Raw genomic sequence first — 144,179 nt, 5'->3', positions numbered from 1 at the left:
TCGCTACCAGCAAAGAGGCAATGGCAGCGGGGGAAAGGGGGACAATAAGGGGACACGGGGCTCGTTTTTTTTTTTCGTGGGTGCCCTGTGCGGACACGAGGAAGAACATCAGGAGCAAATAGGGGGCCCACACACCTGAAAACACCAAAGGACCAGTCGGAAAGGCAATACCAGGGCAGGCAAGGGGACAGGGGGGGGGGGGAGAAAAACCGCACGAAACACAAACAAAGCGATAACAAGAAAAAGGGGATCTGCCGGAGGAAGGGGGGTAAAAACTGCCGTAACAGTCACACAAACAAACACAGCAGAGGGGCGGTCCGGCCACAAGCCCACTAACCAAGAGGGAAGATGCCAACGCTTCGACTCGGGTCGTGGTCCACTACCTAATCCGTGCGGGAGGTCACCCCCTTTCCCTTGCCTCACCACACACTTCCTCCTGAACACGGAACCGGCACATGCCGTTCAATCGGCAAGACACTGGCAGGAGTGTTTCAGGAGGCGCAAAAGACCAACAGACTAAAAAAAGATACTGTCAAAAAAAGCAAAAAGAGTGGGGACACGACACACCAGGGGGCAAAAAAAACACAAAAAATAATTGCCATAAATTAATTCAAGTTGGGACACATACAGTTTTTTTTTTTTTTGTGGTGTTTTTGTCGTTGTGTTTTTTTTTTGGGGGTGGGAGTTTAGAGGTCATGTAATTTGTTTGTTTGCATTGGGCTCCCTCTCAAAAACTGACGGTACGAGGTCCGACCTCCTTGGACACTGAATAAAATTAAACCTGGGTAAAATGACCAAACCTTTCCCTTTTAAATTGTGTGACAATTTAATATTATGGGTCGCATGGGATATGGAATAAAGTGCGATAACAAATTGCCAAGGTAAACGGAACGTAACAGTAAGTTTACTTTAAGGGACATGTGACAGTTTTCAACGGTAAACCCCCAAAGAAGTCAAAGGGGAAAACGGAAAGCACGGGGGGTGTGGTGTGCCCCAACCACCAAAACACAGGCAACAAACAAAACAACACACAAAAAAACAAAAACAACAAAAAAAAAAACAAAAAAAAAAAAAAAAAAAAAAAAAAAAATAAAAACCCAACAAAAAAAAAAAAACACAAAAACAAAAAAAAACAAAAAAACACAACACACAACCCAAAACAAAAAACAAAAAAAAAAACAAAAAAAAACCAAAAAAAAAAAAACAAAAAAAAAAAAAAAAAACAAAACACAAAACAAACAAACAAACAAAAAAAACAAACACAAACAAAAAAAAAACAAAAAAAAACACAAAAAAGAAAAAAAAAAAAACTAAACACCACACCACAATTTCCTCCCGCTTTCAACTACCCAACCCACAATCCTCCCCCTTCACTCGGCATCCAACACAGTCAAAAATACCACTAACTGTGACAGTCAATTCCTAGGGTAACTTGGTGCGAAGGTGGAAGCAAACGCACCTTACGACATAAATGTGTGATAATCAAGTTTAGTGTACTTTAGCAAGCTTGATGAAACAAAAGGGAAGGAAAAAACAGACCGACAGAAGTAAAAAAACACCACTAAAATGGACAATTAACAACTCCCAAGAAATAAAAGAGGGGGAAGGGGACTGGGGGGTGTTTGAGGGGGGACAAAGGTAAAACAGGACACCTGGGGTCAAGAGTGGCCTTTGTAGAAAGAAAAATGAATAGAAGAACAGAACGCGGAACAGAAAAAAGTACACGAAGTGAACACGCCAACTTAATCAAGGAAAAAATTAGGACAAGCCGAATTCGAATCATTCAAGAAAAACTTGCTGGACAGGAAAAGCATGACCAAAAGAACAGAACAAAGGAAGACAATAAAGGAGATAGACAAAAAAGGCCAAGAGAAAAGGGAAAAGAGAGAAAAAACAGTGACAAGTGAAAACACCGACGAAGGCGAAGAGAAAATATAGCAAGAAAAAGGGGTGAAGAATTAGAAAAAAAAAAGCGATACAATCGAACACAAAATGAACAACAGAGAGAAAAAAGACAGCGAAACCGTATGGAGCAAACCACGCGAAAGGAAGAAAACAACTATTGCGACAAGTCAGGACCGCGGTAAGTGTGCGACAAGCAACGGGGGACCGCAGGAGGAAGACAGAGACGGCGACTCGCCTCAGAAGAGTTTCGAAATCCGTACTCCACCGACCGCCAAAGCGCACCGTGCGCCAAAAAAACCGAGAGAAAAACAACAAAAGGAAACGCGCGAAAACCCAAAAGGGGTACCCGGAAAGGGACTGCGGACCAGGATTAAGGACACGCCACCCATAAAAAGTCACGGAGAGGGAGAGGAGTGAAGAAGCGAGTCAAGAGAGAGAAACAACAAGCTGTTGAGACAGGCAAAAAGCGATATGCGCAAATAGTAGAACGTATACAGAGGGAAGTATAAAATGACGGAAAAAGAACCGGGAAAAAACAATTGACGTAACACAGGACACCAACAACCAAGAAGAAAAAAAACACAAAAACAACCAAAGAACACAACCAAGGGGAAAATAGCAACCTACGCGACGGAGCGTAACATTTTTTGTTTTTTCTGGTACACCGCGTGCCCTCAGGCTCGGGAGTACGGCATGAGGCTCTTTTTTGGTTTTTTTTTTTTTTTTGTTGTGTTTGTGCGGGAGCAGAGTGGAGGAGAAACCAACACGATGATCTAAAAATGTGAACAAGTGGAGAACCTTAAAATCGGACAGAGGGGCAACAATAAAAAAAGGGAACAAAGAAAATCATAAAGAAAAACAAAACACAGAGAAGAGCTCAACAAAAGATAAAGGAAAAAGAAACGGGGGAGGGGGGGGGGCACTATACGAAAAAAACAAAAAAGAAGACCACCACACACAACGGGAAACCGACCAGGGAGTTTTTTTTTGGGGGGGGGGGGCGGTTCCGGTGGTGGCCCAGGGACCAAAAAAAACAAAACAGAAGAACCCCAACCAGCCAAAGAAAACCCCCACCCACCAAAGGTAACGGACAAGGAAGGAACGATAATTCCGAAAACACGAGAACCCCCCCCAAAAAAACACAGCAAAAAGACCCAGCGAAACAGCAAAAAACCCCCACCAACCCCAAAACCAAGCGGCAGACAGGGACACCGCCAAAAAAAAAGGGCACCAAGGAGACACATGTCAAAGAACCCGAAAATGCCCAGAGAGGCACCCCGTTTTTTTTTTTTGGGGTGCGGGGGGGTAAATTGGAAAATAATAACCTGTTTGTGTTGTGACACCCGAGAATACTCTCTTTTTTTTTTTTTGGTACCCTCTGTTTTATATGGGAAAGCCGGAGATGAGAACAGTAAACAAGCGGAGAATAAACCCCCCACCACACCACACAATCGGGCCAGACACAAACAGAAGAGGGTGAAAAAAACAGAAGAGAGGGGAGGGGACGAAGGAAAAAATGTTAAAAAAAAGCGAGGCGTCCAAGTCTGTGAGTGGTCATGGCGCTCTCAGAACAGGTAGTATGGAAGTAGAACAGAATAAGAACAAGGAAAAACGAACTAGGCCCGACAAGAGGTGGACAAAAGAAACCTCATGAACAGAGTGTGCAGACACTGAGGTAAAAAAAACAGGAAAAAAATCAAGAGGACTGCAAGAGGAAAAAAAAAAGGGAAAGAAGGATCGGCAAAGAGGAAGAAAGAAGGGAGGAAGAAAGGAAAAACCAAAATGCACAACAAAAAGAAAAAGAAACAAACCACACCAACACCAAAAACAAAAAAAGAAACCGAGTGACAAACCACAACCCCCAAGCCCGAAGCAAGTCGGATAACACCAGGGGCTTAGGTCAGCCAGGGTGTCCTCAGCTCACAGCGCACCAGTGACCCCTGTAGACTGGCCGGGTGCCTGCAGGACTGCCTGTAAGTTGCCCAGAGTGAATAGAAGTGGACAGCTGATGGTAAATAACATTTACATAATGATAAATACAATTTTAGGTAAGGACCTGAATCTGAAACCTGTTAAATTGGGTTTCTCAAAGTCTTTAAGTCTTTTACAGTAATGAATAAGAATACATATTCATTTAACCATTACATAAGATACAGATTGAATATATTATATCTGCTGATTATAGTAGTGTCACTGCTGCATATAATTAAATGTGCCTTTGACTCCTTCCAGTCACACCATCTATTACAGAGATCACTTAGTTCTGAAAATACACTCTCTGTAGTTTTTGTTTTGCAATGGGATTAAAAAGCAAGCAGATTTTATTGCAAATACAAACCAAATACTTAATTCAGATTTAATCTTTTTGGAAAAGGCAATATTCAAGTTAAACTACCAATCTGAATACAAATTTGAGCTCAGGTTGAGCCCTGTACTAATTAAATCAGCTGGAGTCAAAACATGGGTTTATGGTTCATTTTGCCCGTGGGAAAGTGCATTGAGAGGCAAGTCCCCCACTGAGCTGTTAAAGTGAGTGCACGCAGGACCCCACTGGAAACAAGATGGGGCGTCTTGGTTTGGCTACTCAGTGTAAATAACACAATGAAATAAACCAGGGCTCTCCCATCTGCAGCTGTTCCCGGGCAGGTTTTTTATTAGTTATGGTTTGACATTTTGCTCCAGTTGTGCAGTAATGAGCAGTCTATGGGTGAGTAATGGTCCAGGTAAGAGTGGGAATGGTCCCCCTTAATGGAGAGTAGTAAAATATTAAATTAGAGCCATTAAATTGATTGATAGCCAGTCAAATGCAAACTATGTGGCTACTGGTTTCACAAGAACTGCAATTGCGAAACTGAACAAAAATAAAAAGTGAGAAAAAAATTAGGAACTTTTAGAAACTAAATCCCTGAGAGCATGCTAATGGGTGTCCAACTAGCCTAAGTGCCTGTGTCCCAGACTGTTACTGCAAATGAAAAATCATACAAGTAGTGCAATCCAAGATGACTGGTAACTGATAGACGAAGATGACAGCTGCAGAGGATTTTGACAAGTCACACAATAATGGTTCAATTCATTTTTGATTGAACCACATCAGGAACCACATCTTGATACACATCCTTTCCACTATCTACCTTTAAGGTACTACCTTCCTCACCCCAGACTCAGTGAGCTGTGAGGTTCTCTCTCAGCAGATACACTGGCACATGAAGGCCCTAGGCAGGAAATGCTGTGACTGGAGAGCTCATTAGACAGGGTCCTGCATGAGGGAGGGCTGAGACATTGCCTGCAGGGACTCTGTAATGAGAATAGGCATGGGGGCTCATGGCTTCCATGGGCAAATCTCCTCTCCATAAAGTTTGCCTGTAAAGACCAGAAGGAAGCACATGTGCTTTTACAGCATCAATATCAACAAAATGCCCTCACCGATGTAGAATACAAATCTTCCAGTTGTCTTTAACTTGTCCCTGAAGACTAAAAACATTCTTTATTCTCTTGTCATCCATTGTGCATCTAAATGAACTTAATTAACTTGGAATACATGGCTGTTTAAATATTTTTTCTGCCTTTAGCAGGTCAATTTTTACTGTCTATATGCATTTGTGTGATGGATGCTACATAACTGTAGATAATGATCACACCAACAATGGGCCAGACATTCCTAAATATTTAGCAAACACCTAACAAGCAACACAGCCCACCTCTCCACATGTGCAAACCTTCGCCAACACTAAATCTGAAGCAGCTGGATCTTGAAAATGTGCATTACGCTTGTATTAGCACTAAGAATAATAAAATACAAAGAGATGGTGAATTTCTTATACATGTGTGATCAGATTGCAGCTAGCTATGAAACTCTTCAGGAAATTCCTCTATTTTAACAGTAAAATCTGGACACCTATGGAAAGCTTTACACATCATACAAGTAAACTGCATTTGAAGTTTTACTGGCAGTACCTAGTTCTCATTGTATACAATACAATAAGAAAAAAAAAACATGCATTGCAAAGAACAAAGTCAAGTAAGGGAGGTTTCCTGTAATCACACATAAACCCGTATCACGGGATGGAATCAGGACACAGTAAAAAATGAATGTGTACAAAATATGTGTTTTGTGTACAAATGGTGTCTACCACTTAAGGCAATGCCATCGACATTATGAAATGTAATATACAAGACTAATGATTCAGTAACATTGATAAAACGTGATGTACCTATACCAGTAATGCCTAACCTGGGGATATCACCCTAAAAATGTCAGCACCAAAGCACCAACATCTCTGTCCAAGGAGAAGGAGAAGGCTAGTAAAAACAAATGGGCCCTATTTTCCACTTATTTGTAATGATACGGCATTATGTATTTTTGTCATGTCAAAAATGATGCTATAATCACACTTCCTGTAATTACACCTATTTCATATTTTCATTTTTACTCTTCAATAGACATTATTTTCATATTATATGTCACTTAACTGAAGAGTCATTTTTAACACAATTGTGCAAAATGGAATTGGAAAATCCAGGCTCATGTTTCACCCAAGCATTTTAAAGGCAGTTTATCTTTTGTAGAGGAATATGCTGTGGTACCATGTGATTGGGATGACACAAATCATTTCTGATTCATGATTGACTCTAATAAGGTGATAACGTGTGCACATAACCCAGCAGCAGTGTCAACAAGCAGATATGCATAAAAACCTGACTCATTGTGACTACCTTTATTGCTCAGCATGACTGTGGCTACTTGGTTATACTTAGATTGTGATTAATTCATAAGATATTGTTTAGATCACGGCTGTACTATCCAATTGTTTGTTTTAGCAGTTGGAAATCTAGGAGATTCTTGTAAATATATATATTTTTGAAATGTGTTTTAAATTAGAGATCAAAATAACCTTTAAGTAATTTTACAGCTATATATATACATTATTAACATGCTGTTATTTAAAAAATATATTCCAGCCACACATCTCACCAGGTAGGCTGAAGTACCAGCTCCTTCATCCAGGCTAGTTGGGTGGTGTACTGGCGTGGTCAGTACAGTTCCATTACACAGTACTGATGTGATTCTAAACTCACATTTCATGGGGATTATTAAATCTAACCTCTGGTGGTGTATCTCACTCCCTGATATCCTACAGGACTCATTACAGTCTTCAGTACCCACTTCTCTCCCTGTTCCCCTCTTCTCAGAGCCTCTTATTTTTCATTTCCTGCACTCAAACCTCTTTCCTGTGTCCAGGCTCCTTCACGCCTCTTCCTTTCAGTCGGCAGGGTGGTTTGATGTGTCACAGATGTGCTCTATAAACTCTCAATGGCACAGATACTTGGAGAGGCTGCCATTGCTGTCTGCACTTCCCTTAGCTTCAAGAGACACTTTCTGCTTGAATAATGCAATTGCAGTGGTTCAAAACCACCCCTCAGCCCACTGTTAACCTTGTTTGAATTTGGTTGAATTATAATTCCTGTATTTTGGGAAGTACCATTTTTCTTCATGTGCGGGCATAAACATGAAAAGATGTTGTAAAAACAATAATATCAATATTTATTAGTTATTGTGCAATCATAACTAATAATGCTTACCACAAGTTTAATATGCTTAGACCATGCTTTACATAATTGACTTTGGTTAGCCATAGCAGTACTTAACCATGCTTTTACATTGCTACAGTACAGGTTGCTAATCTTACCAAGTTATTGCTACAGTCATGTTCTGCTGCAGGTACCTTTTTTAAGGATGCCCTTTGTGTTGAATGTAATCCAATAATCTAATCCACTCCAAGAACATGCTGAAGATTACTGCATTATTCTAAAGCAGCACAGGTCTCATGTAAATAATAAAGAAGTGCAGTGTATAAATCAATCCCTGAAAGGATCATTGGACAATGCGCTCTCCTGCACTCTGCCAGATACCCACGGCACAGCTTAAACGACTCCAAAAGCATGGCCTATATCACCTGAACCACATTCTCCACTTGGCATTGCTTGAAAGAACACTCTGGCGCTCAAAGTAACTTCACTATTCACTCGAGATAATAAGAAACAGACTGACTCAGCTGCAAAGGGAGCTGCTGAAATGTTTCTTTTTTCATCAGCTCAGGTCAAGCGGGCAGTAAAGTGGGCTAGTACATAGTCCTGTAATTGTTTACACTATGTAACACAATTTTTGTTCCTGGGTAGTAAGTGTTATTTCCTAATTGCTTATGCCTCAAAAGTATAGAAAATGGTTATTATTCCCCACAAACTTTGCTTTTGTGACCAGGATAGTGATATTTCAAAATATCACTATTTCCAATGGGTAAATGGGCAAATGTGTGTCTTTTCGTTCACATAAAATCAGAAAAAAACAACATATGAATCCAAATTAACATGTATTTATACTAAAGTAATACAAAGATGACTACAAAAGATTTAGAAGTGAGTAGTTTTTCAAGATTTACAATTATACTGTATTTACAGCAAAACCGGTACAGCACAGGGGAAAATATAGTGCTTGTGGATGGTTGGAGAATGAGGTCCGCTGTCGTTCTATCTGTGCTGTTCTTATACACGGCACATAAAGCACAGGAAGTTCCTTTAAAGGTGAAGGAATGAAAGCACTAGAGGCTGAAGCCCTCTGTCTGTCTGTATATCTGTCTATTGACAAGTCAGGTACAGCACATGGATTATGAGTCTTTGAAAATGAATTCTTGAAAGTCTAATTCTAACCTTCTATTCCAAAGTATTTAGGAGCCAGATTTAAACAAAATTTACATCCATCTCTTTTTCTCTAAATAGTGGTGTTGTAGGATTTCATTTGATTTCTATTTTTTCCTCTTTTTTCAATTGTTTCAGGTCATGACGTTGACATAAAGTGAACGGGATTGACATTTGAGAGCATATCATGAAGCATGAATCTTTATTTTTTTTTTATTTTGGTCTACATTTTAACCCATCGTCCGTGTGGTTGCAGGATGTCACATTCTCACAGTGCCCCAAAACAGACAGTATGATTTCTCAGCGAAACAAAAATGTGTTTTATTCCTACTTTTAAAAAGGTAAACAAAACAAACATCTAGAGAAAGCTGCAAGTAATTACCTTTGTGATCTGCTTAGAAGTTCAAACATTTAGAAAGTTGTTTAATTGAAACTAAAACAAACTGTTGGTATGCACATTCTATGTAAAGTTAGCTATAATACTATTCACATGCTATACAGTATATTCTCCAAAAGATAATTGTATAAACTGTGAAAGCAATAGTACAAGTATTTGGTTTACATTGTGGCGTTTTCATTTAGTTAGGGTCATGCAGAGTTTGATGGGAATATGTATACAGACATACAAATGTAGGAAGTAGAGTATGTCACTGTGATTTATATTTATTACTTTTAGATATGTATTATAGTAATTATGGATATACATATTATAATGTAATAAGAAGAGGATGTGGGAAGTGGTCCTAAAGGTCTGCAACTGTTAAAAAAAAAAATTAAAAAACCATGCAGTACATAAACATGTAAAACAATGTGCATTTACATTTGTATCTGGATACATGCATCGATACATTTATTGTGTGATGTCCAAACTTTTGTCAGTTCCATACTTGGTGTAGTTATGTAATTTATCCAAGCTTTTTTTTCTTTTCTTGCAGTGGATTAGATTGTCGGTTTTCAGGCTACCTTATATAACATACTTTACAAAACAAAAAAAAAAAAAAAAAAGGTAGAAAAACAACACATATATAAAAAAAAAAAACATGTACTTTTCATTTACTGTTTATAGATAGCACCCTGGAAAGCATTTAAATTGCAGATATTTTTAATTGTTACCAGTAGCAAAAGTTACACGTACCTCCACATTTTTAATCCAATGTTATAACTCAAAATAAAATAAGAACATCACACCCTATATATATATATATATATATATATATATATATATATATATATATTATTATAATTATATATATATATTATATATATATATAATATATATAATATATATATATATATATATATATATTATATATATATATTATATATATATTGCTAAATTAACATCTCGCGCTACAATGATCACTCATCAAAAGGTAGCATTTCAGACTGTATAATAAGCTCAGCATTCTTTGCAGAAATTAAACTTCAGTTATAAAACAGATAATGAATAGATGTATGATGAAATAACAAGTAGAAAATTAGATATTCCTTGCATTGCAAGCTGTACAAGACCCACCAGGTTTACCTCAGGCTTGCCACAGGAGCCCCACCTATGTTAAGGCTTTGTGAACAGGGCCTGCAGTTATACAAATTCAAGCCTCCATTGATGCCTGTTAAGTTTAGAACCTTTACAGTTTTAGTCCCATCGATGGGTTGTCATGACATTTATAAACTGCTCAAGCTCTTGTGTGTTTGTGAGTTACCTTGATGGAACCAGGGTCCCTTGACAGAAGTACATCCCTATGAAATTCTCCTCTCCTCTAAACCCCAAGGTGAATCTCTAAGCAGCAGGCCTGCCTTCAGAGCTCAGCTTCAACCCCAGACCACACTGCTTCTAAACCCTTAATTCCTGCCACTAGACCACAATCCCCTCCAAGCTATTACACTGTGAATTGTTTTTAATATTGCACAAGGCCAATAAGCTTTAGTTTCTGTTTTTTTTTTTCCTTTGACAACGGTTTTGCTGTAATCTTCTTGAGGTTTTGGCAAGCATGTCAGCCACAGTTTGGTGCTGGTCACAATGTTAGACATATCCATGGTTTTAAAATATTTATAAACATGTGAGTATGTTTATTGTAAAAATCTGTCCCCTCCACACACACTAACCAAAGCTGATGTCAGAACCAAAGTATATTCATCACATTGCCAGCCCTTCAATCTGGGCACTCTGTATCAGTCTGTTATATTCTGTATTAGGTTACTGGTAGGGATATGGTTTTATTATATGATAAGTGGAATCTGTTTTCATTAGGGTTCAAAATGTTTATATCCTTTGACATATAGGACTCTCGCCACCTTTGATATACAGGAACATAACATTTTTACACACCTCAAGTTGGCATTGCCCAAAATGTAGTCTAAATTGAGTGAATTCTTGTATTCCAGTTACTTGTGAAAAGGTAATTACAACACTCTTTACCCATAGTAACAACAGGCACTGATTTGGCATCTTTATTGAGTTGTTTCTGATGGAGAACAGCATTTGAACTGAATTACTTTACTGATCATTGCTGTTGAGAAGTGTGTGGAGGTTTGGCACATCTAAGATGTGTGTTGTCTTTTTTATGCTTGTGTTTCAGGGCTCAGATCCAGCACCTTTCAAAACAATACAGTAAACATGTAATTCAGGGGTTGCTGTGGATTGAAAATGTGATAGCGATTTTAGGCTATTTTAAAATGGATTAACATTTGTTATTATTATATTTACATTGTCAATATTCTGAATCATCAAAGCATAATTTTAGTAGCCTAGTGCTCCATTTTGGGGGAGACAAATTTAAATTCACAGGAATTCACCCTTCTTTAATGCATGTCTCCTAGATGTATAGGTATTCAAAATTATTTAACATAAATCACATGAGCAAATGTGAAATTTCCCAATTTAACATAACTAATGCATTTTTTTTTTTTTTTTTTTATAAAACATAAAGTGCAGGTATTGAATTTCGAGTTGGATAAACAGAAAACGAGAAAATTAGGCTTTGTAGAGGTACTGTAATAATAAACAATTCCTTCTGAGTGAGTGTTTTCACTCGCTAATTGTTTATTTATTTTCACGTTACCTACTTCAAACCACTTAGTGGTTCTTCCAATCCATTCCAGGCCAGGGTCTTGTTCTAAACATTTCCATAATGTAATCAGGTTATAATCTAGTAGGTTCAATTAAATAACCAAGAACCAGGTTCAGCAAAGGTTCTAGTGTGTAATCAACTGTTAACCCCTGCAGTCTCCTCATTTCTTTTGCTGGACCTGCATTTAAATGGAGGCCACCATGCACTGTAGGTCCTGTTACCAATAAAACTACTATTAGGAAAATCCCAGCATTCATTTGACTAGTAGTAAACTGCATTGTGCACCATGCTAGAGGAATTACAGCCAAGACATTTTTTCTACTGTCTAATTTCCCAATATCACAATCCTCCACCACACACACACACACACACACACACATATGGGGTCCACATGTACCTCACATACCACACACAACTGTTACACTGACACACTCTCATGGCGCAACACACTCTACAAAGCACTTTAATAAGAACCAGCCCACCCTAGGGAGGCAGTTTGGGGTAATTGCAGAGGTTGACTGACTGATTCACAGATGCGACAGATGCATACCTTTTTAGCTTTCTGAGTGTCGTTATTGTAATTATCCAGGAAGAGATCAACTTGTTGGACATTGTTTAAAGAAACAGGAGCAGAGTAATGTCTGTTGACTTGAGACGTTGCCTCACGCTAAGATAATGACCCTGGGAGGGGGCGAAGTTATATCTGAGTTACAGGTTTCTCTGTCACATCTGGGTAATATTATCTTGTTTTAAATAATTTGACAAATAGAAAAGAAAGAAAAACACAAATAATTCTGTTATATTATGTGTATTGATTACATGTTTTGTTTAATGTATTTGTGTTGTTTTGAAGAAATAAGTATCTCAAATTAAACACGATCTTGGGGCAAGATGCTAATTTTGTTTTTTATAATACATTTTTTTTGTCATGTAATGAATTCCTTTACAAAAAAAAATAATTAAATATTTTAAAAGTAGTGTAAATAAAGAAACCGCAATTAAAACATATGGCTACTGTGTGCTATGCTATGCAAAAACGCCAAATAAAAGATAATAAAAATAAATTTAAACAGGAGTAAAAGTGAACAAATGAGCAAAATGTGTTGAGTTCCTAGTGTAATTTAGTTTTTAGTTGCATTTTACAACCAGAATGCTAGACATTATATACAACTATCCTAGTTTTAAAGCCTTAGATTAAAATGACAAAAGTGTATCTGTTAATGTAAATAAACAAAAGGGGTCCAAGTCGCTGCCAAAAATATTTGTACATTTCTCTGTTCCCAAAAATCACTGGAGATTTTAACAACACTTGAAAACAAATTCCAAAATAAGCCTGTAAGAAAGTACAAAAAGTATACAAAGCTGACAAAGTTGTAATGCCCCCTGTACCTCCAAATCCATGTACACTTTTGGTTCCAGCCCCACCCTTTTAAATAGCTGTTTTTTGTAAAACTTTAACAGGTTATTTTTTGTTTTCACTCTAAAGAGAATTTGTAATAAAATATCCCTCGTAAAGTATGCTGCAAACTGGTCCATATGGAAAACAACAACATTATAACTGCGGTAAATTTGTCACCACAAAAGCGTTGTGGTTATACACCATTTTCTACTGCATAGTAACTTTTGTTTAGCTACACTTTCACAACATTGTAACTGTAATTTGAGAGCACTATACAATAATAGCACAACAATAATTGTAGGTTATAGTGCAGGAACAGCAGTTAAAATAATGTTTTTAGTATAAATAATTGAATGCACTTTCATATATCTGCAGCAGGTTTTTATTATTGGTAGTAAAATAAACTGGGGGTTTTAATTATTTATAATGTATTTGTAATTAAAATCATGCTATCAAATGCAAGCTATTATTATATCAAGCCCGCTCCTACACTGTGTATAACACAACTAAGTAACATATAGCTGAGTAACAGCATTTAATAAAAAATATTCAAATCTAATATATACAAAATATATTAAAATATTTTTAACTAACTGGGGTTTTAACTAAGCCTGATTAACACTAATAATGGACTACCTTAGTGCTAATTGGGGTCAGTGAAACCTTAAAAAAGTGACAACAAAAACAGTGTCCAAAAAATGCAAATATCAAATTGCTGTCCTGCTTGTCTCTGGCTGTTCAGTAGCCCTGTCCCACTAAACCTGTCTATAGTTCTGGAAATCCAAGGGGGTTATTGTCATTGCTTGCAAGGGGTACCCAAGGTGCAAAATCTCTTTTAACCCCTTTAGATAAAGTATGGCTAGGGTCCCACCCATTCTATCTCTGTTAGATGGTTACTGTATTTAAACAGGTCCTTCTTGTGATATATGATAAAGTCAGTAATGGCTTTCATAATCTTCTACATTTCTATCAACTTGCTGTTTCCTTTTTTTTTTTTAAACTACAGGAATGTAAAATATTTGACTTGTTTAGCAAGCTTCTAAACAATATTTCAGGCTGCTAACAAACAACTTTGTACTACTCGCAGCTGCTGGCTTTTATAATTATGGGACATGATTTCAATCTAGATGTCCATTAACACATACTTTTGTCAAAGTAATAACCACTTCAAAGTGGTTAAAATAAGTGAATTACTTAACTGGATCATATTGGTTCATCTAATCATGGTGTAGGTCCATCTCCATACATCCAGCAAGCAGCTCCCATAGTTTACACTTGCCACAAAAGCAGACATGTCCAGGGGCTACAAAAAACAGCAGATAAATAGCACACAGCTTTTTTTTCTGTAACAGTTAATTTTAAGCATATGTAACTGAATATGAGCCAACACATGATTTTCCATCAAATGTGACGAAGTAAACTGCAATAATACATTCAGTATGTTCCTTTTCTTGGTGATACTGCCATGGGTCATGATAGATGAATGTTAGGTTTAGGGTTTAATGCACTGCAAATGTGGAATGCATAATGAATTGAGGCTCGCTTCCCGTGAATTTAATGCGGAAACATGCGCTAGTGACCCTCTACAAACTTACACTGGAGCTCAGGAAGCAAAACATGAAGTGAAGAGGATGCTCCCATTTTATCTGCACAGTATGTAGAAGGTTTTATGGGAAGTAATCACAGATTCTATTTTTTTAAACATGGGTCATAAAGTAGCAACCTTAGAACATATTTAGAGGCCACAGCATGGCTTGGACCTATTACAGGTCTCCCTGAGCTAAAGATCTCTCAGCATGGGATAAACGAGTTGGATTTTTTACACCCTGTGCGAAGAACTAAGATACAAAACAGATTACTGGAGACTTAAAAGCATCCAACCCCTAACACTAGACCTGCCTACATCACATCATAAAAGGACATACTGTTTGGGAAAAGAACTACTTGCTAAGAAAGCCATAGTTTATCTTTTTAGTTATTTAATTTGTCACGGTACTGATTTAATTTTGTTATATGTTACTGAATTATGATACAGGTGCCTACCCCCACCCCCCACCCCCAAGACCCGTATGAAAAACAAGATTGTACACATTAAGAGGATTGTGAACATTTAATACATAGTTTTTTATGAAACATTTTTCTTTAATGTGATAAGGTTGTGTATTTTTCACATTTTAACAGCAAGTGGTATTGAAACGATGACACACTCATGTTTAAACCCATCAAAAGACTACAGCATTACAGAACACATTTTGCATAGATGTCCTGATATGCATTCAGGTAGCTTGACCTACCCCTTTCATTTATGTGACTACATCGACCATAGTTCACTGTAATGTGCGGTAAAAAAAAAAAAAAAAAACTAAATAAAAAAACAAACGGAACTGTCCAAATCTGTCCCAGTGAAGCCGGAGCCATATGGTCACCCTGTGTGTGGATGACAAGTTGCACAGGATGTGTGTGTGTTTCCAGACATCAACCAGGAGGAAATGATGCATTCAGTATTCAGGGGGCTAAAATGACCTCACTTCCTACAGCTCTAATTCTCTTCAATAAATTAGCTATGTTAAGTAGCTCAGTCACTTCTGGTGGATTGTGCGAGCAACACCAGCGTTAATGAGATCTTTCCTCACACCTGGTCAGACAGCATACCAGCAGGATTTACTGGCCTCTAATGGGGCTGTAAAAAAGACAATTAGGGCTGTTCTCACCTGCTAATGATGCCCTAATCACCTTTCTCTCTGAACTGGAAGTCACTCACCCAAGAGCTCACATGTCAGAACAAGCGGTTATTATAGATGGATTTGAATTGAAGTCTGCAGGGATTAGAGATAAAAAGTGTAGTGGAATTCACTAATCACATTTGAAGGTACACTTGTCTGCGGATACTAGACAGAAGGCTTCTGTCTCCATTGCTGTTGGTCCTTTTCCTAACACCACTTTTCAAAACACCACCACCAGCACAATTCATAGAGTACCGGTACATGCATGGAACCTGTACTCCACCTCTATATTCTTTCCATTTCTCTAAAAAAGGATGATTTTTTTGTCAACAAAAAGGGATGGTATTTGGCCACCTTGCTCCACTCCACGATGTAAAACAAAATAAAGAGAGAAAAAACCTTCATCTTCAGATCTGGTGCCAGTTAATATCGGATCAGCTGGCAGGAGGCCAGGTCGTCCTTTTGAACTGCTCATCTCCAAAAACATCAGAGAGAGATACAGCAAGAGAGAAAACATTTTAAACCCAAGATTTCCCTTCCTCTCAGTTAAACACAGAGACAGAGAGAAAGCGAGAGATTTACAGAAAGAGTTAATCCATCAGTGGAGCCGAAGGACCAGAGAGATATTGGCTTTGGAGATAGTGAACATCCCTCATTCCTGGGTGGCTGGATTGGCTGTTTGACGTGTTGGCTTCTTCCTAAAGGATAACACTAATACATTTCATTCCAGCTGCTTTTGGCCTCTTGGTGAAAAGTGTCAAAACACCAAACATCACAAAAATAAGAAATACAATCCACATGGCAAAGCATCAGTCTTCAGGGGGAGAGAGAGAGAGAGAGAGAGAGAGAGAGAGAGAGAGAGAGAGAGAGAGAGAGAGAGAGAGAGAGAGTATTATTTTACAATTACATCTTGATTCTGACAAGATAACCACACATCCTAATATGGGTAATAACCAAGTTTTTATCTCTCTTTTATCATCAAGACTTCTTTTTCACTGACTCAGTGGAGCCAGTATATCATTGATTGATGGTTCCTGAATGATGTTAGTAACACTAGCAATATAACAACTCCTTTACATCCAAACAATCATACATAAATATTAATAACACACTGTCAACTTCAAGTTCAATAACAGCCTCTCCTACAAAAACATGAAGAAGCTCAAAGAAATAAAACAAAAACAAAATTAACATTGAGAGAATTAGTTCAAGCATGTTCAAATATGACAGCTGAAGTATGCTCTGTCTTTAAAAAGGGGAGTGTTCGCTCATAGCACATTTATTGTCTTCTGTAAGCACTAATAAGTTCATTTTATGCCACTGATTGATGGCGATGAATTCCTGTTAAATGAGGTATTTTTTCAGCCCTAATAGAAAGCACCTTTCTTCTCAGGATAGATTAACTGAAATGATCATGTTTCCATGTATGTGTGTATTGGCAACTGCATTTGAAAGTGCACTAAATTGGTAGAAACAAACAAAAACCCTGTCAGTTAGAGTGCACAGGAAATTAAGTGCTGCTCCCCCTGGTGTGCCACAGCAGCAATTGCAACTATGAACCGTTTTATTATACGTTGTGTGTAATTGTTGTTATAAGAGATGTCATCCCTTGAAGTTTGGGGTAAAGGACCACAACACAAAGCTGAGCTGTTAAAAAAGCTGTTAAAATTTATATTATAATAAGAGACACCCTACACATGATGTATTAACTGCCTATAAATCACAAAAGCACAGGTTGTACTCATGAATTACTAATAAACTTTTTTTCTAAATACATACTATACTATATATATATATATATATATATATATATATATATATATATATATATATATATATATATATATATATATATATATATATCTCCAGGCACCCCTATATAGCCAGACACGCCCATCACCACAGTCAAAATTGTGGCAAGGTCAAATTAAAAAAAAACTGCCAACCTTGGTTAAGAGATATATATTATGGCATATTATCAAAGCATTTACTACAATACTAGAACAAAACAACCCAATAGTGTAATCCAGGGTCTCTTCAGCACCCTCACGGAGTTCAATAAAGAATGGAGTACATGCTTTGGAAATGACATCTTGGGTTTTCTTGAAATGGGATACTTTCCAGATACAACATTATTAGAATCTATTAACTAAATGAACATGTTTTCACTTTTGCATATTGGCTTTAAATTGTTCATAACCACATTTAACAGAAATGCTTATTTCCCAATGATTACATCTTTGTTCACAACCTATACACAATATTAGAATAGTTTGGTTACAGTTTGGATCAGTGGAAATTAATATGACAGTATCCCACCATGCACTGTACTTTATTTTAAAATAATGTGTTATGCCCGATATTAGTAGAGATGCATATTGCTAAACAGAAACAAAACAAGTATTTTGAAAAAAGTAAATGCAAACACACACACAAGTAGGGCCTTGTTTTGGGGTTTTATTTTTAATCAGGTGATGTCCCTTTAAACAAATTCAGCTGATTCTGTTTCATAATTAAACTCAGAAAAAGCTGTCAATTACAAAACAATTTTAGTTTTTACCTTTGTATCTTGCCTGAGCCTAATTCTTATTATTTCATACAGAGTACACTAGCAGCAAGTCCTTCAGACGACTGCTCAGAGTATTTCGCAAAAAATCTCACAAAGCGTTATGGGATATTGGAGAATACATGAAAAATGTAGTTCAGTATTAAAGCATCCACACTTCTGACCAACCTCACTAACTGATGCGATCTAGCTTAGAACCAGACTCGAGTTTACCCCGAGGTGGTCTCGAGTCTGGCTCTCGATTACGATATTAAATGCTGCTTAGTGCAGACGCTAACCATATTTAGCACTTTTAAGCCAGTTTAAAAGCAACTAATATGGTTTAAAGGCATAGTGTGGACAGGTCAATGATTATTTCTGTTTCTTTCTATACTGTTAACAATGTCTCCTTTTCAACAGTAAAAATGCCTTCCAAAAACTATATTTAGAAAGATTCTGAAAACTAGGAAAATGCTTCACCTGCTAATGCAAAGTCAAACTACATCATGTTATTACTTGGCATTTATCGAGTCTAATCTTTGTGTGTGTGTGTGTGTGTGTGTGTGTGTGTGTGTGTGTGTGTGTGTGTGTGTGTGTCAGTGGGGTATCTGGTAATGAGCCTCACTCACATATAATCTCTATGGCTGTTTAATACATGAAAATAGCTGTTTTCCTCAGGAATCATCCATCGGTATTTGGATAAGAGTCTGGTTCCTCGTACCACCTCCTTCGTTTCCTCTAATTGCCTCCAAAGTAAGGAGGGAGGTTCGTCTTTAAGATATATTTCATCCAAAACAGGACTACAGAGATTCTGCTGTATCTAGGATTGAGTGCTGGATGTCCCGGTGCAGTTTTCTATTTGGATGTAGAGAATCCCTTAACAATTCAACATATCTTTGAACTGTACAGAGTCTTTCTTTAACATCTTAAGCAAAAGTTATAAATGATCCACCTCACTTTGTAAAGTGGTTTATGAAACATCATACATCATTTAAACCAGCTCTGTCTATTATAACTCTCTGTACAAGAACATTCCTACTTGCACATTTTATTTTGCTGTAAGTGTTTCTAGATAACAGATCTTCACAGGTACTGTAACAGATGTGTGCAGTACCTGTTTGGTATGCCATGCTTTTCTACCAGGACTGTAAAATATATGAATTGCTGGTCCAGGACCTTTTTTTAAAGATCTAAGCAGTGGCAGATATATTTAGATGCCTTTTAGATGCTTCACGGTTCTCCATTCCCATGTTGGAATATTTTCGATTTTCGTCCTCTTCAAATGTTTTCCCCTGCACCTTATTCTATTTTCTTTAGTAATTCCACATCAATTTACAATTACAGTGTGCTCCAATTGGCTGCAAGAAAGCTTTGTGATTACTTTATTTACCATACAGTATTAAAAATCACTGAGGAAGCAGGACATCCACTGTAATTGGGGCTAAAGTTTCTTGGGTATAGTCTGGCATATGGAAGTGTAATACAATCTGGCACTACTGCTCTGTATTCATATAAGACCAGATGCTCTGGTATTTGGAGCCCTGTAAACTATAGAAAAGCAAAACAACAATTTAACACAGGACAATATTAAACAGTGCACACAACCCACGCTGTTGGCTTTTGAAGTCTATGGGTCTATTTAGAAGCATGGGTTAGATTGTCTAATTTCTGAAAGTAAAACAACTTAACCAGTTTACATTAGAAACAGAGTCTAAGCCCATTGAACAACATCAATGAAAACTATCAACAAACAAACTTTCTTCTTGCTTCAGTATTACCAGTTACTTACAATTAGGCCACCAACTGCAGTATATACTGTATGCCAGCGTCACATGCACACAGTCAGCACATGACAGCTCGGAATCTATCCATACTACCATAGCAGTCTTGTTTTGCAGTTGTTCATCACAGAAGACATGGTTCTTTGTTGGTTCAGTTTTAATCCTTAATGAGTAACACTTGCTAATTGCTTATATTTGTCATTTTGAAGACAAGGGTATGATTGTTGAGAAGCATCATGTCACCAGATATATTATGCATATTTAAATGTGCATTATTTATTTTTTAATTACAGAAAGCTTTACCAGGGTCCAAAAATTTTAATTATTTGTATAAACAGCACAGTAAAGAGAGCTGCATTGTAACTAAAGACAAATGTGTAATTACAGTATATTTTCCACATATTGCAACTTAAAATAAAGTATTATTTTTGATAGATAACAAAAAGGGTAAAAACTGAGAAAAAAAAGCTGAAATGCATTAAGTGAGGCGCATGAGATGAGTAATCGCCAGTGGGTCAAAACGGCTGTTTTCAATAGAAATCCTACAGCATTGCCAGGAATGAGCCAGAAAGAACTGTAGTTCTGGAAACCACATTACAGCCATGACCCCAATAAAAAGACAGATCCTTCAAATGGGAAGCATTCAGTACCTACAGTAGTGAAGGACCTGAGACAATTCATTCAATACCGGAAAACTACAACCAGGCAGCGTATAAACTCAATACACAAATAGACTATGCAAATTCAGAACATGCAGCAGAATGAAGATATGAGTAGGTTCAGTTGCATACGATATGTCTTTTTGTATTCTGAATAGTAAAAGCATATAAACATACTGCATAGCTAACAAAGGTTTCACTGTATGTAAACATGTTTAAACTTTATTAAAAATGATTATTAAAAAGTTGAATACTACCAAGTAAAAGCATGTTGTATTATTTGATTTGTTAAATCCCATATTTATCTCAATAAAAGGGGAAAGTGTGGCATACAGGTCTTGAAACCATCTCACTTTAGTAGGTTTAAAAATGTTAATTCTAAATTTAAGTCCTGTTCAGCTTCAAATTATGATTCCCCAAGCCACGTACTCATTTTCCCTTGGACAATTGTGGCTACTAGACCTGATGTTCAGTAGAAAAATAAATATTACATGATAACACACAGGCCTGCTTGTTACACATTGTGGGTCCCTGAAGAGTAACTGATCAGATTACTCCTCCTGATTTATAACTCAGCAGCTGTACTGGTGACATACAGGCCCCACAAGAACAAAACCAAAACAATAGGTGGGTCTTCATTTAGTAAAGTGATCCTCTTGTTACAAATGACTTCACAGGGTTTGAGTAGAGGGGCCAGTTATTATTGACAACCATCAAAAATGAATTACTCCAGGATATGGAATGGATGAGCTCTGCTTTAGGCAGAAGGAGGTGGAGCTTTGGAATTTAAGCACACATGTACTGGTTTACTGTGTCTCGGAGCCAATGGCACCATTTGTGATTACTTTTTCTAGAACTAGCTTTCAGTCTTTAATCATCATTATCAGCTAACAAAAAGTCCAACTTATATAAAATCAGTGTTGCCCTTTGCTATAATTTCAAGGTGAGGAACTAGAGCAAAAGTGTTGATGAAATAAGTAGGGTTCACAATACTATAATAATGAATGGGTCAGCTTGGTTTCATATGGAACATCTCAAGGTGTCCCGGCCTAGCGAAAAGTGACCCCTGACTTGTGAGCTGAACATACAGCTCTACTTTGAAACAATGACGCGATGGCTACTCTGGCAGCTCGCAGCACAGATGGCAGATTCCCATACTCTCTGGGCCAGGGTATGATAAATGAGAGGCAGGCTACTGTACCACTCAGTGTTATAAATATATCTGTTCCCCAGGGCCCACTTATTCTCACTGCTATTCCATAAAGCCCAGGTCTGGTTACACCTCTCCCACAGAATCCTGCTTGGAGAAGGGTTATAATTGTCTTTGTTACCGCTTGAAATCTCACAGACCTTGCTGGATCACCTTCTTTTTAAAAACCTGCTAAAAACCACACTGACAGCCTTAACTTATTTCCAAGGACAGAATGGCATTACTATCAGTCATGGTGGGAGTGGAGATGGATTCATTGTGATTTTGAAGTGCGACTGTATGCGTTTATTAATGTGTATGTGTGGACACGTGTATGTGTTTAGCACACATTCAGATAGCTTTAAAGATCTCACTCTGGGAAGAATGAAAACACCCACAGAGTGAAAGCATGTTTAAGGTTCTAACTTTTTCTTTATATTCTACAGTTAGGTATTTGTGGATTTTTTTTTTTTTTTTTTTTTTTTTTTTTTAATGTAGAGGCTTGTATGGCTTTGGGATTATAAAAAGATGCATTGGCTTATAGTACTGAAATACAGGGGATATAAAAATGGCCCAGATAATGAAAATTGTTGCTTATTTTTCTGATCGAAACACAATCAATCTGTATCAAATGGAATACCTTCCTCAGAGGAACGCAGGGGGTGGTGTTCATTCCACCTGTAGACCCGCACCTTGGTTCTGCCGACGTGTACAGACGTGCCAGTAATATTTTGATAACCCGCCAGTGCTGAGGTAGGTTGCTATAATTTATAGTCGCCATGGCACATACAACAGAAGAATCAAACCGAGCAGCTACCTTCAACATGAAATATTTTTCTGACAGAGCACTTGAAACACAGTACCAAAAACAAGCCGCTAAAACCGTCACTCTGTCCACCTATCTATTAAATCTCTTTATTAACCATACTTCAGCCAATACCATATCTATTTGGGGTGGAATACAAAAATGGAAACACTTGCAATGCTAAACATTTATTATTAGCAAACCTGTTTACTAAGGGTATGGGACAAAAAAATTACAAATCTCAGGTAAATATAAACATTAATTATACCTTAATTAAATATACTGCTGTTCACAAATATGCTGCAATATTCTCCTATTTGTAGGATTCTCAGGATTGCTCAAAATGCACTAGATTACACCTCTTATACAATTTGTGACAACCCACACATACACACACACACACACACACACACACACACACACACACACACACATTTATACTTACACAAGCAGTCAAGTGAAAATCAAATACATTTTCGCAGTTCATCTCTTTGGAGTTAATGCAGCAGTCTTGTTGTGTGGCTGGGGAGAGATGTCAATTATTGCACCACCAGGATGGCGATAAAATGAAGCTTTAATAGTTGTATTATTATGATTTGTCAATTGTATAATTGCATAACTGGTCTCAATGACTCTGCTTCTTCTGTTTGTGGTTTAAACTGAAGGGTAATTGTAAACAAATGTGTGTGGGGTTGGAGAGGTTCAAATCAAATGTACATTACACACACTGTTGAGAATTCAGCATCTGGTAAGCTGATCAAGATGGAAAATCCGTTTACTTCATTAGATACTGTATGTGTGTGTGTGCATGTGGATGTGAGTGTTTGGGTGTGTAAATGTATGTTCTTGTTCCAGCCAAAACTCTATTCAAGACTCTAATTGAGGTAAGAAAACAATTTAGGTTGAATAGTATTAACTTTTTTTATATATATCTTGGATATCCCCATTAAGTCACAGTATCGTTTAATTAATTGCAGTTACCCAGCTACACCTGCATTTGAGTACAGGATAAAAAGGGTTGCAAATGCTGAATGCTAAAATGAATACGCTGACCGGAACCATGTTGATTAGATCTGTAATCGTCCCACAATCTTCTGGAAATGAAACCGCTGTGACTAATGTCAAACGTGACTAAAACATTTGAAAATATATCACTTTACCGATTGTATAATGACATCACATATAAATTGTTCCCCCCATATATACCATATTCTACAAATTCATAATGGGTTCAAATTAAATACCATAGGAAAAAAAAATATCTGTTTCTATTGAATTCATATGGATTTAAGTAACACTTTTACTGGTATGTCATGTAAGAATATGTCAGTTTAATTTATATTATAATATATATCTTATGCTAGTTTTATGCTATATGTTTTCAAATGTCCTTTTATAGTTGACAACTTGTTACAATTAAGGCTGTTTTAGTTGAACTAAACACTTGAAATCAGAGAGGGCACTTCACTCAGCTTTAATTTTAATACAGAGGTGCTCTTTGTCAATGTAATATCCTCTTGTCAACATTGTTCAAATCACAGGGCTGCCTCAACTATAATGTTTACGTTATGTAGTCTGTAAGTTATAAATATTCCTCCAACCAATGGCTCTGAAAGCTTCGGGCCCAGAAAGACACCCTATTACTATCAACTGGTTCTCTAGAAATGCCAACTTAACAGCTGCCATACCATGCTCACTAATGGAAAATATATGTGTATGTAGGTATATATTCCATTAAAATCCTTTGCTTATATTTAAGAAGGGACAATTATCTGTTCAGTGATATCAACATATTCAATGAGTAAGGGATCTGAGGTCTAAGTTGGATACATGGGGCAATAAAAGTCCCACCCCCAGCTGTTATGTATTAAGGCAGGTGTCCAAGGCAGGTCAGTATTCATTATAAAGACTGTTATAGGCATCAGAGCCCAGAATCAACTGTTACCGCCTTCATTCAGGGATACACCAACCAGCAACAACAAACATTAAGAAAAGCAGAGGCATATAGAATATTAAAGGCATATAGAATATTAACTCATGTTTGTAACTCTTTTGCTAATGCATTGCTATGATTGAGGCTTGTCCTGTTGTGTCTCATAAGAGCCATAAAACACTTCAATAATATGGATCATATAGCAGCGCCATATTTTTTGCATGTATCTACCCCTGAGTCAGATTCAAACAGGGTCCTAAAGCCAATGAAATGCTTGCTGCACCAGACAGGTTCATTCAACCTTGTGTAGCTTGGGGGTGCTGAGCTTCGAATGATATTCATTCTTAGTCGTTAATATACAGACCCTGAAGCACTAGTAAAAGGTGACCGTACATTACCAGAACAGGTGGCATCTCAACCAATCATCCACTTTGTGCTATTAGCATATCCAGTGGGCATCTTGTTAACACATTTACAGCTCCCCAGTGCAATATAAAACCCTGAAATAGCCCTATAAATGATTGCGGTGACAGGGTGAATTGGCAGCAAAAGACATTGTTAACCATTGGGTGAGAGAGGAGCTGCCAAGTCACATGGACAGAGTTCCTTGGACAGATACATGGAAACATGCAAAATCCCAGATGTTGTTTTGACTCATGGCAACACATTTCCCGTGGTGCTGTCGCTAATTGGTTTCGATATCCAGCAGTGCCATGTTACTTTTCATTCTTTGTATTTCCAGAAAACATATTCCAAGATTATCCCTGTAGATGTGACAGCCTGTGTTGGTTAGTTTAATACACGCCATGTACTTCATAATGTGCTTCTATTAACTACAATCATTTCAATTGCATGTGAGTTACAATAAATAGGTGGTGATCTTCAGAAATAATATCTTTTAAATGACTTCTCTAAGAAATTCTTTAAAGAAACTGTTTTAGGAGTCAAGCGTTAAAATGCATTCAGTATGGAAAATATTCCAATCAGAGCTAAGCTTTCAGTACAAAAGAAAACGTGGGGAATGTTAAAGATATTTCCCAACCAAGTTATTTATTCAAATCCTTAGCAAACATTCCCATATACAAATAGACAGAAAACACCCTCAATTTGGGCAATTTTGGAAATAAACAATGAATACTTTCAGTTTCATTACATACAACACAACAGAACATGCAACAATGTTACTATTGTCCCATACTCTACCCCTACCTTGGACTTATATTAATCAGAAACAGTAGTGATTTACTTCAAGACATGACATATACAGCATCCTGAAACAAAAAATCACCAAGTAAGTGTGAAACAAGTGTGACAATAGGAGTTAATACATTTATTACTGGGGCAGTGCCTGTTAGTTCTTAAAATCTAATATATTTATATGAAGACCACTTTTCAAATCATAATTTTATTATGGTTCTAAAGTAAGAATTAAAATATATTTTAAAAATGTGTACTATCAAGTGATAACTAGGGTTGTTTGTTTTGATTTTCTTTGACCAAAATGAAGCACAACGACAAAATAAATTAGGAAAACTATTGAGAGGAAAGAGAGAGACAGGGAGAAAGAGAGGTGGGGAGATTTCAGAAAACTGCATTTTTTATCATTTTCCTATCGGTTGCCATAGAAACAGCTCCCCTCCAGCAAAAACATCCAGTGCAGTGAGTGTGACTCCAAGGTATGCAGTTCTTCAGAATGGGCAAGTCCATGCGTAAAGAGCCTCAAAAGAGATGCCAAGGATTGCTTTTAAACTGACAAATCAATACTCAGTTATTTTAACAATATTTCACTTTGTAATTCATGCTTGTTCCCTAATTCCTGCATACACATATTTTTGTTCTAACCTATCCACAGACCAAATGGAATTATTGCAAGCAAATAGTTTTTTTTCTTTTCTTTTTTTGTTTTTTTTTTTACTTTACTGTACTGCTGTCCTGTACTACTTCCATATTGTGAAGGCAGAAAGAAAGGATTGCTCATAAACTAGCTGAATATTGAAAAGGTGGTTCTTGGGTATTGAACATTGACCCCAATAATTCTTTAGGGCTTTCCCTAGAACCCTTGTTCGTATCAAGAAGCAACTTTTGTATTACATAATGGATTTAAAATGAAACTTTTGCAGCTCTCAGCAATCACATGTCAGTAGTTATTTTCAGTATTAACATATTGAAAAAAAATGATGCCACATTTGTATTAGTAGAGAAGAAACTACATTACTTCTAGTTTTCTTCTTTTACTTAGGGAAAGAAAACATTACACTATGTATCACAATTTTTGTTCCTGGGTAGTAAGTGTTATTTCCTAATTGCTTATGCCTCAAAAGTATAGAAAATGGCTATTATTCCCCACAAACTTTGCTTTTGTGACCAGGACAGGTACATTTCAAAATATCACTATTTCCAATGAGAAAACAGGCGCTTTTGTGTCTTTGTGTTCACATAAAGTCAGAAAAATACAACATATGAATCCAAATTAACATGTATTTATATTAAAGTAATACAAAAACGACTACAAAAGATTTAGAAGTGAGTCGTTTTTCGAGATTTATGAAAATTTTTATTTATCAAAATATCACTGTCCTGGTCACAAAAGCAAAGTTTGTGGGGAATAATAGCCATTTTCTATACTTTTGAGGCATAAGCAATTAGAAAATAACACTTACTACCCAGGAACCAAAAAAAATTGTTACACTGTGTTATCATATATACAGACACGCAGTCTCACAAATACAATCCTACATGTCTTCTTACAACTCTGTCACTCCATGAACTACACAGGCATGCTCCTATTACTACCAGCTCCAACAGAAGGAGGTTACAAATATCTTCTCCAGCCTCCACTGCTGCTCAGGGAAGAAAAAAAAAACTCATCAAAATTTGTGTCCCCTGAGTGAAGTTGAAAAAAGAAAACAATTGGATTCAGATTTTTTGAAAGGTTAATGCATGATTTCTGGGGCCTCTAAGTGCCTCATCTGGTCAAGGCATGGCAGTGTGGTGTACAGCGTGAGTCAGACAGTCAGAGGAGCACAAGTTAATTTCCTGGCTTTGTGAAGAATCCAGTCATCGCTGGGGATTCCACAAGAAGCTTGGCTCTGGCGCTACAGTGGCATCTACTGGTCTGGGCCTGGCAGGATGGTCATTGTCCTCAAAGGGCCATTAGCTTGCAAACATCCGCTGTCTGGGATCTGGGTGCAAAGAAATGATTGGCTTGGCAGTGGGGTCAAAGGCTGCCCAATGACCTCAAATTTTCTTGAGATGGTATGGGGAGATATTGCAGTGAGGGGAAATAATTGTACATTCTTAATTGATGAGAAAAACATTTTGACTAAAATTGGTTTATACAGTTATCATAAAACTAAAGAAAAACCAACACATATGTCCTTATAAAGCCACACTGTGTTTTTACCATAGTGTAGTGCAGTAAATCTTTTTAAAAGGTGTACTGTGTCTGTGTGTGCGTGTGCGTGTGTGTGCGTGTGGGTGTGTGCGTGCTTGTGAGTGTGTGCGTGAGCGTGTGTGCGGGCATGCGTGCATGTGCGTGTGTGTGTGCGTGCATGTGTGTGTGTGTGTGTGTGTGTGTTGGGGGGGGGGGGGTGGTTGGGGGGGCTGATGTCAATGGTTCTTTCCTATGCACAAACTGTAAAACTGATTCTGGATGATTCAGTTCCACATCACTTGTTAAAGAAGAACGGAACTATTAACCAAGTGCCCTGGAAAATGGTCCCATGGAAGCTTTACTTCCACTTGCTTCATGCTTCACTGGAAATCAGACCTTACATTCAAAAGGCCACCCTATCTAAACAAGTTCATTTCCACATCCCAGCATGGGCACAGAACATCCTGGCAAATGTGTTTGTCTCAACACAGAAAACAATCCTGTACTGACATCTTCAGTGAAAAGAGAACACAACAGAATGGGCAAACCACTTTACACACATATGGCCCCTGCATTTACTAGAACAAATTGGGGTAAGAGTTTATCAAAGAATGGTAATGCATAGTGAAAGGATGGTAAAGCACAGTAAAGCACTGAGAATTATGTTCACAAGCACACTGATTTGCTTTACATTAAATTCAATAGAATTTTCCTTTTTTGGTTATGATAGCCTATTCTCCCAAGCCTGGGTTAATGGTTTCTCAGAGAATAAGAGGCCCCAGAGGTATATCACAACAAGGCAAGTTGTCTATTTTGTGTAATTTTTTGGTTTGTTTCATATTGTGTAAATATACATTTATGAAATACAAGTATCATTGTTCAAATGTTTTAAATGCAAAGGTTAAACCTTTATAGGCATTGTAATGCTTTCCTATCAAAATGTGGGTGATTTATAAGCCTGCTCTTTCTATTAGTCACTCACAAAGACACAAGCACAAGCATGCAGTCATACACCCTTGCACAGATTTACTTTTACAGCCTTCATCTTTGTTAACATTAATATGAGATCAAATTTATGCAGATAACCAAAATATTGTAGGTGCTCCACTTATTAATCAGTTTCCTACAGGAAAGGCATGGTGGATTAAGCAAAATGTAAATACAACCAATACACAATAGAGGCATTGTGTGCTTAAAGGACAGTGCTGCTTTACATAATTATACATTTTCAGAGAGGAGTCTCCCTTTTGTTCGCTTCCAGATTGACGGCACTATGCTGGCCGATAAGGTCACACATAGCCATTTTGAATGGGTGCCAGCCACTCCATTACAGCCTCCATTCTAATCCCCCCCCCCAAACCAGTCTCAAAGTAGAAACTCATTTTTATAAGTCTGGAAAGGTCAGGACTAGTTAAAACCTTTTTTTTTTTCTTTATAATGTTAGTGTTTATGAACTGTGGTCTTCAAATTATAAGGGTCTACTGGGGAGAACCCTTGTGTGTCCAGCAACTCAGTAACAAACAGTCTATTTCCAAGGTGCAAATGTACAATACATCAGAACATGTGCATGGTCAGGGTTCATTTCCTGGCACATGCCCACGATCTGCCAAAAATATGGACCTCTCAAAAACCTTGGGGGTCAACGGTTACTTAAAGGGATAACAACAAGCATTTATTTAAGTAACTAATAAAAGGGGGGCTGTTATGTATATAGTATAATAGGGTTTGCTACAAAATGTGGTTGACTGTGATTACATTGGCAGGTGCTGGAAACCAGAAGGACAGTCTTTCTGAAGTGGCAGCTCTGGTGGATCTCAATACACAGGACTGCATATTTCCCATGGTACATTATCTGCGTATAAAAATATTATGGTCCCTTGTGAGGCTATTATAAGCAGGAAATTGGAAATAAATTTCCCTTTAAGATCCTTGCTGCAGTTTCAAGGTCCATGTTCTGGGTGGTGCTGAGTGCTCTGTAAAAGCATCATTCACATAACCAAACTGACAATATTGTGTTCTATTAAAAAAAAAAAAAAAAAAAGTGTACTGAAATAAAAGTATGTTCCAGATTTTCAATACCTAATACTACAATGTCACAGCCTGTAGTTTACAACCTGGGGGGAAAAAAAACAAACTTTTTCTATATAAAGTTTATAAAATTGCTTTTACAAGACAGAGCCTCCAGTTTGATTTATGGGTCCTCACTTTCATCAGCTAGGCTCGGCTCAAAGCAATAGGCTCAAAGCAATTGAGCAGAAAAATGTCATTTCAAAGAAATAAAGAGCTGATATAACAGAACGGGCTATTTCAAAGGAAAATAAAGCCTTGACAATGTTAGAGTTTTTATTGCACGCTAGTTGCTTTGTCAGAACGGTGGTACTTTCCCTGTGCTGTCAAGTTAAATTGCCGATAATAGCTTCCACTGCTTAATGGAATGAGTAATAAATGGAGAGTCAAACTAACTTTGACAAGTTATGACATTTAGTTTTTATTAAAATTTCCTAAGCAACCAGGTAAATTCAGATTGTGTTCCCACCACAAGTTAAATTTGATTATTATTATTATTATTATTATTATTATTATTATTATTATTATTGTATTTCGCAATGTTCTTCAATTAACAGTATGGGTTTCAGTTAGTGACACATCCCATAGTCCTTCCATGCAGAATAGGTCAAAGACTTTAATCTCATAATACAAAATACTATGTAATCCCATAAAAAGGTTAAAGCAGTTCTGCTCATTTCATTTCTCTTAAGACTTGGTTGTAATTGTTTCCGTCTGAAGGTGCTGCTACTACGACTACTTCATCAGGAAATCCTAACCTAATTAAACCAAGTCACTCCTCTGCTTCCTGTGTCAATCTCCAACTGTCATAAGATATAAAGCAGACATACTGGGACTGACTCTGTTAGCGAATGTCAATCACTGGTGACAGCACACAGTTTAGAGAAACAAATCACCAGCAGAAATGCCCATTTGCTAATCTGTTAAAGTGTTTCTGGAAATTGTAATTAGAATCCCATTACTGTGTTTCCCAGTAATAGGGTTGAGAAATTAATTGTTATTTGGAAGGGGGGGAAAAGTATGTATGCCCCTATTTATTAAAACTCTTTCTTTCAGGGTATGATTTTTTAAACACAGTAATGCTATTAAGAAATTACTTCAGCTGACTTGGACATTTTTAAATGAAAGCTGTAATGACCGACAATAATGTTATATTATAATGTACTCTTAAATTTATTGGTGTGTTTTCATCAGTTGATTCTATCGTTTAGTATTTTTTGCATTCTGCTTTATCTGTGTATTGAAACCAGCTTTGTACTACATCCCTCTGTAACCCAAATTGCGTATGTCTCTGCTATATGCAGCAAAAGAAACTGACACCTTTAATCTTGAAATGAAAACACAATGGGTTATATTCACAAAGCTTTCATTCAGTTATTTAAAAAACAAACTGGTTTCAAAGTCAGTTTTTATCAATAAAATAAAGTTTGATATTGTTGTAATATCCCATGTTCTTAAGGAATTCATTAACAACTAAATATCAAACTAAATATAACTATCAAACTTTTATTCATGAAAACAGGCTTTGAAAAAACATTCATTTAAACAACTCAAGCTTTGTGAATAGAGCCCAACTGAATGCTAACCTTTTACTAGATGCATCCATAGAACTTTCTTATATATGTTTTGATTCAAACACATGCTCCCTTGAGAAAGATATGTACAACATATCAAAACATTGGGCAGCTGGCTCTTTGAGCTAATATATATATATATATATATATATATATATATATATATATATATATATATATATATATATATATATATAGATTATATATTATGTATATATTAGACAAAAAACTGGCAATTGCACATTTAAATAAAAAAAGAAGAAGCCTTGTGCAGCTTATACAACCTGAAAAGGGTGCTTTATTTAGGTGGTTAATTTCTACTTTGGACACAAGGCTACACAAACAAGTGGTACTGATTTTTGTTTTGTTTTTCTAAAAATTGATTCATATGCAACAAGCAGCCATAATTTATACATCAAAGTAAAAAAATAATAATAATAACCTTTCCTAAGCATATTCTATTTCAGGGGATCTTCAGAAAGCTGTGAGGTTAGCAGAATAGCAACAGTGTGGAGTGTGGGTTTCAAATTGGTAAACTCAGTATGAAGCTGCAAAGGATTAACTAAAGGTTATGGTACTACCAAGCTATTGTCAAACCTCCAATCACCCACAACCTATATGACATTAATTTTGTCCTGTCATTTCAGTTTTATAGTTTTCCTCGTTTTCTGTTCCTCTGTCACTGTTTAGGATGTCTAACATTTACTCGACAGTGCCTCCAACTGAAAGAGATGATACTTGCTATAAAGGGTAAAAAATACTGTAGGAATGCTTTTAGGACTGCTCTGAGCTTTGCATTGGGTAATAAGAGTAATATTTAATTTAACAAATATATTTGTTTAATGTCAAGCAAATTACTTTGGCTCATTTGGGGATACAAATAACAGCTTGATTTCAGATCTGGTCTGGATCTTCAACCTCAGCTAAATTCCAGCCTGAATCTCTTGCTTAACAAAGCTGCTGTTTCAGTAGGTAATCTTTCAGCTATGGACAAGTGAGTTTGTGTAAATCCCAGTTTGGACCTCTTAGTCTTGTGCTAACTAAACGGAAGAAGCATACTTTTGAAAACAATCTGAAAACAAAATACAAAAGTGATATATTTGCGGACTGCGGGGGACCACTGCTGTTTCCTAATCCCATTGCTGACTCACTCTGTCCAAATAACAATCAACCAACAAACAACTTCAGTTCAATGAGCTGAAGATTTATGAGTTGCTATTGTTGGATCACCTTCAAGAAAAAACTGTTACAGTCATGCATATACGAAACAAAGAGAAGTGTGCATAAAGCAATAGGAAAATACATAGGATTGCCATGTCAGGTTAATGCATTATGATATATGACCTCTCTTACGTTATGAATTCCAGACACAAACAGCATATGTGAAGGGAGCAGAGCACCAGTTAAATACAAAGAAATACTATGTTTAGAATGACCACTGGGTTGTGATTTCAGTCATAGGTCTAGTATTGTATTGCTTTAAATAACACATTCTTAATTTTTTTTTTTTTAAACTTACCTGAATGCAATGCTACTCACTATTCTCATCTAAAATTCTTATTTATAAAACATGCCATGAACGTTTAAATAATGTGGTCATTCTCAATGTCTTGATGACAAGGTGTTTGACTCCTAAAAACATACTTTTGTTTTATTACTGACTGAAAGTTTAAAGCTATGACTAAGACTGAAATTGCAAATTTTGACCTGGCTTTTTTTTTTTTTTTTTTTTTTTTTTTTTTTTTTTTTTACTCGCTGCATGCAACAACATGTTAAGCTTTTTTTATAGTTGTAATAACAGGTATTGCATTGTGACTTTTTTCACAAAGAGCCCTGCACCCAACTACAGACCACAGAATCCCTCCCCACCACCAATACCTTTCTGACTATCCTCACACCTGCCAAAACCCTAACCCTTTAGCTACAATAACATTTCACCAAACCCTCTAATTGCTGAGAAAACATTTTCCTCGATGCACCGTCGACATTCCATAACTGCCAGGAATGGAAGGTGAAATGACTAATTATAGAGCCGTGTCTACCCAGCAAGCCTTTCTCTTTTTCCCCCACTGACACTAACAGATGTTCCAGTTTTGACACCTGGTAACAAATAGTTAATATTTTAAAACGTCCACCCTACAGTAATTATAGGTACCAGTATCATTCTTAGACTTAGTCTGCCCTGAAACAGTACTTAAGTGCCTCAAGGGTCAAGCCATCTAAGCTCCCACCTTAAGAGATTACAAACTATTAGGCATAATATATTGGTTAAACAAAGACCAGAGCCCATGGGGGAAATAGCCTGCAGTTATTGCTTCCCAACACAAACTGTGAATTCATATATAATCCGCCAATAATTTACCATTGTGTTTCTTGACATTAACTGGAATATCACACTGTTGTGAAAGTAAAGCTTTACCTGTGCTTCAATCACCTACCAAGGATAATACACACAAAAATAAGTGATCAAAGTCATATACTGTGCCAGAGTGAGCTGTACTGATGTATGGGTGAATCATAGTAACGTCATCAGGAACAATGGCACATACCATAGCAGGTGTATTATCTCTTCAGTACTATGTAAATGAGGCATAACCCACTGCCATTGCTTAGTCCACAACATTTTAAACTGATTGAAGATCAATTTGAAGGAAGCACGTACTGACTGAATTTACAATGTTATTGTGAATTAAAAACCTAATCCCTACTTGAGCTCAGAAACACAAACTAACAGAATAGGGGCAGTGCTCACATTTTAATTACTGTTCGTTCTGTGTTTTCCTATCTAGTAGTCCCGTGGGTCACATTTTAGTTGTCTGAATTAAGCAACAAGTTTGTTAAGCTTATTATGAAAACAGCAATACAGCTGTACAGCTTGAGGTGGTATTTAAGCTATCAGCGAAAGATAACATTGGTATCTGTTGGAATTCACCAGGGTTGTGTTCAGTGTAATGCCATGTCATGCACAGGAGTTTGGCTTGGGTGTAACTAACATATGATGTATGCCAGGTTTGGGGCTCCTGGGGAATAACCTTTACATCCTCGGCGGTGCATAATACAAGCAAAGATGATTAAAACATTTATTGCAGATGCTCATAAAGGATAAGGCTTCACTCAACTGTTTGGAATGAAGGTGCTGGAACAGATTGAGAGCCTTTAATTAGACTGCATTAAATAATATTTATTCTACAATGTGCTTCAAACAAATATCAAGAATATTTAAAAACAAAGAACAAAAGTCCACTTCATCTATCTATCTATCTATCTATCTATCTATCTATCTATCTATCTATCTATCTATCTAGCTAGCTAAATGTCTGTCTGTCTGTCTAGTGTTTTTGAAGTGTTTACTGTACGATATATTCTTTGGCATTTAACTTGCTGGGGAAATGCACAGTGAACTCAAAAAGCAGCCCATTGTCAGACAGGTATTGGTGAAAAGATTTATTTTGCTGACTAGAGGATTTAGCTCCAGTAGAACCAGATTACATTAAAAACACAATTTTATTGATTGAAGGATATTTTGTTCAATACCTTTGTCTCAACCATTAGATTGTTTTTCTAAATTTAGACTTCATACTATGATCTTGTCTCTCCCTCACTCCCTGCGTCTCTCTAACCTAAACCAGGTATGATATGTAGTACACCTTTCATTCCTTAGAAGCCTAGGTTTTCAGTTTGGCTTTAGTGTCCTCCACTCACCTAATGGGACATTCCAAGCAGGTGATTCCATTGAAATCCATGCCGTTACCACAGACTACAGAAATCGGAGGTCATAGTAAGACTTATTGTATATTAGCATAGTGCTATTTTCTTTGAAAACAATAACAGTTGGTCAAAGGCCATTATTCTTCCAGGTCCCTGCAGTCTGAAATGGTATGTGTAGAAGTTGTATTTTATATTCATGTATTGCCATGCTTGGTAACCTGAAACGTGTGCTGCTGTCATCTTTTTAAATGAGACGTGAGGGTCAAAGGTTTTATTACCCTGGTAAAATAAAAATTTGTCTACACACATTATATAATGAGGCCTCATCTGACTGTTCTTTCCTAGCAAGAAACCCAGGGGGCTGTTGGTCTGTGGATTATAAGAGCTTATCAAACCATTTATAATATTACTGTGAGCATAATATTGTTTTCATTAAAAATCTCAATGCTACTGATCTGTCACTACAGAGATTCAGGGGAAGTTTATGATCTTGCATGACTGACTACTATTGAAGTATCATTATTACCTATACGTGTGCTGTTCTTCTTCGAGGGTTACAGACAATGTGATTAAATGATCCTGCCTTGGCACAGGTTCTCACACTATTTTTGTAGATTATGCAGTGAAATATCACTGGGTCGCTGGGGGCTGCAGGGAACAACAATAACCCTAGGACTGTTACTGTGATGTGAGATTTTCCACAGTGTATTTTGCTAGGAGTCACACAGGTATTTCAGCAATTTACTGCAGTTTGCACAGAAAGACTGAATACAAATTTTGTCCTCAGCAAAACAAAGAAGTGCACATCTTTGAGTCAGTTCCAAACAGGTCTGAATCCTCCATTTTAATTGGAATGGTTATGGAGGGTAATGGAAAGACATCGCCTCTTTATTAATTCATGTGTATATGTACAAACCTGGAGCCCACATAGGGTGGATTGAAGTTGAACCTAATATATTGCAGACTTCTTTGATTTATTTGTTTAGGTTTCAAAATCCAGATTTGTCACGGGATACATATGATAATGGATTAGACAAGAAATATAACTTTCAACCTGAACCTGAATATTAGCACACCCAAACCGGACCTGAGATGAAAGAAGAACACCAATCAGATATTGGTGATAGATGTCCTTTCTTGAGTAATATGTATACCTTTGGAATTGCTCAAATGGTGACTGTCAAGTGGATTAAAAGCTAGCTTCTGTCTTTTCCATAATGTCATTCATAACACATTAAAATAAAGGGTTAAAGAGAGAAAGAAAACAGATAATAAAGTTATTACCTGGTGGTCTACCAACACGCTGATTCACTCACCAATTGGTTTTGCTCCCTGCAGTTACTATAGTGATGCACCACAGTAACTCAGATCAATAGAAAATATGCATATGAAGTACCTGTAATTAAGCAAAACATAAATACAAATAAGAAACAACCTCTTTGAGCCTTCGGAACCTATAATCAAGGGAACAGTAACACAATTTGGAATGTTGTGCTGCTGTGGAATTCAGAATTATTTTTCAGAATATTGCAAAGTCAAGGAGCCTTGTTATTTACCAACAGTTTTAAAGTCAAGTTAAGCATGATTGTGGAAAAATGCAGCTTTAAACTGCAAAAAGAAAAAAAAAAACTTTAGGATTTGCTAACTCTGAGGCCTAATTTCCATTGTGACAACAATAACATTATTTTGTAAAGCCCTTTATATCTGCTTTTTTTTTCTTCTCAATCTTCAAGGAAGTAGAAATTAACTGGCATGCATTTCAGCGAAGAAGCACAAATTTTAAAACTGTTGCACCTTAGCAGCTATTTAGATTTGTGATAAAATAAACATTGCAAATAAGCTCAAATGAATGGCACAAACATAAAATTAGTTTTACAGTAAACCCTTTCAAATATTATTTTCTTCTCAAAAAATGTCATTGTACTCAAATGTGCTTTGAAGAATCTGTTCCTGGCCTCTACTGATGCAGAGGTCAGCATATCAAAACACATAAGTTTTAAACCACCAGCCCTGTTTTAGTTCCCCCGTTTGAAACTGTAACTTACACCTAGGCTGGATTTCAAACAAATGCAACTTTGAAATGTCTTTTTTTTAGCTAAAATGACAAAGTAATCAAACTATTTTACCCCAGTCTGTAAAAGAATACCATATTACTCTGAAAATAAACAAGAGAAGTGGTTCTGCCTGGATTCAAAGAGTCCTTTTTTATACTTTTTGAAAGTATATGATAAATTTGGTTCTGGTGTGACCGCACAGGAGACTGAAAAAGAAACACTTTGACAAGATGATAAACCACATGAGTGAAGAAATCCTAACAATCACCTTATTTTAGAGGTCCAGGAAATTAGTGCACAATTATCCAACTTACTGGACTCATGGACAACTTCCATACGTCAAGTATTTTACCAGCCAACTAAAGGAATACTCCCTCAGCCATGTGGAGAAATATTTTATCATTAAGTACAGCTCACTTTTAAACCATGCTATAGTGAACACTTAATTAACTAGTCTCTCGGGTAAGTCTTAAAAACCGCAAACAATATAAAGGTTACCATTGCAATATAGCTTAAAATAGTAATGAAATGCACTATTATCCACTGGTAATATATTGCTGATATGCCCTCACTGCAACTGAGTCTTCTTTTAACTTTTTTAGATCATTATAAGCATCAGTCCAATGGCAAAAATTGACTTATTTAATTATCTTAACTGATTGGGTACTTCTTCCCTGTTGGGTATTGTGTAAGCAACAGGTGGCAGTACTGTGTGCAAATTATGAAGCTCATTATTTGCAGGGTAGGGGGGGGTTGTTATTTTCTTATTACAGTAGTTAATAACCGTTTAGTAGTTCATTGGCCTGCAGAGAGTGATATATTAACTCGGTTCTGGGTGGCACCTAAAACGGCAAAATTAATATTAATGGTATCCAAACTTATCTGTCTTGTGATCTCAATTGAATATAAAATAGGTGACACTGGTCTGACCCCAGCCTCCTCACATAAAAGTAGTGTTTCCCCATGTGCGTGCAACTCCCCTTAGTTAAGGAAATTAATCCAAACCGAAGAGTGTCAGTTGAATCACAGCCTTTATCAGTTTGCAGCATTCTTGGCACCTGCTGAGAATGAATGTACTAAACAGATAGTAATAATTAAGTGTCTAATTATATAAATAATCACAGTATATACCTTTCTACAGTCCTGTCCTGTCCTGTGCATTTTAATTAGAAAATATGCCATATTAAACAGTTATGTTATTACTTTGTGATCTGTGTTTATAGTAATCCCAGGCAGAGATTTGAGATTTGGAACAGGGGGGTGAGGGAAATTGTGTTTAAAAAATAAATAGTATTGCTATGCAATTCAAGTGTGCTATTAAGACAGGATGAAGTAAGAACATGATGAAAGAGAACCTAATTATAACAAATGGTTTTTAAAAAGAAAAACGATATCCTCATTAAGTGCTTGAAAACATATTACCTCGCTATTCAATAGGATCAATGAATGCATTATTTGTATTAACAGAATACCTGAAGAGAAGTTTTTAATCGTGTGGCCGCACCCACAGTACTTGGAGAAAATCTAAACTACTTAACTCCCACTGCTCTGGCTGACATAGCTTGATAAATGCCTACATTAAGAGTTTAGGTAATTCCATGTATTTACAGACAGCTTTTGCACATAACAATCATCTGTAGCTGTCAATTTATTACCCCCCCCCCATATTACCATTAATACAATAAAAATAGCTTGAAATTTAGGTTCACCAGATGGATACATTTTAGGGTTGCAGTATTAAAATCCGTCACTGTTTAAATCATTAAAATAGACTGCTGTGTCAGTCACCACTCCAATGCACGTAGACCAATTAGGATTCTTCTGGAATGTTTTCCATAAAGTAAGTAGCTTCGAATGTCATTTATATAGCTGTTTTTACATTTCCATGAATGTTTTATTACATTTGCAAAAGGTGTAGGTTGGGCTGGAAGAGTGGAAAGGTCACACTGTTGCCTGATTTCAGTGGAATGAGGAGATCTGTTCAGTCCTGGCTCTTAGGCGTTACCAGACAAGCGCAAAGCAGCTCAAAGTCAGGTAGAGGCAGATTGTGAGAACAATAACTCAGATTTGTAGTATCGGAACTCTGAATGATTGCAAACATGAGATTAGTAAGGGAAAGAGATATTTGAAGGTAGTTACTCATTAAGGACATCTGATTTAGTGGACCTTGATTTTGCTGGCTCCCTATCTTCTGACCAGGGTGTTTAGTGGAGGATGTCTTGGTTACATTTTCCTCTGCTCTCACTGCATTCTGACCGCAGTATTTTTCATTATTATTCAAGGAATGTTTGAAATTGCTACCACATCAATTAGTTCATTTGAAATGTCAGCTACAGCATCATTTAATTCATGGTACAAGCTCCTACACCTAGGGGCATACCCAGAAACCACAAAATCAACCCCGCAGGAGATGCAATTCACTGAGCTTTATCTCGACGTCTCTGTATAGAAACAATTGACTTGCTCGTTGAAATATAATTATGCCTTAACAACACGATTCCATACAGTCGATTGTTATTAATGTGTCAGCCTTAATAGACAGACACAGACAAACAGTACATACCTAAAAACACAGACAAATATACTTGTTGGAATGACTACGTCTACCTTCTATAGAAAGCCAGGTAACTTATACTCCAATAAATCTACTACATCCGACAAATAATCCTCACATATAGGTTACCTGCAACTCTAAAGCGGTGACACAATACATATGTCACATAATTCCTTGTGGAAATCTGATCTCAGCTTCTAAAAATTACTACCACCCATAGGTTTTATTTTACTGTCTGCAACAACACATATTGCTGTGAAGGTATTGTATATGACCTTATGGTATTTCAGATGGATAGAATAACCACAAATACACAAATACATAGTCAACTTATGAAGCCTTTCATTTAAACCACTCTCCAGTGAGAATTGGGACAGTACTGGGACACAGGGTCCATATTCATGCAGCATGGAAAATTGTATGAAAGGGGGTAATATCTGTATTAGAAAATTAACATGCAGTGGTTGTTTCTGCTATATCTCACTATATACATTGCAAACAAGAGAACGGTACCAAGGCTCTACTTCCACCGCGCCTATAACATATCCGTTTGCAATCGCAGATCAAATATCTGAAATACGTGCTTAGCTTTACTTGTTATAGCTATCTCAAGCTTTGATTTCTGTGCTGCAGGTCCCTGGCATATTGTACTATTCAGCTCTCACATTGCATGTAAAATAATGTTGCATTGTGACAGAACCACAGAAGATCCAAAGATTGCAGACTGCAAAATCTCATTGTAAAACAAGCTCTGGAACTGATTAACTCAGTACTGCAGGGCCTCTCAAAGTGTCACTTCGGCTTGAGAAAGAGAAGTCTGTTACTGTACATTTTCAGCTTTTGTCATTTCTTAATGTATCCTTCCTCTAGGCAATGACGTTAGTACTATAGTGGAGTGCTTTAGCTGACCTATTCCAGGGGCTGTGCCTTGTACCCCTTCTGCCCCAGAAAGGGCCCCTGAAAAGAGACATTCAGTGTTTATTTAAGGCTGTCACTCCTGTCATTTCTCACATGTCCGGTTGAGCCCAAAGGCATGATGTCATTTCCCCAGCTCCTGATCTCAAGCTTAATGAATGCTGGGGCTGGGGAGGGGGGAGGGGGGCACACCTTTGCTTGCCAAAAGAGAGGTTCCGCTATGCATCCATACACTTGCCAACTAATTAAATAAAGGCCATACCGCCAGATCAGGCTTATTAAATACCCTATTGGAGGTTTGGACGTGAGGAGATGGTGTACAAGGGTCTATAGCTCTTCTGTTTAACTTGCTTTTCGGAAAAGCAATTGTCTAGCACATAGTAGTTTCCACAGAAGTTCACGGGTCACAGTTATGACATATTTGGGCTACTTTTCATGGAAGGCCTCTGCTACATGTAATGTGTTCTGTCGTAGTTTTCTTTTTTTATTATTTTTATGAATCATCCCACATGGGAATTTTGTAGTCATGCATGTGCCAATAATAATGACAAAAAGCAATGGCAATAGATGGATTAGAATTAGAATGGACTATTATGTTGCAGTAATAAATAAAATAAAAAAAAACTTCTGTAAAACAGTATAAATGATATGAAAATATCAATTATGGGTCATATGGCTATAATTCCATCTCCAGGATTTTATGAAGCTCAAAGTTTAGTGGTTTATGTTTTTATTAGATCTCTGAGAATTATAGTCTATTATCAAATTCCTTACATTGTATTATTATCTATTGGTCGCCATATATACTAAAACTGCACAACTCTCAACCTAACATAACATCTATTCAGTCAAGTGCCATTTATCAGAATACAAATTGTTTCAATGTTGAAGGTCATCTGAAACTAAACCCCTACTACAAACGGACCTACACTCTGTATTTCAATAGGGCCAAAACTAGCTTTCGAAACCTTACACCTTTCCAGGAAGGTCTATGGCGTTCATCAGCTGTGATGCGATTTGGGAAAAATTTGAAACCTAAATATTTTTTTACTCATGTTACTATGGTTGCTAACCAAAGTTCTGCTCTCAGTGACATAATAACTTGGCCCTAGTTCTGAAAGAAAACAGAAAGTCAAAGCCGCTTCATTCAGATACAGTATTAAATTAACTATGAGAAGGGAATTTGTATTATGTAGTATAAAAAAACACGTTTAGATTAAAAAAGCAGTCGTTAAAGATTAGTTTCACATGTTTTGCTAAAATCTAGATTTGAAATGGATGCCAAAGTCATCTTTTACCATTTAATAGACATTCAACATGCATGCTGGGGAATGCCTGCATATTATCTTGAATGAATGTTAGATGAATGATTGCATAATATAATGATTAATCTACTTTGACTAAATAGAAACGAATGAAAGACGTGACAAATCAAAATATGTTTTCCTAAATGAAAGCAATGGTGTACAGATGTTTTGTAGTTTATATGAAATTGTATAGTTTGATATATTTATTAATATACTTTTTATAAGTTCTTACTTAAATGTGTAACTTTCTAATTTAAGATTATGTTAACATTTTGCATGTAGCATTCATAACACTGCATAATTGCTTGCATACCTTCATAATTTGAAAATGTTCAAGAATTTATAACACATTGTCATGACATTATTACAAACCAAATGTACTGTATTTCAGATACATGTTTCCAATTCACTATAATTTGTGATATCCAATAAATATAATTTTGTAGCTTTTATTGTAAAAAAAAAAAAAAAAAAAAAAAAAGAAAGAAAAGTTCATTCAAAACCATTCCAGGGAGATATGGTTTATTTTTTTTCACAACACATTTTTCAATTGGTGGTTGAAATCTGGATGGTGTCAGTTACCAGAGACACTATACAGACATCCCAAACTGTCAAAAACACAAATTCAGAGCAATTAGGAACAGAGAAAAGGCTGATTCAAATAGCCCCCCCTCCTTCCTCCCCTCCCCAAGGAAATATTGATATCTGAACGTTGGACTAACAATGCTTCTTTGAGTCCTTTGTTATTCCTGCTCCCAAGTCTGCCGTCAGACTTGCATCAACTTCAGCCTGGTATAATTGGGCCCCCAGTGCTCAAACTCCACTTTCCCCTTTGCCTCCCTGCCCCCTTGCTTCAAAGGATGCAAAAGTCAAAGGAAAGTGAATTTTAGAAGAAAAAAAAACAAAAAGAAAGGCTATTTAAAATTGTCTGTGGAGCTCTTGCTTTTTATCTTTTTTTGTTTCAGTCCAACCATGAAGAAAAGCTAAAAAAAACATCAAAATATTCAGTAGCTGTTCCCTCGGGAAGCATGTATGTATGCAGGGAGTGATGGGAGAGTGAAGGATGGAGGAATGATAATATCTATAGAAACTGTGAAGAAGAAAGACATGTGAAGAGGCAAAAATTGAAAGAGAGGAAATTTGATTCTTCCAGCAGGTGGACACGCTGAAGCTTGTTGCCTGGGATTGACACCTCTTGCAGGAATAAAGCCTTGGATATGAGTGATTAAAGACGAAATTACCTTACTATACCTGACCCAACTTATCAACACAATGTACCACTTTTACAGCCAGTTTTTTTTAGGTAGTAAAAACAAAGCTTAATATCTTGAACTGAGACTGATCAGTTTTCAGCATTTTTGCTTTACTTTAAATAGCAACCAAAGGGGCTATCCAAATTACATTTTCAATATATACATTTAAATCCTAAACTAGAGACTAAAAGAACTGATAACATGTTTAGCTCATTAAATGGTAATGTCAGAATATGCTCTTCTCACATTGGACCAGTTACACAAGGTTAAATACAATTTCCTTATCTTTTAAACTTTGACAGACTGGTATGTGAATCACACATGGAAATGGCCCATTAACCCTCTATTAATTAATTGTGAACATGCTCTTGATTTAAAGAGTGACTAACATCATTGTGGTTGTACACATTAACAACCCAGCCATAAAAGATTTACACCTGTTTGTCATGTGTAATTATTTGAAACCAAGCAGGTAGCAGCGATCTAAATTTAGCTGACAAATTATTTCATGATTTAGGAGCTGGATAAGAAAAGGCTTTTCCAAAATCCTTTCACTGCAAAGGACAGCTGATTAAATCTTTGCTCTGCTCTCATAAGGAGACTTCTTGTATAGTCTACAGCATCACTGCCTTAACTAATGTGGTTACATTGTTGAAGGATTCATCTGTGCTTATGGGGAAGTTCACAAATTGCATGCAAGAAGATGGATTTATAGCATAAGAGACAAGGTTAATTGTAGATATTAACTCATTACATGTTTTTTAAAACAGTTCCTGATTAGGATTAGCAACTTTTAAAAGTCTTATTTCTTATGTCATTATTATGTCAATTTCTTGTGTCATTCACAGAATGTTTGCCCTTTGGCAAAATAAGAATGCATATGCATATAGAGTTCTGATTGGCTGAGTGGAATTTAGAGTCACATGAGTCACACATCTACTAAAAAACATGAGGAGCAGAGCACCTGATTTTTCAGATTTCACATTTTAAAGGGTTTTTAAAGCAAATAACAGCAACGAATCACTCACAACCAACTACAGTTTCTTAACAGCAATGAAAGCCTCTATTGAATAGAACCAGACATCAATAAAAGTAGGGGAAAAATTATTTCAAAAAATCTATTTCAATCTTGATTTAGAATAGAATGTGCTCGATGACATTATCTTGTTGCATTTATTTAGTTTCTTTTAAGTAAAATAATTACCACATTTTTCACCATTTTGTGTTTTGTTTTTTAGTTATGGATGAATCATTTGAGGTCATCATTCCACACCTTTAAACATATACAAGAAGGGAAGATAGACATGTTAGTTAGAGAGGGAGAAAGAGAAGTATGATCATTTACAGAAAGTATTCTCAAAGCTGAGAATGTGGAGATGCCAGGGCCTCAATAGAAGACTAATAATGGCTGACCTGGAGGTGTCAGGGGATTATTTACTTATTCATGCCTCCTTGCCCAGCAAAGGCCCTCCTGGGTGTCGGGAATGGTAAGCAGCTGAAGTCATTACAGTCTTTATTTTTATTATTTTGAGAGCCGTTTTTTCTATCCTTTCTGTGCTCTTTTAAAATGGGGTGCGAGAATTATTAATAATTAAGAAAAAATAAGAGATTGCTTGCAGAGACAAGCAGCAGGCAAAGTTGAGTTCAATTCCTCCTGCCACGCTCTGATCTTGGTATACATTCCCAAACATTCGATTTAAAAAAATACCAACCAAGCCATTTCACTGAATGAGGATTTAAGCACTGAGATTGAGAGCATACATCTGGATTAAGTTTCAGGCAATGCATGTTAAATTAATACTGATGCTGAACTCGTTTTACCACTAAGAGATACAGTAAGTGAAGGATACTGGGGGCTAAGCAGGTATGGTAAATCCTTGTCTTAACTGCTTTACATGGCGCTGCACCTTTTTGACAATCAGTTTGCTATGGACAAGGCTAATATAAACATTGCAGTCTATACTGTTTTATTTTATATTTAAAATTGTTTGATTCTAAATTTAAAAATGTATCTACAAAAACAAATGTGCTATACATTTTCTAAAGTAACAGTTATACCCACATTTACTTTTTAAATATTTGTGGAACTGCACATTAATACTGGTGCTAAAACTAAATGCAAATGTCATTGGTACAGATGATAACTGTGTTTGTATATTGCAAAACGAGTAAGTCATAGTTGGTTATTCTCAAACTATACTGTTAGACCTTACAGTAGATGCTACTGAATGTTTTCTATTTACATTCTGTTCCAAATAGACACCAAGATACAACTGTAGTCTAAGAGTGAACTATCACTGGACATTGATCCAGCCCACAGCTACCTGCCAAGAGTGTGCACTCCCTTCACCATACGGAGGCCCCATTGCCGCCACCTGCTCATTGCCAGTATTGCACCAACACCACAACACAAGAAGAACCGGACACTTGAAACTTACAGTGCTGGGTTTCCAAAGAGAAGTGGATTCGATACAGACAGGAAGTAGAGGGGCGCATATATCTAAGAACCACATGGGTCTGGAGAAGCTTTCTTGGTCATTTTTGTGAATAAGAAAAAAAGCTGACAAAAAACAAAACCACATGGTATTTTATTACAAAATTACCCATCTGCTTTTGTTATTATTGAGAAGTAATCAATTTTTACCTCTGGAATCGTTTTGATACAGTGCCTCCAGTATCAGGGGCCATGTGTTTTCAATAATTGCACACCAGTCCTCTTTAACCACTATAACCAATGCAGACCATCATTAATCTGTAATTTGGTGCGGTGGGTGCCGGGGGCTTTGCAGATTTCAAACATTTTGGTTGATTGGTTCTGGACGGACAACTACGTCAAAAAGATGACGGTTAAGCACTTAAAAACAGTAATGCACTTAAACTAGAGTTCTGCACTGGCCTGTCAGTAAGTATATTGCTTTCCTATTCACTTACTTGTGGGCTGCTTTATGAATGAGTTCAACTGTTTCTGCTAATCTAATTAAACGCACAAGCTTTAACCTTTCAGGTGGAGAACCCTTTTTTTTCATGTGTAACAGGATGGAGGCTGGACGTGGACCATCAACCCAGCACACCGCAAGCGAGCATCTTAACCACTATGCAAAAGATCCAGGCTTGTCTGTATTTGTGGTTTTAGAGCTTTTAACCTCATCTCCTGTCAAAGACAGGGGATACAATCCATAACAGCAATGAATCACACAACACTGGCTGTCGCACTGGCACTGTTTTTTAAGCACCTGTGATTTGCTTACAGTCCACTGGTTGGGAACCTCTGGTCTTAAAGATTGTCAATGTTTCCTTTCTCAATGTCTCCATATTTTCTTTGTACCATGGAAAGTTGTTTAGAACTTTGTTTATTGAAGATAAAAAGCTTACATGGATAAACTCTCAACGTTTAACAATATATTTCCAATAGTGTCACAAAGATGGCCGGAGTGGGTGACGTCAGACCAGAGCCAAGAAATAAGCAACGAGAGATGGAGTTTGGTGGAACTGAGCGCTTGCTTGCGCTCAGCATTTAATAAATAAACAGAACAGAAAATAAAAAGGTTGTAACATACAAAAAACACAGGACACGGCACATTCGCCAAAACAAAAAGGACAAACAAAACAGACTATACAGACAAAACACGGTGAGCTTCTATTTTTCTTAATACGATTACAAATACCTCCATCTCCAATCCCGTTCGCCACTCACCGAACACACAACCCCGAGTATGTGAAAATATGCTGCTTTTATGCAGCTGTACCGAGATTTGATTGCTAATCAATCATTCAATTGGAGTCGCGGTACAACTGCATGTGAATTAATAAAGTGCAATTCCCCCTGCTCACATATTACATTTTACTTGCACATGCAGTGCTGTGCGATCCTCGTGCCTAAATCCAAATATAGATTTTACACACTCGTGTTACACAGACCCGTTTATATCCCGTGTACCAATGACTATACACCAACATTAACACACAACACACAACATATAACAGAAAATACACACAGGGGCGGGCACTTTGTCACATGTTCCAATACCAGGAACACTTGGTGACACCAATTCTCCTTGACACATAGCGAGGCTTGTTCAAGTGATCTTAAAAAAAAAAAAAAAATGCTTAAATCATATTCAGAACCTTGCATATGTAACATCACCACAAAACACATTCTATAAAATAAATGATCTATAAATTAAAGGGTACTTAAGGTGCTTTATAATGTCAGCTATCTGCATTATTACAGTTTACGACAGTAGTATCTTGATGGTTCCAGAAGTAAAAAAGGCAAGTGCAGCTGATTGTGCAGTCGTGTACGACAGAGTGCCTGTTGACCCTGGTTCACTTACGATATGCACTTTATTATTTTGTTTATTCAGCAGTATGTGTACCATGTCCTTATGGAAACCGTTTTCCATTACTTAAAAGGTTTTTACTTGCACTTACAAGTTAACTGTCTTTTATAGAGGGTTGGATACAAGCTGCATTAAGGAACAAGTTTTTCTTTTTTATAGGTCTTTAGACTTTTAGTGGTGATACAGATACAGGCATAAAAACATGCCTTAACAGTTAATGCTGGGCGTGTGACAACTGCAATAGAAGTGATGATGGTTCCTTTGAACGTATCTCACTACATTAAGTTCAAGTTTCCAGAACTGGGCAACCTGTGCAGATCCCAGTTTGAAAACCACTATTTTACAATTTGAATGCTGCAGTTTGAATGCTGATAGATTTTAAGGAACGCATTTTTGTGTATGTTGTAAGTTAATATGTTCAGATGGCCAAGTCTGTTATGGTATAGAGTGTAATATCTTGTGCACTTCAGTAAGTGTAATATCTGATGTAATAGATGAATAGGTTACAACAATGTTGTATGTTAACCCTATGTTAACTTAGGCTGGTCCTTCCAGAGCTGTCTTAGGTATGCTTCTGGGAATGTTTGGGTACGCTTGTATTGCCATGCAGAAAAGTAAAAATTGATCAATAACAACATAATACCAGTGTATTGCCCTGAAGAAACCTTAACACATTTATATAACAGATCATTACCACCAATGGTGACAGAACAGATATGAGTACCATGGTACTGCTGATAACTGCTGTTTACTGGTGCATATCACCGTGGTACCGTTCAGGGAGGAGGGACCATTTCCCCTTAGTTACAGAGCTATTTCTTTGCCATTGAAAAAAAATTGCTAAAAGTTGGCTTGACCAGTCTATAAAAGTGCTGCAACTCTTGGGGGAGAGAGAGAAAAAAAAAAAAAAAAACTTAAGTCACAGTTTGTTTTATATACTTACAGCAGCTGTATATAAACCCAATTATTGGCAGTGTCTTGAAAAGATTAGAGGATGTTTAATGTGTTAGGGAAACAGCAGTTTTTGGAAGGATCAGTTACTCAACTGCCGCAATGATTCTCTCATTTATTACCCACGTACAGCTTGTTTAATGCCTTCCAATTTTATTTCCTTGTCTCCCAGCCAAGCTGTAAAATGTATTCTTCAATGTGACCCTCGGGCCATCTCGGCATTGCCTGATGTTGGTTCACTATCTGTAGACTTAAAGACTCCACTTACTGTCATTGGCTTTTATACAATTGATTAACCTCCTTGTTTTAACTGTTTTGTTGGCAGGGGAATAGACGCAGGGAGGGATGGAAGAGGTAAGTAAATTTGCTCAGAATTTAATTGTGGAAACCTGGAGGACTCTTGCCTGAACACAACTCAAAAATGGTAGTAGGGAAAGCTTTTTGGCTGGAATAATTTATATCTGCAACCATGTTTTTTTTTTTCCCTAGTGTCTAATATAGGTAATGGGTCAACAGAGGTAGAACACTGCGGACAATGGCCTCAAGCAGTTTGGTCTGGTTGTATGCAGTCTTGCCGCAGTTCTGGGACCCAGCTGGTAGCCACGTTAAACAACTGAACAAAGATTTTCTCATAAAAACAAAAGGAAATTGGGAGAAATCTCTGTGTACTTATGCACCCTAAAGGCATAATTACGCAAAAATGTTGCCTTGCAATGATCCACAAGTTTTTTTATAGGAGTTCAGATTCAAGGAAGTCATTCAAAAGACACCTGCAGAACAGAAAAAGCCACTATATCCTGCTTCATTTTGGGTACCTTTCGAAGGCTAGCAGATATCCAGCTGTTTTTATCCCCATGTACAAATAAAATGTAATTGTTCAGCACAAAACTAAGCAACATTAGATGACTGCCAACATACCAGTCAATCCAGTCTCCACAGTAAGACTACATGTCCCATTTTGAATTAGATGAAGTAAAAAGGTTTCTTTATGTGTTTTAAAACAGCTGATACGTTTATGATTTTTATAGCCTGTCTCAATGGGTTTTGTTTTCTCGGTTTTACAGCAATTGTAATGGGATCTCATAAATCAGCTCATCACTTGCCCTGGAATCCATTCTTGATGAGCACACTGGTCAAAGGATTGTCCTCACCTTCCCATCGCAGGAATCAGGTTCATTCAGGTCTCTGTATGGAAACGGTTAGCAAAGCATCGAGAGCGGATTGAACGAGCAGGACTGAACAGTTGGGACTATAGGGACTATGGCTTGAAAACCTTAGCTATCTATCAATGTCACACGTAATTCCCTTTTGAGCATGGATTTCTATTTAAATCCAGGTCTGAGCCAGGTGAATCCAACATGATCAAACCTGACCTTGGGATTCATAGCGTTAGGTCATTCATCATCCGCAAGCCAAAAACTCACGCCACATAGGTCACAGGTAAAAGTAGTACAATTGTTTGAGATGAAACCTCAGAGATGCTTAATTTAGGTAGCCCCAACAGAATGATATGTGTGATATCAATATCCCTTTTAAAAAAAATAAAAATAAAACATACAAATAGGCATTTTCATTCTACTTACATCAGCTGTAGGAAGACAGGGGGGAGAGTGTCAAATTTTTTCATACAATTAAAGGAAACTGTTACAGCAAAAACTGTAAGGCATCATTATATTGTTCACAATTTTGGCGATAAGAATTCAAACTACACCAGTATGGCCTTGAGGTATCTAAAAAGGTCAATAGTTACAATGACTTGACAATTATTAAGTAGTTTGGAGTCACAAACTGCTTCCAGATTTTCACACACAAAGCCCTACTCACAAAGTAGCATTCTTCAGTTACTGCAAGTGTGTTTTGGTAAGCTAACCATGAAGTTTCTCAAATTTTGGCTTATTTAATACTAAGTATTAGATAAATAAATATGTATTCAAGTCGCCAAAAACAACTCACCTAAATAACTTTAAGTAAAATATTTGGGAAGAGGGCCCATAGTAACTTATTGTTTTGAGAGAAGGTCTTTACAAGGTGTGAAAATTACACAATTTTCTCCAGGGCATTTCCTTTAATACAGTGAAAGTGGAGCAATGTTGTGCTGCATCAATGGGTTCAATTAACATGAAGACCTGTTTTTTCACTCCCAGCTGATCAATGCGTTTTGTTGGTGCTGCTCAATTCTTGATAGTCACAGGCTGGTGGAGATGCAATTATTCCAGTCCAATCCACTCGATTCAGGAATCTATGGGTGTGCAGAATCCAACCCCCTTTAAAGACTTTCGGAAATTGATAAATGAAAGTGTGTTTGATGCAGCTGGTGGGTTACAGTATTGTCAGATGTCTTGCTTTTAAGGTTGAAAATGTATAATCTACCCCCACAGCATCCCTAAACCCCTGATTAGAGTTCAAACTAAATAAAACGCCGATTCCACCACATGCTTTTGTTCGACAGCTAAAATCCAGACTTTGTTAGAAGAAACTGTTTCAGGTGATTATAATATTTTACAGAAATGTATAATATACACTTTGAACCAGTAATCCTGATTACCAAACAGCTGGAAGAGAAAGCCCCCTGACTGTTTAGCACACCTGGGAAACTACTGGAGCAGGAAGGAAATGGAACTGGGACAGCAGACACCATAAACAAAACAATACCATAGTATTGAGTTTTCACAACAGGGCAGAAAACGCATTACATAACAACTAGACCATGAGATTATCATTTTTATAAATACAACACTAAGGCCTGATTTATTTTTATTTTTTTATTTTTTTTAAGGGGGGGTCAGGACAGCTGTCAAGCCCCAAGTTGTTGTAACATTAAAAGACTTTTTTTCTTCAAAAATGTATTTGAAATTGCAATTTACATTAAATAACCTTTTTTTTTTTCTTTTTAAATTGGCCCATTAATTTAAGCATTATTCTAAAGTGTTAGTTAAAAAAAAAAAAATTAAAAAAAGCTTTGCAGGAAAAAATAATGGCTGTCTAATATAAGTATCTGGAATGTAAAAAGTTAATGCTACCCTATTATCAACTATCAAAATGGAATAGCCTACTCTGGGCTTTCTATCATGAAGTTAAAATGAAGCAATACAGTTTACAATTTTACAAAACAATGCCTTACTGCCTCCTTGTGGCAGGAAATATTGCAGTTTTTAAAGCCTAGTAAAAGTAATTAAGCAGAAATTACCTGAAATAGATTCTGCACCCTCATTTTCATCTAGTTACTGATCAATAAAACTGTAATCAGTAGCATCACAGTACTGTAAAAAGGGTACCCTTCTTTTCATTGTGTTCCCTGATCTTCCTCATGCAAATGGTTAAAGAAAAGGACCCTGTTTCTGAGCGCTGTGCCACAGAATTGCTTAACCTTTATGTAAAATAAAGTCTAAAAGTACTCATGCATGAAACAATCGCTGAACTATTAAAATATGTTGGACAGAGTACTATTTCTACCATAATCTGAGATCATGCTGCCCCATGCTGTTTAGAACTGGCACTGTAGTTAAAATCAATGCCTTTTAGTTTTCCTATACTATTAATTATCTTAGAAGATAAACTCCTTCACAATTCAGAAAAAAATCCAAATTATTTCTATATCAGTTGTATTTAATAGGGAGAAAAAAAAAAATACTTAATACAGTTTACACAACACAACTGGACAAAATGTATAAAATGTACAAACCATTTATTAAAAAGACTGAGCTGCACAATTGGAAGTTGTAAATCTGGGTCCATATCTGATATTTGGTCTACCATGCAAAGCCCTCACCCTCCCTCCCCACCGGCTGGCAACCATGATATGCCACAAGTCTTGGGTGTCTTTTTTTCATACAAGCAGACACCTGCAAAAGACCTGTAAGTCTGAAACGGCAAACATACTTCATTGGCCTATTCAATTGCCACCCTACAATGTGTTTGAACAACTTGCTGATTAATAATGCTTTAAGGGAATGGTGCCCATGTTTCTAAAGAGGAGGCGGCTAAAAACACTGTAACCAAGAACACGTAAAGTCTGTGTCAGAAAACACAGCGAAGCAATCCAGTGTCCCCCTCTAGACGTGCTTAGAGTAGACTGTTCAATCTTGTTCCGTCCTAGCTGTGCTCAGCTAAATGAAGAAGACGTCATTCAGTTCAATCCGATGAGCGGAGGAGTCACAGGGTTTTGGCGGATCACTCCAGTTCCTTGTAGCGGGCGAACATGGCTTTCTTCACAGCTTCCCGGTATGATTTAGCTGTCATTTGCAGCTCGCCAGGAGTTCCCCGGCCTGACCCTTTCTTCTTTTTCTGGGGCCGAAATAAAATAATTTAGCATCAATTCATCTCACAATAAACTCCAGATGTTTAAGATTTAAGGTAAATTACACTTTCTTCTCATTTGAAATATTTAAGGTATTGTCATATTGGTCAAAAATGACCCTTATGAATTAATGGGTATGATAAACAGCTGTATATTAAGTTATGCTGATTCTACACACTCATGCGTGGATCCCTATTTCTATCACAGGTAATAATACATATGGCCATCATTAAAGTAAAACCAGGTAAGCACTATATAACCTCTACCTCAACAGGCTCCAACAGGTCCTGTTCCTCTTTAAAGCCCATGCGGCTTCTCTTTTCTACCGCCTCGGGATGCCTGAGGACCAGAGATGTGAATACATTAGCTTAATGATTTTAGTTCAAGTTGATAACACATCTGCACCACACTGTTCTTACTGCGCTCACAATAACCTGGATCACCTACTCTCCAGTTAATGTCACAGAAGAACATATTGTTCTTGTGAAGGTTCCCCCATTCATACAGTTACTTTGAATGTAATGCACATGTAAATAGGAAATGCAGATTTTACAGTCTGATAAATGGCAGATGCTTCTGTATCCACGACTTCACAAAATACTGATGTTTCAATTAATTTTTTTTTTTTTTTTTTTTTTTTTTTCTGGGGAACTGGCATATATTATTTTAGACCTCCAATTTCAATGAAATTCAACAGCAACCATGATGTTTACTTATCCCTCCTTACATCAAATAAGATCCTGATTGATCATGGTGGACCTACCCCGATTGACGGAGTTACCACAAGTGTTTGATTTGTAATGTTTTGTTGCTTAGGAGCTGGTAATGTAATGCAGTACACACACACAAAAAAAAAAAAAAAAAGTAAAATATTTTCTGCCTAGCAAATCTTGCAGAACAAAGGATAAATGCAAGCATACGTACAAGCCTGAATATGTCAGAGCAATTAGCTGCTTGGCGTACAGCACCTGCTGGGGAGAGGAGACTGGCGCCACCAGCAGAACTGCCCTGTTGAAATATTGAGTGCGAACGCGAGTAGCACTTACTTTGGCACAGAACTCTGGTACTTTCTCCGTTTGGACTCAGGGGAATTGGGCCCACCTTTGCTGCTCATCTGGAAGAAATCAAAACGAAGCCGTGAGTTAACGAATGAAAAGGTACATAATATTTCTGGCACTTCAGTCCAGCACAGAACACAAAAGCAATCTTTGTTAGAAGAGAAAAAAAACCTGCAAACAATAGTCAAATTGAACTCAAGGGACGGTTGCTATTGGGGTTGAAAAACATCTTCTCTAGGATTAGATGAATATTAGACACAGCACACACACGTTTCAAATTGGATGTGGTGGAAAATATCTTTGAGGTAGGCCAAAACCACCGCAGGTCGTTTCATGGGGGATGGGATAGATTGCCTTTCACCTGTGCTTGCCTGGTTCTGAATGTGTCTCAGGTCACAATAAGTTTGGGTGATCTCAACTTACCCCATGCAGCTGTGAGGGGGAATCTCCAGTGGTTCCTGCTAGGACCAGGCCTGGCTGTAGCTAGTGCTATTGTCGGCAACCTTTCATGAGCACTTAAACCGAACTGAACCCGGTTTCCAAAAAACACTACCGCATTCCCCCTTTACTCACACTCACATTCACCTCCCTCTCTTGCCGCTCGAGAGCCTCCAGTTCCCTCTCTGATCTTTTAATCTTCTGGTGGATCTCCATGTTTTGCTGAAAACAAATAAAAAAAAAAAAAAAAAAAAAATGGATGCAGTCAAAACATTGTTCATTAAACAACTGGAGAAAAGCAGGACCCCAAAACACACACAGATTGGACCATAACCAGATAGTGTTAAACCCATACCCACAAAAACCCATGCTCCACTGGTACCTTATGGAGCTCAGAGAGCTTCTGGTGCCTGATGAGAGCATCCTTGTTGGGGAACTGCCTCCGGCACAGTAGGCAGGCCATCTTCTTCCAGTCCGTCAGCTTGTCCACCCCCACCGGCCGGCTCCTCTCTTCTCTGGGCTCCTCTTGCTTGTCCTCTTCCTCATCGCTATCTCCTCCATACTCTGCAACTAGCACCCCCAGGGAGCCTACCTGCTGCTGCTAGAGAGTGGTTACAGTGGCAGAGCTTATTACTAGAAGCAGTCTGCAGGAGGGCATGTAATACAATGAAGGAATAAGCAGAGAGGGGGAAGAAGAGTACCACACCAGGAGGGTATAAAAACATGGGCCCAGTGCATAGGACTGTGCGAGGGATGGTATTGGGGCAGGTATTAACTTTAATCAAATTTAAATCACTATTAGGTTAAAGGGTAAGAGGACCTTTGCATGAAGAAAAAGAAAACTATTTCACACACCTTTGTGCCAGCTTCATCCTTATCCTTCTTTGTTGGGGCAAAGGGCTTCTTAAAAAGATCTTCCCCTGCTAAGCCCTAGGGTGCAAAGCAGCAGGTTTTTTTTAAAACTTAAAGTAGCGAGATAACTTCTGTAATTTAGTTCATGCCAACAAAAGCATAGGCGCTGCTATTTCTTTTCATTTTATGTATTCTCTTGGACCATTATATTTTTTACACAGGCTGAGTCTGCTCTTTTTGCGTTGAAACAGGCCAATGAATACACAACCAAGGTGAACAAATTCCACATATGGTTTATTAAATGTGCAAAACGTTCCCATATCTTTCAAAACAGCAGTACCAGCGTTTTCCTTGGAGGGAAACCGAAACCACACACTCCAACATTCCAGTAAACCCCTACACAGACTTTCCAATCTATCTTTGCACTGAGAGAGCACACACACACGGGTTTCTCTACAGCATGCAAATGCATTTCTGTTCCCAGGGATTTTATTTTCTCCTGGATTTCTCACCTTCTTCTCAAAGATGGCGAAGGCTGCGTCGGCTGCCTTGGAGGTTTTCTTTTCCTCGCTGCTCCCACGTAGCTGCAGGACCGGGGAGGCCACACGAATGCTCTCCTTCTGTCGGTTCTGAATCTTAGCCCAGCGCTCCATGTCCTTTGCAATCTGAAGGAAAGTAAGGCAGTCAATACGTGGAGTACTGCAATAGGTCAGATGCTTTCATTATCGAAGTCACAGCAAGGACACTGTACACAGTCTCTTGCCTTAACAAGCAGCTTGGTATGGGTATGAAATATCACAGTAATGTTAACTTATTTCTTCTGGTTTATCACTTTCATCACATCCTGGTGACCTTTTAAAACTCAGCAGTTTAAAGCTCAACTGTCAAAATACATCTGCCAATAAACTGCCCCCTACAACACTACGTCCCTAGTGGATGCAAGAAATACCACATTTGTTCTATGTGTTATTTCTTACATTAATAGCCCGATTTATCTCTTCCGAGATGAAAAAAGCTATTTTGCATTGTCAGTGATACAGTCAATTTCCAAAACAGTTGTAAACAAGGCCTGGTCAGAATCTCAAATGCAGAGTTATCGGATAACCCTGTACCTTATGAGCTGTGAGGCCCCTTGGCTTGTCGTCTTTTTCCTTCTCTTTTTTGTCAGGTTTAGCTGTCGTTTCTTCCTCTTTCTGTTCAGCAGACGGCACTGTTGTGACGACGCTGGAGGAGGCAGGCGGCTGACCCTCTGCTGTATAGTTTGGTACTGGAAAGTAGTTCCTTCGTGCATTGTCCCAGTAAAGGTACTGCTGTGTCTGTGCGTTGTAGTAATACTGAAACAACACAAAAGCATGAGAACCCTTCCAAAACAAACAATGTGGCCTAATGTGGTTCAAACTGAAAAACATGACTGAGGCTCTAATCCTGGTGCACATTGCTTGCGATAAACTGGGTACTCTCATGAACCCTGGACAGGTAAGTCAATTTGAAACCCGGTTAAACTTTTAAATCACACAAGTAGGTTGTGCTGTGTGTATAATCTCCAAAGTGCTTTCAATTAAAAACAAATTGTCGTCTTTTAACCTGTCAACAGGCGAGTTTCGTGTGGCTCATGCAGCTCCACATTCTAAACAATTGGAGGTGTGACTATGCATTCCCAGCAGGGGGGGGCGACAGCTACCTGCTCAGCACTTACCCTGGAGTTGGGGTCATAATAAAGGGTTGTCTGGGGGTCATAATAGAAACCAGATGTTGAGTCATACAGGTATGTGGACACATCTGGGACAGCTGGAAAGAAAACATAGAAAATATGTTTTAGTTTTTACTGATCTCCTTAAAAAGGCTGCTCAAGAAGCAGTCTTAATTACATAGAAAGGTTACATAGAAACCCAGAGGTTTTCAGGAAGGTAGCTGGTGAACACAGACAGCCTCCCACACACTGCTTTCTTTTTGATTTATTCCATGTGCTATTCACACTTCATTGTAAGTGGTAATGAGAACAGTGTATTATACTTCAGTCAGTCTGGAACATGTGTTACCAATTTCAAATACATTTGGTTATCCATTTACTTGTGTTACAGTTACACACCATGTAATGACAAATACATTTTTGTGCCAGTTGATATAAAATAAATATCTTAACAAATTTGTACTGTCGACCATTACTCCATTAACCTGAATTAAAGACACTTCAACAAAGCCTTTACATCGAGTGCTCAATTTGCCCGAATTACTGTTGGAAGTTCAATACTTACTAAAGATTGATTTTTTAACAAAAAAAATAATATTTATATATATATATAATATATATATATTATATATATATAGCCCAATATTCTGACAGCTACAGCAAGCAACTGCAGTTGAACAAAATACATACAAGGTAATTGGGGATAACCTAAAAGGACAAGCGATACTGTGACTCCCTTGGTGCTGCTTGGCATGTGCCTGACCCTAATCACCAGACATGCACTGCATCCACTATTTCAGTTTAATTGCTTGGTCCTTGCTAACTAAATGTCCGATTGCCTGCTTGCAATGAGACGAAGAAAGAAAGCTGTTCCCCTTACTGCAGAGGTAGGTAGCAGCATCGTCTGCCAGCAGAGCCGAGTCCTGAGCTACAGTCGTGGCTGTGTCAGAGATGTTAGGGTCTGCTGGTATGGGCAGGTGGGTGTCTACTGCTTCTGAAGATAGCTGATCAGCAGCTGGGGTCCCGGTGTAACTCACAGGCTGGAATAAGTAACACAAAGTTAGACAGCGCCTTTGACAAAGAAGAGTTACCCCCTGAACACAGAAGGTCTAACCAGACAAGAGTACTTAGTTTGATTTCAAAAGGTCAGTATGGACCCTAAATCTTTATTTTACAAACCACAACCTCTACCAAAATCGGTCCCTTAGTATAAATCTGCATACATCAACCCTGCTCGCCTCCTTCCATTCCCTTCACCCTTTAACTTGCTGCCCACAATGGCCTTTTCAGATCTGCTGCAGGTCATTTGAGGGGGAAGAGTGGTCTTGCACATACCTGTCCAACATACAATGCCTCAGATGGCACTTGAGTCTCAAGCGTGGTGGCGTCTTCTAAAAAAGGAACAATTAAAAAATAAAGTTAAATTGCTAGTTATATTATATATGTATTGGAACCATAAAAGACACATATCTAACACTTCTAATCCAATTAAAGTCTACATAGCCAACCCTTTACAGATGAACAGATCTTACCTTGCACTGTGGCAGAGGTCCATATCTCTTGGGCAAGGGGATCGGGCTGCTGACCCTGTTACGGAGAAATTAATTAGCTAACAAATCAATCACAAGTTAAAACTGTAGGAAACTTTGCCAAGCATGCCAACTAGCTAAACTTTAATTTAAATCACAATCAAACCCAGTATTTCACTTGTGTTCTGAAAATGCTTACCTGCTTATTGGGATCATGGTGTCCCAAGCTGGATGTCACAGAAGCTTTTTCAAAATCTTTCTTAAAACTTTAGGGAAAATGAGAGTAGATTGTAATGAATTAACATTAGGGCTGAGCTGGACAACTCTAAAACAACACATACTGTAGTGTGAAGTACATTTGCTGACCTGTGGTTTTTCAAAGGCCTGGCTATCTCCACATGAACCCGAGAGCCATTGATCATGAAAGGCACTGACAGGTTTCGCAGGATCTTCACAAGACGGGTTACCTCCTAAAACAGAGCAATTAAAACCCCAGATATAGAGAGGGACACTTAAAAACCCACTTTAATAGGGAGAGAGTTTAACCTGACAAAATATAATGCTGGTTATCTATAGAAGTTCCTAGCAAGAAGCAAGAGCTCTGGATATACATTATATTAAGGGGTATAGTTAACTATTGTCTCAATGGGGTTTTCATTGTTTTACAGCACTCATGGGGCAAACTGGTTGTTAATTTTACACCTTGACAAATGGTCATACAGTTACGTTACAATCTGTCTGGTGTAAAATAGTTACGTTACAGAACAACAAACACAACCACAGTTTGGCTCTATAAAGTATTTTACCTGATGCGAGTCCATGTCTATAAAGCACAAACATTTGGTCCCCACGCCTGGTTTCCGTTTCATTAAACGGACATTCCGTTCATCAAGGTAGGCAAAAGGTTCCAGCGCCTTCAGAACATGCTCCACTGTGGTGGTGGGCCACAGGTGTTTAATGATCATGGCTGAATAACAAAACACAAACATGTCAATGGCTCCTTTCCTCTTCATGATTTCTACCAGTAATCAGCACCCCCAATATACATATTCCATATGAAAGACTAGTTATAAATAGACTATTTAGAAACCAGATCAATACTGTATCCCAGCACAAACAAATACATTAAAAGTGTGAAGTTTGCTGGATAAATAGGCAAAGGATATTACTGCTCACTTTTGCTCTCCTGAAAGACAGGATCTAATTGGGTAGATGTCCATGTAGGGGCAGGCGCTGGGGTGGGCTGAGAATCCTCAGGAGCCCCCTGTTCAGACAGAGAGAGAGGAGAGAGAGACTTGACTAAATACATCAGTACCAAAGAAAAAGTAGGTCACTACATTCTACAGCAAAATAATGTAGAATCAGAACAAATTACTAAAACAAGATGATTATGACAAGCACTGCGGTAGATCAATGACGGGTTAATAAGGTTCTTGGTGTGTTGCTCTAAAGTCTGATCACAAGCATTTCATAAAAAAAGAAGTATGCTTTCAATTGGTAATACTTACATCTTTGTTGTTCCAGTCTGGCTGAGAGTACTGCATAGACACTGCCCTTCCGCCAATCTTCAGGGTTCTCTGCAGAGACACAGTCACACTCATTATACTACCGATTAACTGTATGAAGAACTAGCAGTGTAGCTGTGTAATAAGGGTTGGCTCCTTCACAGCACGACATAGCGCAACTACTTGAACCTTTCTGTTGATGACTCTAATGTAATGTGTTACTCATTAGCATGTATGTGGTTCACTTTTTAATTCTTCATAGCAGAGATTGTTTTGGGGAGTAGAGCACCTCAATGTATTCCTGTCTCTTAATTTAACAATAACAGTAGTAGTAACGGTACACCTGAACACTGAAGGTCATGTGTCCGCATAACTACTGGCCATATCATGCTTGCACTTGCCATCTTGTCCACAAATGATGCGAACGCATGCGACAACATACAAGGGAAAAATCCTATGATTCTTAAGCCTTTACTCTATGTCTTTTTGGATTATTACAACTTTTGAGGTTAACTGTGTGCATGGTTGAAGTAAGATTGGAGATTACAATTTTAAAAAAATGTAACCAGATATGTATGAAATTGTTATGCGGCATTATTATACAGCGTACACAGTTTTTGTTCTACTTTCTGGGACATACACAAGTAAGAAATATGCTTGCTTAAATTTTCTTGGTACCATTTTGTTAAAACAGCTGCTTTAATAATAGTTAAATCCTCAAGATGCTCAAATTGTTTGTTGATAATTTGGCGGTTTAAACATTTTAAAATAGAAAACAACCCTTCCAACACACACACAGAAGAAAACCTTTGGTCTTAGAAGATGGAATTCCTAAGGTTCTGCTAACCAGCATCGATACAGTTTTCACTGCTCACTTTTGCAGGTGTACCCTTCCATGAAAACGGTAGGTGTGTTTCAGTGATAAATCATCAGTATCACCAACATATGGCAAGCCCAATATTTTTTCATGGCTCTTTACTAACAAGTAGAAGTTTGAAAATAAAGTCTTTGAGCTGGCCTGTAGTCCGATATTAATAATGTTACATTTTCTTATAAGTGCCCTGGTGATCCAATACACATCTATTACTTTGAAATACCTCTATTAGGTATCTAACACGACAGAGCCGTCAATACCATGTTCAGCTGCATCAACTATAGTCCCCACGTGGTTTCTCTACTTAACAATTATCAAATTAGCTTAGAGAGATTTAAAAACCTGCAAACCAATAATGGAGAGAGAGGGTGGTCTATAGTGTTCAGAGATGCCTAAGTTAAGAAAAGTTCAACTAAACAACGGGGTCAGTGAAAAATCAATTGCACGTACCATGTTATACTATTTTGGTAAGAATGCATGTTGAGTTTCATTCAACACATAGAAGTACACTGCTTTTGTAACCTACATACAACAGGACATGCACGTCATCTATACCTTAATTGTGCACCTGGGCAGTTTATAGTAACAATACAGTTTTGAGAATAGCCACGATACTGCATAAACCATATAGCATTCCAGGTCTATAAAAAGTAGCACCTGTACCATAATTAATGGCACAAACCACATAACCATATTTTGCACTACTGCTTTGACATTATTGTTACAAGCAATTAAAAGCATGACAGATTTGGTAGGCTTTAGCTGCAGAAGAGCAAAGGGATAACACTTAAAATTGTGGTTCACTTTTAGAAAGTATTCTTGATTGCATTTATAATTAAGCAATGCACAAGCATTTAACTAAATATGATCTAATTCTGAATGTCAAATGAAATTATTATACAAATTACACAAAATGTTATTTGATCATCATTAATAAGGACTAGGGAGGTCAGAATGTTCAGAAGAACTGATATCAATGATCTAATGAAATGCAGTCTGTACTTTGGTACACTGATCCAACAGATAAGACTCAAGGTAGGCAATAATCTATAACTTTCACCTATCTGTCACAAATCGTATTTAAAAAAAAGTTACAATATACAACCCTCCACGATACCACTGTGTGAATTGGAATCCCATGAGCCATTTCTTACTTTTTTAAAAAGTAGACTTTGATTTGCAATGTATGAGAGAATCACAATTGAAGAAGGCTGCTGAAGGTGGTGACCATCAAAGATTTGATTGAAATCACAAGACGAGGAAGATAAAACAGCACTGTTTTTGAGGGAAAGACTGCTCATGTTGGAGGACAGCAACTGGGACTGGCAAGTCCCAAAGCAGTTGAGCACAGCCTCCTGGAGAGCAACACACGTCTCAAAGCATTCCAAGAGATTATATTGTCAAGAGGATCAAAAGCAGCAGTAAGATCCAAGTATGACAGCATGCCAGGATTTGAGTAAAAAATAGAGCCTTGCTCACCCTGAGCAGTGCAGTACTTGGTGTGGTCTTAAACCAGACTAAGGGCTGGTTCGTATTTCTGTCGCAGATGAATGCGATACGTCTGGCGCAGACAGCTATAAAATCTGTACAGCTTCAATCCGACCACGCAGCTAATGTTGACATTTTTCAACATTATCCGACCCTGTGCGATTTCAGGTCACATGAGAAAAGGCGGTACTACTTTCCAAAAAAAAGATGCACGTCGCAAGTGTGTGGATGATGTAATTCCGACCTGTCGCACAGAAGACCTAGACTCATGCAATTAATTTAACGTCATAAAACCATAATTCTAGCACTGCGCCTTGATAAGACTGCGGGCATGACCTAATTTGGTTTAACGGATTTCCTTGATAAAAATGATTTTAAAAAGAGAGTGCCATGTCTTGAATGACTTCAATGCAATAGATTTCCTTGAAAATGAATAGGAACCAACACCATGCCTAACTTTGTATAATTTTACTGCCAAAAGTAGATCGGTTGGCTTAATCCTTGGATGTCCCTTGAATTCCCTGTGTGACAATGAGCTCCAAGTTTGTGACATACTGAGCACAACATGAGCTCCTGAACAGTGGCTTAAATAGCAGTATTTACCATGCTCAGGGGCTTGTTCAATCCTGTCCTTGTTGATCCTGCAATTCAAAGCATTTACTTCCACCTCCAAGGTAATACATACCTTCTGTGAAGTACAAACACGCACTTTAGTAAGACGAATTATAGAATACTGCATTTTGCACAGGCAGAAGTCACGTGTGCTCACTGCATTGAGAATGCTTTTCTATTCATTCTATCTGAGACTTGGAAGAAATCATCTGTAGAAGGGAGGGGAGATCTGTTAAAAGTGCATCTTTCAACTGGGGTATATCAATCCAGTCATGGCAGAACCATATAAATCTAATAGTATTTTGAGAATCAGACATTACAGACGAGATGCCCAAAAACAAAATTTATCCGAGATTGAGACACAGGGGCACGAGGGAGAACTAGATCAAATACAAACCAGTCACACCCTGATGTACATGAAATTAGAAAAAAACAGAATGTGGATGGTTGTGCTGCCTGCTTCCTCTTGCGTAATCATGTCCCCCTGCAATGCAGTACAGAAATTTACTCAGAACAGAGAATTATCAGATTTACAGGAGACTAAATATATTGATAACTAACTGCTGCAGAGATCCGAGTGGACATGAAGTCTGAACAAGTCCACAGAGGGAGCAGAACAGCCATTCAAATATACTTTATGTTGAAGGATATATTTTTAAAAACTTATAAAAACACAAATGTTCACTGATTTGTCAAGTAAAAAAAACACACAAACAAATAAAACGACTAACTTTTTTCAACTACTTCAAATATGTTTACCCAATCAAATGTAAGCAATGGCCATTATTCAGAGAACATCCAAAAGCCTATCTTTTTCTCTTTTCAATAAAACACATGATTGGAGCAAGAAAATAATTTGCGCAAACATACAATGGAAGCCTGAACATTAATGCAGACACATATGAAATAGGTTGGAAGAACAACAAACAGCACGAACCGTGACATAAGCAAACATCTTCATTATATACTGTACTTCGCTCATTCAACTCCTCCTCTCCACAGGTATACAAATAGCACATAGAAGTGATCAAGAACCATTTCAGTACCCAGAGAAAAAATAGAAAATGTCCGATGTTAAAGGCGGCAAATGAAAAGAACCGATTTGTATCCAAGAAGGTCTACTTTCTAACTTAGAACATGGAACACAAGTTCAATGTAGAAGCAATACCTAAATAAATCAAATAAATAAGTGTGTTACTTAAATTAAGCAATCATAAATGGTCAAGTCTAGTTGGGCCAATTTCTTGTTATCAAACTTTGGTTGGGGGTAAAACCACTCCCCTACTGATGGTAAAAGCCATCACAGAATTCAGACAATAAATTGGAAGAAATGCAGACTCAACTTCCTTGAAAAAAGAAAAAAACTGCTTTAAAAATACATTCACCTATTCCTTCAAATTAATACAATAAAATGTAGTGTACCCTGCAGGACAAAGCTCCAACCATAAATATTAACGTTACCATTCCTCTCAAGTTGAAACAAATGTATTCATAAAACAATCAGGTCTATAGACTAACCATTACATAACACCATGACATCGCGAGTCAATGATCGAGATTTAAACCCTAGATACTGAATGCCATGAAACATCAATAAATACATTTAAAAAAAGGATATTAAGCCAGCCATCCATTTTCCTTCTTTACTTTATATTCACCTCAATAGCATTGCTTTTAATGCCAACTGTGCATTTCATTGTACAGTCACGTTCCTCTTAGTTTAAGCAGGAAGATGGAAAGAAAAAGTAAACACTTAAATATTGATAAAGAAGCCCCATTTTGGGGTAATGAAATGACTGACAAAAAAATATAAAATATGAATCAAAGAAAGGACAACACAACATCCCTCTAGGTTGTTTTAATGCACTGCAGCGGATTCCGCAGTCAACGTCCTTAGAAATACAGGAATCGCAGAAATTGGGCAATGACCAATTTCTATATAATCTCACCATCAGGGATCAAATTAACATCTTGTCATTACTCTCCCTCTCCCCCCCCCCCCCCCCCCCCAGGGTACAGAAGAGCTACTTACTTGAAATAAACTACTCATTACTTACTACCAGTCTCTTAGCTTAAATGCATAATTATTGTTATATACTGGCCCAGCAAAGCTAATACAGTAGTCAGGTCAATATCGAGTTACACACAGATAATCTGTATCCAACGCAGACTGCAGACATAACCCGAACATGCAGACACAACCAATATGGCAACAATGGATAATTTCAGATCTTACAGTAAGTAATGGGCATTTTACTTTAATGTTTTAACTTGTTAAATACAACACCACTAAACTGTTCATTTGACACTAAAACATCCCAAGTAATCAAATCAAAACACCCTCAAAAGGCAACACATTTTATAAATTTACACAAAAAAAAAAACATAATTACTTTCATTCACTTCTGGTAATTGCCAATAGGCTGAATTTAAATGGAATCCACTCAATGCAATCTATCATCCCACTGGGCATCACTGTACATGCACTTCATTTCCACTATGGGGAGCCACAGCAATTGTCTTGGTCACTTGCCCATAGCTAGCTCTAAACAGATCTGTTCTGAGGATGGGAAAGTATATGCTGGATTTGCCAAATATCAATACTTTTTGGTTGCTCACAAATGTGTTTCATTACTTATTAGTGGTTAGCAAAACATACTGCATGACCCAATATATTTGTTTAAAAAAAATAAGACAGTATGTATATAGCTATATAAAATGGTATCCTATTGCGTAACTAAATATTAACTTAGCATGGCTTTCAACCACAGTACGTACAGAATAACACATTTACTGTGGCACAGTGGGTTTATTGCAGTCTTTCCAATCAGAGATATGTTTTTCCCATGTAAACACACATTTAGAACCAGATAGAAGCAGCAATCACTGCAGCACCCCACTTACCTACCAAGGCCTAACGCTCTAACCTTAGTTAAATATAAAGCCACTATGTTAAGACTTTGGGTGTACTCAGTCATGTTACTCCTAGTTTAAAGGTCTTACTGCGTCAAATCTTGAGAATCAGAACTGCCCTTGATGCAAACGGTAAAGCGATTCACTGATCCATTTCCAATCAATCTCAATCTAACCCTGCCTAAAAACCCTCAAGGGGGTACAGCGACAACCCCAACCCACACACACACACACCCCCATGTATGAACCAACCTTCCCCTCCCCAAGCCTCCCTCCACCTGCCCCACCCCTTCCTGCCAAGGCAGTGAACCAGCCGAAGACCGATGAGAAAAGGCCACCTGGTTGGACTCCATGAAGCGGACTGCATCCTCCAGGTTTAAAAACTCCACAAAGGCGGTATCGTAGCTGTAACCTGGGGACAGCATTTAAAATACAGATGGATCTGTGTTAGTCAGTGCCTGTCATGAAATTCACACAAGCAATTACACCTTAAAAACATTGCATACAAAGGAAAAAATAAATAAAAACACGAACACAAGTATTGCTGTTTGCTAAATACTGCAAAGTGTAGTCTATGTATGTATATTTTGTGTTGGTCAGAAAATCGAGAAATCAAGCACATCAAGGGTAATTTATTATAACAGACCGAGCATACACCTTTAACTCAGCGTTTGACTAATGTCAAGCACCCTGCACAACAACATCTCAAAACTTTTCCCGGTTGTTTTGTCCATATTTGCCTATGGTATTTTAAGTGTTGATTAGGTGTGCTCTTTTGAACAGTTTCTTGTCAATCGTGAACACATCAATCGAGTGTAGACGCAGCTTGTTTGGCATAAATGAGAACACAACAGTTTGCACCGTTTTCACATAAACTAGTATTGGAAAATATGACTGGAAGGCTTAATGACAAACGTGTCAAAAATAAGAAGCACCCCGAAAAGCTACAGATACAGCTGTACGACTGGAGTCTAAAATCGCAGGTAAACCCTTATTATACCGGCTGCTCTAGAAACAAAAACATTGCACATACAGCAGATATAAAAGGGGTTTAAACCACCACAGTTGATATTGGTATTTCGCAGTTCAGATAATTAGACTTTTATAATACAAGGGGTTCTGTTGGAAATATGCATTTACTTATTAAATTAATTTAATCAATTTATGATGTTAATAGGATTTATATATTTAAAGCAATTAAGTTGATTTCAATTTTTGCATGCAATATTTACGCAAGTGTATGGTGACTTTTAATAAGTGAATACAAATTCACCAAGGAATAAACGTTTTGGTACATTAGTTACTTAGAAAGTAAAAAAAACGCAGAGACGGTGAAAAAACATGAAGAGATTATGAGCTGAGTTCTTAGTAGCAAAAAAGTGAGGCTTACTTTTAGGAGTTGAATGGGGCATGTATTAAATAGAACTAGTGGATCAGACTTGATAAAAAAGTACATGGATGGCAAAAGAGAACGAACTTTAAAAAAAGTAACACGAACATGCAATCGGCTGCAAAACATTTTTGGTGCCTACTATTAGCTGATAACAAGAAACCTAGGACAGAAACCCACCATTTTTACAAATAGACGCCCAAATAAAATCATACTGACACTGAACTGCTACACAAAAGGGGTAATGCTGTATACCATTTACAGTGTTATAGTGTTAACACTATGCAAGGACAAATTAATGTTACAAATATTAGCTTTGTTTTCTGTAAAATATTATCAAGATAAATTTTAAAAATGCAGTATGTCACCAGCATGTCTAAATGGGGACAAGGGCTTGTGTCCATCCAGATAAACTGGAGAACGTAAACAAGGTCTGTTATCTTTCTGACTGAAAACACACACATGGCTAAACTTTGGACAAAAGTTGCTAAAAGATACCAAGGAACTGTAAAACAGAACGCCTTAAATGGGTGTCACTTCAGTCAAGACAATCCTGCCCTAATACTTGCTTGTACCTTTTCATAGAATCCAGGTTCTTCCAAAATGCTAACATCATAAGAGGAGCAAGGTGTAGGCAAGGACTAATTGAAGCTAAAATTTGAGCTTTCCGAGGTAACAAAAAGCAAAGAAATTATTTTAAACAAATCTGTACTGATGAAATGAAAAATCATAGACATGAACTGTTAACATGATATCTGAGGTCTAGCCATGGGAGGAATTCAGTTTCTGTGGTGTCAGGCCTGTACTCTGTACTGAATAGAAAATAACCTGCATCACAAATCAGTAAAACTGTCAAAATAATGTGTTTGTTTGTAAAGAGATTCTTTGAGGAGTTTCATTAAATGCATAAAGCACGCAAGAGTGATAATACGACACAGTAACCTTTTACATTGAGCTTAGTTTGGTCAGGTTCCTCATCAAATATGTAACACAAACTAATACCATGTAACAGACCCAAATTGGTCTGCAATTTGGGATCCGTCCTGACACTAATAAAGCTTGTTTTCCTTTCTTTCCCCCATCTATTTGAATTTAATACATTTTTCTCCAAAATATTTTAGTACAGTAAACACAAACCATTGCAAGCTAAGGCACAACCCCAGAGAACTACACTACCCATATTGCAAGTGCTTGGTTCTCAAACAGCCAAGATCTGCTAAAGCAGGTATTAGGTAAAGCTTTTGAAAAAACAGTTACTGCAGTGACTTATTTTAACTTGGTTTTCACTTGTTTTATTTGAGTGTTTAAAGCCATGAATGAATTAGGTACTTGCATGCCTATCGCCTACTCTTCCAATTAGGTGTAACCAGCGTACAGCTTCTTCCTATTTATACAACTCAAGTGTAGCACGGCACTGCGGTGGCGGCAAACTGCCAAACAGCTCACAAAGCACAACATTCTGAAGATCACTTGCACAAGAGAACACGCCCTTGTGACAACATTTGTTTCAGTATCGAGTTTAAAAAAAAAAAAAAAAAAGTCTCCACTAGGTCTTCTATCTCACCTGGCACAATGTCCTTTATTTTCATTCCTTGTGTTCGAACTCCATTGGTATAACTGAATGCAGAAAGAATCTAAAAGAAAGAGACCGAATGCAAGTCATTTACAATGCTGGACCAAATAATAATACAGATGACCAATCAATTGGATTTTATCAAGACTGTTGAATTCATTTGTACCAGTGTATGTATGTGTGTGTGTGTATATATATATATATATAAAACGTTGCAAATCGAAGCACATTTCCCATAGGAACAATGTTAGAAATTCGGGTTACGTTCCTGACTTTTTTTTGGTCAGATACTATATTTTTACAAATATGAACTGTTATATTGTACTCATGCAAACATTTACTTAACTATTCACACTCAGTCCGTTGATTTCAGGGTGCCGCCACTCCAGTGGTTACACGCATATTACTCAGGCACCGTAAAAGCCTGGCTTGTAAAAGTACAGACTAGTGGCTTCCCAATGACATATTCAGTGTGTGTATGCGATACTCCTAGCCGGAACTATGATCGCCTGAAGCCCCTCATCGTGTGACAGCTTAGGTTTCGTTTTGAGTACATGGCTCTTACCAGACACTGTTAAGAGCAAATAAATTCTAAAACAAAACTTTTTTTTTTTTTTTTTTTTTTAAAAAAAAAAAAAAAAAAACACATACCTGTTCCGATGTGGCATTTTTACAAATCCCTTTGACTGAAATTATGCTGGAGACCTTCTCTTTAATAGACCCACTTCTGTAATCCTGGTCCTTAAATTGAAAAGACAAACAATACATTTAATTTGGTGACATTAACAGGAAAGGTCTGAATCCAAGAGGGGATTATAAAACTGGATCTCCTCTGGTGTAACCGTTTTAAAAGCAGAAATAAAGACATTTGCTTTCTTACTTGAAAGCTGAAGTCACTTGAACTTGAGGCTGGAGGTTGCTCTGGTTTTTTTGGCGGCTCCTCCAACGAGAGATTCCCATGGCCGTAGTCAAATGTCTGACCAGAAGTGACCCGGTAATCACTATCTCTGTAGTCTTGGTCCTTGTAGTCACTATCTTTTTTTCCTGGAAATTCCAGGGTCAGCTCTGCAGCTTTCTCTTCTTGGGGTCCTGCTGAAGGGTCCTCAGACTCTGGGACGGCAATGAGGGGTGCCTCGCATTCATGTTCGTCAAGGGCCGAGTGGTTTCTCCCTGGGAGAGAATCAGTGTCCTTGTTATGCAAATGACCATCCCTGAATGATGCACCCTCATTTCGGTCTCCTGGCCTACCTAGTAGGTCCTCTCCAGTCCTAGACCAGAGTAATGTTGCTTCTCTGCCTCCAAAGCTCAATGGATCCAAGGTGGAGTTTCTCTTCCAGTCTTGGGAATCCAGTGGCTCTCTTTCCTGTGACTGGAAACCAAAGGAATCTTCAACAGGATTACTCTCCCTCCCTCTGAATTCAGAGCTTTCTGGTAAACCGGCAGGAATCCTCTCCCTTACTCGGAAGTCTAAGCTTTCTCTGGCTAGGGGAAGTCTCTCTCGTTCTTTTGATTCCAACACACTAATGTCCTTCTGGTGCATGTCTACTGGAAAACTATCACTCTCTCCAAAACCTGCTGAGCGCCAGTTGTCCTGTCGTGGCTCTTCTCTGCTTCTGAAAGGTGGTTCTCCTCTTTCTCTGAAGTCACGTTTATTACTTCCCTCGCCACCTCTGAATTTAGGTCCTTTCCACCCCCCAAAATCAGAAGACAAAACATCCCTTCCTCTAACATCCAGTGGGACTCCATCGTTTCCCATGAAATGCACAAGAGATTCAGCACCACCTTTCAAATCAATTGAAGGTCTAGCTCTGCTTCTGAAGTCCATGTCAGATCCATACCTTCCTCTGATAGCTACTGGAGGCATGCCTCTCCTCCCAAAGGCCATAGAAGCTCCATCCCTCACTTCCAAATCCATACTTAAGCCATCTAAATCCTCAACCTCCATGGGGTGCCTAAATCTTTCCCTTAAGTCCATGTTACTCTCCTCTCTTTCCCTTGTGTTCATTGAATGTCTTTCACATCCCAAAATGTCCAATGGAAGCCTTCTCCTTGTATCAACAGGGAACCCATCTCTTCCTCTAATATTCATGGGAAGTCTTTCTCGTTTTCCTAAACCTAAAAGAGGGTCACCAAATCCTCTTAAACCCGCAGCATCTCCATCTCTTCCTCTAATATCTAAATCATGACCACCTCTCCCCCTAAAATCTTGATGTGGATCTCTTTCTCTCATTTCCACGGGCAAATCAAACCTTCCCCTGTTATCCATCGGCAGAGTATCTCTTGCCCGGAAGTCCCTAAAGTGAGCATCTCTTCCTCTTATGCCTGTAGGTTCCAAATCTCTCCCCCTCATGTCAGGTGGGTGACCATCTCTGCCTCTGATGTCCAAAGGTGGCCTGTCCATTGGTCGGAAGCCCATTTGTGGATTCATGTTTGGATGTATTACAGCTCTTCCTCCAAACTTCGGAAAAGGACCCTCTGGACCACCATGTGTCTCTTCCCTCCAGTGAGGAGGAAATCTTGGACCTTGGAGGTTTCCACTGGGAAGAACGGAAAAATGAATCAATGCATAGGGCACAATAAGGCCATTTCATACAACAGGTTTGTAAAAATAGTTTACAATGTGTCATTTGCAATCAAATCAACACGCAACTGAACACACAAGAGAATGTTAAATTCCTTTAAATGTTTCTAATCATTTAAACTTTAGTATAAAAGGCACTCTATTCAGTGCTGTAACTGAGACACGCTGTAACATTAAACGTGCATGAGTACAACATTGATGTTTATATGGAAAAGTTTTGCAATAAATTACCTTACACTGTACACACCCACTGTATAAACACTACAGAAGACCTATATTTGACATGTATCTCTGACAACGGTTAACCAGCTAGTCAAAATGTAAATGTTTAAACTATTAACATTTGTAACACATGAATAATTTTGATACATGGGTACGCTTTGTACAAACTACTACGTGTCATTGTTTGACAACTAAAAAAGGACATGCATATGCATATTCATATATGGCCTTACACAGATTTTGCTGCTCTGAGTTATTTTTGCTGTAATAAAAGCACTCTGCAGTTAAGAGGAGTTCCAGGCCCATATAAAGGTCTGCAGTGCGGACAGTGAACGCACGCACACACCCACAATATATACTATAGATATATATATATATATATATATATATATATATATTAATCTTATATATCTAGTTTTAAGTCTTCCTCACGGAAATCCTACCTATAATAAAAGATCATGTGTTGTCTCATGCAAGTTTTAAGTTTCTTACCGAAAAGGAGTGCCTCTTGGGCCAAACCGAGGGCCACCCCACATCGTCTTCCACTTGAGCCAACAGCACCAGAGAAATAAATTCTAACCACAATGCTGCACCAAGCTCCTGCAACAGAAATCAGAGGAATAAGAGAGAAAATACAATGATACGCACACTACTTTTTGATATATCAATCATCTGCCACAAAGGTACATGGGGCCATTGTGCCAATGCAATGTAGGGTCATTCAGGGAAGCCAGAGACCTGAGAAAACATTTTGTGGCAGAATAATGTACCGGATGAATGCTCAGCATTTGCACATCCACCGCTTACCTGGGGTGTTCAGTTTACATCTGCCTAACAGCTGCCAAATTAAAGTCAGTATTATATTTTATTACTTGCTTTGCTATATGGTGAATGGTTTGTTTTATTATATTGTGTATTGCTAACTAAACTGGGAATCTCTTTGTTATGCACGCACGCACGCACGCACGCACACATCCTACAGGGGACAAATCCTCAAAAAAAGCATGTGATTGTCCATGCACAACTTACCAAAATGGCCCTGGTATTATAATCATTATTTTGCAGGTATACTGTAATTATAGACTTAACGTTTGCTGGTAATCAGTGAATGTGCATAGTATTTACTTGCCTAATCATCATACAATCTCAAAAATTAGTAAATACGACTGTAAACGTACACTTTACCGGATTGCCTAATCAAAAAAAAAAAAAAAACACCGCTATATAGATAGACATCGACGTAATAGATAAGATCGGAAACATACCCACAAGATGCAACCTTGGCTAGCAGAACTCAGTACCTCTAATTACATATTTCAAAACTATGTTCTTAATTAATTAATTAAATACCATTAAGGATGTTATTACAATGCCAATGCAATTTTCACTGTGTGTGAATGATACTCGCTACATTCTCAGCAAACATGATACAAATTAGAAGCGCACTGGCTCGTACACATGGCTCTACCCACTCCACTCATTACTGGGGTCAACACGCGGTTGCTTTACAATCGATTATATTATTAAGATCACTACATCACAAAATATAACTACAATGGAGATGATGTGTGAGAGATTCTGAATGCCATTCTAGCCCGCCGGTGCACGCATACCGCTGCCCACGATTAATATCACACATCTTTACAAAAAGTGACCAGAGATGAAAACCGCATCTCCAAAATAAATAAAACAACTAAAGAAATGATAACAACAAGAACTACCAACCTTTTTTAAAAAAAAATATGCCCACTCTGCTGTAATACACAAAACATGGAGTAGACCGGAACTGCGATATGTCGACAAATCGGAAGTGTGGTATTTTTACGGTATGTTGGAAGTTGTAGTTCACTAAGACGACTCTTTAAGCCGAACTAGGAACTGCTGTTATTATTGGTTGTAGTTTATTTCCTCAGCGGTTTGTGGGATACAGCTGTATCACTATCATATGCAGTTATGATTTGTACCCCCGTGTTCTCAATAATGTAGGGATAGCTTCTTGATCACATCACCACTTGATGTATCCGTACAGCATTGAAGGGACCGTGTTAAAGACTCCCATTGCAAATAATTTTGATCCATTATTGTAACGTGTATTGGTTTCAAGCTTAGGTGTGCCAATTGCAATAAAATAAAAAAATAAAAAAACGGTATGGCTTAAATTGTTATAATGGGAATCATCAGTTTCTCCTCATTAGCATGACGATGGAGAACGTTACATTTTTGTTGTACCAGTATATGACATCTGTAAGCATTAATATGTTTCACATTTTATCACATATTAAGGTGGGCACAAAAGACTGCAAAAAAAAATGTAAAAGACTATTAAACATAACATTCTACCATTCCAGAAGAAAAGAGAAAGCGAAAGACTCAAAATCCCAGAATTCAGCGCACTGCATGTTGGACAGTGACCCTTTCAGGAGTTCCTCTTTGCAGGATTGAATACAGTAATTGAGAAATGCACTTTCACTTGGGATTTGCGGTGTCAGAAGGTGACGTTCTCCTCTCTTTGCTGTCAACATAAATTCCGATGATTTTAAAATGTATGTATCCATGGTGCTGGAGACCGTAGTGGCCACAGTTTTGATGATCCCCAACAGGCATGCAAAGAAGATCAAACTGTAATTGTTATAATCTGACACAGTACACGCAGTTGTAGCGACCTCCCAATACACTAATACGCATAAATTCAATCAGTTGCTGCCACAAGGGTCGCTCCTTCAGATTTGCCATTTATATATTCTGCTTGTGTAGCTCTACTGGGGTAAGTTCAGTTTTGTATTTTTAAATCACAATTAACACTGGTTTGAATGGTTCTGTTTGGTTTTTGTATGGAGAGTGCTGCTGTTTACAATTATAACTAGTAAGGTTCCTGACAGTTGACCAGGATATACGTCTATGATGAAAGGGGATATACATTGACAGTTCTGTTTTCCTGATCTGATAACAAATGCTTTTAAATGTCGTATTCCTAATTTCAAACTATGTACAAATACACAAGGGACACTTTAATAAATCCATTGACATGTTTAACGCATACTGCTGTGCCTGTAGCATGTGTTAACATGCCCGTTATATTTGTGTTACCGGTTTTTCAGGCATTTTACAAATTGCACAGTAAAGATATTACAACCAATATAGACTTGAATACCTTGTTAAGGAACTTATGAAATGCAGGAATATGTGGTTTAGTGGAAGAGTAATTTCATTTAAAATTAATATTACAGTTTTCTTTGCACTGCCTTTATCAGCCCTGCCCTGTGCTGTCTGCCCTGGCACTCTGTTTCAGTTGACTGGGAGAATGGCTGCTGACGTCCATAATAGAAAGGTGACCTGGGAGATCCAGAATGGATCCTTGGCTCCTGTGGACAATCGACGGAGCGAGAGCCCCACTCCAGGGCTAGTGGAGGGGACAGAGCCAGGTAGACCCTTTCAACATTGGGGTTATAGTATGACTTATTTACATGGTCTGTACAGCTCATTTATTATTGTTTGTACTATTTTATTGGTCCTCTGTGTTTCATAAGGACAAGAGGTGAATTCATAAGCAAATAAATAAATAAATAATAAAATAGCCCACCTTTAAGTATGACAACTTGTATCTGCCAGTCCCTGGATCCTGCTGCCCTGTATGCACTGTTCCGTTTAATAACACTAACTGCAGGTCTCACTCCTGATCATTAATACCTTTCAGTAGAACAGATTATTTTTGAAGACTCTGTAACATACTGACATGCACTAAAGATTACATAACAAGTGACCAAAAAACATTTTGCGCAAAACTTTTCTGTACTTTTCTATACCGAAAGCTATACAAAATGCCAGGTCTAATGCCTAATTCTGAACAACCACAAAACGATGATGCGTTACACAGGCGAGCGCACTCACATTGCCAGTTTTAACCTGAGGCGAACTCACACTTGCCAGAAACTAGGGTTGAGAATTTCCAACTCAAACGTTTGCCATGTGAATGCAACAGGGTTACACTTGCCTCGGGTTGAAAACGTGCATGGCAGTAGCCACAAAACAAACGTTGAGGGGCAAAGGTCACACATCAGCACACCCTGGGGTGATAATGTGTAGTGTGAAACGATCGTGTTCAACCCCGGGATGAATCTCACCCCGTAGATTGTAGACAAATATGAATGCAGGCAGGGCTGAGCACAGGGGTGAATCACCCTGGGGCCGCCCCGTGGCGACTCGACCCGGGTTGGATGGTGTAGTGTGAAAACGGCTATAGATGTCTCCCTTTTGTGGCTTAATTTAGAGTCTGCAATGAGAAAATATTACAGTTGGTTACAAGTCATTCAAGACAAGTCAAAAGTTTGCAGTAGCTTTTTACCCCTTTAGCCACTATTGACTTGCAACTATTGTTCAAATAATGGCTCATTTTGCTGGTATTGTAAAATGTAACAGAATTATCAGTTGTGACTGTGAAATGCATCCAGTCTGGACCGATGTCTGGGTTTAAAGAATGCCAGAGCAGTAGCCAATGTTCAGCATATTTTGATGATAGGTACATAACTCTGTTTTTAGTGAAAGTCTAGTTCACAAATTCCTAATTCTGAAATAGGGTTATTATAGGTAGGTTTGTAAGAGTTGTTGTAATTGTTTTCACTGACAATTAGTATGTTCTTTGTTTCCAAGTACGCAAAACCATTACTAGTAGTTTTCCTGTTAAACCTTAACACCAATGTATTAATGTATACAGGGCTACCTCATTGTTAAACAGGGGCAAAATCCTGTGTGCTTTTTCCACGGCATTTTTAGATAAGAAATACTGATTAAGAGTGTCAATAGTGTCAGTCTGATTGCAAGTATGGGCTCTGGTCAAGACACTCCTTTTGCACGCAGAATGTGAGCAAAGAGAAAATAACGCTTTAAAAACATGACTCGTTAAGTAAAGGTCCCATCACTTTTATTTAAATTAAGTCACATCCTTCTTCTAAAAATGTAACATCTATAATTCTGATAAAAAGCAGTGTTGGGGAGAGATTTGGTGGAAGAAAATCACCATGAATCACCTCAAATGGAGGTTAATTTAACCATCTAGTTTCAAGCAAAGGTGTATATTTATTTTGTAGAATGAGCATAGGTGCCATTTACCAATTTAATAATAATTTCTTAGTCCCCTGACAGAGGATTCAGCACAAACTTTTTTTTTATGATATAAGATGCAGATGTCAGGGAGTCCTTTAAATGTTCATTCAATTTGATAAACCCAGCCCGAGTCTTGGTGGCTATGGCCACTAAGTGTCCTGTTTAATTTTTTTTTCTGCAGGTGCTGGGCAGGAGAACGCCATGTTCGTCCACACCCAGTCCTTCGAGGATCTCACTGCAGATAGTGAGGAAGCAGCCGACAGAGACAGCCAATCAGAATCCACCTCCAAGCTGAGTCGTGACATCAGCCAGCTCAGCACACAGGAAGGAGACCAGTCAGGGGAGGGATTAGATGCCGAGCAGAGGCAAGAAGGCAAGCCCAGCAGGAGGGTAGATGAGGATGACGTGACCAGCGAGACATGGAGACAGAGAAGGAAACATGTCTTTGTGCTGAGCGAAGCAGGGAAGCCTATCTACTCCCGATACGGAACAGAGGAGGCTCTATCCAGCACCATGGGAGTGATGGTGGCACTGGTGTGTTTTGTGGAAGCTGAGAAGAATGTCATTAAGTCGATTCATGCAGGTGAGAGCGGGGGTAATTTTGTTTGAACTTTTAATTCTGCTTTCTACAAGCCTTGCCCAAGCATAGTGAGGACTACACTGAAAGGAAGATATTTACCATCCCCAACTTACAGGTACATGTACGCAGAGAACCTTTTTCATGATTCTGATAGCTCTAATTTAGTATTGATCACTAAGGTGAGGTATTTGTATGTCAAAGCCCAAAGACTGTTTCACTCATTGAAAATGTGTGTGTTGAATAGCTTTTTTGTGCTTATGTGTAGATCAGATTGATTTGTTTTAAAGAGAGTTTTGTTTTTCTCTCCCCAAAAAGTCATTTAAATTATTATGTACCTTAATTTTATCATTTCCAGATGACTACAAGGTAGTGTTCCTGCGCAAGAGTCCGCTTGTCTTGGTGGGGGTGGCCCGGACAAGACAGTCTGAGCAGGAGCTGTCCCGAGAACTGCTGTACATCTACTACCAGATTGTGAGCCTGCTCACCCTCACACAGCTCAACCACATTTTCGAGTGCAAGCAGAACTATGACCTACGGCGACTGCTGGTCGGCTCTGAACACCTCACAGACAGCCTCCTGAATCTGCTGGACAGAGATCCAGGCTTCCTTCTGTGTGCGGTCACCTGCCTGCCCCTCCCCTCCTCCACCAGAGATGTGATCAGCTCCAGCCTCCAGGCAGCCAAAGCCAAGAACCTGGTCTTCTCCATCCTGCTGGCGGGGAACCGCCTGGTGTCTCTGGTGAGAAAGAAGGACCAGTATCTCCACCACATGGACCTCCACCTCCTCTTCAACCTGGTGAACTCCTCCAGCTCCTTCCGTGAGGGCGAGGGCTGGACGCCCATCTGTCTTCCCAAATTCAACCCGGCCGGCTTTTTCCACGCCCACATCTCCTATCTGGAGTCAGCCTCTGACCTCTGCCTCATCCTGGTCTCCACTGACCGCGAGGACTTCTTCAACCTGTCTGACTGCAAGCGGCGCTTCCTGGAGCGTCTCCGCCGCCGCAGTGCCTACATCACTCTGCAGGAGGCACTGCAGGCCCCTGTCTACTCTGCCACTCAGGTGGGCATCCCCGAACTGAGGCACTTCATCTATAAGTCCAAGAGTTCTGGTCTCTACACCAGGTAAATGCTTTCAACTGTTCATTTGTACAGTATATGCATTTATTAATTAAATAAAAGTTAGAAAGAATAGTTTAGTCACTGCTGCATTAAGATCTTACAGGGTTTATAAGTAATGAAATATAGTAATTTCATATCTGTCATACACTTCTAAACTTAATGTTTTTTTGTTTTTTTTTACTACACTGGATTAAAGAAAGCGCTCACTTTACACACCTGTTATAGTTTTACTTAGAAAATTGAAAATACATGCGTAGTTCTTTAAAAAGTGCATACTGTAGCTGCATTTAGAAAAAAAAAAAGTTAACAACAATTTTCAGACTGAAATAGGGAGCGCTAACAAATTACATTCACATTACACATGCAAGTGTCAAAACCCATTCATTTTAGGCTGGCACTATTGTAAGGGGGAAACAAAGGCCTGCCAGCTAAATCTGTTTTATTATTTTAGAAATGTTTGACATCTTTCTTCACTTCCCTTTTCCCCATCTCTATTTCTCTGCCTGCTTGCTTCATCACTCCCATCCTAACCATGCCTCCTGCCCCACCACAGTCCTGAGCTGCCAGTCCCCTACCTGGCTGAGGAGGAGCAGGAGAGGCTGATGGGTCTGTACCAGTACCTGCATAGTCGTGTCCACCACCCCAAGCGCCAGCTGCACTCCATCTACCACTGCGGAGAAAGAGAGAACTTGCTGGCTTGGGTAAGGCAATTGTTTTAAAATGTCTAGAAATGTTTGTTTTCAGCTTGTTTTAAATACCCGCAACAATGCTTCATTCAATTATTGTCAGGAGAGTTTCTCTCCCTCCCTCCCTCCCTCTACATCATTTGTTATGTAAGATAATTCAGTAGTGTGCATTGTTTTACAGAACTATGACTCATCTTTGCTGTGTTTTTATACATTGGTTTCATTGGTTTTTTTTTTTGGTTTTTTTAAACTATTCACATATATTGAAGATTTCTAAGTATTTTAAAGAAGTATTAAAGTACTTACAAAGATTTTAAAGTACTTACCTTACACTGGTTTACATTACTGTTTCTTGTGTGTTTCCAGGTGACCAGTGGCTTTGAGCTGTACCTGTGTTTTAGCCCCTTGGGGACCAAGGCACTGGCCATGACTGCCATTACCAAGCTATTAAAATGGATTAGAAAAGAGGAAGATCGCCTCTTCATCCTCAGCCCACAGACATACTGACCAATACCATTTCCCTAGACCCCGACACCAAGGCACTGGCTACTTCTTTGAAGTGGAACGTTTCTTAAACACTGACCAATTTTTTTAGAAATAGACAGTACCTGCGTCTTAAAAGACACTGCTTAAACTATAACCAGTTATACTAATTTGTGAAACCGTCTTTTAATTGATGCTGTTTATTACAATGGAACAGACTACTTTCTTTATGTGAAACTTACAAAAAAGAGGTATGCATTCTTCATATTATGGTTCAATAAGGGAGGTATCAGATTACACATTGAATAATGAAGCAGTAATACCCAATACAGAATGAATTACAAGAGACTATGTCTCTCTCTCTCTCTCTCTCTCTCTCTCTCTCTCTCTCTCTCTCTCTCTCTCTCTCTCTCTCTTAGATAAATGCTCGGTTAGTCTTGAGCAGTATTAGTTTCAAGTTCATTCAGAATACCCATGAGAGGAGCTTATATTTTATTGTAAATATGTTAACCCCTTGTGACTTACTGAATTACTAGGCACTCTTTTTCACATTCTGGGATTATGCTTGTTTTATATTTCACTTATATTCTTAAATTATGTTTCTTTACATATTGTAAGTTTTCCATGAGAAGTAGTATAAGGACAGTGGAAAATCAACACTGTTTATCTAGGTTATGTCCATGGTGTTGGGACATTCTTTAAAGATTTTAAATTGAAGCTGACATATTCAAACTACCTGTATATAATGTGTGATCAACCCATTTGGAAACCTGCTTGTGAATGAAAGAATGGTAACACTATGTAACACAATTTTTGTTCCTGGGTAGTAAGTGTTATTTCCTAATTGCTTATGCCTCAAAAGTATAGAAAATGGCTATTATTCCCCACAAACTTTGCTTTTGTGACTAGGACAGTGATATTTTTCAAAATATATATATATATATATATATATATATATATATATATATATATATATATATATATATATATATATATACACACTATAGTATTTACAGTATAATCGTAAATCTCGAAAAACTACTCACTTCTAAATCTTTTGTAGTCATTTTTGTATTACTTTAGTATAAATACATGTTAATTTGGATTCATATGTTGTTTTTTTCTGACTTTATGTGAACGAAAAGACACACATTTGCCCGTTTTCCCATTGGAAATAGTGATATTTCTTACTACCCAGGAACAACAAAAAAAATAATAATTGTTACATGGTGTAATCATTTGTTTCAACTTGTTGATTGTGCATTGTTTAGATAGTGCAGGGTAACTCACACTGAAACCTTGTTTGGCTCAAACTGTCTTTCCTGTCATGTGCTATTTCAGAATTACATGCCTTATTGCATCTCGTAGTTTCATCTGGTTGTACAAAAGATAGGCTTATTATAGCTAACTAGAACAATATACTTTATATTTAGAAAATATATCCAAACATTCCTACAACAATATTAGATTCAAAGCTACTTTGGTTTTTAAAAGTTTATTTTATACAGTATGGATAACCTGGTTGCCTTGTATTCATATTCATACACCTGCCCTTTCTCACCTTACAGCTTCCCCTTGGCTCAAATTCATTTCCCAAAACAAAATAGAGTCTTAATTGTGTCTGCAATAAGCACGGTTAACAAAAATGGACTAAATGTTTGATTTGTATTTTCTTCTTCATGGAGACTGACATAAAGTAAGCTTCAGAGATGATTAATTGAAGGGATGTTTGTGATTGGTTATTTATGAATTAATTTTTTTTTTTTTTTTTGACATCACTAAATAAACTAATCAGTATAACAACTAGTTTGCTGTATTTGCCAGTAAAGTATGATGTTTATATTAAGGTTTTTTTTTTTTTTTTTTTTTTACAATTAAATTATAAATTTTGTATTCCTGCTGAAATATCTCATTGTTACCAAATATTGTGTTTCTGTTAGTTACCATGGCCACAGAGACGGTGAAAAAGGCTTGTTTCCAAACAAACTTAATTCACAGCATACACAATAGTAGTGACAAGGCAAACAGCGGTGGTACATCACTAAACAAAAGCAGAAATGTCAATAGAAATTTTACAGACGTTATTTTAAGTAAGTCGTTTTCAGTAACGGAGTGCAGTTTTAATATGACTGATGAACACGTGTATGCTTTTTAATATACTGGCATGATGATCTGCTAGTATTAATACTACTACTTTTGTACAAAAAAAAAAAACGTTTTGTTGCATGCTTAAAACATGTTGTCCTTCATTTTCCATCAGAACTATGCCAAAATCATGTGAACATTGGGCTTGTGATTTTGCATCCAGTAGGTGGTGTTCCCCCTCTGTCAACAGGGTCTGCACAAATACATTCATATAAATCTGTAACAAATAGCACAGAAACAGCACATGGACAGTTGAGTTTGACCAATTGGAAACAACATGTGCTGTATTGTTAAGGGCTAAGTAGCAATAAGTTTATATGGGGTAACTGAAGCTATGTTCCTGTAATACAACATAGTTTTATTGGTTACCTCAATACTATGTCTGTAGTATATTGCAGTGTGGTAAGGGAGAGATATATGTTACTCTCTCACTGCCAAGTAAACATTGATTTGCTGAGGTGCTGAGTAACCTTTATAAAAGTTTACCACAGTAAAAGCATACTGAACGCATGGTGAAGCATAGCAAAGCAATGTAAAGAACAGTGAGGTATGGTAAAGCATATTAATTAACATGGTAAACCAGGGTAAATTATGGTTAATACATGGCATTACCATGGAACAAGAATGGTAAAAGGGCAAAAATGCAGTGCAACAATACCATGGTAAACTTGTATATGGGAAGTGCCTTCACTCAAGCATTGACTGCACTTAATAACTATCAAAAATAATATGTTTTAAAACAGAGATTTTCTGCACAGTCACTTTCTACCCTTTTGGTATGGGTATTTTGGAATTTTTCAGTCTGACCCCTTTATGCTGTTGACACACTGCCAGCAGACATATTTTTATCCCGATAGTTTGAGCAATGGCCTATGGTTTTGCATAACTTTCAGTTGATTTCTGAATCTGTTCATCGACCCACCTTCTCAAAGGCAAAGATTAAAAAGTAACTGGAAACATCTGCACACGTATACATAGAATGCAATGTAAAGATTGTACAACTGAGTGCGTTTATGAAAAATATAACATGTTTTAATCCAGACCTGAAAATACTTTTTTATTAACATAGAGTTTTGATAACATTCTACTTGGTTAGCGGGTTTGTTATAGTTGACTTAGACATTGTTATGTGTATTATGTAGTTTTATTGTTGCAGTGGGGTTTTGCGAACATTGTTCATAATAATACGCTATTATAACACATTTTTGTTGCTGTATCTTTCTTAATAAACCAAAAGCAGTGACAGACAGTACATACACAGGCAGCGTTGCGCAATCCTACATTATTTACACAGCCTTTCCCTTGGCTTTATGGAAAGGGAGGGGCATTCAATAGTGCCTAGACAAAATGACCCTACTACTTACTTTAGCTGTTCCTTTTGGGAGACATTTCTACACGCTACGTACCGGGCTCTTTCACTAGAGCAGAGAAAAGTGTGAAAAACGAAAGAAGGTTAAAGTAACTAAAAAGTACTCCAGCAGTAGGATTGCTTGGTCCCGGAGGGTCGAGCTTGGAAAGTTTTTTGTGTCCACATTGAACTGTACGGTGTTTCTGTTTACCGTGGAACAAAACGTTTGAGTCAGGTAGGCTAAGTCTGTTGCCTTCAAATACAAGAAACTTGTTTTCAGTTCTCTCCGTGTTTACTATATAATGGGAATTAAATTAATACCACGTGGGCAGAATTATGGGTCAGTAAATAATAATAATAAAAAAAAAGGTACGTAGGCTATATTTTTAATTCTCATGATCGTGCCAAGTTTCAAAATGCACTTAGGTAAGACGGATACCGTAACAATGGCACCTTTTCATTGGCCGTACTTCTAATGCTTCACGGTCTTAAAAAGTTAATGAGGTCACAGATTGTGTTGGTAAGAGTGAAAAGGGTGAAATACCCACTTGTACAACCGAAGATTACGTTATTGCACGTTTGGATTTGAGTCATTGTAAAATGAAACACCTATACATTATTATTATTATTATTATTATTATTATTATTATTATTATTATTATTATTATTATTATTATTATTAGTAGTATTATTATTATTATAATGCTTTATCTACTGGTAGAAAAATCCATAGTCCATTTGATACTGCCTTATAGTAGGGCAGTTCTCTGAACCCCTGGCCAACCTCATGAGAAAAAAATGTATTGGCAATAGATTTCTCCAAGCCCTGAGTTTATCGTGATGCTGCAGCGAACATGGAATTAGCACATAACCGATGTAGTAAAACACACAGCTGCTTGTAGTTTAGTCTAAACAATGTAATCATGGTTCACTCGAGTACTGCTGTGTTTTATCTCTTATGTCCAATAGAATAAATAGTAGACCATAAAATTCCCCCAATAAAAGTTGAAGCCACAAATTAGAAGAAACCAGGTTTACTGCTGTATATCTTGGTATAAAAGCAGAAAATGTTGCAGTTTGTCAGTATTTATATAAAGCATTATATCAGCATAATGAAAGCATAGAACACTTCTACCCTTTCTGACCACACTGCGTGATTTAAGTTTTTGTTAACTCAACATCAGTATTCAAGAGACAGTTATTATTGTACTAAACTTTTTTTTTTTTCCTTCTTATTGAACTCTTTAAAGTTGAACAGGAGCAAGCTTGCTGTTTTTATTTGTGATCAGCTGTAATGGTTTACTTGTCTGAGGTTCGAAAAGTTGAACCCTCACTTAAGAGTTTTTGATTATGAGCTTTAGGTTTGTGAGATTTAGACAAATACAGCAAAAATCATATTTAACAGTTTGTCACACATAATGTACATGCATTGTTTATATGAAATGCATTGTACTATTATCCAGTAAGCCATTCTGAAATAAAAAAAGACATTTCCATTAATTTCACAGTAATTATATAAAATATTGTTGTGGAGATTTGAGCTAGTCCTTCTTAAAAAAAAAAAAAAAATACATTAAAAAAATTACATTACCATTTTTAATGAATACTTTGAAGTTGTGGATAAACTATTTATATACCTTTGCAAAAATCATACAAATTAGACTATTAACAAATAGACTTATGTTAAAAAAAACAAAAAAACAATAAAACAGTATGTAAAATAAAGCATTAAACATAAACATAATAGAAATGGTTGTATGGATCTATGATGGGTCCAGGCTTGCTGATACCCCTGTTAATCTACACCCATATCTTTAATACAGCACTCCCACAGATGCTGCCAGGGAGCCACAGCCCTGTCCTTGAGGGAGTAAAATGTGAGGTGTGGGAAGGTACGTCAATAAAGCACCACTCCCATTCCCCACAGCTAAAGGTGGCTTTGTGATGCAAATACTTGTCTATTTCGGTTGACTCGGTGCTTGAATCTTTTTTTCAAATTGGTTCCTCAAAGTCTTAATTAATATAACTAGTTACGTGTGGTAGCAGAAGCCCTACTGCTGTAAGTACTGTGTGTGAGGGAATGTAAGGCTGGCAGGGTTTTTTTTTTTTTTTTTTTTTTTTTTTTATCTGCAGTCCTGCTCTGGGTCACAAGGGGTACTTCTCACTTCTGCCCTGCCACACATGGGTATGACAGTATATTTTTTTCATAAACCTGCTGCTATCCTTTCAGAGTGTAGGGACCTTCTGGTCAACTGGCACAGATCTGATTGAGTCTACTGGAAATGAAAGCCACATGTGGATTTTATAACAATACTTATCAGCTTCTGTGTTTAAATTAAAGAGACACATGACCTTGCTTTGTCAATTACTGCCTGTAAATCCTTCAGTGACGTTTGTGGTGGAAGTCTCTTTTTCAGAATGGCCTGAGATTGTGCCCTGCAAAACTTTATCAATTCTTAGATACTGAAGCATCTGGCTGTCTACTGTCAGTTCTCTATGAAAGTATGTCAGATCTGCTTTCCCATCCTAACTGAAACTAAGTTTCTTCAGAGAGAGGCAGCTGTTATATCTCGCAGAACCAGGGATATCATTTGCATAATGAACCAAAAAATTAATTAAAAAATCAGCGAGGTGTTTTAAGACATCTTTGGTATATTTTCGTTACCGCTCTATGAAGGACAGAAATGATTCATTCCAGAAGTGAAACACTTCAGAGAAGTTAATAAGTAACAATAAAATTCTGACTAATAGTAAATTAGTTACAGGGTTGCCATGACTCCATGTTTCCTAATCTGCATAGGATTGTTGGACAGTGGTAGGAAATGTGGGGGTGGCTGTTTTATGGGTAGGACAGGGTAAACTCAGGTAACAGAAATACACATAAGAAAACTGTAATCAGGATTGACCTGGATATAATGATTGAAGCATTCCTGCTCAACTACCTGCTTCAAGATCAGGTTGGTGGAAATTGAAAGTAAAACTATTTTGAGTAAAATGAGGTTGAGCAAAATATCATTACAGGAAGAACTCAATTTCCAAAAGTAGCCAGAATTGCCAAAAAAAAAACATGATCATTTATTCATGTTTGTTTAGATAAGGTATTTTTTAAGCCTTCTCCCATGAGCAACAAGACACCTATTTGTGACAGTGCACAACTCAGGCATGTGAAAGCGTGTATCCTAACAACAGAAACTACCTTTAGAGAATGTCTACAAAATGAACTATAAACAACAAATTAATTCTGATAAGGTAACGTGTACCTAGGCTATATAATTGTAGATTGTAAGAATGTTGTAAACAGCAGTGGTGTAGATTGAAGAGATAATAGTACTGCTGTGATGTTTTACAGGGTAATAATGGAACTCTGGTCAATAATGTGAACAACAAACCTCCATTATCTCAGCAATTTCATTATCTCTGAAATAATGCTGGTGAAGCTTTATTTGCAGTAAAGCTTTATTTTCTGTTGCTCGTTGTATAATAATGGGATGGCTGAAGTAGAAGAAAAAATTGCAGATTAAGAAAAAAAAAAACAGGATTAATAGAAAACACCCTCATTTAAGCATTCATTAAACAACTTGACCCGTAGCCCTGACTGCGCATGGTGGTCCTATAGCCTGTTGACATTGCTGGGCAGGTAGTACATTTTTACCAACCCCTGTATTACAAAATAAAATTTAAAAAAAGAATTACATTTTAACAACAAATCATCAAATGTTCACAGTGAATTCCTCAGAGAAGGGGCCTGGTAACAAAACAACAGAGCTCATGATTCCAGAATGTTTTGTTAACACCTAAGAATCCTGCATGCACTGTTCAGTGTCTTTGTTGTGGAAAAAATGTAGTGACGTGTAACATAGTTGCCATACAGAATAAACCAGGTTAAGCTGCAGTGAGCATATGTAGAAGTAAGCCTGATTTCAATGATATGCAAACTTATTGAAACTATAATAAGATCCAAAATGGAAAATTACCTAGTAGCAGGGTCCTGGAAGACAGTCAACATGGTTTTAGGAAAGGGAGATCGTGTCTAACTAACTTGCTTGATTTTTTTGAGGATGCAACATAATAATGGATAATGGCAAAGCACATGACATGGTTTATTTAGATTTCCAGAAAGCTTTTCACAAAGTCCTGCACAAAAGATTAATTCTCAAACTGAACGCAGTAGGGATTAAAGGAAACACATGGATCCATGGATGCATGGATTAGGGAGTGGTTAGCATGTAGAAAACAGAAAGTGGTAACCAGTGGAGTACCACAGGGATCAGTATTGGGTCCTCTGCTATTCCTAATCTACATTAATGATTTAGATTCTGGTATAGTAAGCAAACTTGTTAAATTTGCAGATGACACAAAAATAGGAGGAGTGGCAAACACTGTTGCAGCAGCAAAGGTCATTCAAAATGATCTGGACAAGATTCAGAACTGGGCAGACACATGGCAAATTACATTTAATAGAGAAAAGTAAGGTACTGCACACTGGAAATAAAAATGTGCATTATAAATATCATATGGGAGATACTGAAATTGGAGAAGGAATCTATGAAAAAGACCTAGGAGTTTTTGTTTACTCAGAAATGTCTTCATCTAGACAATGTGGGGAAGCTATAAAAAAGGCCAACAAGATGCCCAGATACATTGTGAGAAGTGCTGAATTTAAATCAAGGGAAGTAATGTTAAAACTGTACAATGCATTAGTAAGACCTCATCTTGAATATTGTGTTCAGTTCTGGTCACCTCTCTGTAAAAAAGATATTGCTGCTCTAGAAAGAGTGCAAAGAAGAGCGACCAGAATTATTCCGTGTTTAAAAAGCATGTCATATGCAGACAGGCTAAAACAATTGAATCTGTTCAGTCTTGAACAAAGAAGACTACGCGGCGACCTAATTCAAGCATTCAAAATTCTAAAAGGTATTGACAATATCGACCCAAGGGACTTTTTCGACATGAAAAAAGAAACAAGGACCAGGGGTCACAAATGGAGATTAGACAAAGGGGCATTCAGAACAGAAAATAGGAGGCACTTTTTTACACAGAGAATCGTGAGGGTCTGGAATCAACTCCCCAGTAACGTTGTTGAAGCTGACACCCTGGGATCCTTCAAGAAGCTGCTTGATGAGATTCTGTGATCAATAAGCTACTAACAACCAAACGAGCAAGATGGGCCGAATGGCCTCCTCTCGTTTGTAAACTTTCTTATGTTCTTCTTATGTTCTTATCTGCCTTGGGAAACATGCTCACATGCCATGCAGGAAATCAGCAATCGGCATAAAAAAACAGGGAGGACGATTAACTAAGGCTTACCTGCTCGTGAAAGACAGCGTGGGGTTGTCTTCTTGATACTTAGGGCACAATGGGAATATCAAAGTGGGTGTGCCTAAAAAAGATTATAAAGAGCCTGATTGAAGTTAGGGAAATGTTCAGCTCCAGTTTTCTTGGAATGAAAAGCTAGTAATCGATCAATAAGAAAAAATGTGTCCTCCTAGTTTAACATTATGTTTCTTCATAGGGAAAAAAAAAGTGAGTCACCTTTTTACATGCTTTGATTACAAATTACTTGTAAAATAGAAAATACATTCAGAACCAATGTATCTTCTTTTTCAAAATTGCTCTACTACAGCTATAATGGTTGTTTCTAATCAAATAAATTAAAAGAATGTGCTCAATCCATCAGACTCAAACCTGTAAAAGGTTCATTTTTATTTTTTCACACATGCAGAAAGCAGATAAAAGGTTTGATTGACTAACCTGTCAATGTTACCAGTGTTTTAGCATAAACTTTACATCGAAATCTATTTTTCTTTACTTGACGTAGTCAAATATTTTGGAGCTTTACTAATAATGCATTATAAAAAAAATGTAAACTAGTTACATTCCCTGTACTGTTCAGATATCGCTGTGACAACTTCCTTCAACAGAACTCTCTTAAAAACTATTCTGCTAATTCTATTTTGATAATGTGTTCAAATGTTCTAAACCTTTCCTCAATGTACCATTTTATTCTAAATTGAAAAAGGACTGTCTTGTGTTGTTGAAAATTGACAGTGTACCCAAGTGGTTTCTTACTAGAATTGTTAATAAACAGCCCTTTCCTATTGTAAAACTTTTCTCTAGCAACAGCTTAAAGTAAATCAGTCCCAAAGAATCACAGCTGATTTACAGTTTTATTTAATTTTGTACCTATTGTGAGATAATTCATATTATATATTATTATCCCTTGATTTTATTCTCTGTTGTCTGAGGTATGTTTCAGGCTTGCTAACATGATCATATTTAAGAGGCAATCATAAGTCACAAAGACGTTGGTTACATTTTGTATTTCTTACCTTTTTTTAATGTATTTGCTTTAAATGTCTAGCTTAACTTGTCTCTGATGTTTGCAACTAGCTTTTTCGACAAGAAATACTTCCATTCAAACTCACCTAATCCACCAGTATGATAATACTCTAGTGAGAGCCAGCATGTACAACATGAACGGAAAGCACACAAGGGTGAATCTGTTGAGCACTGGAAAGCTATATAAAATGTTCCATGGTACTGCACTTGGAATCCTCCAAACATTTCCTAGTGGGTGCATGTCACAAAGACGGCCGGAGTGGGGGACATCAGACCAGAAACAGGAACCAGGAAATAAACGACAGAGGGTTGGAGTTTGGTGGAGCTGAGCGAATGGTCTCACTCAGCATTTAATGAATGAACAGACAGTAAATAAAAGGTTTGTAACAAACAAAAACACAGGACACGACACTCGTCGCCAAAACAAGAGACAAACAAAACAGACTGTACAGATAAACACGGTGAGCGGATATTTAACTGCTATTATTATTATCACAATTATTACCTCCGTCTCCTATCCTGTTCTCCATTCACCAAACACACAACCACGAGTGGGTGAAAACATGCTGCTTTTATGCAGCTGTACCGAGACCCGATTGCTAATCAACCATTCAATTGGAGTCGTGGTACAACTGCACGTGAATTAATAAAGTGCAATTCCCTGTGCTCACATATTACTTTTTACTTGCACGTGAAGTGCTATGCAATCCTCGTGCCTAAATAAATATACATTTTAAACACTCATGTTACACAGATCCGCTTATATCCTGTGTACCAATGACTGCACACCAACATTAACACATAACATATAACACAAAATACACACGGGCGGGCACTTTGCCACAGTGCGTCATTTAAAGGACAACTACTTCTTGTTCACAGCTGAAAACTGATTGTATTTTACAGCTCATAACCCAGTGATTGATAGTCTTTATGAAATTGTATAACATTTGCAGTGCAGTCATATTCAAAATCATCACTTAAGAGATGAGTCACAAAAGTTGTTGTAACTTGTGCAGCTGTAATAACTTCCTTCACAGTTTGCAGATCTGGGTATAAAAAGATTCCATGATAAATCACCCCCCCCCCCCCCAATCCCCCATCCTTATTCAACATACACAAATATGTTGAGTCCATTGCTAAGTCATGTAGAGATTATATAACGTAAGGAGTAAAAATTGAACTGTTCAAAGTGAGTCATGAAAGATTGTGAAACAGTAATCTTACTAACAACATGCTACAGCCAATATACTAACTGATTCTTAACACCACCAAGGATCAAGTGGTCTTCAGACCATAAGCTACTAAGTGTTACTAACCGGTTTCTGTCTCCATTTTGGGGATAGGGTAGATGGTTTCAGTTGTTATTTTCATTCATCAAACCTAGTAGATTTTTAGCTGGGTGACCCCAGGATGATTCATTTGTCTGTACAGTCATATTTTATTTTGTAACTTGTGTAACTTGCCCTTCCGTTCCAGGCAGTTTAAATGCATATTCAATATTTGCATTTTCCATGTAATGTTTGACCTAATGTTGGTTTGCTGCACTTTAGTGGAACTCTATTTCTGACCAGCAGTTTGCAACTTGCAACTTTGTACCCCCACCCCCCTCACATGGATTAATATCAACCAGCACACCATTTTTTTTTTACACTGGGGAGAGCCTGGCATAACTAAACACAATATGGTGTTCTCTGTGGTTCCATGTGTAAACAGTGGAAAATAAGTACTGGGTCTCTTTCCCCAGCATAGATTAAAATAGGTTAGAAATGTAACATTAGAAAGCATAGCAAGGTTTAGCAGCAAGATCTTAGGAAAAGTTGAACAACAACTGAATTCATGTAAGTAAATGAAAAAAAGTCAATTCATCAGTAGCATCTAATTCTGAAAGATTCTGAACATACAAGTTGGAGTTGAGATTAAGATCAGTGCTTATCTTAAACAGGATGCCACCTCATCAGGTCATCCAGATTGAATGATTGAATTTAAGGACGTTTGTTAAAAATAAAACTCTCTTTAGAAAACCTCTACCTGTATTTCGTCTATTAACTTAAAAATGAGAAGTTCTGCTGAATGATCTAATTTGTCAGTAAAAATGACACTCAAATTACAGGCATTCTTGCTGCTGCATGCCCTTGTACAAAGCCATGCAACAAGTTGTATGGGAGTAAAGCCTCTGTTTAAACTGGAACTTTCCAAAATGTGTTTATTAAACATCTTTCTGTTTTTTATACAAATTCCACTGTAATGGGATACCATATATATTTATATATTCAGTATGTAAATTTTAATAAAACTGGCTTGTCTTTTTAGAAGAACATGCATTAGTAAGAGGTCACATTTAAGAGCACAAGAAGGTTTATTTTGTAAAAACAAAGTTTGTTTCTCAGCTTAAGCACATACGCAGGTTATTGTTTTCTTGCTGGTTTTGAACATTAAAATATTTGAATTTATTCAGGAAAATTGGAGGCCAACCAAACACGCGCCCCAAAATAATGCTCCTTGACATCCTTGACATCCTGCGTTTTGTAATATGTTGAATTTGATGTTCTTTTCTCTGTCTTTATAGCAATCATTTTAATGGTGCACAAGACGAGCCAGAAGAGTTCCATACTTAAAGCCAGCAGGTAATGAAAAAGAAGTTGCTGTTTCTTTTCTTCTCTGCTGAGATGGTCTGGCAGGACACGTTTTGGGCTACCTGCTTCTGGGCGCTAAGTTTTATAGTCTTAGCTGATAATAGGTGCCCAGAAATCACCTCCAACTTTGTGGATTTTTCAGTGACCTACAACCCACCTCACTACCAGATCAACAGTCCTATACAAAATATAGTTATTGATAGAACCACTTTCAATGATAAAACAACAGTGTATCTGGCCTCTCGGAACATTATTGAAGCCTTGAATTCCAGTCTTGATAAGTTATGGGAGTTACGCACTGGGCCAGTGGGTAACCCGGAATGTCAAGTCTGTAAATCATGTGACATAGAGACTGATTCCAAGAAACCAGAGGACACAGACAACCAGATCCTAGCACTGGATACGAGTTTTTCATATTTATACAGTTGTGGCAGTTCTCAGAATGGTGTCTGTTACTTCCACCAACTTAACCCTACTAACCAGCAGGACCCACCCAGTTCCAAGTGCCTTTATAAAAAGGAGTCCAACAGTCAAAACAATTGCCCCGACTGTGTAGCGAGCCCCTTGGGCACAAAAGCCAGCTTGGTTGATGACGGCCAGGCTTTGTTTTTCTTTGTGGCGGCCACTGTTAACAGCACTGTGACCCAGAAGTATGGGAGAAAGTCGATATCTGTGCGCAGGCCATTGGCAACCGAGGATGGATTTTTCCCTGAAGTACATGGGCTTACCGTCCTACCTCAGTTTGTTGACTCCTACTCAATCCACTATGTGTACAGCTTCTCTGCGGGGGATTTTGTCTACTTCCTATCAGTGCAGAGGGAGATGGCCGAAAAGCCCTCCATGTATCAGACCCGCGTGGGCCGGCTTCCTCTCTCGGAGTGGGAATTAAGCCACTACCGTGAGGTGCTGCTCGAATGCCGCTTTGAGCCCAAGCGCCGGAGGAGGGCCGGGGATTATCAACAAGACGTGGTCTACAACGCTCTGCAGGCTGCTCATCTGGGGAAGGCAGGCCAGGAGCTGGCCCAGGAGTTGGGAGTGAAAGCCAGCAGCGACATCCTCTACGGGGTGTTTGCCGAGACTGAGCCTGGGAGCAGCAAGCCTATCCACAACTCAGCTGTCTGCGCCTTCCCCGTTTCCAGCATCAACGAGGCTATTGAACAAGGAGTGGAAGACTGCTGTAATCCCGGTACTGAGCGGCTCAGCCGAGGGCTCAGCTTCTTCCAACCCCTCGAGTTCTGTCCCCATGAGGTAAGCATTTACACCGTATATTATGATTTTATGCTGTGATTGTACTACATTGTTCCATAAAGTCCAACCAACTCCACAAAATTAAAAAAAAATACTGTTAAAAAAAAAATAGAGCTTTAATTTACTAGGCTAAAACAAGGCAAACAAGAGGCAACATTCCACAAATCATATTCAGAAACATTCCATAAATCATATTTGTAAAACTCTCCTTTTATACAGTACTGAACTGATTAAAATAGCATACTGACTGTCAGTAAATGCATTGAGTGCATTAGAATTTTACATTGAAGAGGTGAGTTAGCGGCACTGCATGAATTATTTGATTAGGTGATAGGAATGGAACAGCTGAGCCTACAGGCAGAGTGGCATAGTGGGGGTGGATTGTGGTAGGATGACTGTTAAGAAAGCTACTCGTAAGTAATCTGCTCATCATACATGGGAACTTTTGATCTTCCTTGCGCTGTGCACATTTCTTCCAATAGAAAACACGATAACAAACATATATACAGTACATTCCCTGGAAAGTACTTTGTATTTTTAGCATTTGTTTTCTCCTTCAGTGTAACAAACAAATAACCTAAAATCTATTTAAGTTACTCCTACCCTTAAACTCTTGTCTAATATGAGGCTTGTATTTCATTTCATTAGCTCAGGGTATAATAAATTCATATTTTTGGTAAGTCATTTAGTAAAGGTGTTGTAACAGGGGTGTACAATTATGGTGCGGATATCCTCTGAGAACATGAGACGGGTTTGTATTTGAAATGCAGCTCAGGTGTTCAGTTTTTATTAACTACAAGTATTGCAGGCAGTTGCAGTGGTTGGTGGCCACCATTTGGGTACCAGAAATGGCAGCCCTAGTGCGGGAGGATATTTACAGTACAATACATGCAGAACAAAAAGGCAAAACAAAACACTGTGCAGAAACCACTAGGAGGTAAAAGGTGGCCAAATGCTACTCCCACTAAAAGGGAGAGCTTCAGGAAACTTCTCCCTACATCAGGGGTCTCAAACCTTGGTCCTGGAGAGCTACTGTGGCTGCTGGTTTTCGTTTCAACCAATCCCTCAGTTACTTAATTGAACCAATTGTTGGCTTAATTAGTCAAGATTAGCAGATGTTCCAGATCTTTAGCCACTGATGATGTAAAGACACATACAAAGCCTGCTGGATAGGGGCTCTCCAGGACCAGGGTTGGAGACCCCTGCCCTACATAAACTAAAATAAACCTTTGTAGGATTAATAAATCCCCTAAATTAATCCCTTCCTCTGGTCCTAAGGATCACAGTTAAAACCTGCAGTCATGAGGGATAGGGACAGGGACAGGGACAGGGACAGGGACAGGGACAGGGACCGCCACCTCCACCTCCACCACCTTTGGCGGAAGAAAAAGAAAAAGAAACTGGCTTTTCAGCCTCTTTTTAAAGGCACATGACCAGTTAATTGTCAATTGTTCAATTCACCCCTGGCCACTTGCTGCACATTAATTTGAATTAGGCAAATTAAACAAATCAAATTACTTAATTGTTTATGAGGGGAAAAACACAGGAATGCTCAGACGTCTTTGAAAGAGGGAGGCGTTCATTATTAAATTGCTCATAAAACAGCTGGTATAGAAATTACATGTATCAACATCCTCTACCCTCTACCAGATAAGTACCAAAAATTCCTTTTGAAATACCTTGGTAAAGATCCTTCCCTGTTAGTGAAGTATTGTCAGTGGCTTTCTGAAAAACAAGTAAAGAATTGTTGGAATGCAGAAGGGGTGGCCCAGACTGACGAGGGAATTTTCTGACTATGTGCATAGAAACAGTAAATATATTAAACAAATAGCAGGGTAAGTGTTAGTCATGGACCTGGTGAAACTACAGTAAGACTCTTTCTATGCCTCAGCATGTTGATGGTATCTGGTTCTGAGTGGAACTGGAGGTCAAATAGGATGTTTCTGTGATTGCAGCTCAGTTTTGCTCACCTGATTAGTCATTTCCTACCACTTTTTGTCAGAAAAAGCACAGTGCAGTTTGTTTATCTGTCAGATTTTTACTTACATGTCCTTCTCTGAGAGACTGTCCATCTCTCCATAGGTCAGGAACAGCACAGGGATGCATTTCATGACTGTGAAAGGTGAGGAGCTGAAATCACTAGATACCTCAGTCTGACTATACAGTTCAGGGCTGAACAGTGCCTATTTTCTGGATATATCGAGATTCTCCTTCTTAAAGTGGTTATGGCTAACCAAAATTCCATAAATTTTATCTGTTGTGCAATTCCAAATGTCCAGTTTTGAAAGGAAAACATGTTATAACATGTTATGTTATGCTACTGTTTCACTTCCTAGGTCATTTTTTACCTTAGTCACGTCTTAAAGGTCAAAGCATGTTCCAGGCTACAAAGCAAGTTAGCCGTTATGGGAAGCACCTGATTGGTTAATGAAAGGAAGGCCATAGAATTTTTGTACAACAGCTTTAAAGAGGGACTGTTATCTGTTAAATAATGCACACTGAGATTGCAGATTAGGGTTAAAGTTCACATCACTGAAAGTATTCTGCTAAAAGGGCCATTCCTCCCGCATTGATTTATGTAATTTCCTATTGCTGACCACACTTTTAATATGATTGGAAATGGCTATATAAACAAGTGCATTTGGACTAGTGCTCATTGTTCGGGTGTAAGTTGATATTATATTTATAAGTTTTTTATGGATAATATACTATTATATTTTGTTACAGATATGTACTTTTTCAGAGTGTTTGAATTCATCTTCTGGTAAATGGTCAAATATATGCTTTGAATAGGGATGTCATGGTTTTTCCAAACCCCCCATAATACAGTGCCTTTTTACAACCAAGCACTTAACGCAACAGAATACTTTTTCCCAACATTATCCCTCCTTAATGAAATAGAAAAGCAGCCAGACTATTAAAAACATCTGGAATAAAAAACCTTGCAAGTACTGATCCCACAGGTCCTCCTAGCAACCACAGCGTTTGTCTTGGCTCTCAATACCGTCCTGTTCTGTCATGGAGTGCACTGGGCCAGAGGAGCTGCGGTTTTGGAAACATCATGACTGCAGAAAACTAGCTGTTTCCTGCACTTGTTTCCTGTTAAGAGCCTACTTTGTTGTTCCCATACTTCCTCTTTGCATGGCACACTTCTGCTGCTGTGGTTGCAATGGCCACTTGGGTATAATCAGTGCCAACTTGACAGTATTGTTCATGTATCGCAGAATTAACTTCATCCACACTGCTCTGGATAACTGAAAACATAACTTTTCTTCCTCTACCCAACGCCCTTTAAGAAGTAGAAAATACCATAGCTGATCATGAAAAGTACTGACTTTAAAACCATCCTGTAAATCCACATTCCATATCTTCATTAACATATACAGGCCTATCAACAAGGTTTTAACCCATAGTTACAGTGATACACTCTTAGAAAGGAGGGTACCAGGGCCAGGGCATGTTAAAAGTGTAAAATAGTTGATTATATTATTGAGTGAGGGGGGATGTTTGAGGAAATAATGTTTTGCTATAAATTTGGCATTAATTCAAAAACAAATCTGGGTCATTTTCAGCTGAAAGGATAAGGATAAGGTTTAAAACTGGAAATACACAGGAGAATACTTGAGAGGATTGATTTCTGCCTCACCGAAGATGAACTAAAGGAATCACATAATCAAAAAGAAAAAAAGAATTCTCTACTTTATTTTCATTACCGATCTCTAAGCAGGACAGTTATTTCTCCATAGCAACTTTCTAACAGACCATTGCTAAGTTCAAGGCAACTGCAAAAAGCCGCTAATAGTTCTATTCAGGAGATTAAACACAGAATTGTTTAAATAGCACTAATCAGTTAAATTTCCAGACTAAAGAAGGACACATCTTCTACACACTCCATTTGCAAACATTCTTGTACATTCAGAAAGCTCTTTATTTCATAAATTGAAGCCTGCCATGAAACACAGTACATGTTGTACACAAATGTGTTTAATTTATATTCCTCAACTCTTACTAGATTGCATCATATTGCATCAAGTGGGTGCATCTTGTTGAGTATAGCACAAAATGTTGAATAAGCTGACTAGTAGCAGCCCCTCTGAATTTCTTTTGTAGAATGTTTTAAAAAACAGGAAAAAAACAAAAAAACAGTGAATCAGAATCTCATCAAGCAGCTTCTTGAACTACCCCAGGGTGTCAACTTCAACAACATTACTGGGGAGTTGATTCCAGACCCTCACGATTCTCCGTGTAAAAAAGTGCCTCCTGTTTTCTGTTCTCAATGCCCCTTTGTCTAATCTCCATTTGTGACCACTGGTCCTTGTTTCTTTTTTTCAGGTCGAAAAAGTCCCTTGGGTCGACATTGTCAATACCTTTTAGAATTTTGAATGCTCTCTCTCTCTCTCTCTCTCTCTCTCTCTCTCTCTCTCTCTCTCTCTCTCTCTATATATATATATATATATATATATATATATTTTTTTTTTTTTTAACTTGTAAAGCCAAACAGCTGTAATGCTTGTTTACACTGTTGATAGGGATTTACATTAAGAACAGTTACACTGCTTGCTAGATATTTCACATCAGGTTTCAAACCACAGAATACTATTTGGAAATAACCAGCAACAAACTGAGTATCCTGAAATTTCAGGGTGTGTATTGTAATGCAGATTTTCCACTGTCAGAGGAAGCTACAGGCAGATGTGTAAACTGAAGGTCACTCCAGTTGTAGCTAGTATTAAGGGAATTTGTTAGAGGGAAAAGTTTGTCAGAAACACTTCTAAAAGCAACCTTTAGCTGAGTATTTCTGGTCTGTTTGTCATGGCAGGACATTCCGGCTTAGTTATTACATTACACTGGTGAACACTAACTAAATATTGCCTTCCAAAGTTGGGATAAGAAAAGCCAGGAACAATTCTATCATAACAGGGAACAGTTATGTGTGTTTTCCTTTTAGTTCTTTGCTCTAATAGGTACAAACACTTAAACCTTTGTCTTCCAATATTATTCAGCATTTAGTTCTAGCAGTAAATGCAAAGCAATTTAAAAAGATAAGAAAATCCTGATAAAATATTCTGTATGATAATACATATAAAACACAAACTTCAATACAAACAGGGATCTATATCCCACTCTATAATTGTAGTATGCTTTTATTAAATCTTCTTATTTATGGTAGAAAATGCAGTATAAGATTTTATATATTTTTTCCCCACTTTGTGATTGTGTCTTTTCGATAACATCCGGAGAAATATATAGTCTGTGGATTAGAATTACAGCAAATGTTTTATTTAAAGATCCTGAATGTCTTATAGCAAAAAAATGAATATTGGGTTTATTTCTTCTGTCCTTTATCTGACAGTTGGAGAAGCCATGGGAAGTATGTGTTGCCAATACAAACTATTTTCAGCTTCTAGTGTCATATATTCCCAACAAATATCTATACCAGTGGACAATGTCAGCTTTAGTTTTTATGTAGCAAAAAATAACCACGGTAAGAACATTTTGGGATTTGCCCAGCAACTATATATTAATAAAATAAAAAAATAGCAAAGCATAGCAAAGTATAGTGGTAATTTGCCGCTGTATGTGCGGTGTGCTGCATCACAATTAAGACACAGATGTATACGTGTGCCTAGTTCCATTGTAAAAGTTCATACATGTGTTTTTGTGATTTCAGAGTATGAATCGCAACAAAAGCTGCATCGACACCCCAACACTTGCCTCCAAACCCTACTACCGAGTGGATCTCTTCAACAGGGCGATGAAAGGGGTCCTTCTGACTTCCATCCTGGTCACTCCCATTGAAAAGAAGACTGTGGCTCACCTGGGAACATCAGATGGGAGACTTTTCCAGGTAAAGACCTTCTGGCTGGGAACAAGGGAAATGCAGTCTAGAGACAGGCAAGGACCTTCATGCAGTACTTCTCAAATTTAAGACGTTCTGCACCGTTACTTTGTCCCCATTGTTGTGGCAAATTTCCAGCACTATACAGTATATAATTAAACCAAGGGCAAGCGTTGTGTGCAGGTAGGAACAATCTGTGTATAAACATACTTCAAATAAAGGTTCAGGTTTCTCAAGGTGAACCATTTATAAATAGACATGTAAATAATGCCTTTCATGTAAATGGCGCTCAATGTAGCAGGAATAAATAAAAAAGCTGTGTAGGAAAACCAAGCAAACCAAACGCCTGGTTTCAAAATAAGAACCCTTTGATGGTTGGGCAGTTTTATCGGCTGAGTATTGACCTGACTGGACTTGTTTTGGCAGACTGTGCTCCGCAGATCAGGCCCCATCCTCTTTGCTAACTATTCCCTCGATGAGAAGCACCCGGTGTCCTCCATTGCAGCAGAGCTTTCGCCAGATCACCTGCTCTTTATAACCGGAAACAAGGTACATCGTCTTCTGTCCTCTTACACATTTCGTTTTTTTAATACAGTGTTTAACAAACGGTCACACTTTCTCTCTCGTCTAAAACTCCTACTCTACTTGTATTGACTGAATTTTGACATTACAACTAAAGAGCGCTGTACAGTTGAGTGTCCTTACCCTGCTGGGTTGTAGGTTTTGCTCATTTTGACGAAATCTCCAAAATTAACAGGTGACTAAGGTCTCCAAAAGAGGACCAGGTTGCCGCCATTTCCTGTCTTGCAACAGGTGCTTGACAGCACCTGCGTTCATGAGCTGTGGCTGGTGTGAGGGAACCTGTACCTGGAGGGAAGAGTGCTCCACCCAGTGGAGGGATAAGTCCTGTGCACCTGTTCTCACTGAGGTAACTGAGAAAAAATTCTGAAAAGAGATGCGTATTCTTTTTTACATTGCTTATCAAAACTGGTGTTAGCGAGCATCCTGTATTGTGCTAATTAAACTTAATTCATTACTAGCGTATCAGTTAAATCAGTTGTCTTTATCTAGGCAAGTTTCTTGGGTGTATTGGTAATTTTCAGAAATCAAATAGGCTAGAGTTGTTAACATTTAATGCAGCGAGGGGAACATTTTATTAGCTGTGTACACAAGTAAACCTGTAATATACTGGAGAACTATGGATATACTCAGGGTAAATGAATATTACTGTACACTGTACCTAATGTAAAAATGGATAGACCAAAAACAGTATTCTACACACCTGACTTGGATGGTGTTCCTTCTGCTCCTGCAGTTCTTCCCAAAGACAGCACCGCCTGATGGAGGGACAGAGCTGACACTCTGTGGGATGGAATTCCAGTCTCCACTACGACACTTCATCAAGGACAGCGTTCACTTGGTGAAGGTGGGAGAGAGAGACTGCAAAGTGCAGAGTGAGAAGAGTAGTGGAACCTAGTGAGTAACTACACCCAGTACAGACCTTCTTCCTTTCCTTTCTTGTCTTGTATTTTATACATATAGCTACAATTGCAATTTTAACCCCGCTTGCAATTATTCTGAATGATTCAGTGTTCTATAGCTGCATTGTTAAGTTTGTTTTGCTTTTGGCCATTTTGATGGCAGGTCCATTTTGTTTTTCCTTATTTAGAGTATGTATGGGAGGAGATTAATAACGTCGGTGCTTGTGAATTTTATTGTTCATGAAATATATTTGATATACAGTATGTATGCATGTGATTTTGGTTGTATTGTTGGCTTATCCTCTCATTCTTTCCCTAGTCTGGTCTGCAGAATAGAGACTACAGGAGCCTACGAGCTCTCAAAGCCTCTCGCCATCATGGTGAACATTAACGAAGGCCATGTCGATGGGTCGTACTACATCGAAGGCAAAGCAAAAATCAGCGGATTTACATTCGTGGTAACTAACTTTGGATTGATCCTTTTTTTGTGTTACGGTTCACAGAAGTCTAGAGCACGGGTATTCATGTAGTAAGACTCTCTTAGTCACTGAGATAAGGACCCTCTGGAGGTTTCATATTGTTTCTCTCATTATGTTTCTGACTGGGATTCTCTCCTCTTATCAGAAACCCAATGTCACTGGGATCCTGCCTGACTTTGGTCCCAAAGCAGGGGGGACCATGATCACTTTGACAGGGACTCATCTGGATGCAGGCAATAGAAGGGCGGTGACCATGAATGGGAAGGAGTGCCGCATCATAAGGTATGAGAAGTGACTCAGCAAGACAGCTTAGCAATTACGTTTTGTTTAGCATTATGGTCATTACTGGTCTGATGATGTCTAATATTTGCAAGTGACACTTTCTGTACATGTGGGCCAGTAATGTGCACCTCATGTTAAAATGTACTGTGTCTGGCTTGGAAATGTTAATCTAAAGCTTTATTATTATTATTATTATTATTATTATTATTATTATTATTATTATTATTATTATTAAATATTGTCCTACCTTTAGAGGCGAAAGGTCATGAGTTTAGATGCCTGTGTGGCTATTGTCCCACTTAGACACTGTAAGAGATTATTTTGGCAAAATACCAGTACAGAACATTTTCTTACGGCTATCAACAAAGAAAGTGTGCAAATTAATTCAAGAAGGACTTGTACTGTTTTAAACCAGAACATGTAAAGAGGGGATTGTTATGGTCTGCGTCTTTCAGTCTAACCCCCAGGAGCACCAGCACTTCTTCGATAGTCTGTGTAACGCCAGCCGTGCAAACTGTGCAGGAGGTTGTTCCGGAGGTGAAGATAGATGAAGCCCAGGTGCCGACATCCCAGTCGTTCAAATACAAAGAGAACCCCACTATAATAGAGGTCCTCCCGAAATGTGGCTTTGAGAGGTAAGTCTGACATCCCAGCACAGAACACAAAGGAAGGATTGCTTTCAAACACTGGTGTAGCATTAAAAGAAATGATCAATTTAGGCTTATTTATCAAAGCATAATTCCCACTTAACTGTGATAGTATATACCTGTAGTGTGTTCTCTTGAAGGTCATATATACATGTTTTATAACTGTCAAGTTTATTTTTTTCCCCTAATAGTGGATCAAATATCACAATTATCGGCAGAAATCTAGATTCCATCTACAAGACGATCATCTTGTTTGAGCCTCTCGAGAAGGATTTTAAGGCTGTATCTACGGTAGGTCTATCATGTGAAACAAGATTACTGTGAGGAATGGTTCCGAGAGGGATTATCTCATGCCGTACTGGAGAAGTAAAACCAAATACCATTAAAATAAGATGACATGAGTAATAGTATGTAATAGTAATACATACTAATTCCCAAAGTTATTACCTTGTACTATTTGCTTACTGTTTTAAATGTATAATGTCAACATTGTTGTAAAATTTAAAATATATAATGCTACCATTGTAGAATGCAGTCATGTGTTGTTTACAATACTGCACTCTCTCCTTCACTTCCGACATCTGTGACCCTGGAGGTTGTTGCAGTCCAGGACTTGTTCCAATCAAACCCTAAATTAGTTAATTGATCCTTTTTCTGTGCAATTAGCCAATTTAGGACTTGGTTGGAAAAAATATCTGGACTGGATCTACACCAAAATTTCTCATTTCTAACTAATTTTAACATAAACAATAACAGCTGACTCGTGTCCTAATTATGATTAAAAGTAACTTCAGCTCTGACATTCCTAAAACTCCCTTTTTAATATTCACCTTTAATGGGAACCACATATTCTCCTATATACAGTCGAACCTCTCCTATCCAATCCTGTAAAATACAATACCCTCTATTAACCAATGGATCTCTAGCATGTATCATTTACACATGCTGCACCCAACTAAACGGTACTGATGGAAAATGGTCAATGCACATTTTACTATGGGTCTAAAACAGTAAATTCAGATCTTGGCAGGACATAATGCGTTCTGTTGCAGTTAGAAAAAAAGAAACAAGCGTTTGGGAATTCAGTTTCACTTTTTACGTGCTATCAATTCACGGAACTGCCTAGTTTAACCATGTTAAATAATTACTGTACTGTTAAAAAAAGATGAAACAAGACTCTGTCGCTGACTTCCAAACCCAATTTGTGTCCACACAGTCTTGTTGTTGTTTCTGTCTTGGGTTAACACTCACGGTGCAAAACAGCCTGGCTGATTACTTTGGCACAGAATGCTGTAAATTACCAAAATACTGTATTAAAGTGCTTTGTTTTGCTGTCATTTTCACAGATTTTCTTTGTTTGGTGTTTTAGACACACCGATATACTACGCCTGACATTGTTAAATGCCCCAAAGTTAATAAAGCAACTACAATGTAGTATAACGACCCTCTGATACGATATTTATACAGATCTGATCAACCCTTGTAATCAATTAAAATCACATATTGTAGGTTCCAATGTAAGTTATAATAAAATACAACAGCCTGTAGTGCTTTTAATGGAAGCGATTTAAGCTACAGTATCATGTTTTGTACATTATCACAGAACCAATAGACTAACCTGCTTGTCACTCTGTCAACCCATCGGTCAGGTGTGTGGTCCAGCACTGAGTTCAGAGAAGATGGTGTGCTCGACCCCCCCATTAACGATCAGGGAAGATCCAGAGAAGGGGGATCTCTCATTTACTATGGACGGAACACAGGGACTGCAAAATTTTACCTTCTTTTACAATCCCGATGCAGAGGTCATCCCCTTCGAACAGGATGACAACGTGCTGCGTTTGCTGCCCGGCCAGGATGAAGTGGATTTACACGTATGTACAATGTGGGGTATTTTGGGGCATTTGTCAGTGTAGTAAATGTATGATGTGGTGCTCTACTGTCTATTTGCTTCATCTCACCCAGAGATGTAGAGCTCTGGCCAAAAGTTTTGCACCACCTTGAATTTTAGAAATCGGATATAATGTACAAAAAATATATATGAACATAATTGAGATTTTTTATTTAAAATCATGCAATCAAATAAACTACAAAATGATATCGCAAGAGAGTCGAGTGGAAACCATAACAGTAGTACAGTATGTTCAATTTGAAAATGTCACATTTTTAAATTGTCAGTTTTTCCTTAAGTGTGGGAAAAACTACAAAGCGGTATGAATTCAATATGTTAACAAATCAATACAAATAAACACATGTATAAATAACAGCATAAACATTTTTGGTTTGCAGCACAAGAAGCTGAATTTAGTAACTGAGTGCATGAAAGTTAACATGACTATTGGAGGAGTGGATTGCAATGCTAAAGTGCTAGAAAATGAAGTTACCTGCAGGATTCCTAAAAACCTGATTGTCCCCAGTGATGGGTTACCGGTGAAGGTGAGTTTAATAGTCGTAGTGGTAGTAGAAATAGTAACAGGACTTATTATTTAGTACATGTATAGCTACATTTTAAAAATAAGTGTTTTGCCATGTCTTGATTAATCTTATTTAGTATATCTCATAAATTGTCCATCCCTCAGATCTGCATCAATGGCGAGAACGGTCTTTGTGTTGACCTGGGCCGTGTGGTCATTGTCAGCCAGGGGCAGCCTGTGATAGGCATTGTGCTGGGGACATTCATGGCAATGCTGGTGGTGGCTGCGTTCGGCTTCCTGGTGATGCACTTGAGGAAAAAAAAGAGAGGTACCAGCAAGTTTCTTATTCTTCTATCAGTAAATTAAGAGAAGCAATTCGGTAAGGCCGATCAGGTGCATTTGATCAAAAAATGAAGGGCTGATTCATTAACCTGTTCTGTGCTGACATTTAAATACATTTTCTAAATGTGTGGTCCGTAAATAAGAACTCAAGGTACAAGTGCTTCATTATCCCACACTCTATTAATGGTACTAATGATTACTATTCTATTACTCGAGAATGACAACGTCGATGGTCCATTTGAAAAGTAGCAGTAGGAACCAAAGACAATGATGGATGAGATACCATGTAACAAACATTTGTAATGTGACAAATATTTGTAATGTTCAATTGTAATGAACATTCATGTTTTTGGACATTTTCAGCTGAAAAAGCAGAGAAACGCTTGTCTCGCGTCAGCATTTCAAATATAAACAGAATGGTGGGTCCTACAAATCTGTCACCAGTTGGCGATTATAGGCGAGGTGAGTGTACAATTGATTTTCTTAAAGTTCTGCACTCTATTCAGATAGAACATAGCTATAAAACAAGTCATTCTCATGTGTTAGCAGAGTTAATTCAAAATGAAATTCCTTAATACCTGCCAGTCTGTATTCTGTAGTTTAGCCAACTTAAGAATTCTGTTACTGATTCCACAACAGCACTAGGACTGTGGGTCCAAACTCTTCTGAGATAACTTAGTCCAGGAATTTATGTTTCAACAAGACATACTGGGGGCTCCATAGTGGCACATCCAGTAAAGACGCTCCGCGTGGAGTGCAGGATTCGCCCTATACCCGAATACTAGGGGGCGGCGCACAATCGGCCGAGCACCGCCCGGGTAGGGAGGGCTTAGGTTGGCAGGGCAATCTAACACTAGCTGTGATCTCGTTTTGCCTACCTTCAGAAGCATCATCCACTCCCAACACTGGCTCGTCTGGGATAATCTTCCGGAGCCCACTATACGCTGGCAGCGATAGCGGGTCGCTCGTCACCCTCCTGGCTCCTGAAAAGATCTCCATCACCAGCTTACGACCAGAGCTGCTGGAGGAGGTGAAGGATGTGCTGATTCCAGCTGAGAAGCTGAAGGTGCATCGAGACCGGGTCATTGGCAAAGGTGGGCAACAACAAAAAAAAAAAACCTGCTTTACTAGATGACTGACAGCTTCCTCATAGTTCTAGGGCTGGATTTAATCAAAATAATATAAGATGAACAAAAGACAAGCTCATAAGTATAAATCGCTATGCTTGTTCTTCATATTTTACTACTATGAGACAATTCCAATAAGGAAAGTCTGCTATTTGTACAGTAATATGTATCCCTGCACAGTTTGCAGCACTACGTCATAGGCTAGAAGTTTAGATATAGAAGCAAAGTGTAGTAGTGTAGTGTAGGGAGTGGTTAACATGTAGAAAACAGAAAGTACTGATTAGAGGAAAAACCTCAGAATGGAGTGTGGTAACCAGTGGAGTACCACAGGGGTCAGTATTAGGTCCTCTGCTATTCCTAATCTACATTAATGATTTAGATTCTGGTATAGTAAGCAAACTTGTTAAATTTGCAGATGACACAAAAGTAGGAGGAGTGGCAAACACTGTTGCAGCAGCAAAGGTCATTCAAAATGATCTAGACAAGATTCAGAACTGGGCAGACACATGGCAAATGACATTTAATAAAGTGTAAGGTACTGCACGCAGGAAATAAAATTGTACGTTATAAATATCATATGGGAGATACTGAAATTGGAGAAGGAATCTATGAAAAAGACCTAGGAGTTTTTGTTGACTCAGAAATGTCTTCATCTAGACAATGTGGGGAAGCTATAAAAAAGGCTAACAAGATGCTCGGATACATTGTGAAAAGTGTTGAATTTAAATCAAGGGAAGTAACGTTAAAACTGTACAATGCACTAGTAAGACCTCATCTTGAATATTGTGTGCAGTTCTGGTCACCTCGTTATAAAAAAGATACTGCTGCTCTAGAAAGAGTGTAAAGAAGAGCGACCAGAATTATTCCGGGCTTAAAAGGCATGTCATATGCAGACAGGCTAAAAGAATTGAATCTGTTCAGTCTTGAATAAAGAAGACTATGTGGCGACCTAATTCAAGCATTCAAAATTCTAAAAGGTATTGACAGTATCGACCCAAGGGACTTTTTCAGCCTGAAAAAAGAAACAAGGACCAGGGGTCACAAATGGAGATTAGACAAAGGGGCATTCAGAACAGAAAATAGGAGGCACTTTTTTACACCGAGAATCGTGAGGGTCTGGAATCAACTCCCCAGTAATGTTGTTGAAGCTGACACCCTGGGATCCTTCAAGAAGCTGCTTGATGAGATTCTGGGATCAATAAGCTACTAACAACCAAACGAGCAAGATGGGCCGAATGGCCTCCTCTTGTTTGTAAACTTTCTTATGTTCTTATGTTCTTATGTTCTTCTTATGTTCTTAAAGTATGGGGAAAAGAATAGTGAAAACATAATTAAGGATAAGCATGCATGTTATCAACATTGTCAAATGTCTAACAGGTGTACCCAAATAGAAAACAAAATACTAGTGCTATAAAATATCTGCTGTAAAGTATTATAAAGAAAATAGCAATGCTGCAGAATGAACAGGGGTAATTAAGAGCTGGTTCCAATAATGTTTCTCATGTCATTTCAGGTCATTTTGGGATAGTTTACCATGGCTATTATGTGGACCCCACTTATAGAGAAATCCACTGTGCTGTCAAGTCACTGAACAGTGAGTATCCCTGTTTTTTTCGGTACCTGTGCTACTTAGGGCTAGAAGGAAATAAACAAACAAATCCTTCCTGATGTGTGATCATGTTCTGCAATCAAAGGGGTGTGAGATCAGACTGGCAGCAGACAGATCTGAGCTTGCAGAGGGGAGGTCAGGAGTTAATTAAACCAGGAGAGATACAGGGATGGCATTGTTACAGTTGGAAAAGTCTACATTTTCTTCAGTTTTTGAAAAAGCTTTGAAAGGTACAATACCGTAGAACAGCCCTCACCTCAAAGGTGGTCAGCACCTATTATGCAGCTTAAACGTGGCAGTAGCCTTAACTAGACATCTCACACCTGCCCTATTGATATGTGACATTTCCAGGTGGTAAACTTTGCTTTCTAATTCAGTGCAATAACTCTATTGGCTTCAACTTTGGCACATGGCTGTGTTTTATAATTTCATCTGCCACCTTTCATATTTATTGTCCAATAAAAACTGAACCATTTTGTTTTAACCTCTTACCACAGGTCAGAAACCATTACCAATACATACGTCTTACACTTTACAACTACAGCTTACCGTTTTATGTTTTTAAACCATTTAATCAAGTATAACAGTACAAGACAATGTAATAGTAAATGTGTAATACATTGAGAAAAAAAAGATGGTGATGTAAAAGTATTAGAAATGAAAAGCTCCAATAAACTGTGAGTTTAAGTAAGGTAACTGAGAGCCCTGTGTTGATGTTGCAGGGATCACAGATGTGGAGGAGGTGGAACAGTTCCTAAAGGAGGGAATTTTGATGAAGGGCTTCCACCACAGCAACGTGCTGTCCCTGCTGGGGATCCTGCTGCCCAATGAGGGGCTCCCCCTGGTGGTGCTGCCCTACATGAAGCACGGAGACCTCCGCCACTTCATTCGCTCTGAGGACAGGGTAAGACACACGGATACCACTTAGAGGTGGAGGACCAGTAAACGTTAACAAAAAATATACACAGCATAATTCAAACGTTCTCTCTTAACACTCCTAGCTATCTGACTTAAACATTACTCTCTCTCTCTCTCTCTCTCTCTCTCTCTCTCTCTGTCTCTCTCTCTCTCACTGCAGAACCCCACAGTGAAGGACCTGATTGGCTTTGGGCTTCAGGTTGCCCAGGGAATGTTGTATCTGGTACAGAAGAAGTTTGTGCACAGGGACCTGGCCGCCAGAAACTGCATGTGAGTGGTCAATCGCTGCTATCGCCATTGTTAGTTCTGTTATTTTTGGTATTGAACATTATATAACTGTCTGGGAAATTCTCCCCAGTAATACCATTGCACAACCTGATGGTTTATTTCATTGACAGGCTGGACGAGTCCTATTCTGTGAAGGTAGCTGATTTCGGCATGGCGAGGGACGTGTTTGATAAGGAGTATTACAGCATCCAGGATCACAGGAAAGCCAAACTGCCAGTGAAATGGATGGCGATTGAGAGTCTGCAGACACAAAAATTCACCACCAAGTCAGATGTGGTAAGTTCACTGCTCAAGCTTGCAACCATTCTTTATGAACTGTACAAACTCATTACTTATTCTTTCTGTCTAGTGTGCTGTATGTATGCTTATCCTTATCAGTTTAATAAATCACCCAGGGTATGTGAATATAGTGTTAATTGGCTATTTGTTTGTATTATTTACTTATATATCAGGAATTCTTGGTGCTGTTTTTATTTTTCCAGGAAGTACAATTTTGAGTTCCAGTAATGCTTAAAAAGACTGCAATAATTGTTCAAAACACTATTGGTAGGCTATAATAATAAATATCAAAGCAATTATGGTTATGTTCAAAGAAGATTTTGTGAGATAGCAGGTGCAGCAGCTACAAGTCATCATTGATTTTATAGCGATGAATGATACCGCAGTCACAATGGAACAGTATCAGTGTTAATTGTTGTAAGTGCTTATGTGGTATTGTATCAGTGGGGAAAAAAAAGCTCTTGTTCTTTTCAAAAGGCAGACAGTGGTAGACAAGTTTTCATGGCCTTATCAGTTTTGAGAAAAACCACAGCTCATATTCATTGAGATTCGATAGGAAATAGAAGTGTAGCTCATGTGTACATTTCAATTCCTGCCACTTTTATTTTTAGATTGTGCAGTAGAAAACTGTTGTAAGACATGGCATTTTATTTACTTGGGTGATATTTCTGAAATTAAACCTCACATTTCATATATTCTAAAATGGCCCTTGAGTTGAAGTCCTTAAAATGTGTCACCTAAAGGTTATGTTAAGTAAGACGAAGTGGAGAGCTGCTGCATTACCATTGTGATGCAATGACTGAAGCCTGCTCTTCCACCCTAGTGGTCGTTCGGGGTGCTGATGTGGGAGCTGCTGACCAGAGGAGCGAGTCCCTACCCTGAGGTGGATCCCTATGACATCACCCACTATCTTCTGAAGGGCAGGAGGCTGCCTCAGCCACAGTACTGCCCCGACCCACTGTGAGTGCACTTCATTACCATGGATACATGTTACGGCGTTATGCTATGCTATCTAATTTTATATAATTTGCTTTGTTATTTCTACAAATGTTGGGGATTTTAATAAAAATAGTTACTATATTATTGTGTGTATATGTTTAAAATGCAGATTAGTTTACATGTCAGCCTTTTCCGCGATTTAAAAAAAAATATATATATATATATATATATATATATATATATATATATATATATATATATATATATATAAAATCATACGTGAATAACTACATCTGTTGTGATGTTGTGATGTTGATCAAGTTTGTATCGTTGCAAAAGTTACAGCACTTGTTTATTCCCCTCTGCTGAAATGTTTGATTTTACTTATATCCAGAGAACCACTTGTGCAGTTTTGAAGAAACGTGATTAGGCACACAGTTTATATATGGTAGGAATAAAATCCATGTAAAATAAGAATTACAAGAAAATGATTGTATCCCTGGATGATGTGACATTAATTTAACCACAGGAGTGAAGCTCAAGTCTGTTTCTCTGAGGTGCAATTATTTCCATATCAATGTCGCTGTTCTTCCCCGTCTTCAGATTCGCTATCATGCTGCAGTGCTGGAACCCAGAGACAGATCAGCGTCCCTCCTTCTCGGAGCTGGTCTACGAGATCAAGGAGATCCTGTCAAGCTTAGCGGGCGAGCACTACATCAGTCTCAAAGTGACCTATGTCAACCTGGACCAGCCCAGGCCCTACCCTGCTGAGGCCGAGTCTGCAGATGAGATGGATTCTACTTACTGAGAACCAGTCCAGTCCCATCCTGCCCTGGTAAGCCAGGCTCTGATGCTGTGAGATTCAAAAAACAGCAACTGGAATACAGCCTTTAATTAGTCAACATGTTGGACCCACATCCATATATAAAAAAGGAGACAAAACCAGGAGATTCATTTCTGACTTTTGATGGAGCAGGATTTGGATCTAAGTCTAAGAAAGATTAGAAACCAGGAACTGGATTATAAACTGCACTGATGTTACCGTCAATATGTGGGATAAATTAGGATAGTAAGAATGTGCTCCAAATGGGAACTGGAAACAAGAGTATCTGTGGAACTGGGTCCCATTCAATGTGACAGAGACCTAAATCCTTTGTTGGGAATTTGCGACTGTGGACTGTCCTTGCACTGACTGGTGTTTTAAAGCAATGCACAAACCTGACAGTCCTGATTATGTGGTGGGAAGACATTTTTAATTTTTTTTTCTCAGTGGAGCAAGGGTGTGAGGTGAGGTTGTGGGAAAACCTCATCTAGCTGTATACTGTATATACAAAAAAAAAAAAGGCTCGAAGACCTAAAACTGGTACGTGCTGTGAGCCGGAGTCAAATCTGTGCAATGTAAATAAGTAACAATGAATGTCCTCAGAGATACGGTACACTGTATATTGGCTGTAAATTTTGAGTGAACCATTTTATGAAAGTATTATTTTTTATTTTAAAAATGTGTGATTTTAAGTTGTGATATGATTTTTTTTTTTTTTGGATAAATTTAAACCACTGGAATTTATTTTCTTTCATTTTTTGGGAGGGTGGGTCACAGTACTGAATGCTGCAACCCGACTGTATTGAGTCACCATATTCATTCTGCATGACTGATGAATAGGTGAATAGGTAAATCTCATATGTGTTATAAAAGCTGTTAGCTTGCTCCAAATCTCAATGGGTTTTACATACTGTTGGAAAACATGGATCGAGAATTGATTAGCAGTTTGCTACACATGTGGACTGGCAGAGCTATACTGGTGTTCTTTTCTGAAAAGAGACTAATATTGCAGATAGCAGACTGTTTGGTTCAAATTGCATGTACTGCTAACCATTGATAGAGACGTTGCGTCTACAAGCTCTTGCCCAACATTGACTGCAAGCTAACGAGATAACAATGCTGTGGACTAGAAGGGGACAGGCTCTAAAGACTTCAGAGAGATCGAACGAGATAATGCCACTAGGATCAAAGGGGGTCGCAAGAAGATAACAAAAGGCAGATATATGAACCTTTTGTCTCCAGGAGTGTGAAGAATACACTGAGTTCAGAGGTTGTCACACTAGACTACTCACACAATAAATTAAATTACCTTGACCATTGGTTAAGTGTCAGAGAAAGGGGAGGTGGACCATCTATACAGAAGGGTATTTAATGTCATGCAAACATTGTAATGATGAGTATTCTGTTTGTCCTGTACCTGGGACCAGACTCCCTGCATATTTCAATAAACCTGGCAACTGACTGAAGAAAAGGACTCTGTGCATTTTCTTGAATCTGCTTACTCACCATCTATTTTGTTAAGTTAATTCACATACAGTAACTGCCTTGTAAGGAAGCATTCAACAGTAACAGTACATACTGAATTTTGACAGTACATGGGAGTACGCTAGGTCTTTTTTTTTTAAAGCAGCAATACGTTTGTTAAAGATGTTAAACAAAGAGACCAAAGACATACTACAAAGTGAGGCTGCAACAGAGTGGGCAGATAAATTTATATATATTATATATAAAAAAATATATATATATATATATATATATATATATATATATATATATATATATATATATAAGAATTTATATTAATTATGCCAGCCAATGGCTCCTAAATAGTTAACCACGTTAAATACATTTGCTGGAACAAAAAGCTGAAAATAGATTTAAACACCTCAGGGCTGTAATAGGGTGTGTTAGAATTCAGTTGACAAGGTCGTTTTTTAAAGCCTATGCAGAAGTCTGCGTGTCGTGGTTTTCTCGTTTCCTGTTGTATTATTCCTTCGACAGCAGTGCTGTATTTGGGAGCGGTGGGACGGGAGTAGCTGCAGGCAGCCCATAGCCACTCCTCATGGTTCCCTGATCAGCAGTTTGGGCTCAGACAGTGAAGGACATACAGTATCCCAAGGTCCTGGTTATTTTCCACTCTCATCTGATAGACAGACTTGAGAGTCAGAGCTCTTTACTGATAGGAAACCATATTGTTAAGGCTGCTGCAATGTTATCATCATTGCCAATTTAGGATGAGAGGAAGGAGTATTTTGCAGATTGTAATATTACAAAAAAAAAAGACAAAAAATACAGACTATTATTGTGTGCTATTTCAAGAGAAACAACAGCAGATTTAAGCCTCCAAAGTTCACTACGCCCCTGTCATTACAATGTGTAGAATCCAAGCTTCCTGTGCTCTTAGGTAGCAGGGATTGAGGAAACTTCATTTCATTTATACAAAGCTGTTACACCTGTCTCAAATACATATTAGAATCTGAAGTAGCCACTAAATCCCAACTGTAATTCACCACTCTCATTAAAATAACTTGCAGTTGCATGTCTTGCCAGTGCTCTGCTAACCTATGAATTATTAAGTATTCTAATCCTGCATTTCCTGGTAATTACAAGCAGGCACTCTGGTAACGTCTTCGCATCAAGAATTTAATGAAGTTTAGCTTTGGCTTTGCTTTCAGATCTCAAGAACCCTATTTAAGAGCCACTTGACGTCAGTGCCCACTTAGAAGACTGCAGGAGCTGGGATTTTAATTAGCAGATTCTTAGCCCTTTATTGAATTGCACTAAATTCTGACTCGGGGAGGCACTTTTTTTTTTTTTTAAAAAAAGGCTCTTGCAGCCTTCATCTACAGTGGTTGTTTTTGCATGTAGTTTCACAGAATTCCCACAAGGAGCACAGTAACTTCCAGTAATGCCTCCGAGGGCTGTGTTCACACTGCTCACAAATCACTCTCCATTCATATTTCAATAAAACTCTCCCTGGTAGTAAAAATGTTGTAGTTGACACCTTGTGGCTTATCCTTGTATGTCTATAGATCACTACAGCGTTGGAGAGTGATCAATCATTATTTACCCTACTGTTTACTGTTACAGCCTGCCATTCGTTACTCTATGGCATTTTGCATGTCCATTAAACAATACAGTTTTTATTATACATGAATCTTTAGGCTAATCCCTCAACTGACATTATCTTTGACAGGGAGGTGCAAACTTTGGGTTCCATTATTAGAGTAAGGCTATACTTCACCTGAATCACCACAAGATGGCCCTCATCAAGCACCAAGCTTCTTACTCCACTGTGCTAAAGAAAATGACACCGGTTACAAAACTAGACAGAAAGAAATTAGAAAGGTTCATTTAAGAACTCCACAAGAGCTTCTTTCTTACCTGTACTAGTTTTGTAACAGTACTGATGTGTTTTCTTTTCACAGCAAAATGTGCAAATAATTGCACACTGGAGGATACAACTTTGTTTAAACAGGGACCATTTAGTCACTTTGTGGGCAACACCTGTCAGGGATGAAAGTCATTAGAGATGCATTCATTTCTTACGGCCTGAGAAATAACGAGAAGTGAATTACATTTCATCTTCCTGGCACAGCAGTCATGTTTGCAAAGACACAAGAGAAAACATTGGGGGGAATAAAACCACATGATTCTGAGATGAAGGTATGTTTTTTTGTTTGTTTTTTAGAAAGAGAATGAAAGCAAAATACCTTGAGAAAAAGCCTTATATTTTTGCTCAAACTCTCATGGATTTTTAAAAAGAGACCTGGAGCACGAGATGGATTTTTTTTTTTTTATTTACAGACTTCTCAAACATACAGTATTGTACTTGCTCAACATCACCCCCTTATGTGAAAGTCAGGACAAGACCAGCTGTGTTCACTGCAGTGGTGTTGCCATGAGTGGGCCTGGGTGGGCCACTTTGGTGTCCCCTATCTCTAAGAAGTGTATTAAGCATTTAGTCCACATAAGGGTCCTGTGCTTTCATTCTGCTCTCTGAGTATTCTGGAAAACAAGTTCATGCACACAAATATTCATTTACATTAGAACTAAAAGAATACTGTATATTGGCAACAGCAACAGTTATACATTCCACTTTCGACTATATTTATACCCCTGAGACCCAACAAAACGTGTGTTTGTGGACACTTCTGTGGTGTGAGAACAGGAGAAATAAGTTACATATATACTGTATATACACACTGTATTTTAAAATAACTAATTAATTGTTGTATCTTTTGCCCTTGGCAAATTGAAAACTATTATGTAATTAGAAAGCTATGACTGCAACAGAATACATTATGAATTACAGGATACTTTTTTAATTAGAAACATGAAACAAAGGCCCTGTATAGTGGACAAAGTCAATGCACAAGGTCTCAGAAGGCTAATATAGGTATAATAAGTGTGTAATATAAGAATATATAAAAGATAAAAATGGTTCATTGCTGCCAATGCAGAGAATTACATTACATAGATAGACATCAATTAATAATTAATACGCAGAAGCAAGGGTTTAAGACACTTGTGGTTTGGAGATGACTTCATTTCATCAGGCAACTGGAGAGAGCATCCTGACTAGTCCACTTAGTGAATGTGATTTTCTACGACGTGAATCTAAATGGATTATTGCAAGATGTCAAAGGGTTCTGAAAGAACAGTTGCTGGGGGGCAGTGCTGTACAGCACAAACATCTACAAATCACGGTTAGCCAACAGTACAGATTCACTGACTAATCCTGTTTGTGGTGAAAAAGGCTTTATAGAAAAAAAACAAAATACGTGTTAATAGCGACAATGGCACAGGACCTTGGCTTGCTGTTAGTAGACCTGCTCTTAATGGATTATTGTTGTGTAACCTCTTGCTGCCTGTTGCAAGCCACCTAAGTTGTTGATCACACAATTCGATGTCTTAATTTAACTGCAGTGTTTTTGTACAGTACAGTAATCCCCTTAATATTGTTGTTCTAAAACCTTAGACAGTGTGAAAGATTTTTTGGACTGGCTGGCATTTTGCTTGAAATCGTAAATCCAACCATCTCCATACAAAGTCAGTAGTTTCCTGGTCGTTTGGATTGAATAGCTTCTAAATATCTTCTGTAGTTGTAGTTATTTTCTGATAGATTTTCTAGTTTTGCAGATGAAGAAATGGCTACAGATTCACATTGAATTCAAGTGGACCACAAAAGGAATAACATCTGTTCATGTGAATTGGCAGCGATATTTGTAACCAAATTGGTTAAGAGATATTTGGTTAATAAGTACATTTGTTACACATTCATGTATATTCATTTGCATGAATGAGAACCATAGGACAGCATGCATTATGAATGTCAGAAGAATCCTATTTTTTTGTTTGTTTGAATACAAAAGTACAAGTCATCTTGAGTAAATGTTTCATTATAATACCAGGTAAAACTATTAAATACAGTTTCTATTTTTAATGGAGACTGGGTGGGCCAGAAAGGCTTGCAAGCTGTAGCAATTCATAAAACAAGAAAATAAAAACCCTAATACCTTATATGCAAACAAAAAATAAAAGAAACACAATATCGAACCATCAACAGCCCATCACCACGGGAAAGGAGAGAAAGAGAACAAAACCTAAAGCATTTCCATTTTAAGAGGGTACTATTCTGACACAAATGTCAGATTAAAGAATACAGCTTCAATCAAACCAATGCTTTGAAAGTGGCTTTGATTGAAAGGCTGATAGCAGTTTTTTTTTTACATAGCAAGAGGCACATGCTGTAAATATAGTAACACTCCAGAATTGAGAGAGTAGGGTCCATTGGTCGTGGTAAACCAGCACAGAATGAAAATACAGTGTATACTTTCTGCTTTACACTTAGCAAAAGATTCCACATATGACAACAATACTGCTGTAAGAGTCAAATAGCTTATTCTAGTACTTATTAGTAATGTTATAAATCTGTTTTGACAACCTTTGTCTTTACAAATACATTTAGAAATATTTATTAGGGTTTGTTTATTGTATAGTACTTAGCGGGATCATTTATTTGTATTTATTTTGTGCAGTGTGATTACTTGGAACCTTGAAATCACTACATATACAGTATATATAGCTCTATATTTGAAATGCTCAGTTTGATTATTGCTTAACTGCTGAAAACTGCTTACCAATCAGGAGAGCTGAAGATCAATGGTCGATGGACAGCCCATCCTGTCATTGCTGAGTGCCTGGCCAGCAGTGGTTAATGAAGCTTGATAAGGCAAAATAGCTAATGCAGCATGCCATGTGGGCCTCCAGTCAAGATAGGCCAATACAGCTCAAGCAAGACTCAAATTCTGCTGAAATTACTTACCCTGCACTGCAAACAGTAGTACTTTTACAAGGTGAGCCACTGGGGAACCTTAAATCACCTCAAAATGAGAATGGCGCAAACATCCTTCCCTGAAGGTAACAGTTACTAATGTAATTGTTATCTTTAAATAACCTAGCAAAGTAATTCCTGTAAATGTTGCCTAATATCATTCATCATCCATTCTAATGGGTCACGTTTTTCAATAAAAAGAAAAAAGAATCAGGGGCTGGTTATACAGAAAGAATAGCCAGTATGGGAGGACTCCCAGAAAGCAAACCCTACATCCTTTGGTAGTTCTTCTCTGTAATCAATTGTTGCTTTTCATTTGACTTAAATCTTTACAATGTCTCTCATTTACATGGCATTTATGATAGATGGGCATTTTCCACTGTTAGCAGAAGTAACACCTCATGAATCAGCATACATTTCTTAACCCTTTGCCTTTTATTGGAGCAGCTTCAGCTTGCCATGTAGTTAGAGCAATGAACCTCCAACAACATACAAATCCTGCTGTTAGCTCTCCTATTCAGGCTTGTTAAACATGGTCAAAAAACATGGTCACCGTTGCTTAGAGACATACAAAGAGTATTTTACTCCCATTTAAGGTAATATTGGCTACCAGTACCACTGAATTAAAAGCTATTTTTAATAAGCAGGCATGCATCTCTGTTATTTATATGATAATCCGCAGGACAAAATTTAAAAGTACTGGCATTTATAGCACCTATGACACTGAACATTTGGAATTAACGTCAAAACATCATATATTCTGACAAAAGGGACTGTCACTCATTTATCAAGTGATTAATGTTAGTTCAATCCATCTTCTCATGCAAGAGTGAAATATGTTTTATTCCAATTACAAAGCAAATCTCAAAGGCTACTGGGTAAAGTGTTGTCACCAACATCAAAGTGTTTATGTTCTTGGAGTATTGATGATTTAAGATAATTATAGTACTAGTCTGTGTCGAGCGCTCTGTCATGTGAAACAACATCCCGAAAGTAGTAGTCAAAAACAGAGAGTCAAAAACAATAGCTACTGCAAAATGTAAAATGTGTCCTCGACTGAGGATATCTCATCATATCTATAATGTGTACCTCATTCAGTAATGTATAATCTGTAATGTATAATCTGCATAGAAAGTAAGACAAATGAAGTGGGAAGCTGTATTATATCTGAACAGGAGGTGTTATCAGTATGACAATGCCTCTGGCCACAAGGGTAAAAATGATTGAACTTCTTCATTAACTTCTTGTTGTTTTTCCAAGTCTCTAAACCCCTGCCCATAATGCTGTTCAGAAGCTTAGGACTGAGATAACCTTTCATTAAGGAGACTCATTGCCTCCTATTTAGATTCAATAGTGCTAATTAATCAATTGAAAGGCAAATCTCCAAATGAGTAAAAGAAAATAAATAATCTACAGAAGAGTACAATTAAGGGATATCATTGACAGCACTGCCAAGTTGACAGAGAAAATGATGTAGATTCGAATGTTAATTACTCACAGCGGGCAGAAGTTTGGCAGCCTTGTGCCACATCACTCTGCAGTGTCAGAGCGACTCAGCAGAACAGTGTTATGATTTGTTATAACACTTATTTGGTCAGATTCCCTGTAGACTAAGACCTTTTTTATGGACCCAGTGAAATAAGATCTGAAATGAGTGATCTGTTCCAGAATTGTTTTTGCACTTAGCTTAGCCTTCACAGGGGGAAAAAAAAAAAAAAAGTTAAAGTGATTCATTATTTAAGCAGTGGTCCGTGACACAGACGAGGTTACCAGAAATTTTGTTAATTATTAACTCTATCCCGAATCCAATAATTGATGCAGTTGCTGCTCTATGCAGGAATGCAATTAATAAACTAATTCCGTAAATCTGTAGAGGATTGTCAATAAGCTTTCCTTAATGTGTTACAGGTGGGTCAGCATGCACCATCACACTGAATGGTCAAAGGCCTCAGTCAGTGGCAAACCAATGGCAGCTTTCCATAATGATATAATTAGAAGCCATTCACTGAGGCTCTTCCCCAGTTACCTCCTAACCTGGACCATCTTTACCACTTTACTGGGGGCATTTTGTGATGATGGGGGCTGGTTTTGGATCACTTTTTGGATGAAATAAAGTACTGTAACGTGTCAGATGGCAAGGTTTTTCTTCTTTTTCTTCTTCTGTTATGTGAGAGAATTTCTGCCAATGTTAGAACCACCTCAAAGGACAGTAAAAGTTATATTCAGATGGGCAAGTACTCTTTTCGTTTTATTTTGAAGAGATATATATGCTACAACAGTGATCTTCAAAGCTGTTCCCGTGCGAGACCAGAGTTTTTGAGCGACATCATTTGGAACACTGCAGTAGTAGAGGAACTAGTCATTACAATCTACTCTATGCTCTCTGCTTTTGTGGCATGAGATAAACCTGTAGTGTAACATTGTTTTGTTTTAGGTAGTTAAAAGTAGAGTGAAAATTGCGCGGTTTACCTAATCATTAGCATTGACTTATTCCAAGTACCAGGTTTTTAAGGTTAAATATTAGGCTAACAAAAAGGACTGCTAACAATTTTTCCCTTAGCATGGTGAATACAACAACAAATGTAGTGGACTGGATTCAGGTTAAAAGAAAAACCGTTAGAGTTTGGTGCACATGGAAGTCTAGTGTAGTCAAGGCTAGCAGTAGGAATAGCAGAGGCAGGAGACTGCAGTTTCAAAGTGCAAGTTGACACACTATTTCAAAAACCAAAGAAACAAAATAAACAAATGACCAACAACCTCCTGCTCCAAGTCTCTTTTTTTTAGATAGCTCTTTGTTCAGCTGAGTTCCAGCGCTTTTAAAGTATGTGGCCAGGTGACAGTGATCATCAATTAATCAATTAGCACCTGGCCACATTCCAGACAGGTTTTTAGCAGGAAGGGCATTCTAACCCCACCCCAGCCCTTATATATATATATATATATATATATATATATATATATATATATATATATATTTTTTTTTTTTTTTTAAAAAAAAAAAAAAAAAAATAAAATAAACAATTTATATGTGCAGCGCCTCTACCTTGCCACATTGAAAGAACCCATGACCTATATGTCAATAAAGATCCAAAGAATACGCTGTAATTATAATGCCATCTACTCATTCTTCTTTTTTTTTAAATCAGGCAAGTTAACAAGCATATCATATCTCATTGAATATTTTAAAAAACATAAAACCTGCTGAAAGATGCTGGTAAAATCTTACAAAAAAAAAAAAATGAAAATAACTTAAATTCGTTTTGAGTTTGTCTGGCTGTCACACATCAGAAAATATTAATGTACTCCTGAATCAACATACTTGAAATAACCAGAGCAGCTTCCAACTATTTATAATAAACTAGTGAGTCACTAACTGCATAGTTATTGGAAGTGCTTCCCAACTTACACACACTATTGTCCTCTCACATATTATCAAAATCATTACATTTGATTAGCAGTGTCTTGCAAGTTTTAGTCATTACATTTTTTTAGCTATCACTCTATTTCTGTATTGTAAAAATATAATAATAGAAATGATGAAATCACATTCAAGACATGAAATACTGTAACAAACATAACACAAAATGATGCTGGCTGGGTATTATGAATGAAGTAAGCAGAAATGAATGCTGAACAGGTCAATAATGCAAGCGTGGGAATAATACTGAAGGGAATAGATTATGTGAACTGTGGCTCAATGAATGCTGAATTTATTAAAGCGCAGCAAGGCTGACATGGACTATACAAAACAAAACCACTGCACAGTTACTCATGGCTACTAGCTTTACTAAACAACTCCCAATACTTCCTCCCCAAAGGCAGGGGTGAAATTATCACAAAAAAGTGCAGGTAACCCTATGCGCAGCCAGGTGTAAACATTTTTAAAAAATGAGACAGTTTCAGTGACAATGAATAAATACTTTTATGAATACAAAATAACTAATAAAATGTAACCACTTCACCAAAAACTAAGACGCTGAAAATACTGAAAGCTGTGTACCCTCTGTATGTATCACTCAATAATATAACACTTAAGTTAAACCTTAAATTATAAGTATTAAGAAATATTACACTATGCACTAACTGCTGTAGAGAGGGAGTTTTGTTTCACGATATCATAAAAAAGGGATGAAGTTTAAAAAAAAAAAGCTGCTATGAAAACATGATACAAAAAGGTCTAAGTCAAACAATGTACAATAGGGGCTAAAATGCCCCTCTAATTTTTAATGTACCTGGCACTACTCTTAAAAAACACTGATGTACTTGACTTGGCTGTTTTAATCTCCATAGTTTTCTCTGAAATCCTCTCCATACTTTCCAGACCCTGGGTTCTCATCTGCAGCAGGACCTGGTCATGCTACAATGATAGCCTTGGATTAAAACATATATCCCTGTTATTTCTTTTATCTTTATCCTACAGTAATATAATACGTGCGCTTCTATGTTGTGTTTATGTGTAGATTAATTACCATGATCTATTCCAGAAAGATGAGTGTATTTCAGATAGAAACAGTATACAAGTACACATGACAAAGTGGCAAAAGACACATTTTCATAAAGCAGTTACTGTGGTTTACCTATGCCTTTTTTTTAGCTGTTCACACAAGTGGAAACTGAAATGCAACTTAAATAAACCTTGCTGTTTTGGGTTTCGTTTATTATAGTTAGGGTTGCCAACTGGGTCCATAATTCCGGGACACTTTAAAACAGGTCAGGTTTTTTTTAACTCACCTCTAAACTACAAATGAATTGGTTTTAAATCAACAAGTGAAGTGGTTGTGAATTGCGCGAGTGGCTTCATTAAATGTGTTGAATTGTTTAATTGCAGTGGTTATTTTATGAGGACAGCATCATAACAACATGTATTAAAATCGTATTACTGGTAATGGAAAAGATCAGCGTTACCCTGGCCCCTATATGTAATCCCGCATGACATCTAGGTCAACGGTCGCAGCTGCCTTATTACTTGCAGCTGCCCCTCGTTCACCTTTCAGGTCAATACGGTCTTACAACAGAGCCTCGCTTCTTTCCAGGCTGACCGATTTCCCGATCCTGGAAACAAACTGTCAGGCCAGCCCTTCCAGATACTTCTCCTCCAGTTCTTTAGCGCCCTCATAGGTCGGGAGGAAGATTTATCACCAGAACTCGTATTTCTGTCACACCTTGTGATAAAGGTTATGTAATATTTCTTCCTGCTTCACAAAGTCTCACCCCAATCTGACAAATACAGCAAGCAGACTGTGTTGCCCGATGGTTAAAGTTAAGGGCTTGTAACCTGGAGGTCCCGGGTTCAAATCCTGGCTCACTCACTGACGCACTGTCTGACCCTGAGCAAGTCACGTAACCTCCTTGTGCTCCGTCTTTCAAGTGAGACGTTGTTGTAAGTGACTCTGAAACTGATGCATAGTTCACACACCCAAGTCTCTGTAAGTCGCCTTGGATAAAGGTGTCTGCTAAATAATAAATCAGCAAGCTGTAGAGGTCTGATTGATGAAAACAATCCTTACAGGAAGTTATTCCCATCCCCAGATAGGCATGTGCTTTTGGTAAACAATTAAATTCCTTTAGTGACAGTTCATTCTCTCTTCACATGTTCAGTAAAACCAATTAATTTGCATTTAGAGAGGTAAGTTAAAAACCTGGCCTGTCTTAAAGTGTCCCAGATGTATGGGGCCACTTGGCAATTCTAATTATAGTCCCCATAAGACAAAATACTAGGATCACAACAAAACAAAACTTTGAACCTATACTTGACATTTAAATTGCAAGTTGGGTCAGTGTCTGAAAAACGTGAAGCACACCTGCATCTATATCCCTGCATTTTGTTGATCCTTTTTTTTAATGTTAATCCCTACCGTCTCGCACATCACGTGCCATTTTAGAACCTTTTTTGCACAAATTCTGAAATGGAAATCTGTGCAAGGCAAAACGAGCTGTGATAATTATTGTTTTTTTTATATTTATCAACTATATAATATATGATGCATATTTTTGCCTGCAAATTTATGTGCAACAATGTTTATTCCAATATTCAGACTGTTTCTCTGCACGTCATAATAATTACTTTATGCCGCTGTTTTCACATCGCACTGCTAAAGTCTTCTCTCTTTCATCAACCAATAAGCACTGAGACAAAGCCAAATGGGTGGAGATTTGTGACACATGCCAAAATGAAATCTGATCAGAATGAAAGCTCGGCCAATCAACATCCCATGATTTTACTGACTTTAATGGTGTCCAATATCAGCTAACACAAACAAGAAGAAGCATGAACTGTGCTGAATGAAAGTGCATTTAAGAAACGTTGTGCTAGTGGACTCTGTGAGTGGACCACGTTGGATAAGTCCCAGTACCCAGTACCAGCATAAAATAAGTCCCGGTACAGAGTAAATCTCCACGTCTGTCATTAACGCTTAGATCAGAATGCATTATTATAATACCAGCTTGCTACCTCAAAGGATCTTTAACAGAACCATCAGGAGAACACAGGACCACTTGCAACAGCAACACATTCTTTTCCAGTGTATGCTATACAAAGAAGCTTCTTTTGCTTTACTAAAGTTATTACATATTACACAATGTGACAGGCATTAAATTCAGTAGGACATTTACTGTAGCTTTATTCTTTATCAGGCTGGCTGCTGTCAAGGGCTGTAAGCTTGGTCTACACCTATATAGTACTAGTGCCTGGCAGCACTCATCAGAACTTTAATGCTCAACTTATTATTACATGAAACCCTTAATGGAACAGCATCTATTCAGGAATATAAATCCCAATGAATATTTACATCTCTACATTAAAATATAAAGAAGGCATTACATTTTCAGCAGCATCCATGCTCTCAACGCATCACACAGGATCTGCTCTGCTTTTGCCTCAGTTATTTTTCTTGTAATTAAATGCAGTGATATTAACTGTTTGTTTTCCTCGATAACACTGCCTGCTTTAGTGGCTGGTATTTTTCTCTCCAACATGGGACGAGGTTGGTGCTTCTACAACGCATATAAAATTAACTACTGTACAGTAGTGGAGTCTAGGAACGGGTTATTGAAAGGATTAAAGGCTTTAATATTTTATTAAGCTACATTGTCTCATGATAATGTTTAATTGCATACAACAAACATTACTTATATGTGTCTGATTTATTCCTTTTTTGTACCCTTCAGTGAATTGTACTCCATAAGGAAAACTGACTTTGTTTATATTTGTCACAGATGGCTTTGTGTGGCGTGTGGGTGGTGACGTCAGGTTCAGGAAGCAGTAGTCAAAGCAAAGTATGGCAGGGTAAAACTGAAACACAACAGCACTCAGTATATTTATTAAATAATAAAACAAAATAAAGATTTATACAAAACACTAAAACAAAAGGCCACAAGGGCCAAACAAACAAACAAACACTAAACAAGTAGTATGCTGATTGCAAAACCAGCATACATAGCAATTGTTTCTTTCTATTGTCCACTGACTTACATCTCTCCTGGGACACTCTCCATCTAATAAGTCTGGAGTGTGTCTTTTTATAATCTGTGGCTGGAGCCTTAATGACCTAATTTGATACAATAATTACCTTAAGGCTCCAGCCACATTCCCACGAGGGTACTAGGGAAGGGGCTTTAACCCCACCCCCACCGACTACACACTATAAGACCGGCTTTTTCGCCGGTCTTCAATATTAAATAATAAAAGACGGAGGGTGATCCACACATAAACACAATAATAATAACAAATGAATTCATACATAAATAATAACACAAGGGTTGGGCTCCCCCTCACAACTTTCTTTAAATGTATTTTAGATGTAGAGAAACAATTGAAAATCTCCCCCATTGAAACCTGACAAAAGCTTTGTCATTACAAGGCTCAAATAGTCTTATTCCTGGTACTACAGGAGGTTAGAAATTGCATCTTTAAGATCTTTTATAGGTCAGGAAGCAACACATTTTACCAAATGGTGTTTTTACACTGGTACCAATAACATTTTACAGGAAATCCAATGACACTACACTCTGCGAAGAGAAACAACTGATGGAAACACTTATTAGAAAGTAGAAAGGCTGAGTTGTTGTGTTCTGTGTCACTTTTCACATGCTAAATTATAGAAGGAGACTTTATTCGACTAAAAACATAAGTGTAAAATAGTTTTGAGTAAAGAGGTTGAAATTAATGCTCCCTGAGGCAAGATACTTGACACATTTGTTCATCATACTGATTCATAGCGACATATTCACTTTCATAAGCTGAGGCAGGCAAACAGTATGAAGTGAAAATGCATTTGGATAACAAGTCTTCCCCTGTGCTGAATTACAGGATCCAGGGAGGCAAACTATTTACTGTCCTGGTCAAAAGTAATTTTCTGGATCAGAAAACCTCTAGCTGTAAAGCTGTCACTTTGGTTAATTTTGTGTGAGCTGATGCAATAAATAGAAACCCTTGGATCTCACAGTTGCCTGTGTGTGACTCGATTGAAATTATAATTTACACTATAGTTCATTTTTTATTTGGGTGGAGGGTTCTTAACAGACTACGGGAATAGTGAGTACATCTCTTAAAAAAGGGGAATCTGTCGAGATTCCCGCAATCGCACAGTGAAATGCAAGCCCTGTTTTAGACATTAATTTAAAGTAGGCTATACTGACACAAATACAGGATATTATTTAGTAAACTGAAAAGTCAAGTGGGCAGATACATTACTCAGGCAGTTGTTTCTCATTTGGTGAGCTATTGTGTTTTTGCTTTCGATGGTGTCCCCTAGCCTATGCTCAACGTTGGATCAATGACCATTTTGACCTTGATAAACCCACACCAAACCCACATTGAACAGTCCTGTTGTTCAACATCGCAATGTAATTTCATTCAAAATTCAACACTGAAACAATGTTGAGTGTCTACTGGGTTTAATTACTTACATACATTATACCAGAAACAGAACTCTGAAACTGCCATTCCTTAGGTCTGGATGCAAACATGTTATGGCCCTGTTAAAGAAAGAGTAATTATCAAGTCACCTATTTTGCTGGTGACAGGTACCAGAGGCTCAACAAAATTAGTATGCTGCACTGCTGTGAGAGAGAGAGAGAGAGAGAGAGAGAGAGAGAGAGAGAGAGAGAGAGAGAGAGAGAGAGAGAGAGAGAGAGAGAGACATAATCGATTTAGAGTTTGCTTATTTGTGCAGTTCAGTGCTATAAGACTCTGCTCCACTAAATCGTAATGACCTGGACTTAAGAGGAAATGTAGTGGGAAATGAAAAATCAATAGTCGAGAGCGACTTGAGTTTTTCTGGGATATTCAATGAGGAAGAACTTATACAAACTTTAAGAGAATTGACTCTTCAACAATATTTTTGCATTTTGGTTCTAATTCACAAAACTTAACCTCACACTTTATTTAAAATCTGTTTTTTAAAGGGTGATTTCATATGGTTAGTAAATATCAAAGCTACCTTAATATCTTTTTCTTCTTTAGATTAATTGTTTAGACTGTTCATTGACTGTTTTATTCATCACTTACTGGTGACTTTTGAAAACCTTTTGTTGAAAGTTTAAAAGAAAGTTAAAGAAAGCTCACCAGGGTGCAACTATTAACCTGGGTGCCCAGTTCCTTTTACAAAGATTTCATAGTGAATATTTTACAATAGCACTCACTCTTGTATCCTAAATCACTGCCACAATACTGTAGGCTATATAAGGTTATAATTCAGGGTTGGCAATGGAATGTGAAACAAGCAATGTGATTGGTCGAGCAAGGTTCCAGCTGTCCATATATTGGATGGATATGGACAGTTGGAGCCTTGTCACATATTCAAAATCACTGTGCTGCCTTTTTATTTACAGTTACAGATGTACAGTAAAGCTATAAAACTCAGTGGCCAATTACTAGCAAAAAGAAAATCCCAAAAGTAGTAAGCAGACATGTCGATTTGGATGAAGAACAATTAAATGAACTGGAAATAGCAAAACAGAAAAAGCATACCAAAAAATAAATACAATTAAAAATTGCTGTCTTTGAACTTGCTCACCCCTGACTTTGTCACTTTAAATAATGTATTTTTTGTGGTTTGTAAACGCTACAGAAAAATGCAAAAAGACACATCTGCACATTATCCACCACTCTCCGATACAGACCTTGAAAAATTATTGAAATCTGAGACATTGTTTCATTTATTTTTATTCCTCCCTTCTGTTCTGCCCAAACAGTGTCTCCACACTGTTGTCAAACAGGTCCCTTGTCCACACTGTTGTATCTTTACAACATAGAAAAGTTTCCGTTAACATGTATTATAGTTTTTTCATTTCTACATGAAAGAAAACGTTTAACTTTATGTGTATTAAACGTTATCGAATTGACTAATACACATTTATTTTCAATATATAATGATTATAATTTTACCACATTCCTATATATTAAAATATATCCTATATTAATTATATATATAAATATAGTATATAATATATATATATACATAAAATATATATATATATATATGTATGTATGCTTTTTTTCAAATCCACTGTTTTACCTGTATTATAAATGCAATAGGGCCCTTCGGAGTGTCCGTATAGTCGATTATACAAACTTCCCGATGGTCTTGTGTCGTACAACACTCCGAGGCGTCTGAATATTCAATGTATACGGATACCATGTCAGGCCTTATTGCATACGTATGCCATCATAGGAATACATTAATAAATAAACACTAGAAAAAGACAAGATACTGAAAAGGTTAAAGTCTGTTTCCAACAGTGTTGCGATAATATTGTGTACTGGTGTTGTACTGTCTTGCTTTGACTTATTATGCAGTTACAGTGTGACTTACTTTAATGAAGGAGACCACTAAGTAAGTGTTTGAGTTAACCAAACTGTGTTTATTAATGAACAGAGCCTGTCACTTCCTAGCTTAACTTGACCATCTGTAGCCCCCCGCCTACTTTCTTATGTCATCATTATGCATCTGTAGTAACCTGAGACTACAAGTGTTACTCTCCCTATTGCAGAGGATCACCATTCAAGCACACTAGTTTTTGTGCAGCCTCTGGATTGGCATCTGCATGTCATTAAAAACCTTAACCATGGTTTCAAAGCCAATGGTGATGCAGTATGGCAGCCTTGCATGGTTCACAGTTGCATTGGAAACCTGAATGACCCTGTCAAGCCACAGCATGCTTTTTACTTTGAAGTTAGCATTTCTGTAATTGCTGTTCTTAAGAGAAGAGGGGAGGAAAACATTTCACTCTTTGATTTCTCCTGGCAGCTGCAGTGTCCTTAAGAATCTACTTTGTCAGACAGTGTATGGAAACAACACAGTCTTGTGAAAATAAACTGTACGCGAAGGAATTTGTGTTATGTGCATTCTTATTGCCAAAAACAAAGTTCAGTCTACAAGTTCCTGTTATAAATAAAACATCTCAATGCATAAATAATTGTGGTAATTAATTTAAGTGTTACCGTGAAGTACCATAACTGACAGTTACCAGTAACAATTTACAGAGTTTTACAATAGTAAAAGCATTAGAGGTATGATAAACAACTAATGATAAATTATATGGTAAAGCATTACAAAAAAAACATGGTTAAACATTGTAAAGTGTGGTTTCATTTCAAAATTATTGCACAAATATACAATTGTAAAGTTTTAACCATTTCATATTAACCAGCAATGGCAACAAATACAGCACATAGGTCCTAAAACTGGTCTGTACTGGTATATTATATTGTGGTACAGTACCATTAGTATGAAAATGTTACCAGAGTAGTTTCATGTCACCAATGGCTCATGCAGAACTATTGAATTGCTATTGTTGTGCCAACTTTTTCGCAATGAAGATCCTTTGTTAAGAGGCAGTAGAAATGCGCAGTAGAAATGCTACAAGTCTTTTGTTTAAACACTGAGAAAGAGTTTTAGTATTACTGCATTTCTTTACCATTCAATCGTTTTATAGTTCTGCATTAGCACGCACGGTGCTGTACTTTCCAAGAGATGCCTCCCTAACAGCTGTAGAAACAAACCAAACAGGGAACACTTTGCAAACAAGTAGTCCTGCACTTGTCTTCTCGTCAGAATGCACCGATCACCTCCTCTCTGCAAGTGGGCTTCTTTCAGTCAATCAATGTGTCTGTGCCCTTTGAAGTGGAGCCTGTTTCTATATTGAGAGATGATTCGCCTGCACTGGAGACTAAGAACCTCCACAGAGCAGCACTCAAGTGCTTTCAGAGACCTGCCTATTAATGACTAACACAGTGCCAGAGCTTGATTAACTTTGGAACAACTTGTTTCAGGAAGAATAACCCTCTCTCCTCTGTCTCAAAAAAGAAGAAGAAGAATGTGCAAATGTATTTTTTTCTTCATTCTGAGATATTGTGAAATACTGGGTATACCTTCAGTTGCCGTTTTGCCAAAGTCTTTAGAAGTGCCCGCTGCCATTTTTCAAGATTTCTTTTTAGTGCTCCACTTTTCATACCACACTTTGGTAGACAAGATTAATCAATTCAGTCTTTTTTAATTGATCAAAGCCCACAGATGTGACTAATCTATTAATCATTAATCAATTAAAAATCCCTAATGAAGATGCGACAAACATGGCTGGCATGGCTTTTATTTTGCGAGCCTCAATTAAACAGTGAGAGATTAACTGTCTTGGTGCCTTATTTGGAGACCAATATTTATTTACTATATTACTACTTCAGTTTTATTTGAAGACTTTTGTAAAGAGTTCACAATGAAGTGTTCTCAATACATTGATTATTGTCAATTATTACCTGATATTTAATTTGGAAATTGGTACCTGAATGCATCTCTAGTAAACACAGTATTTGGAATATGGTAAATGCAATTATACTGTATTGTGAATGCAGTATTGCTCCACATTTTTTAAAAAAATAAATAAAAGTATTTATATAGCATATGGGCAAAATACATTTTTTCTATTTTGAGATCCCATAAATATTTTATGATTGCAATTATCTTTCCAGTACAACCCCCTGGAGACCCAAAAGCTGTTTTTGTTGAGTTAAAATATATGTAAATGCTTGAAGTACTCTACAAAAGCACTCCTTCTGAATATGTCAGCTCCCGAATGTGTGCTCTGGGTGTTGTCTGGGTGTTACATTATTTGCAGATCATTAGCTTCAGGGTCCCCAGTCAGAATACACTGACAGCTGTGGAAGTGAAACAGCACACCTTGTCCTCCCAGGTGACAGCCCTACACAAAGCTCCTCTACTCCCCTACTCCCTTCCACATACCCACTGTGTCTGCTCTGCTACATAAAAGCTCTCACGAGAGGCATAACGCAGTGTTGTTTCCAAACAGAAAAAAAAAACATGTATTTTAAACAGTTTGAAACAGCTGCCATAACGCTGTCAATAGGGGGTAGGGGCACCATAGTCTTCAATAGGTTTAAATTCCTCTGGAGGTACAGGGTGATCACCACCTCTAGTTCTATCAGGAATTGCTTAAAAGTATTTTTCCCAGAATGGTCATCACTTTTTAACTGTTCATTGTAAAATAAATTATTTGTTCAGTCTTGCCAACCAAGCACTTGCTATCATCCCTCCATCGAAGTCTGCAAAATCTGATGCCCGGCCCATTGTGACTTGTGACAGGGATTACATCTGCATGACAAATGCATGTGACCGACAGACTGTTTACACAAAAAGTGCTATTACACCAAAACGTGGACAAAACGACAAGTCCTGATTGCATTTCACTGTAATGGTTGACATGTCACAGTTCAGAAAGGCTTCTCTAGGTAGAAATTGCAGCAATTAGCAACCGAAATTGAAGAGCGAAATTAAAAAATCATTAAAAACAATAGCTGAGAGTTGCTTTTTAGAGGCTGTCTTATCTGATATGCACGTTGACTTGATGGTTGTTAAAAGTGTGAGTGAATGGAGAGGGTTAAATCAATGAAAGAAAACCTCAATAAACTAGGCTTAAATTATTCAGTATTCATTTAAACAAAAGTCAGTATGTTGTATCTGTCATTCAGAAGGGGACACCCAGACAGCCTCTGACGAACCTGCTGCAGGTTTTGGAAAGCTGTGAATCCATCCTGCTTTCAGAATCACACTTGCTGTCTAGTCTATCATTTATACATTTAGGTAGCATACTGTATTTCATAATCTCTTACCTCTAATGCACTCAGTCCAACTTTCCAAATATGAACAAGGAAGATATTGAGAGAATCATGTACTTTTATAATAAATAAAAAAAACTATTCACTAAGTGAAGTGGTAACAAAATTAGGGTTAGGGTTAGGTTTGTCTCTGCTTCACTCAGGCAATCTTGTCCCTGTTACCTAAAACAAGTAGAACTTCCAATAATTTCTGTAGTTTCTCTCTGATATCACTTCAAGTCACTTGCAGGCTGGAAAATGGAGCTGCAAAGCAATGCATGGTCTATTTTTAATGCAGTATTATAGTTAAGAGATACAAGAAAGCTAGAATCTGTTTTTCTTTCTATTACCTGCCTGCTGTTGGAGAGACAAACCAAATCTCTGGAAGCTTTCTTATTTATTTATTTATTTGTTTGTTTTCCCAAAAGTAGTAAGACTACACCCATAGCTTTGATCAAGTTTAGATGTTAGATAGGAATGAACACTTTAATAGGTAAACAGACAAGAGCACTGTTTAAACCACAAATCCAAATCACTTTTCTGGATGATTTTCGGCCATTTATGATGTTTATAGGAGTTACGTGGTTTTGAGTTAATTTCCTAAAACACCAACTGCAATTTCAAGCAGGTACACATTTAGAAGAAAAAGGCAGTGGAATGTTGAGTAATAATTTAAAGCAGATTATTTTCACATAAAATCAGCAGTTCTGTTTTGTGTTAATGAAAATAGTGTTGAGTGGTTCAGGGTACTTATATTAATTCAGATTTTAGGTACAAAATGTTACTGGTCAGGACATGCATTAATCAGCAACCATAGAAATGCAGTTGCTAGTTTCAATTTAACACAGCTATTTCTATTTTTTATTTTACTCTATTTGATATGACAACCGTCTTATCTGTAATAAAACTCTGTTAGTAGATAGGCATTGACATTTGCGTGTCAAATTGCATTCTCTATGTGGAAAAATGGTTAAGGCAGCTGTGCAGACAGCCATCCTCGGAAGATCTTGATGTTTGGGGTGCCATCATTCAGTGTTCTGGCTTACTGTGATGAGGACTGTGAATTACGAGTAACTGACTGCAGTTGAATGCACGGACAAAACGTCCCCTTCACAACGCTGCATATGAAAAAAAATATATAATAATTTATAGTACTGACCTTAATGGTCTGTTAAAAAAAACAAAACAGATACTGTGTATTTACTCATTCTTAACCAAGTCGGGAATTAAAGGACCAATAAAACTGAAGTGACTTCAGTCATACAACCAATAGTAAAACACTGACGTGACAATAGATCATTGCATACTATGGAAGGATACGACTTTGTCCCAGTTTAAACTGAATGGTGCACTACCTTTATTTAAAAATATTGTCTTTGAATTCTTCCAAGTTCTTCTTAGTTTTGTTGATCGTATATTAATATTTTCTATCCTTACAGTTGCCACTTACTCGCTTTCATATTTCAGTTCCCCGCTCATAGTGGACTGCTAATTGGGAAGGGGGGTATAAATTAAAGAATTAGTGCTACTGGTAATGTGATAAATGCACCTGAATTGACTTTGGGTCTATGACAGGATGAAGGCTTTGAGTAGAGAAACACTGATATTTTATAAAGGATATTTACCTACAGTAAATAGAAAGAGTTAAATTAGTCTCCTCAAGGCCTCTTGGCTCATTTCACCTTGAAGCTGTCTGGTGGGTGGTATGTGTCTTTATGTGTGCAGTCCTTTTTCAAAACACCCTTGGAAGGAAGACTGATTGTAACAAGGGCTCTGAGTAAGCAGTGCTCAAGGTTTTTTTTTTTTTTTCTGAATTAAAATATCACATGTCGTCTCAAAAAAAAGTAAGAAAAAAATCCTTTACTCTCCTACTTTCCCAATGTGATTTGTCATGTCTGGTGAGAGACACAAAGAAAGAAAGAAAGAAAGAAAGAAAGAAAGAAAGAAAGAAAGAAAGAAAGAAAGAAAGAAGTCTGCATGTAACTTAATTTTAGTTTTTTTTTTTCAATAAAATGACAATCCTTTCGGCATATTGTGTTTACATGATAAGAAATATATCATTTCTCTAGGATTTCCAAGTTACATGCAACTAAATGAATGAAGTTCAGTTCACATGTCTGATAGAAAGCAAGAAAGAAAGAGAGAAAGAAAGAAACTGGACTCTGCCTACAATGCTCATGGTAATTAGTCTCACCTGTAAGGGCCCTTAAACAGGTGACGAAACATGCTCCAACACTAACAGTACAGCTCGCACTCAAGTAAGGTCAGTCTGATTACTGCACACTTTGTGGATGGGTTAGTGTCACAATTCCTCTCTCTCCATTATCCATCTGCCAGCAGGCTTTTATTTCCTTTCTGTTTTTTTTTTTTTTTTTAGCAACTTTCTTCTTGTTCTTGAGCTGAAACACAGAATGAATGCAGCTTTGTTTTTCACCTTCCTTTGCCTTTGCATATTTAGGAGCTGATGAGTGACTCTCCAAGGTCACAGCAAACATAGATTTACATAGAATTCTTTACTCTCTGGTTTAAACCAGCCCAAGAGCATAGAAAAGGGAAAGCTTTTGCCTGGATACAAGGGCACGGGTGTTTGTTTAAAATCTTTAGAAAAGAGCGAGAGAGAAAATAAGGTTAAGGCTGCACAAAAAAATAGTAACATTTATTTTGGCATCCCTTAATAATTTGTATAACACAAACCAACCACTTTCCTAATGAAGAAAAAAAAGGTTATGAAAAAGAATAAAATTAAAGGTAGGATTTGTTTTAAGTTCACAGCATGGCCTCCAAAAAAAAGGTTCTGCCTAGGGCTGGATTCTCAAAGTTCATTCCAGATAGGGCCTGAGGGAGATGAGGATGAGCATGCCACACAGGGTCAGTCGAGAAAGGATACACTGCAAGACAGCCAAACATTTGCCTGTATAGCTGAGCTGAGAGGAAAAATGGATTTGAAAAAAAAAGAGAGCAGAAGAGAGAGGTGTTACTCGTTCTGAAGCAATGTGCATATTTGTGTCCCTGGTGCTTCATGTGTTAGCACTTGTGCTACAGGCACTAGTGAGTCATACTGTACCACTGCTTGTTGAAGATGATATGGAGAATGGAGCCTTGCTAATGCAATGCCAGTACATTAAGTGTATGTATCCTGAGGGGAGTCATTCACTTTCCTCCTTTAATAACCATCACATATTTAAATGCAAAAGATTTTACTGAGCAATCTGTTCCACATATCTTATCAAATCTGCAACAGATACAAAACAAATTTGTGACACCAATCAACATCCCCATGAACTCAATAATAATAAGGAATCTTAACCAGGGGTTATCTTTTCGAGTAAATTAGTTTTTCTTTTTTTTTTTTTCTTTTTTGTTGCTTTCTGGAAAGTCACATTCTAGTTTCATGTAATCTGTCAGGGCTTACTGAGAGTTGCAGAAAGTTTGAATGGTAATGCTTAGCAACACAGGGCCAGAGGCAAACAAAATCTGCAGAACACCAATCCCTTTGCTGCATTATATCTGCCAGTTATATAAGATAAACAACTGGAAGCAACATGTACAAAAAAATACCTAAACAAATACATGTTATATTTATGGCTACTTGCAGGACAATGGATCAAAATATGGTTGTCACTTTATTAGGTCTTGTGCCTAATATTGGGTTGGACTAATAAGATAAACAACTGGAAGCAACATGTACAAAAAAATACCTAAACAAATACATGTTATATTTATGGCTACTTGCAGGACAATGGATCAAAATATGGTTGTCACTTTATTAGGTCTTGTGCCTAATATTGGGTTGGACTAATAGACGAGGCATAAGCAAGGTGCTGGAAGGTATCTTGAGGGATGTTAATCCATTATTAATATGATCATTGAGATGATGCATGTGTCGCTCTACCAGGACCACACAGCCTCCTATAATGCCAATGTTAATTAGGTAGAGAGACCCAAATAAAGTGGCAAGACTTATTAATAAAGTGGTAAGATTATTTTATTATTACGTTTAGTTGCAATACCATAGATGATGCTGCAAGTACTTTTAGAACATTCAGTAAGTCTTGTTGAGCCTTTGCAAGCTGTTAAAGTAATGACTATTTCCCATTGCACTTTCTGTCTCTCTGTGGGACTCTTCTGTTGATCTCTACACCAGTGGGGTAATAATTTCATACTGGCCATAAGCTGAAACTTCCATTAAACCAAGAAACTATGATTTGAAGTGATACATGGTTATCCCATCATTACTGAGCAGTGATATCAAACCTAAAGCAGCTCCCCAAACTGTCTGTCCTCTCAGGCAGAAATTTAGTTAGTGGATATTTTCAAATCTTACACAATTGCAAGGCCATGGTGTGTTTGCTATGTGGCCTGCCAAGCCATGACTGTTCTACTTGAGAACATTTACAGTTTTTCAAACTTTCACAAAACACTACATTGAAAAGACATTGAAAGCAAACAGGAATCAGTTCCTCTAAGCCTCACTGGATACCCAGCACTCCGGAGGCTATCAGCTTCTTACACTGATCGTTCACAAATGGTCCTCAGTCTTAACCAACAACCTCATCTGCAGAGCAGTAGTGCGTTCATGTGCTTGGAGACACATCCCTTTGGGGAGGATTCACTATTCATCTGACGTGGCTATTCCATATCGCATAATTCATTTTAAATGTAATGGCTTATTCTGTCCTATATGCCTGATTGAACAGTGCTTCCTAAGAATGGAGAAACGTTAGCAGAACCATTAGAAGGCCATAGCTGAACCAGTAATGGCAACACAATGGACTGGAAATGTGTTATTGGTGCTGCTCATATTGGTTCATAGTATTGTGAATGAGGTGCAGTACATAGAAGTACAGCACAGAACAGAACCACTCAGCAGCCACTCCATTGTCAACACTAACATGAAAATTGAGCAAATCCACTAATAGGGCTCTTGCATTAAAATGAATAAAGAAATGTTTCCTTTAAAATATTAATAGTGTGATATAATACTTTTTTTAACACTGTCTAAAGCTCTGGGGATTAAAAAAAAGCGCTTATTAAAAAAACATGTCTAATTTTAAGATACTGTTATTTTATCTTTCATGTTTTATGTATGACTGATTCTGAGTAACTGCTTTTCGGATGGCTCCCTTGGAAACACTAGGACAGACTAATTTAAGACCAGATATTCAAAAGAGATGTGAGCTTTGTAAGGGCAGTTGCAGTGATTTTCTTCGCCTCATTCTTGCCTTGAGAAAAAAGTTGTGTCTGTGAATGAAATTTAAAATTGGAGTTGAGGGAGTAAAACACTGTTGCTCATTTCTTTTAATCGAAAACGTTTTTTCCTCAGCTCTGGAAGAGGAGTTTTGAATAATTTTGCATGTTCGCCTACACATGAAAATACAACCAAAAAAAATAGCATTTTCCTTAAAAAGATATTATATGTGAATATTAATAAAATAATTGTGTAATAATGCTAATTAATATGAACGTTCAACAATAAGCACATTTTGGTAGGATAATGTTTTTGTTGTAGAATCGTAAAGGGAGATCTATCAGAATCCCATTTTGGTATATTTTTCAGACAGCTTTGGTTTTCTGTTTAAAAACAGCTACCGTGCCTTGACTCTTGATCACAGGGAGATTAAACACTTTGGAGAACTAAACATAAATCTGTCAGAACCTGGGGGCACAAATGTGATCATATCATCGGTCTTCAATCTTATCATTGTCCTGGAGAGCATTCAAACCTTCTTGTGAGATGTATTTTTCAACCTGCCTGTACAAATGGGAGTGTTAGGTGTAGCTTACTGTATATTTAATCGAATAGGCACAAGCACTTATGTTGAATGGGTGTGTTTATAAGTGCATGGGATTGTATTAAGGGACTATTATAGAAAAAGATTGAATAAAAGAAAGTGAAAATCTTCTAACTCTAGAATATGACTCGATGTCCTATCTAAGTATTATTTATTAACTGCTTATAAATTATCATTATGGCATCTTGTGTTCCACTAATCTACTACTGAAAAATTATGTATTACTAGACTGTTAAACAACCTACAAATTATACAGAGTCCAACTCAAAGTAACATAGACCTTAATGAACTGCAGCACGCTTTTAAAGTTACAACACATTAGGACAATTTTACCTTTGTTTCCTTTTCTGAAACTTTCCTGATAGGTTTTTTAAATACCCAATTAAAAAAATCACCTCATGGCTGGAACCCACATCAGAATGATTGAAGATCAAGTGGCCGAACCAAAGCAGATGTCACTAAGCTGCTAGACTCTGGAGTCAAGCTTAGTCATGGAAGACTCCACCTGGATTTTTCAGGCACCTGACAACTAGGGGTCACCGAAGACCAAAACACAATGAGGTGATGCCAACTAAAGGGCTCTCCCCGGAGGTCCCCAGCCAAGACTGGCAATCCAAGGAGTTTAACAGGATCAGCAACAACTAAAAAAACAGGGACCAAATTGCTTCAAAGGAAAGGATGAAACACAGTACAGTATTGAAAAGAACAGAATGTGATTAATGTGAACTGCTTTTCCTTTCATCTACCTATTAATCATCATGACTGCCAAGGTCCAGTCTCCCAGGAGTTAAGGAATCAAACAGTGTTCCACTAGTTCCAAATGACATGCTGCAGCTGTGCCCCTGACAGCAGAATTAATGTGTACACATTTGAAAATGCTAACAATAAGAGTCATGCAACCGTACAGTACACTGTACTTAGCAACATTTATCTGTCATTTGTAGAAAACAACAACAACAACATTTTATTTATATAGCACCTTTCATAGCACGTATCCCAAGGCAAATTACAATATTTAAACAAACAAAAAGAATAGGTACAGTTAGGTACAGTTACAAAACAGTTAAAGGTACAGTTAAAAACCAGTTTAAAATAGTAAGTCTTTGAAGAAGTTTTTAAAAACTACAGGCTGAACTTTTAATATAATTTAGCATGGAGTTACAAAGTCTGGGTGCATAAACAGAAAAAGCCCTGTCATCCTGAGTGTGCAGTCTGGAGCTGGGGACAACCAACAGACCAGCCTCAGAGGAATGCAGGTTGCAAACAGGGACACTGGGGGTAAGCAGGTTAGCAATATATGAAGGAGGAGTGCCATTTGGAGCTTTATAGGTTAGCATTGCAATTTTAAAATCAATTCTAAAGTTAACAGGCAACCAATGGAGTTGACATATTACAAGTGAAATATGATCACACGATTTTTGATCTTGATAGGATATGAGCAGCAGCATTCTGGGCATATTGGAGCCTTCTAAGAGTATTATTAGGAAAGACACAGAACAAAGTGTTGCAGTAATCCAATCAAGCTGATGAGTGCATGAACTAATCTTTCTGCACCTACTGATGACTGGCAATATTGCGGAGGTGAAAAAAGGCTGTCCTAACAATACTGCGTACGTGAGGTTCAAAGGTTAAGGAGGAATCCATAATAACACCCAAGTTCCTAATAATAGAACTGACTTTAATATCAGAACCATCTAATGACAGCGAGGAGAACATAGCTATGCAAATGGTTCACAGATCCCGGGAACAAAATTTCACATTTGTCAGAATTTAACTGAAGGAAATTATCATGCATCCATCTTTTTATATCAGCAATACAGATACCGATATACAGTATTAAAATACTCATCTTTATTTAAAGTGAACACCCTTTAGTGTTTGCAATAAACAAATGACTTAGAATTGCTGTCTCTTGTGTTATTTGTATTGCTGAAATATATTTTTCAACATTATAATGATTTTTCACAAAAACCAAACAAATTATTTATCAGATCTTTGATGTGAATTGGCAAAAGGCAAAAGCACACCATGAAAACTTCCTGCATTTGTGTCCAAATGTAATGCACTGTCTACATTGTTGGTATAGATTGTCTGTTCCTACACAACTCCTAGCATTTTATATTTATATTGGACTATGTGTCCCATATTGCTAATTGTGCTAAAAAAGTAATCCATGTTTCTTCAACTCACTTTGGGTCAGTATGTGTTGCTCCCTGAGCCTGTTTATTACTGCTGAGACTGAAGAGTTTGGAACCAGAAGTGCTGATATAGATTAAAGACCAGAGTTGCTGAAATACGCTCATAATTGTTTTTCCTGCGGCACTTTGTTCTTTATTTTTGTATTAGATTTTTTTGTTGTTGTTATTACTAGAAGATAGAATATGGTGGCTTGGAACCTGCATGCTCACTTAGAAAAAAATATGAAATTCTCTACTATACTGCAATGTGTTAAATGAATGTAGAGAATGTGTTAAATGAATGTAAAGAACCCAGGCCCTGCAGTGAAACGTGTTGTTGCAAAACAAACTGACACTGAATGCACTTCAAAATACAAGCACTTCAGCTATACCTTGCTACACTGTAGTCAACATTTTCTAATATACTAAATATACTCACCACAAACATTTTTTGATGAGAAAAAACAGCATGAAATGTCAATACTTTGATGCCCTCTTTGCGTTCCCAGATTAAAACAGTAATGCAAAAACGCTTTGACCACATCAACACATTAGACCTAATCGGCTGATTTTCAAACTGTTAAGAAACAGTTGAGTGGAACATATTGGTGTCTATTTTAACTCTATGACTCAAGGAAACAGAATATTCCGTGCATTATAATTAGTGCAAGGTGAAGACAGGTATCCCATACCTAAGACATTCACGTCTCAGAACATATATTTTTAAAAATCTGTTGCTATGGAGACAGAGTTCCAATTGGTAAATTAGGTTCTTGTGACCACAGCCTGAAATTTGTGTAAGCCTGGTGCTTTCAAAAAGTTTTTTTTTTTTTTTTTTTTTCTATTAAGATAAAACCAGCACCACATGCAGAGTCTCCTTCTGTCTGCCACTGTGCTGCAGAGCAGTAGTGCCTTGCTAGACACAGACAGAACGCTACCTGGGATCCAAGAAGCAACACATTTCAACACTATCACCTCTAGATTTGTAAAGCAGTTGTAAAGTCAGACCAGCTTATCCAATTGTGATTAAACTTGGTAAGGACACTAGAGCAAGTGCAACACTGATATTCTTCCCCAATTCATCCTTGAAGAGTCTTGTCAGAAGCATGTTTATAGATTACATTTAGTAATAGATTATAGAAAACAAGAAAAATATCTGAGCAGAAATGAAAACAGAGAATCATACAGATCAGAATTAACAAAGGTAATATATTAAACATTATGAAAATGTAAATAAAATAAAGCATTCCTAGAACTGATCCAGTTCACACCATTAGTAGGAGTGAACAATTCCAGCTCCACATATAAAAGGAGTCATGTCTCATTCTTTACTTTTTAATTTAATCCCTGCTGAGCTTATTGGTGTTGGTTGTGATAATAATACACTTTGAAGTTTGCAAAGTTTTTATTCTCCTTTTGAAGTCAAAATTATCAATATCTAATACATATTAGTTTGTAACAAGAGACACATTCCGCTAAATTTGCCTTAACTTTCTCAGTTATCTTTAACAATCTATTTAAAGTTAATCTCTGTTCAAATTTCTAATTATAATTTGTGCATCTTCCCTTAATCCATGAATCAGCATTGTTTTCTCTGAAACTTCATCATATCAACTCATTGTTTTTTAATTGAATCTAATAAAGGAAACAGCATATATTTGTAAACATTAAAGATTTAAAATAAATCTTTGTACTTTAAAAAAAATGATCGCAGACACATCTAAGAGTAAAATGTTTTAATTTAATATATCAGTAAAATGATTGTTTTTGTTAGTTGGGTAGAAAGATATGCAAGATGAATTCATAATCAAGTAGATTGAAAAAGTAAAAGAGAAAGTTAGGGAAGCAGGAGATCACTGCAAATTGATCAATTACGATCTCAAATTTAGCAATCCCTTTTTAATCAAAAGGACACATTTTGATCCAAATGAGAACAGAAACTGTGTGTATTGCTGATAAATTAACACATGAAAAGTAACCTCAAACGTCTCTCAATATGCAAAACATACAAAAATGTTTTTAAAAGCATGCCATATTTTTACAAGTGCTGTAGTTGAATCATCCTGACATTTCCTTGGGGAGCACACTACAGCACTGAGCCCCGATCTGTTGCTGGTTCAGTATAATGAAGTGTTATGCTAATTGCTGTAGCTGGGAGTGTGAAGTTGGGGATGTTTGGTTAGTAATATGCGGATAAGTGCTCTTGTTTGTTCTGTACTGAAGCTTCGTGCAGCTCTCCTGCGTAGGATGAGGCCAAAGGGCCACAATGTTTTCAGCAAATCACTGTTATTTGTAATTAAGTTAGGTTTGCAATTTTAATTGGAAACTCACTGGCTTTCTATATATTGTGCTGTGCTTAAAGACTAGAGAGTGGGAATATGGAGGGGGCTAAAATTTGTGGAATTGAAAACAATTGTATTTGACTTTCCTCACAAGATACGTTACTGCAGTTACAACATTTGGCCACTGGGTGGCAGTGTGTGTTATAAAACCTTCCCATTAAAAAATAAACACATTTTATACACATCCTTACAAAGAACCCATAGCTTATTTGAATACTGAAGCAGTCACATTCCATTTAGGATGTTTTAATGGGATGCTATTAAAAGTATTTTTATTGGCTTAATGCAAAGCCAATTCCAATTCCCAAGATGAGCATGCATTGCGCTCTAAGATAGCGGTACATTAACATGTATTAATCCAGTATCAAACTTTTTTTGGTTCATAATAGCAATAACAACCTCCACAGCAGACATAGCCTACTAAATAATGGGTCTTTCGTTAAGTGCCATAGCCAAACATTGGCTTAGGACTCTTTACAGTCACTGCTGTCAGTCATGAAACAGGTAATGCCCACTATTTCATATAACACAATTGCAGTAATGTGCCACGACTACTCAGTCCTGGGAAGTCACCAAATTCTACAGAATTAGCAAACTTAACACACTCAGTACTAGGATCTGAGAGCCAGTAGATTCAACCCAGAGGATTTAGTACTGTGGATCTGAAAGGCAATGAATAAACCACACTGTGTTTAATGCCTGTAGCTATAATGCAACTAAAACAGTAGTGGGGTTCTGTTGCATTATTGCATCAAGAACAATTTGACTCCTACAGTGCACTGAAGCCAGAGATGGTCATCATAGTGCTGATTGATATTCTGCTGCAGGGAGCAGTGCATTTAATCCCATCCATCTATGTTTTAAAAAATAGCTACAAAGCTAAAGCAACCCCCATCATGGGATTGCTATAAATAGAATCCTAGATGACAGCACAAAGCGGGCAGATCTTAATAAGGGATAGAGAGAAGAGCATCTGATTATGCCACATTACACCTGTGGGTACTTTTAATATGTCTTTTATATATTAATTGTCAGAGCCGTGCATGCTGAATTGCTATGCGTTCGGCTGACTGAGAAATATTCCACTGTTATGTTAAAATACATGCTCTGAGCCCTTTGAATAGAGCTGATATTGTTTTTTTGCATCTCAATTGGTTTCTTGCTACCTCTTTAAAATATCCTACTTGTAGGTGTATGCAGCTGCTTGCCTCTCCTCCTCTTAAACTAAAGGTCACTGATATATTCCTAACAGGGATAAACCAGAACATGCATTTGCATTTATAAGCACCAAAACATGACCTGCGGGGGAATTGTTGTGCACTGTTTCTGGTGTTGAGGGATAACCCACACCAACTCCAGTAAAACATGCTTCAGTACAGTGTGTGGGTATATGAGTGTATCCTTATAGTTGAGGCGATCTGTATAACTTTCAGTATTTTGAATTCAAAACCAAAACTATAACTTAAAAAAAAAAAAACTTTAAATCAACAAGATCAAGCTGTTTATTTTGCAGACTGACTGCTTTACATATTTTTTGCCCCTTGTACCCCTGTAAATCTTTTTTTTTATTTTTGCAATTTTCCCACAGTTATACTGGACTATGCTTTTACCACAGTTTACCATGGGTTACCATGTTTGGTTTTGTTTTTAATATGCTTTGCTGTACATCTATGGGCTTTATAATGTTTACCTATTCTTTGCCATGCTTTTACATTTCTGTGACGTCCCATTTTGATCTGTGATAGATTAATTATAAGAATCTTCTAACTAACAGTGGCTGTGGTGCTTTGAAGAGAAGGGGAGAGTGGGGCAGATATATTGTTGATTAAAGAATCCACAATTTGTGCTACAAATCCACAGAAAACTGTTGGTTCATCAACAAAACGACAGGCAGAGCAATTCTACAGAAAAGTGAATACCATTTTATTATGCAATAATCATTTCAACAATTAGTTGTTTATCCCTTATTTATTGCACTTTGCAATGCTTTTTTTATGGTAATCTTTTATAAGGTATTTGAGTCCCCAAATAGATATGCACATATAAATATTCTTTTGAGAACAAAAATAATGCCTCTCTTTTATCCCTGCAGTCACAACAATCAAACAGATTTCCATTCTTGCATGATACAAGTTAGTATAGTGCTGGGTACCCTTGACAGGATCAACATAATAAGTAACTCTCACAGTTAGGGCATTTAAGGTGTTATAGATGAAATCACTACCTCTTGCATGTATAGCTCCTTCCCATACTGCACACAGAGAACAGAGAAGTATTCAAGTTGGAGAAGATCAATTTGCAGGCTGGAGAGCGGGAGAGGGAGTAGGACAGAAGTGTGAGGGTTTGGTGGAGGCAACTGTATTTAGAAGTGTGTCTGATACTAACCTGCACGGAGAAAGACAAAATGAAACTTGATGCAACTTCTGAACATTGGCCTACATGCATCTTTGCCT

The 144,179-nt window shown here is 37.6% G+C and overlaps 3 protein-coding genes across 7 annotated transcripts; 2 read left to right on the top strand and 1 right to left on the bottom strand.

Annotated features, from left to right (window-relative positions):
- Positions 1 to 51,571: 51,571 nt before the first annotated feature.
- On the bottom strand, positions 51,572 to 73,614 carry LOC121298124 (RNA-binding protein 5-like). Of its 3 annotated transcripts, none has more exons than XM_041224958.1 (23): positions 73,547 to 73,614; positions 72,314 to 72,421; positions 69,899 to 71,555; positions 69,670 to 69,759; positions 69,010 to 69,079; positions 66,394 to 66,467; positions 60,172 to 60,240; positions 59,840 to 59,927; positions 59,470 to 59,630; positions 59,030 to 59,133; positions 58,863 to 58,929; positions 58,667 to 58,721; positions 58,470 to 58,525; positions 58,015 to 58,174; positions 57,141 to 57,232; positions 56,557 to 56,778; positions 55,957 to 56,109; positions 55,448 to 55,522; positions 54,975 to 55,193; positions 54,728 to 54,814; positions 54,143 to 54,210; positions 53,363 to 53,435; positions 51,572 to 53,083 (listed from the first exon to the last, which is right to left on the bottom strand). In XM_041224958.1, exons 2-23 carry the CDS (start codon positions 72,355 to 72,357, stop codon positions 52,970 to 52,972), a joined length of 3,798 nt encoding a protein of 1,265 aa, XP_041080892.1. In that variant the 5' UTR covers positions 72,358 to 72,421; positions 73,547 to 73,614; the 3' UTR covers positions 51,572 to 52,969. The 3 variants fall into 3 exon arrangements, with proteins under 3 accessions (XP_041080892.1, XP_041080894.1, XP_041080893.1); XM_041224960.1 differs by having other exon boundaries at positions 54,734 to 54,814; XM_041224959.1 differs by having other exon boundaries at positions 54,975 to 55,190.
- A 637-nt stretch (positions 73,615 to 74,251) lies between these two features.
- Positions 74,252 to 80,654, top strand: LOC121297668 (protein SAND-like). 2 transcript variants are annotated; one of them, XM_041224101.1, is made up of 6 exons: positions 74,252 to 74,585; positions 75,111 to 75,243; positions 77,103 to 77,504; positions 77,857 to 78,622; positions 79,173 to 79,320; positions 79,672 to 80,654. In XM_041224101.1, exons 2-6 carry the CDS (start codon positions 75,123 to 75,125, stop codon positions 79,810 to 79,812), a joined length of 1,578 nt encoding a protein of 525 aa, XP_041080035.1. In that variant the 5' UTR covers positions 74,252 to 74,585; positions 75,111 to 75,122; the 3' UTR covers positions 79,813 to 80,654. The 2 variants fall into 2 exon arrangements, with proteins under 2 accessions (XP_041080035.1, XP_041080034.1); XM_041224100.1 differs by having other exon boundaries at positions 75,073 to 75,243.
- Positions 80,655 to 83,262: 2,608 nt separating this feature from the next.
- LOC121298060 (macrophage-stimulating protein receptor-like) lies at positions 83,263 to 111,953 on the top strand. 2 transcript variants are annotated; one of them, XM_041224827.1, is made up of 22 exons: positions 83,263 to 83,516; positions 85,105 to 85,173; positions 92,190 to 93,504; positions 99,176 to 99,352; positions 99,770 to 99,892; positions 100,101 to 100,271; positions 100,659 to 100,819; positions 101,144 to 101,282; positions 101,449 to 101,585; positions 102,041 to 102,220; positions 102,424 to 102,523; positions 103,882 to 104,103; positions 104,519 to 104,665; positions 104,809 to 104,971; positions 105,349 to 105,447; positions 105,870 to 106,079; positions 107,626 to 107,706; positions 108,444 to 108,625; positions 108,800 to 108,909; positions 109,038 to 109,203; positions 110,030 to 110,166; positions 110,749 to 111,953. In XM_041224827.1, the coding sequence occupies exons 3-22, from the start codon at positions 92,251 to 92,253 to the stop codon at positions 110,951 to 110,953; spliced, it is 4,164 nt and encodes a 1,387-aa protein (XP_041080761.1). In that variant the 5' UTR covers positions 83,263 to 83,516; positions 85,105 to 85,173; positions 92,190 to 92,250; the 3' UTR covers positions 110,954 to 111,953. The 2 variants fall into 2 exon arrangements, with proteins under 2 accessions (XP_041080761.1, XP_041080760.1); XM_041224826.1 differs by lacking the exon at positions 85,105 to 85,173.
- Positions 111,954 to 144,179: the final 32,226 nt, after the last annotated feature.

The sequence above is a fragment of the Polyodon spathula genome, chromosome 23 (assembly GCF_017654505.1).
Source record: "Polyodon spathula isolate WHYD16114869_AA chromosome 23, ASM1765450v1, whole genome shotgun sequence".
Classification (NCBI taxonomy): Eukaryota; Metazoa; Chordata; class Actinopteri; order Acipenseriformes; family Polyodontidae; genus Polyodon; species Polyodon spathula.
Note: the sequence above shows the minus strand (reverse complement) of the source record. Positions and strands in the feature narration are given on the sequence as shown.

Coding starts and splice junctions, on each gene's coding strand:
- LOC121298124 (XM_041224958.1), bottom strand. CDS start 72,357: ATGTGGGGTGGCCCTCGGTTTGGCCCAAGAGGCACTCCTTTTCG. Junction 69,760..69,898: donor CAAGTGACTTCAGCTTTCAA/GTAAGAAAGCAA, acceptor TTTCAATTTAAG/GACCAGGATTACAGAAGTGG. Junction 55,194..55,447: donor AGGATGAAGCTGGCACAAAG/GTGTGTGAAATA, acceptor ACCACTCTCTAG/CAGCAGCAGGTAGGCTCCCT.
- LOC121297668 (XM_041224101.1), top strand. CDS start 75,123: ATGGCTGCTGACGTCCATAATAGAAAGGTGACCTGGGAGATCCAGAAT. Junction 77,505..77,856: donor CATTAAGTCGATTCATGCAG/GTGAGAGCGGGG, acceptor TATCATTTCCAG/ATGACTACAAGGTAGTGTTC. Junction 78,623..79,172: donor AGTTCTGGTCTCTACACCAG/GTAAATGCTTTC, acceptor GCCCCACCACAG/TCCTGAGCTGCCAGTCCCCT.
- LOC121298060 (XM_041224826.1), top strand. CDS start 92,251: ATGAAAAAGAAGTTGCTGTTTCTTTTCTTCTCTGCTGAGATGGTCTGG. Junction 101,283..101,448: donor TCAGCGGATTTACATTCGTG/GTAACTAACTTT, acceptor TCCTCTTATCAG/AAACCCAATGTCACTGGGAT. Junction 109,204..110,029: donor TCACCACCAAGTCAGATGTG/GTAAGTTCACTG, acceptor CTTCCACCCTAG/TGGTCGTTCGGGGTGCTGAT.